At 54.5% G+C, this 141,429-nt stretch overlaps 1 protein-coding gene and 6 long non-coding RNA genes across 10 annotated transcripts; all 7 read right to left on the bottom strand.

The window, feature by feature from the left end:
- Positions 1–4,087: 4,087 nt before the first annotated feature.
- Positions 4,088–6,128, bottom strand: LOC137448857 (uncharacterized). The gene is made up of 4 exons (XR_010989246.1): positions 5,181–6,128; positions 4,815–5,056; positions 4,435–4,703; positions 4,088–4,154 (listed from the first exon to the last, which is right to left on the bottom strand). It is a non-coding gene; the product is annotated as an uncharacterized lncRNA (long non-coding RNA).
- Positions 6,129–10,994: 4,866 nt separating this feature from the next.
- Positions 10,995–14,002, bottom strand: LOC137448856 (uncharacterized). Of its 2 annotated transcripts, XR_010989245.1 has the most exons (4): positions 13,688–14,002; positions 12,832–12,964; positions 12,562–12,729; positions 10,995–11,897 (listed from the first exon to the last, which is right to left on the bottom strand). It is a non-coding gene; the product is annotated as an uncharacterized lncRNA (long non-coding RNA). The 2 variants fall into 2 exon arrangements; XR_010989244.1 differs by lacking the exon at positions 13,688–14,002 and having other exon boundaries at positions 12,832–13,062.
- A 20,019-nt stretch (positions 14,003–34,021) lies between these two features.
- LOC137448855 (uncharacterized) lies at positions 34,022–35,994 on the bottom strand. Its single transcript, XR_010989243.1, has 3 exons — positions 35,816–35,994; positions 35,535–35,691; positions 34,022–34,171 (listed from the first exon to the last, which is right to left on the bottom strand). It is a non-coding gene; the product is annotated as an uncharacterized lncRNA (long non-coding RNA).
- Positions 35,995–79,811: 43,817 nt separating this feature from the next.
- LOC137448833 (uncharacterized) lies at positions 79,812–85,708 on the bottom strand. Its single transcript, XM_068153731.1, has 4 exons — positions 85,667–85,708; positions 83,485–84,430; positions 83,032–83,127; positions 79,812–82,276 (listed from the first exon to the last, which is right to left on the bottom strand). Exons 1-4 carry the CDS (start codon positions 85,706–85,708, stop codon positions 82,209–82,211), a joined length of 1,152 nt encoding a protein of 383 aa, XP_068009832.1. The 3' UTR covers positions 79,812–82,208.
- A 440-nt stretch (positions 85,709–86,148) lies between these two features.
- LOC137448823 (uncharacterized) lies at positions 86,149–122,853 on the bottom strand. 3 transcript variants are annotated; one of them, XR_010989226.1, is made up of 11 exons: positions 122,644–122,853; positions 122,472–122,550; positions 106,136–106,297; positions 105,964–106,042; positions 96,711–96,872; positions 96,539–96,617; positions 95,153–95,523; positions 94,451–94,552; positions 87,330–88,102; positions 86,524–86,806; positions 86,149–86,295 (listed from the first exon to the last, which is right to left on the bottom strand). It is a non-coding gene; the product is annotated as an uncharacterized lncRNA (long non-coding RNA). The 3 variants fall into 3 exon arrangements; XR_010989225.1 differs by having other exon boundaries at positions 86,524–88,102; XR_010989227.1 differs by lacking the exons at positions 94,451–94,552; positions 95,153–95,523 and having other exon boundaries at positions 86,524–88,102.
- Positions 110,166–114,289, bottom strand: LOC137448825 (uncharacterized). Its single transcript, XR_010989229.1, has 3 exons — positions 113,925–114,289; positions 113,223–113,324; positions 110,166–110,993 (listed from the first exon to the last, which is right to left on the bottom strand). It is a non-coding gene; the product is annotated as an uncharacterized lncRNA (long non-coding RNA).
- Positions 117,327–121,511, bottom strand: LOC137448824 (uncharacterized). Its single transcript, XR_010989228.1, has 3 exons — positions 121,086–121,511; positions 120,384–120,485; positions 117,327–118,154 (listed from the first exon to the last, which is right to left on the bottom strand). It is a non-coding gene; the product is annotated as an uncharacterized lncRNA (long non-coding RNA).
- Positions 122,854–141,429: the final 18,576 nt, after the last annotated feature.

Below are 141,429 nucleotides of genomic sequence, written 5' to 3'. Positions count from 1 at the left end.
TTCAGAGAGCCCCCAGTCCATTTCAATTCTGGCCAGCATTGCACCATTTGATCATTTCATTTCAGAGAGCCCCCATACCATTTCATTTCAGGCCAGCATTGCACCATTTGATCATTTCATTTCACAGAGCCCCCATACTGTTTCATTTCTGGCCAGCATTGCACCATTTGATCATTTCATTCCAGAGAGCCCCCATACCATTTCATTTCAGGCCAGCATTGCACCATTTGATCATTTCATTTCAGAGAACCCCCAGTCCGTTTCGTTTCTGGCCAGCATTGCACCATTTGATCATTTCATTTCAGAGAGCCCCCAGTCCATTTAAATTCTGGCCAGCATTGCACCATTTGATCGTTTCATTTCAGAGAGCCCCCAGTCCATTTCATTTTAGGCCAGCATTGCACCATTTGATCATTTCATTTCAGAGAACCCCCACTCCGTTTCGTTTCTGGCCAGCATTGCACCATTTGATCATTTCATTTCAGAGAGCCCCCACTCCATTTCATTTCAGGCCAGCATTGCACCATTTGATCATTTCATTTCAGAGAGCCCCCAGTCCATTTCATTTCAGGCCAGCATTGCACCATTTGATCATTTCATTTCACAGAGCCCCCAGTCCATTTCATTTCTGGCCAGCATTGCACCATTTGATCATTTCATTTCAGAGAGCCCCACTCCATTTCATTTCTGGCCAGCATTGCACCATTTGATCATTTCATTTCAGAGACCCCCCACTCCGTTTCATTTCTGGCCAGCATTGCACCATTTGATCATTTCATTTCAGAGAGACCCCAGTCTATTTCAATTCTGGCCAGCATTGCACCATTTGATCATTTCATTTCAGAGAGCCCCACTCCGTTTCATTTCAGGCCAGCATTGCACCATTTCACCTGGTCTCATTTCAGAGAGCCCCCAGTCCATTTCAATTCTGGCCAGCATTGCACCATTTGATCATTTCATTTCAGAGAGCCCCCATACCATTTCATTTCAGGCCAGCATTGCACCATTTGATCATTTCATTTCAGAGAGCCCCACTCCATTTCATTTCTGGCCAGCATTGCACCATTTGATCATTTCATTTCAGAGAGCCCCCACTCCGTTTCATTTCTGGCCAGCATTGCACCATTTGATCATTTCATTTCAGAGAGACCCCAGTCTATTTCAATTCTGGCCAGCATTGCACCATTTGATCATTTCATTTCAGAGAGCCCCACTCCGTTTCATTTCTGGCCAGCATTGCACCATTTGATCATTTCATTTCAGAGAGACCCCAGTCCATTTCAATTCTGGCCAGCATTGCACCATTTGATCATTTCATCATTTCATTTCAGAGAGCCCCACTCCGTTTCATTTCAGGCCAGCATTGCACCATTTGACCTGGTCTCATTTCAGAGAGCCCCCATACCGTTTCATTTCTGGCCAGCATTGCACCATTTGATCATTTCATTTCAGAGAGCCCCCACACCGTTTCATTTCAGGCCAGCATTGCACCATTTGATCATTTCATTTCAGAGAGGCCCCATACCGTTTCATTTCTGGCCAGCATTGCACCATTTGATCATTTCATTTTAGAGAGCCCCCATACCGTTTCATTTCAGGCCAGCATTGCACCATTTGATCATTTCATTTCAGAGAGCCCCACTCCGTTTCATTTCTGGCCAGCATTGCACCATTTCACCTGGTCTCATTTCAGAGAGCCCCCATACCGTTTCATTTCAGGCCAGCATTGCACCATTTGATCATTTCATTTCAGAGAGCCCCACTCCGTTTCATTTCTGGCCAGCATTGCACCATTTCACCTGGTCTCATTTCAGAGAGCCCCCATACCATTTCATTTCAGGCCAGCATTGCACCATTTGATCATTTCATTTCAGAGAGCCCCCACTCCGTTTCATTTCTGGCCAGCATTGCACCATTTGATCATTTCATTTCAGAGAGACCCCAGTCCATTTCAATTCTGGCCAGCATTGCACCATTTGATCATTTCATCATTTCATTTCAGAGAGCCCCACTCCGTTTCATTTCAGGCCAGCATTGCACCATTTGACCTGGTCTCATTTCAGAGAGCCCCCATACCGTTTCATTTCTGGCCAGCATTGCACCATTTGATCATTTAATTTCAGAGAGCCCCCATACCGTTTCATTTCTGGCCAGCATTGCACCATTTGATCATTTCATTTTAGAGAGCCCCCATACCGTTTCATTTCAGGCCAGCATTGCACCATTTGATCATTTCATTTCAGAGAGCCCCACTCCGTTTCATTTCTGGCCAGCATTGCACCATTTCACCTGGTCTCATTTCAGAGAGCCCCCATACCGTTTCATTTCAGGCCAGCATTGCACCATTTGATCATTTCATTTCAGAGAGCCCCCAGTCCATTTCATTTCTGGCCAGCATTGCACCATTTCACCTGGTCTCATTTCAGAGTGCCCCTACACCGTTTCATTTCAGGCCAGCATTGCACCATTTCACCTGGTCTCATTTCAGAGAGCCCCCATACTGTTTCATTTCAGGCCAGCATTGCACCATTTCACCTGGTCTCATTTCAGAGAGCCCCACAGCAGTTCATTTCAGGCCAGCATTGCACCATTTCACCTGGTCTCATTTCAGAGAGCCCCCACATCGTTTCATTTCAGGCCAGCATTGCACCATTTCACCTCTTGTCATTTCAGAGGGCCCCCACACCACTTCATTTCAGGCCAGCATTGCAACATTTCACCTCTTGTCAGTCCAGAGAGCCCCCACAACCAGTTCATTTCAGGCCAGCATTGCTCCATTTCACCTGGTCTGATTTCAGAGAGCCCCACACCATTTCATTTCAGGCCAGCATTGCAACGTTTCGTCTTTTCGTTTCAGAGAGCCCCGCGTCATTTCGTCAACAGAAAATCCTGCTAAAAATACCTGCTTTTTCTGTGGATAGTCAAGAGTATTACCAATTGCTACATAAGAAGCTTTGCAATTGCCCCCGTTGGATCTGTCCTGTTAAATACCAAGGCTTCCGTAATGTAAAAACGAATTCCAAATACGGTAACGCACGGCTTGAAAACATCTATGAAATGTGTAACGATTGCTCAGGAACGGGGGGTCTTCCTTTGTGCCGCGAGGGTCGTCGCTTTGCTTTGGGCTTTTTTACGTCATCTGGGATTTTTTGGCTCCTTAGTTTACATGCCGATAGGAACCGTTTTCCCCCTCGCCCGCCGATTGCGCAACACATACCCTACGACTGAAAAAATAAAACAACTGTTTACATCGACAGGAAAGAATGGGATCGATTGCTAAGTAGGTACTTCGCAGCCGCCGAGCTGCGCCGAGCCGAGCCGCCGAGCCGAGCCGAGCCGCGCCGAGCCGAGCCGCCGAGCCGAGCCGAGCCGCCGAGCCGAGCCGAGCCGCGCCGAGCCGAGCCGCCGAGCCGAGCCGAGCCGCCGAGCCGAGCCGAGCCGCGCCGAGCCGCCGAGCCGAGCCGAGCCGCGCCGAGCCGCGCCGCCGAGCCGAGCCGAGCCGCGCCGCCGAGCCGAGCCGCGCCGCCGAGCCGAGCCGCGCCGCCGAGCCGAGCCGCGCCGCCGAGCCGAGCCGCGCCGCCGAGCCGAGCCGCGCCGAGCCGAGCCGAGCCGCGCCGAGCCGAGCCGAGCCGCGCCGAGCCGAGCCGAGCCGCGCCGAGCCGAGCCGCGCCGAGCCGAGCCGCGCCGAGCCGAGCCGAGCCGCGCCGAGCCGAGCCGAGCCGCGCCGAGCCGAGCCGCCGAGCCGAGCCGCCCTTTTAGGGGAAGAAAACCCTCTCGTTTGCCTGAGAGCGCCGAGGCGACTCGCCCCGAGACTATAAATCCAACTACAATCCTCTCCTCTCTATAGAGATATTCAGGAATGGTATTCATTGCGACGGTAAAGAGGCTCTGAAGTTACCCCCCCCACACCGGATCTCCTCTCTGAGATGCAAGTGATGCCGGAACGGAAAAGCGATTTGCGCGTAGAGCAAAGCCAATTTTGGCAACGTACCTACCAAAGGGGAATCGATTGAAAGCGGCGGACTTCCGCTGAGCGGTCGGGGGGGCGTCTCTTGCCGCCGCGCGTGGGAAGCGCCCCACCGGCCTCCGCTCGGCAGGTTTTCCGTTCCGAGAAAAACCAACCCAACGCCGAAACCGGTGAGTGTTCAAAAACCCTACAACGCAAAGGAAAATCCGTGAGCTGTTGTGTACTAGAGATACGCACTGTAAGTTTACGTCTTTCAGAACCCCATGCAGCGCATTTCAAAGCCTCTTTTCAGACAAATTAATACCAGACTGCTGCGCCTAGTTAAACAGCAGAGCTATGAAGTTGCAAGAGAGGGGTGTCAGGGTTAGCTGGCCTCTTAGGGATTTTAATCCCCTCCGAGAACGTGCAAGCGTTTCAAACGAGCTGCTACGTAAGAACCCCCGAGAGCGGCAGAGGCTGGCGCTTACCTGGAAGGGAGCCCGAGGAAACCGGGAAGAATCTGAGCGAGGAGCTGAGCCCCGCCAAGCCCCCAACGTGCCGGTTCCTTCCGCCTCGCCTCGGGGAGCCCCGCGCCGGTTCCGTCCGGTTCCGTTCGCCTCGGTTCGCCTCTCCTCGTCTCGGGGGGCCCCGCGGGTGAGCTGCCGCGGGGAGTTTGAGTCGCCGCCGGCTGAGGCGAGGAAAAATCTTTTCCTTCGCTGAAAGCGCTATGCCGACTCACCCTAAAACTGAAACTTTCCTGTTTACATGGATAGTAAAGAATAGGGTCAATTGCTATATGAAAACCTTTGCAGTCTCCCCCATTGGAATGCTTAGTGGAACCCCCTGGTTCCACCCCGAGGGCTCTTACCTGTGGCAGCGATTTGCCTTTCTCCCTTGTGGGACGCCCCCTTAGGGCTTACACGTTACCCCTTTCCCTTGCCAGCAGTCCTTTTCCTGCCTGAAGGCTCTTGTCTCTTCCTGGGGTGATCTGACTGAGTTAAAAGAGCTCTGCCTGAGAAGCCTCTAAGGGGGCGCCCGGAGAGGTCCTGCGCCTCGGCGGGTCCCGCGGCCCGACGGAGAGGGGTCCCGCCGCGGTCCTCGGAAACCGATCTGGGGGAAAAGACGAACGCCACGGCTGGGGTAACTGCCCGAGTTCTATAGGGCTCGCTACAGCCCTGGACGGCTGTGGGATCTCTCCTAAAGGTCTTGGAGCCGAGCGGTTTCACAAACTCACCTTACTTCTGTGAAAGAGGAGGTTGGACTATTTCCCAGAAGTCTGCTGCACGTTTTCCTGGTTTCTGCAGATAGTTTTCCTCCTTTTCTTACCAGCGACTTAGGTGAAGTCTTAGGGCTTTTAATCCCCTCCTAGAACATTCAGGCGTATCGAACCTTCGGAGCACCTACACGGGAACCGCGGACAGCGACAGAGGCTGGCACTAACCTGGTGCGGAGCTCAGCCGGACGAAGGGAACCCACGGAAGCTAAAGGAAGACGAGCGGAGAGCAGACCTCGGCGGAGCCGGCTGGCGCCCGGGGGAGCCGAGCCCCGGCGCGCCTGGTGAGAGGCAGCCCGGCTGGGCGGAGCCGCCGTCTCTTCGGGGGAAGGAAATCCTCCGGCTTCACAGAGAGCCGAGCCAACTCGCCCTAAGACTGCCAATCTCTCCTGTTCATATAGGTAGTCAGGACTGGCACTAAGTGCCAGGTAACAAGGCTCTGAACTCACCCCCGCTGCGTCTCTTCCGTTACACACAAAGGCTGCTAGCAGGTAGAAGCCGATTGCAAGCAGAGCAAAGCAGTTTGAAAACAGAACTACGAAATGGGTCTCAAGAAATTAAAGAGGGGGAACCCTCCTCAGTGTGTGTTGGGGGGGGGGATCCTTTGTTTCTTTTGCCTTTATTCTTTGTCCTGAGGTTTCTTTGGGTTTTGGTCTCTTTAATTTGAATGGAAGTAACCTCTGAGGAGAGCCCAGCGAAGCCTCCCCCCACACACAGGGGTGAGAATCCCCTACCTGGTCAGTGCTGCCCCCGCTCTTAAGGGGCCTGCTAGCATCTAAGGTGGATCTGGGGGTATCAAAGGGGAATTCGGGCACACAGAGAGGTATATGGGGAGGCTCTGGAGGGGCTCCAAAAGGACCTTTCAGTTGGATCCAACTGAGGCCACCACCACCAAGCCACGCCCCCCAAACTGAGGCCGCCGCCAAGCCAGCCCCCCCACCCACCCAAACACATAGGCCGCCGGCAAGACAAGCAATCCCCCCACCCCCCCCCCAGCAACAGAAGCTGCCGCCAAGCCAGCCAAACCCCCACCCCAGCAACAGAAGCTGCCGCCGCCAAGCTGGCCACCCCCCAACCCCCCCCAAACCACAGAGGGCGCCACCACCAAGCCAGCCACCCCCAACCCCCACCCAATAACAGAGGCCGCCACCAAACCAGCCACGCATCCCACCCACCCCAGTCACAACAGAGGCCGCCGCCACCAAGCCAGTCCCCCCCCTCCCAACACAGGCCACCGCCGCCAAGCCAGCCCCCCCACCCAACCACAGAGGCCACCGCCGCCAAGCCAGCCCCCCCCCAACCACAAAGGCCACCGCCGCCAAGCCAAGCCAGCCCCCCCCCACGGCCCACCCAGTAACAGAGGCCGCTGCCAAAAAGCCAGCCACCCCCCACACACCCAAAAACATGGGCTGCCGCCAAATCAGCCACCACCCCTATCCCCCACCCAACAGAGGCCGCTGCCAAGGCAGCCACGCATCCCACTCCCCGCCCAACAGAGGCCGCTGCTGCCAAGCCAGCCAAACCCCCAACCAACAAAAAATGCTGCTGCCGCCAGGCAGCCAGCCCACCACCCCATAACAGAGGCCGCTGCTGCCAAGCCAGCCACCCCCCCACCCACCCAACGCCAACAGAGGCCGCCGCCAAAAAGCCAGCCACCACCCCCAACCACATAGGCCGCCGCCGCCAAGACAGCCACCCCCCCACTCCCCCACCCAATAACAGAGGCTGCCGCCAAACCAGCCACGCATCCCACCCCTCCCACCCAATAACAGAGGCCACCACCGCCAAGCCAGCCACCCCCCCACTCCACCACCCAATAACAGGGGCCGCCGCCAAGCCAAGCCAGCCCCCACCCCACGGCCCACCCGGTAACAGAGGCCACTGCCAAAAAGCCAGCCACCCCCCTACCCACCCACAACCAACAGAGGCCACCGCCAAAAAGCCAGCCACCCCCCCAACCAACCACAGAGGCTGCTGCCGCCAAGCCAGCCAACTCCCCCCCACCCCAGCAACAGAAGCTGCCACTGCCGCACCAGCCACCCCTCAACCCCCCCAAACCACAGAGGGCACCGCCACCACGCCAGCCACCCCCCCAACCCCCACCCAATAACAGATGCTGACACCAAACCAGCCACGCATCCCACCCACCCCAGTCACAACAGAGGCTGCCGCCGCGCCAGCCACAGCCCCCCCACCCAGCCACATAGGCCGCCGCCAAGACAAGCAACCACCCCATACCCCCCAGCAACAGAAGCTGCCGCCAAGCCAGCGACGCATCCCACCCCAGCAACAGAAGCTGCCGCCACCAAGCCGGCCATCCCCTAACCCCCCCAAAAAACAGAGGCCGCTGCCACCAAGCCAGCAAATTGCCCCACACCCCCCAGCAACAGAAGCTGCCGCCGCCAAGCCGGCCATCCACTAACCCCCCCAAAAACCAGAGGGCGCCACCACCACGCCAGCCACCCCCCCAACCCCCACCCAATAACAGAGGCTGCCGCCTAAACCAGCCACGCATCCCACCCACCCCAGTCACAGAGGCCGCCGCCACCAAGCCAGTCCCCCCACACCCAACACAGGCCACCACCGCCAAGCCAGCCCCCCCCCCCCAACCACAGAGGGCACAGCCACCAAGCCAAGCCACCACCCCCCCACGGCCCACCCAGTAACAGAGGCCGCCGCCAAAAAGCCAGCCACCCCACACACACCCAAAAACATGGGCTGCCACCAAACCAGCCAACACCCCTACCCCGTACCCAACAACAGAGGCCGCTGCCAAGGCAGCCACGCATCCCACCCCCCGCCCAACAGAGGCCGCGGCTGCCAAGCCAGCCAACCCCCCAACCAACAACAGACGCTGCCGCCGCCAAGGCAGCCGGCCCACCACCCCATAACAGAGGCCGTCGCTGCAAAGCCAGCCACCCCCCCACCCACCCAACACCAACAGAGGCCGCCGCCAAAAAGCCAGCCACCGCCCCCAACCACAGAGGACGCTGCCGCCAAGCCAGCAAATCCCCTCATGCCCCCCAGCAACAGAAGCTGCCGCCAAGCCAGCCAACCCCCCCACCCCAGCAACAGAAGCGGACGCTGCCAAGCCAGGCAGCCCCCAAGCCCCCCAAAACACAGAGGCCGCCGCCACCAAGTCAGCCACAGCCCCCCCACCCAACCACATAGGCCGCCGCCGCCAAGACAGACACCCCCCCCACTCCCCCACACCCCCACCCAATAACAGGGGCCGCCGCCAAGCCAAGCCAGCCCCCACCCCACGGCCCACCCAGTAACAGAGGCCACTGCCAAAAAGCCAGCCACCCCCCCTACCCACCCACAACCAACAGAGGCCGCCGCCAAAAAGCCAGCCACCCCCCCAACCAACCACATAGGCCGCTGCCGCCAAGCCAGCCAACCCCCACACCACCCCAGCAACAGAAGCTGCCGCTGCTGCACCAGCCACCCCTCAACCCCCCCAAACCACAGAGGGCGCTGCCACCACGCCAGCCACCCCCCCAACCCCCACCCAATAACAGAGGCCGCCACCAAACCAGCCACGCATCCCACCCACCCCAGTCACAGCAGAGGCCGCCGCCACCAAGCCAGACACAGCCCCCCCACCCAGCCACACAGGCCGCCGCCAAGACAAGCAACCACCCCATGCCCCCCAGCAACAGAAGCTGCCGTCGCCAAGCTGGCCACCCCCCACCCCCCCCAAAAAACAGAGGCCACTGACAAGCCAGCCACGCATCCCACCCACCCCAGTCACAACAGAGGCCGCTGCTGCCAAGCCAGCCACCCCCCAGCCCCGCAACAGAAGCTGCCGCCACCAAGCCGGCCATCCCCTAACCCCCCCAAAAAACAGAGGCCGCTGCCACCAAGCCAGCAAATTGCCCCACACCCCCCAGCAACAGAAGCTGCCGCCGCCAAGCCGGCCACCCACTAACCCCCCCAAAAAACAGAGGGCGCTGCCACCAAGCCTGCCCCCCAAACTCCCACCCAATAACAATGGCCGCCGCCAAACCAGCCACGCATCCCACCCACCCACCCCAGTCACAACAGAGGCCACCGCCACCAAGCCAAGCCAGCACCCCCCCACGGCCCACCCAGTAACAGAGGCAACCGCCAAAAAGCCAGCCACCCCACACACACCCAAAAACATGGGCTGCCACCAAACCAGCCAACACCCCTACCCCCCACCCAACAACAGAGGCCGCTGCCAAGGCAGCCACGCATCCCACCCCCCACCCAACAGAGGCCGCCGCTGCCAAGCCAGCCAAACCCCCAACCAACAAGACACTGCCGCCGCCAAGGCAGCCTGCCCACCACCCCATAACAGAGGCCGTCGCTGCAAAGCCAGCCACCCCCCCACCCACCCAACGCCAACAGAGGCCGCCGCCAAAAAGCCAGCCACCCCCCCAACCACAGAGGACGCTGCCGCCAAGCCAGCAAATCCCCTCATGCCCCCCAGCAACAGAAGCTGCCGCCACCGCGCCAGCCACCCCTCAACCCCCCCAAACTACAGAGGCCGCCACCAAGCCAGCCACAGCCCCCCCACCTAGCCACATAGGCCGCCGCCAAGACAAGCAACCACCCCATGCCCCCCAGCAACAGAAGCTGCCGCCAAGCCAGCGACGCATCCACCCCAGCAACAGAAGCTGCCTTCGCCAAGCTGGCCACCCCCCACACCCCCCAAAACACAGAGGCGGCTGACAAGCCAGCCACGCATCCCACCCACCCCAGTCACAACAGAGGCCGCCGCTGCCAAGCCAGCCACCCCCCAGCCCTGCAACAGAAGCTGCCGCCACCAAGCTGGCCACCCCCTAACCCCCCCAAAAACCAGAGGGCGCTGCCACCAAGCCTACCCCCACCCAATAACAGAGGCCACCGCCAAAAAGCCAGCCACACCCCCACACCCAAAAACATGGGCTGCCGCCAAACCAGCCACCACCCCTACCCCACACACACAACAGAGGCCGCTGCCGAGGCAGCCACACATCCCACCCCCCACCCAACAGAGGCTGCCACTGCCATGCCAGCCAACCCCCCAACCAACAACAGACACTGCCACCACCAAGCCAGCCACCCCCCCACCCACCCAACACCAACAGAGACCGCCGCCAAAAAGCCAGCCACCCTCCCCAACCAACCACATAAGCCGCTGCCGCCAAGCCAGTCAACCCCCCCACCCCAGCAAGAGAAGCTGCCGCCCCCAAGCCAGGCGCCCCAAAGCCCCCAAAAAAACAGAGGCCGCCGCCGCACCAGCGAATCCCCCCATACCCCCCAGCAACAGAAGCTGCTGCAGCCAGCCACCCCCCAACCCCCCCAAAAAATGGAGGGTGACGCCGCCAAGCCAGCGACCCCCCCATCCCCACCCAATAACAGAGGCCACCACCAAACCAGCCACGCATCCCACCCCCCCAACCAATAACAGAGGCCACCGCCAGGCTAAGCCCCCCCCCCCCACGCCCCACCCAATAACAGAAGCTGCCGCCAAAAAGCCAGCCACCCCCCCACACACACCCAAAAACATGGGCTGCCACCAAACCAGCCAACACCCCCCACCCAACAACAAAGGCTGTGGCCAAGCCAGCCACGCATCCCGCCCCCCACCCAACAGAAGCCGCCGCTGCCAAGCCGGCCAACCCCCCAACCAACAACAGACGCTGCTGCCGCCGCCAAGCCAGCCAACCCCCCCGCCCAATAACAGAGGCCGCCGCTGCCAAGCTGGCCAACCCCCCACACACACCAGAGGCTGCCAGCAAGCCAGCCCCCACTCCCCCCCCCCAACTAACCCTAACCATCCAACTGAAGTGCCCCCAGGTGACCCTCCATTGGCTCCCACATGTCCCTGAATTCCTCTTTGATACCCCCCACACCCACCATAGATGCCCACAAACCCCCTGAAGTGGGGGGGGACGCTGACCGGTCAGGGGGGGCATCTCCTCCGGGTGCGTGGGGAGCGACTCAGCTGGCCTCTCTTCAGAGGCCTTTCCATTCAAATTAAACAACTGAATATAAAACCAGTGGGGTCTCCTTTGTGTGTGTTGTGCGGTTTTAATTTGCCGCTCAGGGCCATTGGAAACCTTTTGGCGTACACGTTACTACTGCTCTGCAACCTCTGGAGGAACAGCATGGCTTTTCCTCCGCTACAATACCTCACGCTAATACTTACGTTTTGTCATGGGTTTCCGTCCCCTCCGGGAACGTTCGGGCAAGCAGTCCGCCGGCAGCGTTTGGGAGAGGCTGCCCCCGCCCCTCACTCGCCCGCTCCTCGGCTGTGTCGTCGCTGCAGCGATTTGACCCTTACCTGGGAGCTCAGAGCTTGGATGGTGTCGAGGCTGAGAATCTCTCTCCTGCTCCCCCCCTCCTCCCTCCCAACAGAGGGGGGAAAAAAAAAAAGGAAAGGACCAAATCCAGCAAGAAATAATTTGGAGTCAGCTGGGAAGCAGAGAGTTTAGTAGAACACTCGCAAGCCCTCCACCCTGTCTTCAGAATGGGCGTTCACCCGCCACAAGCCACCCCTCCATTCCCCTCCCGCTCCCCTGTCACAGCCCTGTCGTCCGCTCTTGGCACGTGGTATTCGACTCCTCGAGGCGAGTCCCTGGTTATCCCGGCTCGTTCTCTCTCAGGGCAGTCTCTCTGGTGCTGGAACTGGGCAGGGATGTGGAGAAGAATCAGGAATCAGTCTGACTTTGAAAGGAAAAGAGGAAAAAAAAAAAATCAGGAACAGTCCATTGCTGCAGGGACAGCAGGAACAAGTACAGGTGGGATGACCCAGGAGCTCTGTGGGTTGCTGTGCAGTGCGTATGTTGAGTCCTGGACGCCAGGCTGGTGTTAAGCCAGGAGGGAAAGAGGTTAGACCGACTTCTAACTATTCGCACAGTGACTATAATGCATTGATGTGTGTTGCCCCCTCTGAGTTCATCCTCTCTCAGCCGGAGTCACATTCTGCTGTGGGATACGCTGAATGTCCCCAGTTTCCAACATGCTCCGCTAGGTGTGACCAGGCCTCTTGGCAGCAGCCGCCCCTGGGGTTGGTTTGCCCGGCGCTGGCAAGCCCTCCGCCCTGTTTTTGCAATGGTCTGTAACCCCCCCACAATCGCCCACCCCCACGTGGCATCACGGTAGGAAAGACAGAGACAGCTGAGGGGCTGCCCTGCTTCTGATAGCCCCGACCCACGGACGCCCTTCTTGGTAGGGTTTGCGCCTTCAGGACGCAGCTGAGTTTTTGCTGCGCCTCTCTATGAGAGCTGTTGCGTGGCTCTGCGTCTCCGAGCGTGTTCCCCGTTCCCCAGGATTTACTACGCCCCCATTGCCTTGCAGTCGGTGCATTTCTCCCTGGCCATCAACCAACCTCTAATGCCTGTTGCTCTCTAATTAAATCTTTCGATGGTTTCAGCTTTCTGAGCCTGTGTTGGTACGACTCCTGCTCAGGGCACCGCGAGAGAGACAAACCCTCCTTCTCTCCTGTGGTTCCGGGAAGGGTCCTGGCACTCGCAGGCAGGCACCAACGGGGTAGCGACTGTGAAGTGACATCAGCCTTGCTTGGTCGACCAAGTGGAAAGCAAAGAGTCAAACGGTAAGGAGTGGAGCAAAAAGCAAAGCTTAGCTCTCAGTTACTCACGTTGTAAAGCTGTGAGTAGGTTTCCCTGCACCCTAGAAAAACACTGCACAGGCATCTCATTTTTCTCTGGCATTCATTTAACTCGCAGAGCTGTGGGGGAGTTACTGGGAGACTTGGAAAGGCAGTGAGAGCACTAGGAAGGGAATTTGGAGTTACGGGGAGGAACACAAAGACGACAGGTGCCACGCTAGAAGAGCACTTACTGTTACCGGGAGAAGACCCCTCCTGACTCTTCCTGACTGCTGCTCGCCCCGGCCCTCCCGCTCGCTCGCCCCGGCCCTCCCGCTCGCTCGCTCGCCCCGGCCCGCCCGCCCGCTCGCTCGCCCCGGCCCGCCCCGGCCGGCCGGCCCGCCCGCCCGCCCCGGCCCGCCCGCCCGCTCGCTCGCCCCGGCCCGCCCCGGCCGGCCGGCCCGCCCGCCCGCCCCGGCCGGCCCGCCCGCCCGCCCCGGCCGGCCCGCCCGCCCGCTCGCTCGCTCGCCCCGGCCCGCCCGCCCCGGCCGGCCGGCCCGCCCGCTCGCTCGCTCGCCCCGGCCCGCCCGCCCCGGCCGGCCCGCCCGCCCGCTCGCTCGCCCCGGCCCGCCCGCCCCGGCCGGCCCCCGCCCGCCCGCTCGCTCGCTCGCCCCGGCCGGCCGGCCCGCCCGCCCGCTCGCCCCCGGCCCGCCCGCCCGCTCGCCCCGGCCCGCCCGCCCGCTCGCCCCGGCCCCAGCCCCGGCCGGTAGTGCGCGAGTCCCCTGCCCCGTCGCGGCTCCCAAACGGTCCCGGCTCGGCTCCGGGAACCCCCCTGCAAGCAAAGCCAGAGTGCGGTCCTGCAGCTGCCAGAGGAAAGCCCCGGAGAGCTGTGGAGGCAGGCACTCACCTAGCACGGAGCGAGCAGGAACCCGATAGCCCCGGCGGGCCAGTGAGCGCCGTTTTAAAGCCGCCAGCCCCGTGCGCGCGAACAACCCTCGCTGCGACGCATGCGCTGAACCCATGGCAACGATCGCGACGCTATCGCCCTGGCGGGACTGGAGCCTCGCTGCGGCGCAGGAGTTGTACCCATGTCAGCGATCGAGTCAGGCTCTCTCTCCCTTTTCCCTTCTCCCCCTAACAACTTTCCAGCATTTCAAGCGTTCAGCGCGGTTCGCTGCAGCGCTGAGCGCCCTCGGGGCGGCACGCGCCGCGGCACGGCGGCGGTGCCGCCCGTGACGCACGCGGGGGCGGCCCTGAGCACTGCCCTGGGCGTGGGCAGCAGCTCGGCCCGGCCCCGTTCGGGATGTTTTGGCATTTAAATCGAAACCCTACACCGCGCGCAGGTAAAAGCCTCTGTTTATGATGGGTACGGCCGCAGGCTGTGCTTATAGCTCAAGCCCCTGTGTGACTTCATTACGATTCTCACAGCCTTTAAAACAGAGAGGGGAGACGGGGGGTCGTTTCCAAAGTTTTGTGACACAGCAGTCGCTCCAACTCCTCCCTCTCCAGCTGGAGAGGGTCTGCTCCGCATCGCCTCTCACGGCACTGACGCTGTGAAATGTTCTGTGGTCCCCTCCGAGACTTGTCAGCGGTTTAGGGGGGTGCCCCCAGCCCTCACCTGCTCCTCTGCTGCAGCATCCCCCTGCCCCATGTCCGCCCAGAATCCCCCCGCTCCCTTTGATTCTCCCCCCAAAAGGCAGAATGTGAAGCAAACTGCCCGGCCAGCAGCTCGGTCCTTTCCTAGTCAGTTGTGTACACATCCCCTCTCCCCCCGAAGGGGAGCTCTGCTGCAGCAATGAAGGGGGGCAGGGAAGGGTCCCCCACAAACAGCTGCAGCTACTCCAGCCCCCGTGCTGCCGGCTGGTGGCTGCCCCACAGTGGGGAATGTGCCAGAGGTCGATGTCTCTCACACCCAGTTTGGGTTGGACCCCTGGGCAGCGATGCTCCACCCGAGGCCTCCATCGGAGGCCGCAGGCAGGTTCCTCGCTGCTGCCTTTGTGCCTCAGACGCAGCCACCCTTGGATCCTCCTGAAGCCATGCGGCCTGCTGCGGTGCTCCGGTGCCCCACAGGCTACCCCGAAAGCTACTTCCTAGACTGACATGGAGCAGAAAGAGAGCAGAGTTTTCTCCTGCTAGGCACAGGAGACTCCCGTGTGGGAATGCATGCAGGGACCCCCCTGGTGCAGCAGGAATCATTTATTGGTGCAGCAGGAATCACTTACTGGTGCAGCAGGAATCATTTATTGGTGCAACAGGAATCACTTACTAGTGCAGCAGGAATCATTTATTGGTGCAGCAGGAATCATTTATTGCTGCAACAGGAATCATTTATTGGTGCAGCAAGAATCATTTATTGGTGCAGCAGGAATCATTTATTGGTGCAGCAGGAATCACTTATTGGTGCAGCAGGAATCACTTACTGGTGCAGCAGGAATCACTTACTGGTGCAGCAAGAATCATTTATTGGTGCAGCAGGAATCATTTATTGGTGCAGCAGGAATCATTTACTGGTGCAGCAGGAATCATTTATTGGTGCAGCAGGAATCATTTACTGGTGCAGCAGGAATCATTTATTGGTGCAGCAGGAATCACTTACTGGTGCAGCAGGAATCATTTATTGGTGCAGCAGGAATCATTTATTGGTGCAGCAGGAATCACTTACTGGTGCAGCAAGAATCATTGATTGGTGCAGCAGGAATCATTTATTGGTGCAGCAGGAATCATTTATTGCTGCAGCAGGAATCACTTATTGGTGCAGCAGGAATCACTTACTGGTGCAGCAGGAATCATTTACTGGTGCAGCAGGAATCATTTATTGCTGCAGCAGGAATCATTTATTGGTACAGAACAGGCAGTTTACAGAGGGGAAATCCAGCAGCCCGAGCACTTCCCTGGCACTCCTGCACCACTGCTGCTCTCTGAGTTTGCTCCATCGTTATCTTCATCCCGTATCAGGTTGATCTTCTCCAGCAGGGAGGCAAGCGTCCCCCTGCCTCACGCTTCAGGCTGTGTACTGCAGTCCGCTCTTTTTTATCACCAGGCCATCCTTCCAGTATCAGCAGCCTGTTGTTCTCCCTTGTCCTGAAACCCTCCTGGGACCCTTTCTGCTTTCCTACGCTCCCAGTGCCCTTCACCCCTCCCCCGGAGGCACTGCACAGAGCCGGCGCTCGGTCCCAGAGAGACTGTAGAGCACAGCTGGATGGAAGATGCACCGCAACACACCCAGCACTCCTTTCTCTGCAGGAACAAGCAACAACCTCTCGGCAAGACTCAAGATGCTTACACAAGTGGCTCCACGACGTGTCTCAGATCCATCTCACCTCATCACCTGACCTGTGGAGTCCTTGTGTGAGCCAGAAAGAGAACCAGCCTTGGCCAGGGAGAGCGAGAGCGTCTCTTTCCCCCCGGAGCGGACGGCGGCTTGCAGGCATCAGGGCTGCTCAGCAGCCTGCCAGGCGTCCAGGCCTGGGCTCTGAGAAGGAAAGGGGAAGGGAGAGGAGAAGAGGGGAAGGGAGGGGAGGGGAGGGGGCCTCAGGGATCGGCCAGTTCCAACCCCCCTGCCATGGGCAGGGATGCCTCACCCTGGATCGGGCTGCCCAGAGCCACCTCCAGCCTGGCCTCCAAATCGCCCATGGGTGAGGCTACCACCACCTCCCTGGGCAACCTGTGCCAGAGCCTCACCACCCTGATGGGGAAGAGCTTCCTCCTGGCATCCAATCGGAACCTCCCCCCTTCTGGGTTTTGTTCCATGCCCCCCAGCCCTGTCACTCCCTGACACCCTTGAAGTCCCTCACCTGCCCCACTTCCCCTCTTCATCCCCTCAAACCATCGGCACCTGGGCTCAGCTGGAGTCTCCTCCCACCCCAGGTGTGGCCACCTGGCCCCTCCCACCCACTCCCCTATTTAATCCCCTCCCCCAGGAAGAGCAGCTCCCCTAGGATAAGCCTGCCTGGGCTGAGGATCCTCCTTGCATCCCTGGTGAGTGTCTCTGGTGCACGCTGAGTGATGGTGGTGGTGACAGAAGGTTGGGGTCCTGGCAGCCCCCTGGCTGTCAGGGCCAGGGGTGATGACTGCCCCAATCCCATCCAGGGGTGCTGGCTGGGGCTTCCTGCTGGGGCTGAGCTCCTCTGGGTGGTGTCCTGGCTGGTGAGGGCCTTGCCCCTGGTGCTGGGCTGGGGGCAGAAGTGGTGGTGGTGGTGATGGAGCAGGAGCTGTGATGCTAACCGCACGGCTCTGACCTGGAGGCCCCTGGAGTCTGCTCTCCTCCCTCCATAGCCCTCTGCTGCTGCTGTGCCTCATCTGCAGAGCCTCTCCTCCCCCTCACTGCCTCCCTCCAGAAAGAAGGGAAGGAGGGAACAGCCGTGAGGCAGATCTGGAACTGCTTCCCCTCACCTGTCAGCTCTGAGCAGGCAGCCCCCAGGAAGGGGCAGGGTGGGCAGGGAGAAGCACAATGCCGGCGAGAACAGCCAGGACAGGACTGCATCTCCCCCCCTGTGCTTCTGTTCAGGGGGGCAAATGCAGAGGGGGAAATAGTTCAGGCTGGCTGGGAAGCCTCTCTCACACCTCTGAAGAGGAGGAATCCCTGAGCAGAGAGACTGAGCAGGGAATCCCTGTCCTGAACACGCAGAAGCAGCACGAACCAGGCTGGGACGGGCCTCGGGGAGCGTCAGGTCCAACCTCCCACCCAGGGGAAGATGATATAGGATGGGAAGAGAATTAATGAGGTTGGAAAAGGCCTCAGAGGTCCTCGAGTCCAACCTCCCACCCAGCCCCATCTGATCAACTCGACCATGGCACCAAGGGCCCCACCCAGGCCCCTCCTGGACATCTCCAGGGAGGGAGACTCCACCACACCCCCCTGGGCAGCACATCCCCAGGGCCAACCTCTTTTGCTGGGAAGAACTTCCTCCTCACCTCCAGCCTAAACCTCCCCTGGCACAGCTTGAGGCTGTGTCCTCTTGTTCTGGTGCTGGGTGCCTGGGAGGAGAGCCCAACCCCCACCTGGCTACGGCCTCCCTTCAGGTAGGTGTAGAGAGCAAGAAGGTCTCCCCTGAGCCTCCTCTTCTCCTGGCTAAGCAACCCCAGCTCCCTCAGCCTCTCCTCACAGGACTCTGTGCCCCAGCCCCCTGCCCAGGGCTCTGTGCCCCAGCCCCCTCCCCAGCCCTGCTGCCCTGCTCTGGACCCCTTCACCTGCACCCTGCTTACTGTGGCACCCCGCAGAAGGCTCTCTGGTGGAAGACTCCTGGGGGGATGGCTCCCAGCTGGTGAAGAGCATCTACAGCCCACACAGCTCCAGGCCTCTCAGGCTGTGCCTCTCTCTCTCCAGGAGTGAGGGCATCCTGTCCCCTAGGCAGGGAAGGAAACACAGCTGTGAAATCAGAGCAGTGGGGTCTGAGATCCCCAGGAGAACCCAAACCGAACCTTGGAGCTGGCCTCAGAGCTCCTCTGGGGGAAGCTGTCGCTGCTAGGAGCACAGAGCCCCCCCGGCGCGGCTCAGCCCTCGGTCTCCTGGAGGCAGCACTCGCCGCTGCCCATCTGCAGTGCTGACCGTGACGCGTGGGGACAGCACTGAGCCACCGGGCGGCGGCACAGCTGCGCTGCTAACCGCTCGCGATGTGGCTGGGGGGGGCCCAGGGGGAGAGAGGGGTCCCGGGGGGGTCCCGGGGCTGCAGGGACGCCGAAAACCACAGTGAGACCTCCCCGAATCCTGCAGGACCCCAAAACCTTAAACCCCAGAGACCCCTAACCCTCACAGCCCCTCCCCAGCTCCTTTGGGACCCTCCAGAGGGCCCCCCCCAATTCCCCTTTCACGCCCCCGGGACCCCGGCGCCGGCATCCCCGGGAGCAGCGCCCATCCCACCTCCCCCCCTCTGCCCACTCCCTTTTGGGGGTCCCTAAAGGACCGTGGGGGTCCTGAGGGGTCCCCAAGGGTCTGTCAGGGTCCTTGGCTGTCCGCAGGGTTCTGGGGGGGTCCGCAGGGTTCTGGGGGGGTCCGCAGGGGTCCCCTAGGGTCTGGAGGGATATGTGGGGGTCCCCAAGGGTCTGCAGGGGCCCGTAAGAGACCCCCACGGACCCCTATGGACTCTTAAGGACCATTCCAGACCCCTGGGGACCCCCACGGAGTCTGGCGGACCCCTGCAGACCCTTACGGACCTCTCAGAGCCCCCCCAGACCCAGCCCCTCCCCCCAATTCCCATCCCACCTTTTTCTGCCCTTCTGGGATCCCCTTCAGACCCTCCTGGGACCCCTCCCCAACCCTTAGGAGCCCCTCCTGGACCCCCTCAAACCCTTTTGACCCTCCCCCGCGCCCCCCCCCCCCAAAAACCATCCCCCTGCCCCTCCCCTCGCTGGGGTCCTCAGGGGTCCGCTGCAGCCAGCGAGCCAATGGGAGAACCCCAGGGGCCGCACCCCTGCCCCACCCCACGGGGACCCTGCCCCACGGATCCCTGCCCCCTAGCTCCTGGCCCTGCCCCCTAGCTCCTGGCCCCTCCCCTTCCTGCCCCCCGCCCCCCTCATTCACCGGCACCAGTTCGAGGCACTGGGAGCCGCTGGGAGGTACAGGGATGGGCTGGGAGGGGGATCAGGGGGACTGGGAGTGCTGGGAGGGGGACTGGGGGGGACTGGGAGCCCCTGGGGGGGTGGGGAGGGGGGACTGGGAGCACTGGTCCTAACCCCAACCCCCTAACCCCCTAAACCCTAACCCCTAACCCTCGGGTACTAACCCCACCCCCAAGTCCTGCCCCTAACCCCCCACCCTAACTCCCTAAGCCTAACCCCCTAACCCTAACCCCCCCAACCCTACCCTAACCCCCTAACCGTTAACCCCAACCCTAACCCCAACCCCCCCACCCTAACCCAACAGAACAGTTGCTTTTTTCAAAGTTTCATCCTACTTACTCCCTTACTTCAAAGAACTTACTTCTTTGTTAACTGCTTAATCTGTCAACGACTTAGATCTTACTAGTTCAAGTTTTCACACTTCACTCCTCTTACCAACAGAGATGACTTCATCAGGCCCAAATACATCATACACAAGGATCAAGACACAATGATCTCCAAACACAGCAAACCCTAGCCTCACCACTGTCTTTTACAATATGCTTTAAAGGTATGTTACATCTTCTCTTGTCTAAGATGCTCAAAAATCCTAAGTTGTTTTATGTTAGCAAGATTCTCCTTGATCTATAAAGATAAAGCTGGCCAGGCTCCATCTCCATAAGTAAAGAAAAATCTTGCACGTAAACAGCAAAAGTGAAAAGGCTTCTTTGCCGGGTCAAAGGTGACATCTTGACTATTCACGGTTCTGCCCGGTATAAAATTGACCGTAACCTAACAATCCATCCTTACTCATCCTAACAATGCTGCTCTTTTGATACTTTGGTTTTGCTAAGGCACCGAGTCCTATAGATACTATCTTTGGCCTAATGTTGTTTGTTCTTCTTTCAAATTTCTCCTAGCTAAAACTTCCAGAATTCTTATATCCTCCATAAACTTTGTTAAATCACGCTTGAAACCGCACATGAAATGAAAGTTTGAGAATGTAGTATACTTTAGCCATTTTTTTGGGGGGGATGTAACACCTGAATTCTCCCTTGTTTTTTATAACCTAAAATGCAAATGTATTTTGTGTTATAATCAGACTAACTATTTAAAATTAAGACAAACTGGTGAGTTAACATACAAGTCCATGACAACATATTCTCTAACCACACAACAATTAAGCAATTGTGATATTCAGTCCTAATACACATAGCTTTATGGTACATTCTCCCGATTGATGCTTTTGATCTCAGATTATCGTAACAGACATTGTGACCTGTGTTAGGTAGGTCTGCTGATTTTCAGCTTCATGTGAAATGCTATTTGTCCCATCCTTGTGATTCTTGTGCTGTTGTTTGTTGAGATGATTGCGGTACTGCGTTGCAGAAGTGATGTTCCCGGGTGTTGACATGGGTTAGCTATTTTTTGCTGGCATTACTAAAACCTTAGTTATAAAATATGCATCCTTTTTGTTTTAATATATAATCCCTCTCTTAAAACGATTTTGAATACAAACAAAAAAAAAAAATCTCATTCTATAATATCCCTATATCAAACTCTTATGCTAACACCAAAAATCTCTAAAGAACTGAAAGAACTATGTTAAAATTAAATTATCAAATCAATGTCTAAAAAGAAACTAATAAAAAGTTAGAGCTCTTTCAAAATGCCATGGCACGAAAAAAAAAAAAAAGAAGGTTTGAACCAAAAGTTAAAATTTGAACTCACAGAAAAACGAAAGTTTGAGCTCATTACTAAATGCTTATACCTTAGTACAATCACTAATTACTTAATACTTATAAATACTAAATACTTACTATTCATTATGCTTACAGGTAAAACAACTATTGAAAACAGAAAAAAAATAAATCTCTAAAACACATCACAATCAGAAATAATGAAATAATGAAATAATCATTGTTGCTTTAAATCAGAACACAACTTTCATAGACTAGAGAGGTTATCAGAAGGGGGGGGAGAAATGGGGGGGGGGGGAGGTGGCTGGCTAGCAAAGGCACCATAGGGACAAAGAGAGGGGGGGAAAAGGGGGGTGGGAAGAAAGCCACCGAATTCACACCAGCTGCCCTTCCAGGCAGCCTCCAGGTCAAATGTAGGATTTGCTGAAGGCATGGAGACTTCCATAGGAGGTGATAGCAGCAATTTTGAGCTACATTGATGTTTTTGAGCCTAAAACTCGAGGTGCTTGTAACAGATGCCACTGTCTCTTCTCCACTCCATATTGCTGGATGTCAGTGCATACAACTTACAGCAGCAGTTCCTAAAGTACACAAAAGTATCTGGCAATCAGTGTTTCTTACAGGCTTCTAGGACAGTCATCTTCTCCCAAGTCATGCTTTTTGCCTAAAGTGTCCCTTCTGTCCACAATTGTGGTGGGTTTGGAAGGGTAAGGCCGAGAAGCCTCCTCCCTTCCCCCTTGTAAGGTAAAAGGGAAAAAAAAATTGAAGGGAAAGGAAAAAAAACATCACAAGCTGAATTAGCAAAGCAGTGGAGCTATATTTACAAAGCAATGTAAGGTATGCAGGGGAATGTTTACAAATTTACAATATCTACAATATATACAAAGATATACAACAGAGTAACACAGAAATGAGAGTAACCCCCCTCGGCAGAGAGGGGGTTCCCCACCTCCGCTCTCCCCTCTCTCCCCCCCCCTTCCCAGAGTGGGATAGAAAGAGAGAGAAAAGAGAGGAAAAAAAAAATGTTAGAAGCAGTTTGTGTTAATTGGAAAGGAGTTAATACAGGCCTGGTATCTGGACTTCAAGGCCGAGGCCTTGGCAGAAAGCCCAGCACAGAGACAGAGAGCTGCTGCACCGTGGAAAGGCGGAAGCAAGACTGATAGAAAAGTCCTGGAAATGTCCAGTTCACTCCCAGTTCAGAAGGTGCTTCCTCCCACTCTTCCAATGAAATTAGTTTAGACTATTCCTTCCGTTTACCAACTTCCGTCCACCATATTCCCTTTCTTAAGGGGGCAGCGTCAACCGGCCACAGTCCACCCCTTCTAAACAATTTCATTGGCTGTTCACACTGTCCATCCAATCCAAAACGATATTTACAGTTCGTGAGTAAAGTTCATAGTCCATTCCGGCTATGCTCAGATGTAGATGATTCAAAAGTCCAAGAAAATCAGAAAATGAGAAAAATGGAAAACAGTTCATTTCTTCACCGACGAAGCGAAGAAAAGGGAAACGGGGATTCTCAGGGTCTCTTAGTTGACTCAGGGCTCTCAGGGATCTCAGGGTTCGTGCACCGTAGATTCCTCGTTGATTCTTCCTTTGGACGCAATGTAGCTGTACAACAGTTTGAAATTAACCTCTTTCAGCTAAAGTTAAATTTCTTTGTGGAATACACTGAATTTCACCATTCTCTTGCATTACCCAATAAGTGTGACCCGGACCTTCAGCTGAAACCACCCCTCGGACAGGTTTAGCCTCTCCTGAGGGTGAAAATACCCAAACAGTTTTACCTAACAGATTCTTTTCTCTAACAACAGGAACTCTATCACCTTCTACTTTCCGTAGCAAATCTGAATGTGCAGGTCCAGCTCGGTTCACTGAACCTCTACTATTTACCAGCCAGGTTGCTTGTGCTAAATGTTTTTCCCGGTTTTTCAAAGATCCACCCCCCATGGCTTTAAGAGTGGTCTTCAACAAACCGTTGTAGCGTTCAATCTTCCCTGAAGCTGGTGCATAGTAGGGAATGTGGAATATCCACTCAATACCGTGCTCTTTTGCCCAGCTCTTTACAAGGTTGTTCTTGAAATGAGTTCCGTTGTCTGACTCGATCCTCTCCGGAGTGCCGTGTCTCCACAGGATCTGTCTCTCCAGACCGAGAATGGTGTTGCGTGCAGTTGCATGTGGAACTGGATAAGTTTCCAACCATCCAGTGTTTGCCTTTACCATAGTAAGCACGTATTGCTTACCAGAACGAGAATGTGGTAGAGTGATGTAGTCAATCTGCCAAGCTTCACCATACTTGTACTTGGACCATCTGTCACCATACCACAAGGGCTTAAGTCGTTTTGCCTGCTTAATAGCAGCACAAATGTCACAGTCATGGATGACTTGTGTGATAGCATCCATGGAAATGTCTATGGATCTGTCACGAGCCCATTGGTATGTCGCATCTCTGCCTTGATGTCCTGACGAATCGTGAGCCCACCGAGCTAAGAATATCTCACCTCGGTGTTTCCAGTCGAGATCAAGATTAGAGTCCATGTCTACTTGAGAAACTCTTGCAGCTAGATCTGCCTGATGGTTGTGTTGCTGTTCCTCAGTAGCTTTGCTCTTAGGAATGTGAGCATCGATGTGTCTCACTTTCACTGGAATTCTCTCGATTCGATCAGCAATGTCCTGCCATAGGTCAGCTGCCCAAATGGGTTTTCCTTTTCTCTGCCAACCACTCTTCTTCCAGTTCTTTAGCCAAACCCATAGAGCATTGGCTACCATCCATGAGTCGGTGTAGAGATAAAGCTTTGGCCATCTCTCACGTTGACCTACGTCGAGAGCTAGCTGGACAGCTTTTACCTCTGCGAACTGACTGGATTCTCCTTCTCCATCTTTCGCTTCTGCAACTCGGCGTGTTGGACTCCACACTGCAGACTTCCACCTTCGCTTGTTTCCAACAAGACGACAGGAACCGTCTGTGAACAAAGTGTATTTCTTTTCGTCATCAGAGAGGTCATTGTAAGGAGGAGCTTCCTCAGCACGAGTTACTTTCTCCTCCGGAGGTTTAGCACAGTTGATACCTTCAGGCCAACTTGAGATCACCTCCACTAGACCAGGTCTTTCAAGATTTCCCATTCGAGCTCTCTGTGTTATCAGAGCCATCCACTTAGACCATGTTGAGTCTGTGGCATGATGTGGTGTGGAGCCTTTGCCTTTGAACATCCAATTCAAAACTGGTAATCTGGGAGCTAAGAGAAGTTGTGATTCAGTTCCAATCACTTCAGAAGATGCTTTCACTCCTTCATAGGCAGCTAAAATTTCTTTCTCTGTTGGAGTATAGTTAGCCTCTGAACCTCTGTAACCTCAACTCCAGAAACCAAGAGGTCGTCCACGTGTCTCACCTGGAGCTTTTTGCCACAAGCACCAGGTTGGACCATTGTCACTTGCAGCCGTGTACAAAATGTTCTTAATGTCTGGACCATCTCGGACGGGTCCCAGACCCATTGCTTGAATCACCTCTTGCTTTATCTGGTCAAAGGCTGCTTGTTGTTCAGGTCCCCAGTGGGAATGGTTTCTCTTTCGAGTCACATCATACAGAGGTTTCACAATCTGACTGTATCCAGGAATGTGCAGTCTCCAAAATCCCACTATCCCTAAGAAACGTAGGGTCTCTTGCTTGTTTGTGGGACTTGCCATGGTGGAGACTCTATTTACCACATCCACTGGAATGTGTCGACGTTCATCCTGCCAGCGCTCTCCCAGAAACTGAATCTCTGTGGTAGGTCCTTTCACCTTGTCTCGCTTGATGGCAAAACCTGCATTCAGAAGAATGTCAATGATTTTGTTACCTTTCTCGAAGACTTCCTCAGCAGTTTTACCCCAGACGATGATATCATCGATGAACTGGATGTGTTCTGGAGCACCGCCTTTCTCCAGAGCATCGTGGATCACTGCATGACAGATGCTTGAGCTGTGGATCCAGCCCATTGGCAGCCTGTTGAAAGTGTACTGGATTCCTCTCCAGGTGAAAGCAAACTGAGGCCTGCATTCTTCTGCTATGGGAATAGAGAAAAATGCATTAGCAATGTCTATGGTAGCATACCATTTGGCCTCTTTGGATTCCAGCTCATACTGTAGCTCCATCATGTCTGGTACTGCTGCACTCATAGGTGGTGTCACTTCATTCAGGGCTCGGTAGTCGACCGTCAGACGCCAGTCTCCATTCTGCTTCCGCACAGGCCACACTGGACTGTTGAAAGGCGAATGAGTTTTGCTGACGACTTTCTGACTCTCCAACTGACGAATCAGATTCTGAATGGGCAACAAAGAGTCACGGTTGGTTCTGTATTGTCTGTGATGCACAGTCTGAGAAGCAACCGGCAATTTAATGTCCTGTATCTTATGTTGTCCCACAACTGCAGATTCATCAGAAAGTTCAGGTCTGGCAGACAGCTTCAATTTTTGTCCATCAATTTCTATAGAAGCTACTCCAAAAGCCCATTTGTAACCTCTAGGGTCTTTGAAACGCCCTTCTCTCAGAAAATCAATTCCCAAAATACAAGGTGCGTCAGGTCCGGTCACAACTGTATGCTTCCTCCATTGTTTACCAGTTAAACTTATGTTAACCTCTACCTTACTTAACTCTTGAGATCCACCAGTGACTCCCAGAATAGTTATAGACTCTGATCCCTGATAATTTGATGGTATTATGGTGCACTGAGCTCCTGTGTCAACCAAGGCCCTGTACTTCTGAAATTGTGAAGTGCCAGGCCACTGGATGTACACATCCCAATAGATTCTATTATCTCTGTTATCCCTCTCCTCCCCCTGGCGGGAGGCAGGGCACCCCTAGTTATGGGGAACATGCGCACATGTGCATTGCACATAGTTTGCAGGGTTATAACTTTGCATGTTATAACTGGAGCCACTGTTGGAGCCATAAGAGTCATTCTGGGGAACTGTGGAAGTAACAGCTACCCTTCTGGTATTGCTACCTTGGGTTCTGCCACTTTGCAATTCCCTCAGTCTCCTGAACAGATTAGAAGTTGGTTGGCCATCCCAGCAGTTCATGTTCTCACCAAACTGATCACGCAGAGTTATCCAAATAGTTCTACGTGATTGCCTTGGTGGTCTGTTTTGGAATAACCTGTTTTGGAATGACCTCCTTGGAGGACGTGTATTCCTCACAGATGAAACTTGTATCCACCTGGAGGAAGAATTGAAATTATCCTTCTGTGCCAATTGGTATATGGAATCTTTCAGATCCTTCATGCAATTCTCAATTTTTCCAGACAGAGTTTCAATGGCTGAAACCAAAGAACCACGTGTCATGCTATCCTCCAATTGTCTCATTTGATCACTGAATTGGCCAACCGTAGGAGAAGCTCCACCATAACTTCTTGACACAATTCTGCTTGCCAGAATGTTTGCATAATTAGAAGGAGCAAGTTTGATGATCTTTTTAGCAAGACCAATACCCACAGGAATGTCATCAGGATTCAGAGTTTCATGTTCACCATAGAGTAGCTCTCTAACAGCAAATTCTCTCAAGCGCTTAATTCCCTCATCTATGGTAGTCCAGGGTTTAGGGTTCCATGGAAGGTCATTGCGGGAAGGGTATCTCAGGGCAACCGCCATTAAAAGGCGTATCCACAGATTAACCTTACCGAGAGCTTCGCCTAGATGTCTATCTATTCCATTGTCCCTTGAGAGAGTTCCTAACTGAGCTGCTGACTTGTCTCCAACTGTTAGAGCTGAAGCACCTGTATCATAACACCTACTAAGCCAAGCTAGAACTGGCTCCTTATCTGCCCTGGTGAAATCTTTACGGACATTTCGCAATTCCTCCCGTGGTGATGAACAGTCTGTAATATCATCTTGTTCCTCATCTCCCTGAATTCTTTGTCCATATAATCCTGCTGTCATTCTCCTAAGGATCTCTTTAAGCTGAGAACCACCTTTCATAGTTTCATAGTTTCATTCAGCCAGCTGCCTTCCTAACTTCATCTCTATCCTGCTTTGATCTCACTAGGTTAGCTAGATCTTTAAAACAAACCTTCTCTTCCTCCTGAGCAGGATCTTTTAGAGTAGAGGGCCCCTCACCAGGATCAGTCTCCTCCTCTTCTTCTCCATCTTTGGCCTTTCCACCTCTAGTCTTTAAAGGAGCCACCTTAACTGGAGCTGTGTTTGAATTTACAGCCACCTTAATAGAAGCTGACAGGTCCTGAGATAAATCAGCTGATGGGGCAGTGACTTCCGGTCCCACCGAGGGAGTGGGCGGAAGTGATGTTGCTCCGTTAATGGCCGACGGAGAAGAAGAAGAAGGAGAAGGAGTAGGTGCCATGTTGATACCAGCCGATGCCCTTGGCTGCTTGCTAGAATCAGCAAAGTCATTTAGAGCTGCTTTACCAATTAACTTTTTAGCCTTCTTTTTAGCTGACACAGATTCTCCACAGTCCTCGTCACTAGATGACTCTGGGACTGATCGAGAGCCACGGCCTTTTCTTTTTGATCTAGTTTTAATAACAAAACAAGCTCTGGACACCTTTCTCTCCCGACACCAGGAATACAGAGAATACACATTAGTTATCACCAGCAGCAGAATTATACACATGAAATAAATCACCTTTTGATCCCAGGCATCACCTAAATTTACTCTTTCCTCCGGTGGAATCTTAAAACCCTTTATCTCAATTGGGAGAGTGGTGGAGGTAACATTCCTGTATCTCACTGGCCATAGGAAATTAATACATTTTCCATACCATAATTTAACTCTATACATAACCCACATATAAATTGTCCGCACCAAATATTTGCCCAGGTAATCCAAAATCAAACCCAAACAATATCTGTAAACCAGAGCCCCAAAAATTGAAAAGAATAATCGCTCCACAAACCACAATACCTTCATGTTTGCTAATTCAGCTAGAAAACACTAAATCAATCAAGTAATAAATTAAACTAATTATCTGCCGCACGTTGGGTACGCCAATAAAAAAATGTAGTGGGTTTGGAAGGGTAAGGCCGAGAAGCCTCCTCCCTTCCCCCTTGTAAGGTAAAAGGGAAAAAAAAAATTGAAGGGAAAGGAAAAAAAAACTCACAAGCTGAATTAGCAAAGCAGTGGAGCTATATTTACAAAGCAATGTAAGGTATGCAGGGGAATGTTTACAAATTTACAATATCTACAATATATACAAAGATATACAACAGAGTAACACAGAAATGAGAGTAACCCCCCTCGGCAGAGAGGGGGTTCCCCACCTCCGCTCTCCCCTCTCTCCCCCCCCCCCCTTCCCAGAGTGGGATAGAAAGAGAGAGAAAAGAGAGGAGAAAAAAAAATGTTAGAAGCAGTTTGTGTTAATTGGAAAGGAGTTAATACAGGCCTGGTATCTGGACTTCAAGGCCTAGGCCTTGGCAGAAAGCCCAGCACAGAGACAGAGAGCTGCTGCACCGTGGAAAGGCGGAAGCAAGACATAGAAAAGTCCTGGAAATGTCCAGTTCACTCCCTGTTCAGAAGGTGCTTCCTCCCACTCTTCCAATGAAATTAGTTTAGACTATTCCTTCCGTTTACCAACTTCCATCCACCATATTCCCTTTCTTAAGGGGGCAGCATCAACCGGCCACAACAATTAAAACACATGGAAAAACTTTTAAGAGTTAGTGGGGGGGTGTCCAGCAGCAGGGGGGGAGTGGGCTGCTGTTGCTATTGGCCAGGTGCCAGTGACTGCAGCTCCACGGGAGCAGGTGAGCTTAGTGGCCATGGTGGGGGAGGGGGGCTGGGGGGCGTAGATGTCAAAGAGCTTTGTTCTGGTGAAATGGCATTACTATTCTAACAGCTTTATAATGCTCTGCTAATTGATCTAACGAATCTTTAATTAGTCCCTGTGTTGTAAGGGAAGATGTAACAATTTTGTTTACTTTTGTTGCTGCCCTGAACAATGCCATCCCTCCCTGCTCCCATGTCTTTTCATTCTACTTTTTTTTTCCCTCCAAGATGTAAGTAAATGACTCTGAGTATCAAGTTATCTTCTTTTGTTCTTTGATTACCCATACGTGCTCATCAACAGGAGGCACCGACCCTCAGTTTCCCCTGTCGCTTACCTCTGTCCGGGGTGACCATTTGTTGTAGTATCGATGTTTTACTTCGAGCAGTGCTTTTTGGGCCAGATGTAAGCAGCTGAAGACATTTATTACATTATACAGCAAAGTTATATAGTCTAATCAGAAGGCACACTTGGCACATCTCAATTGGGCATTTTCTACTGGCGTACGTGTAATTAAGGCATACAGTAGGTCGTAATAACAAAACTATTTTAACACGTCCAACCAAACTCTGCCCAGTTTCTCTCCTTCGGTTCCAAAGTGTTTACATTACTCTCAGAGTCAAAGGCAAAACATAGCTTTCTCTGACTCGAGCAAAGGCAAATCTTCCCCATAGTCTTCCAAAGCTATCCCAAAACACCTTCCCACATCATACTATTCTTCTACATCCACTTAAACAGGAGAGCTTCTGGAATGTAAAAGCAAATTCTAGGGAGAGTAAAACAGGGTTTCAAAGCATAAATATAACATGTATCACATAAAAACAGTAGACCTTCCTTTTTGTCTGTCACGGGAGAGGGGGTTGCCCTTCTTTGTTTCTTTGGGGTTTTTTTCTTTTTGTTTCTTAGTTTTCAATACAAATGGAAAAACCTTCAAAGAGGGCCGCACTCAGCTGCTCCCCACACACAGGGGCAAGAGAAGCCCCTAACTGGTCAGTGTTGCCACCCCTCTTAAGGGGATCGGTTGGCACCTAAGGTGCACCTGGGGGTATCAAAGGGGAATTTGGGGGCACATAGAGGGATCAGGAGGGCCTCTGGAGAGTCTCCCAAAGGATTAGTTGGATATTTAGGGTTATTTGGACCCCCGCCACAAAGGCCACTACTGCAAAGCTTTCCCCCCACCACCACAACTAACCCTAACCATCCGACTAAAATACCCACAGGAGACCTTCCATTGGTCCCCACATGCCTCTATATTCCCCTTGACTTCCCATTCAAATTAAGAAACTAAAAATAAAACCAGTGATGTTTCTTTTGTGTGTCTTGTGGGGTTTTTTAGTTTGCAAATAAGAGTCATTTCAAAGCCTTTTTGCATCCACATTACTACTGTTCTGCAATCTCTCGATTAAGAGCACAGCTTTTTCTCTGCTGGAATACCTCAGACTAACATTTTTTTCATGGGTTTTCATCCCCTCTGAGAGCATTCAGGCAGCTTTTTTGGGCAGCATCCCCCACCCCTCACTCACCTGCTCCTCTCCTGCATCAGCACCCACCCCCATATGGTATCATGGAAGGAAAGAGACAGCTGAGGGGCTTTTTATCACCCTGACCCACGGACACCCTTCTGGGTAGGATTTGCACCTTCAGCACACAGCTGAGTTTTTGCTGCGCTTCCCTCCTCTGTGACAGCTGCTGCGCAGGTCTGCATCTCCAAGCGTGTCACACCTTCTGGGATTTACTACCCCAAAATCACCTTGCAGTTGGTGCATTTCTTGCTGGCAATCAACCCATCTCTTCCATCTGTTGCTCTCATTGTTTTGTTTCAGCTTTCTGAGCCTGTGTCGGTACAAGTCCTTCTCAGGGCACCACAAACAGAGACAGACAAAGCTTCCTTTTCTCCAATAGTTCCAGGAAGATTTCTGGCATTCCTAGGCAAACACCGACAGAGTGACGGCTGTGAGGTGACATCAGCCTGGCACTGGAGCTGGGCATTCTGAGCAGATGAGGAACCCTGGGCAACACCTGCAGAGAAATCTTGGTTCCTCTGCAGAGAAGCACTGGCCTTAGAGACAAAGCTGTCTTTGATCTGGGCACCAGCTGCAGCCCAGAGTTCCAGGTATCTCTGGGTACAGTTGAGGCAGCAGCCGCCACCCCCACAGAGCCCCGCCAGCCGAACCCGGACACCCCCCGCCGGCCGCCACCTCCCCAAAGCCCCGCGCAGCTCCAGCGGCTGCTATAGAGAAACCCCACAAAGTAGCAGAGACTAGCACTGACCTGGGACACAGCGGAGGAGCTCCGACCTCTACCAGCCACAACCCTGCACTGAGCCGTTTTAAAGCATCCGGCGCCATGTTGTTGAGGGCGGCGCTGCCACGCTGGGGGGGGCGGTGCCTGCATTGTCACCTCACGCTCAGCTTTCCATGGGTTTTATTCCCCGCCAAGGCAACATGTTGAGTTCTGAGCACCTGAGGAGCCCTGGGGAACACCTCTACAGAAATGTTCCTCCAAGAGCTGTCAGAAAAACGTTCGTTCTGCCAGCAGGCAGCTCTGGCTTCAGAGCAAAAGCCTTCTGTGATCATTCTGTTTAGCTCAGCACCAGCTGCAGCCGTCAGTATTACCAGACTACACAGTAATGGCCTCCTCCCGGTGCCCTCCCGGTCCCAACAGTTTCCTCCCACCAAAGGACTGGGAGAGAACTGGAAGCAACTGGGAAGAAACTGGGAGGGACTGGGAGGGCACGAGGTGGAATCTGGGAGGGAAGGAGGAGGAAACTGTCAGAGACTGAAAGAAAACTGGGAGGAAACTGGTGGAGACTGAGAGGTAGTGGAGGCTCAAGTGGGAGGCACTGGGGAGAACTGTGAGAGAGCTCCAAAGGAACTGGAAGGGACTGGGAACAACTGGGAAAAAAGTCCCAAAGAGGATCCTAAATGGGCCCAAATGGCCCCAAAGTAAACAGAGCCCAAACTGGGGTGATCTGGACCAATGGAGCCAGTGGAAGCACTTCCCACCTAAACTGTACTGACCAAAGGGAGCGCGGCTCTGCTTTCCCACTCCGGGAAATCTGCCACGCTGCAAGATGAGAAGGAGACTGGGAGGGATTGAGAGGAACTGGGAAAGGACTAGGAGAGACTGGGAGGGGACTGGGAGTGACTGGGATGGGACTGGGAGGAGACTGGGAGAGGATTGGGAGGGATGGGGATGGGGACAGGACTGAGAAGGGACTGGGAGAGACTTGGAAGGGACTGGAAGGAGATTGGGAAGGACCGGGAGGGACTGTGAGGAATTCCAAAGGGAATGGGAGGGAATGGGAAGGAAACGGGAGGAACTGGGATGGAAATTGGAAGGACTAGGGGTGACTGAGAAGGACTGGGAAAGAACTGGGAGGGACTGGGATACCACTGGGACCCTCACAAGTCTATGGCACCAGATGGGATCCATCCCAGGGCAGAGAGCTCTGGCAGATGAGCTCCTAGCCACTGTCCAACATTTGCCACCAGTCCTGCCCTAAAGGCTCGGGCCTTTGATCTAATCCTCAACAGCCACCAGTGACACCAGAATGGTGAGAAATGCCATTTCCCCAATAGATGGAGTCACCTGCTCAGACAGCAAAAAGCAGTCTCGGGGACAGGAGGCTCTTGGCAACAGCCAGCCTGCTCTTCTGACCCGAGTGCCACAGAAGGGTATAAGAGTAGATCACCTTGAAGGCCACCGCACGGACCGCAGAGGACATTCAGGTGCTCGTGCCTAACAGAAAAGATGTGTGAAAAGCAGGTGTTGCATCACTAACCTAATGTCCCTCTGTGACCAGGGGACCTTCATCCCAATCCCATCATGGGGTGGAAAAGATTTCCTGCTGGTCGCTGTAAGGCAGGACTTTAACGCTTTCCCTAGCAAGTTTCTCTGAAAAGAAAATGGGGAATGAGACTTGAAGGAGTAAGGAGGAGATGAAGAAGATGGACTGTAGCACAGGCCATCTCACCAGCTACAGACATTTTCCCCTGCCCATGTGCTCTGTGGACTAAGAAGAGTTCCCTTCTTTTGGCGTGAAAGCACTGGCTTCAATGAAAGAGCTGGCTCCTCCTGAAGGGCAAGTATGAATGGAGCTCTCAAAGTACCACACTTCAGAGCCTCCTACTTGCTAGCACTAAGACAACTGTTCATGTAGAACGACTGGCCACTCACTTCAACAAACCCCACAGAACTGGCTCCTATCAACTCTCCAGAAGACACTGCTGCACTAGCTTGGCTGCCTGACCGGCTCAGTTCAGGTGGCTTAGGATCTCACAGAGGGTACCACAAGAACTGAGTGCCGCAAGAAGGGGCCGCTTATTCGACCAATTTGATCAGCGGAATCCAACTTTATTGAGCATCAGACACATCTTATATACAGTCTGCTATAATTATGCCCACTTGGCAACATACTATTGGTTGCTCTCTAAAAGGTTACATCATTGTTTTCACAACTCTGTGGAATTCTTCTATCCGGTCTAATTGCTCTCTTCCCCAGATCTCGCCTCCTCCTTATCTTGCTTGCCTCCCATCTCAGAGGCAGCTGGACTTCAGCATACCAAGCAATCAGCACTTTCTCACATCTCTTACTCCGCCACTATATTATCACAGAGAATTCTTCAAGGCCTGAATTGCACAGGCGTTCCTGGCACCCAAGGCCCCTCTTGCTCAAAACAATCCTCAACAACTGAGGGGACTGCAATCTTTGCAGCTTCAACTTTCCTTCTCTGCTACTTCTTTTTTCAGATGGATTTTTTTTCAAAGGGACTGCTGGACAGCAGAACAGGATGGATGGCTGGGCCCCAAGAGCAGTGGGGAACAGAGTTAAACCCAGCTGGTGGCTGGCCCGGCAGAAGTGGTGTTCCCCAGCACACAGAGGTGAGAGAGTGTCCCCAGAGAAGGGCCACAAAGCTGGTGAAGGGTCTGGATAACAAGTCTTATGAGGAGTGGCTGAAGGAACTGGGACTGTTTAATCTGCAGAAGAGGAAGCTGAGGGAATTAAGGTGTGGTCTGGCTTCAGCTCTCAACTAGTTCCACGTTGAACAAGAACAGCTTGTACTCACAGAAGGCACTGGCTGCTTGGGTTCAAGGTTCCTGTAGAGCTCAGGCTATCTCTCTTCTTTAGTGAGGTCATTCTCTCACCTAGGCAGAGAGAAGAAAATGCAGCTATAAAATTAGACCACTGGAATCGTGAGACTCGTTCTGTGTGCGACTCCAGGAGAATCCAAACCTAACCTTGGAGCTGCCCTTAAGAGCTCCTCTTTGGAAAACTCTCGCTGCCGGGCCCCACAAACCCCACACCCTCTGTCAGCAAACCGGATGTACGAGCTGAAGAGTGTCAACAGAAACCGTACGTGGACAGCTCAGGAAAATCCTGCCAGTCCCAGCACACCAGACCTGGAATGATCAAAGAAAGTCTGTTAACAACTGTCTGTGTGTCTGCTCATAGCTTGAGGAGTAACAGAGCAGGAACAATTCTCAAAAGGTTTTCACTGCATTCCTAGGGCACTTGAAGGATTGCCCTGGCTGTAGTTAATACCTAGAAATTCCTATCAAAATCTTTGCAGCACAGCAAGGAAACTAAAACAACCAACAAAGCACAGACTGCTTTATATTATCAAGCAGGAACTTGAAATCCTACAGGAATTGTGGGGGTTTTATGACAAATTGTGATGAATATACTGGTGATCTATGTTTAAAATTATAAGACTTAGAGTGCCCTGGGATTAAGGGTCAGGATCTTGTGAGGCCTGTTTTGAGAGCAAAGGGAAAGAAACATATCTTGCAGACTTGCAAGGATACTGTCTGGTTAGTTGGAGACATCACGGCTGAGGCGGAGCTTATCTTAAAGGTAAACATTCAGACCTAGGAATTTGTTTTCTTCAGATAAGAAGCCTGCAAAATTGCGCACGTGAGAAAATGGATACATTGACCCTTACCACCCAAATGTGGGGAGAAGGGATTTGACCGCCTACTCTAAGACTCATTATCACATGCCTGCCTTCTGTTTAGCATAAGTTTGCTTATGTAGATGATGTAACTATAGAAGATGAAGAAAACTATTGTAAGGCTGCTATGGAGGTGGAGTTTTGTCCCCTCTCAAGCCCAGCGCGCTGCTTTGCTTGCCTTTTATTGCACTTTATTCCCTTTTTATGATCTTTTAGTGCCAATAAAACTGTTACCAAAAACTTTTACCTGGAGTCATCTATAACGCAAATTATTCCTGTTCTTTTTTCCTTCTTTTGGTGTCGTACCACCTAGTACACATTCACCACCTAACCGAACGTCACAGTTGTGATTCAAAGCCAAGCAAGACAAAGTGTATCGAGGGAAAGAAAAGAGAGAGAAAGCTAAAGAGTTCTCCTCCTCTTCACTTTTCCCCTTGAGAGATCCAACACTACAGGAAGGCAGGCCTGAATTTCATGAGCTCTGGGATTCAGATGAGCTCAGGAAATCATTTGGTTTGCACTTCACGGCTGTACACACACAGCTGTGTTCAGCTGTAGAACGACCTCCTTGCAACATGAAATACAGGCTTCCGAAACTGGAGCGTCTGTCCCACTGAGACTTCCACGACCCTGTGTCCAAACCCTACTGACATGTCAATTCAATTGTTCACAGCTTTTACCACAGGTCACTCTTAGCACCTGAGTTTCTGAGCCTAGATGAGACATCCTGCTGTCTGGCTCTGAGTTCAGGAGAACATGCCAAGCTGCTGGCTACCTGCAGACATCACATTGCTAGGACTGAATTGGCTCACCTTTATCTTTCCAACAGGCAGCGCCTCTCTGAATGCTGGATTCACATGAGTGTGCCTAAGGCAGATGACACAAGCAGGCTCTGTGTCCGGCACAGCCCTGAGGGCACTCGCCAGCTAGCAAACAAGCATCACACAGCAGGATGTGGGGGGAAGACAACTGGAAGGGGGAAAGTGAGAAAACTCAGGGGTAGGAATAATAGTAATACCAATAATAAGAGCAATAATAACAATAGCAGAAGTCCTAAGGAGGATAAGGAATGGAAATTAAGGCTATTGCTCACCATCAGCTGAGTGAGGTCAATCCAGTCCTGGAGAGTAGTCCACCGGCCAACCTGCCCTCCAGTCTTCTGGCTGAGCATGTGACATAGCCTTGCTAAATTAGAAAATCCTTGCTGAATATGCAATGCGCTCAGTGGGAATTAAAACGTCCCTGCATTATCAACGCTGTTTGCAGCACAAACCCAAACCCACCCCGAGACACCCCCAGCTCCCACGGGAGCCTGCAGAGACCTCCCAAAGGGTCCGTCGGAGGTGCCCAGCTGCCTCTCCACGACCCTTGATCCTTTCAGATGGCCCCACCAGAACTTTACATATCCCCAGACCCTTTTAGGTGCCCCCAGACCTCCTCCGTCACCCCCAAAAGCCCTGCCGATGGCCCCAGACCACCTTCAGACGCCGGAAGGAACACACCTGGGAGTCCCGGGCTGGCAGCGACACCGGAAACCGCACTGCAAGCTCCCCGAATGCGCCAGGACCCCTTGCCCCGCCAAAGGACGGCGGTTCGCAGGCACCCTGGGGCACAGAACGGCATCATGCGCCGAATCAGGGCTCTCCGCGACCGGTCCGGCTCCAAAGCTGCTCTGCGCGGCGCCCGCCCCCCCAGCCAGAAAAGCGGGGCGCAGCCCGCGAGGAGGGCGCGTGCGCGGGACCAGACCCGCTGCGGCACAGGCGCCGTATCCATAGCGACCACCGGGATGCTGCCCCCCTGGCGCGAGCAGAGCCAGGCTAGGGTGCAGGCGCCGTATCCATAGCGACCACCGGGACGCTGCCCCCCTGGCGCGAGCAGAGCCGGGCTAGGGCGCAGGCGCTGGATCCATAGCGACGCTCGAGTCAAGCTCTCCGCTCACCGCTCTTCCCCTAAGAATTTTCGAGCATTCAGCACAGTTAGGCTGCAGAAATTAGCTCCCCCGGGGCGGCACACGCCGCGGCACGGCAGCACTGGCCTTAGAGACAAAGCTGTCTTTGATCTGGGTACCAGCTGCAGCTCTCAGCAGTGCCTAGCTGCAGAGCAATGGCCTGCACCTTCATCCTGATCCAGGTGGAGAGAGAACTGCCAGGAACACAGCTTCTCTGCTCCGGTTGCAGCATCCCCAGGGGCCGAGCGCAGCCTTGCTGTTAGTGAGGAACACAGCCCCTGTGAGAAGCTTCTGGGGTCAGGGGACAAACAAGGGGTTTTCCACACTGGAAACAAGGAAAGTCTCTTTGCCACCCCCTTTGCCACCACCCCTAACCCTAACCCCCTAACCCCAACCCCCTAACCCTACGTCTGCCGGCCCCTGCACCCTCACCCTGGTGCTGTCCACGACGCAAACCCTAAACCCCCTGACCACCACACTATCGTTAAAACCCGACCCCAAATGCAATCCTCACCCGGACCCTAAGTTGCCCATCCGCCCCTTTGCCCATCCGCCCCTTGCCCTAATCTCCACCTGAATAATCTCTCCTCCCTACCTCCATACTCACAAATGCAATTACTGGGCATTTAGAAAGCTTTAGCTAGCACCCCTGTCCTTCCCCTCACTTACCTGCAAAGGCTTCTAGCATGTAAAAACAAATTGCACATACTACAACACACAGTTTAGAAATATGCCATGTTCTTCCCTTAGGCAGGGGACCTTCCTTCATTTGTTTTCAGAAGGATGTTGCTACTTCCTTGCCCTGCTTTTGTTTCTTAGTTTATTAGTACTAGAAACCATATACGCATCCTACACCAAACCACAATGAAGTGCAACAAGCACTAATGCTGCAGATTCCGTGACTGGCCGTGCTCCCATTGACACCTTTCGCTTCGTCCGTCTCTGGCCACGCTCCTCAAGAAGACGTGGAACCGCAGATCGGGACTCCCGCTCGCTTCGTAGGTATTATCTACGTCTCAGTCTTGCACACGCTCCCACTGACATCTTTCGCTTCGTCCGTCTCTGGCCACGCTCCTTGCGAAGACGTGGAACCGCAGATCGGGACTCCCGCTCGCTTCGTAGCTATTTTCTACGTCTCAGTCGTGCCCGCTCTCACTCGCACGCTCAAAGCATCAACAGGGTGTCAAACATAGGAGGAACCTCCCCTGCCTCCACACAAGCCATCCTACAATTCATTACGTCCCTAAGGGACACAGGGTTTAGGACCAACACAGTCAGTTTACAAGGTTCAGCGGCAACACTGTCAGTTCACAGGGTTCAACAGCAACACCATGAGTTTACAGGTTTCAGCAGCAACACAGACCGTTTACAGAGTTCAGCGGCAACACTTTCACTTTACAGAGTACAACGGCAACACAGTCTGTTTACACAGTTCAGCGGCGACACTGTCAGTTTACAGAGTTCAGCGGCGACACTGTCAGTTTACAGAGTTCAACAGCAACACTGTCCGCTTACAGAGTTCGGCAGCAACACTTTCAGCTTACAGAGTTCAGCGGCAACACAGTAGACTTACAGAGTTCGGCGGCAGCACAGTCCGCTTACAGAGTTCAGCGGCAACGCTTTCAGTTTACACAGTTCAGCGGCAACACAGTAGACTTACAGAGTTCGGCGGCAACGCTTTCAGTTTACAGAGTTCGGCGGCAACGCTTTCAGTTTACAGAGTTCGGCGGCAACACGGTTTGTTACCGCTGAGCGTGGGAAGGAGCTTAGCCAGCTTCTGTTCAGATGGCTTTCCATTCTAATAAAAGACAGAAAACCAGAGACGCCCAAGTCAGTGAATACTTAATAACCCTACAACGCATGCAAAGGAAAAAGCGTTCCTTGCATATTAGACAGACACGCTGCAAGCTTACGTATTCCGCAACCCCGTGGAGCTCGTTTCGAAGCCCCTTTTCGGGCAGATGAATACCACACTTCCACACCTCTTAAACAAGAGGGCCGTGGAGTTGGAGGAGAGGGGTCAGGGTTAGCTGGCCTACTAGGGGTCATAATCCCCTCCAAGAACATACAGGCATTTCAAACCTTCTAGGTTGATACAGAAGAACCCCAGAGAGCAGAAGAGGCTTAGACTTACCTGGAGGGGAACCCAAGGACATCCAAAAAGCCGAGCAGAGAGCCGACCTCAACGGAGCCGCCGAGGGGAACTGAGCCCGGCCGAGCCCAGTCTAAAGTAGCCGGGCTTGACGGAGCCGACATCCGTCTAGGGAAAGAAAATGATCTCTCTTTACTGACCAGTCCTACACATACAATTACTAGCCACACACCCATTCACAACTTTCGCTTCGTCCGTCTCTGGCCACGCTCCTCACGAAGACGTGGAACTGCAGATCGGGACTCCCGCTCACTTCGTAGCTATTTTCTATGCCTCAGTCTTGCACACGCTCCCATTGACAACTTTCGCTTCGTCCATCTCTGGCCACGCTCCTCGCGAAGACGTGGAACTGCAGATCGGGACTCCCACTCGCTTCGTAGCTACTTTCTACGTCTCTGCCGTGCCTGCTCTCACCCACACGCTCAAACATCAACAGGGTGTCAAACATAGGAGGAACCTCCCCTGCCTCCACACAAGCCATCCTACAATTCATTACATCCCTAAGGGACACAGAGTTCGGCAGCCCCGCAGTTTGTTAGCTTACAGCGTTCGGCAGCCCCACAGTGAGTTTACAGCGTTCGGCAGCAACACAGTTTGTTACCGCTGTGCATGGGAAGGAGCTCAGACAGCTTCTGTTCGGAAGGCTTTCCAGTCTAATAAAAGAAAGAAAAACAGACACGCCCAAATCAGTAAATATTTAATAACCCTACAACACACGCAAAGGAAAAAGCACTCCTTGTGTATGACACGGACGCGCTGTAAGCTTACGTATTCCAGAACCCCGTGTAGCTCATTTCAAAGCCTCTTTTCAGACACATGAATACCACACTTCTACACCTCGTTAAACAAGAGAGCTAGGGAGTTGGAGGAGAGGGGTCAGGGTGAGCTGGCCTCCTAGGGGTCTTAATCCCCTCCAAGACCATGCAGGCATTTCAAACATTCCAGGTTGATACAGAAGAACCCCAGAGAGCAGCAGAGGCATGGACTTACCTGGAGGGGAACCCAAGGACATCAAAAAAGCTGAGCAAAGAGCCAACCTTGGCAGAGCTTGGCACCACCAAGCCCCACCGAGCCCGGTCTAAAGTAGCCAGGCTTGACGGAGCCACCATCCTTCTAGGGAAAGAAAATTGTCTCTCTTTCCTGACCGGTCCTACACATACAATTACTAGCCACACGCCCGCTGACAACTTTCGCTTCGTCCGTCTCTGGCCACGCTCCTCGCGAAGATGTGGAACCACAGATCGGGACTCCCGCTCGCTTCGTAGCTATTTTCTACGTCTCAGTCGTGCCCGCTCTCACCCGCACGCTCAAAGCATCAACAGGGTGTCAAACATAGGAGGAACCTCCCCTGCTTCCACACAAGCCATCCCACAATTCATTACGTCCCTAAGGGACACAGGGTTTAGGACCAACACTGTCAGTTTACAAGGTTCATCGGCAACACTGTCAGATCACAGGGTTCAACAGCAACACCATGAGTTTACAGGTTTCAGCAGCAACACAGACCGTTTACAGAGTTCAGCGGCGACACTGTCAGTTTACAGAGTTCAACTGCCACACAGTCCACTTACAGAGTTCGGCGGCAACACAGTCCGCTTACAGAGTTCAACAGCAACACTTTCAGCTTACAGAGTTCAGCGGCAACACAGTAGACTTACAGAGTTCGGCGGCAACACAGTAGACTTACAGAGTTCGGCAGCAACACAGTCCGCTTACAGAGTTCGGCGGCAACACAGTCCGCTTACAGAGTTCGGCGGCAACACAGTCCGCTTACAGAGTTCGGCGGCAGCACAGTCCGCTTACAGAGTTCGGCGGCAGCACAGTCCGCTTACAGAGTTCGGCGGCAGCACAGTCCGCTTACAGAGTTCGGCGGCAACGCTTTCAGTTTACAGAGTTCGGCGGCAACACGGTTTGTTACCGCTGAGCGTGGGAAGGAGCTTAGCCAGCTTCTGTTCAGAAGGCTTTCCATTCTAATAAAAGGCAGAAAACCAGACACGCCCAAGTCAGTGAATACTTAAAAACCCTACAACGCACGCAAAGGAAAAAGCGTTCCTTGCATATTAGACAGACACGCTGCAAGCTTACGTATTCCGCAACCCCGTGGAGCTCGTTTCGAAGCCCCTTTTCGGGCAGATGAATACCACACTTCCACACCTCTTAAACAAGAGGGCCGTGGAGTTGGAGGAGAGTGGTCAGGGTTAGCTGGCCTACTAGGGGTCATAATCCCCTCCAAGAACATACAGGCATTTCAAACCTTCTAGGTTGATACAGAAGAACCCCAGAGAGCAGAAGAGGCTTGGACTTACCTGGAGGGGAACCCAAGGACATCCAAAAAGCCGAGCAGAGAGCCGACCTCAACGGAGCCGCCGAGGGGAACTGAGCCCGGCCGAGCCCAGTCTAAAGTAGCCGGGCTTGACAGAGCCGACATCCGTCTAGGGAAAGAAAATGATCTCTCTTTACTGACCAGTCCTACACATACAATTACTAGCCACACACCCATTCACAACTTTTGCTTCGTCCGTCTCTGGCCACGCTCCTCGCGAAGACGTGGAACTGCAGATCGGGACTCCCACTCGCTTCGTAGCTACTTTCTACGTCTCTGCCGTGCCTGCTCTCACCCACACGCTCAAACATCAACAGGGTGTCAAACATAGGAGGAACCTCCCCTGCCTCCACACAAGCCATCCTACAATTCATTACATCCCTAAGGGACACAGCGTTCGGCAGCCCCACAGTTTGTTAGCTTACAGCGTTCGGCAGCCCCACAGTTTGTTAGCTTACAGCGTTTGGCAGCCCCACAGTGAGTTTACAGCGTTCGGCAGCAACACAGTTTGTTACCGCTGTGCATGGGAAGGAGCTCAGACAGCTTCTGTTCGGAAGGCTTTCCAGTCTAATAAAAGAAAGAAAAACAGACACGCCCAAATCAGTAAATATTTAATAACCCTACAACACACGCAAAGGAAAAAGCACTCCTTGTGTATGACACGGACGCGCTGTAAGCTTACGTATTCCAGAACCCCGTGTAGCTCATTTCAAAGCCTCTTTTCAGACACATGAATACCACACTTCTACACCTCGTTAAACAAGAGAGCTAGGGAGTTGGAGGAGAGGGGTCAGGGTGAGCTGGCCTCCTAGGGGTCTTAATCCCCTCCAAGACCATGCAGGCATTTCAAACATTCCAGGTTGATACAGAAGAACCCCAGAGAGCAGCAGAGGCATGGACTTACCTGGAGGGGAACCCAAGGACATCAAAAAAGCTGAGCAAAGAGCCAACCTTGGCAGAGCTTGGCACCACCAAGCCCCACCGAGCCCGGTCTAAAGTAGCCAGGCTTGACGGAGCCACCATCCTTCTAGGGAAAGAAAATTGTCTCTCTTTCCTGACCGATCCTACACATACAATTACTAGCCACACGCCCGTTGACAACTTTCGCTTCGTCCGTCTCTGGCCACGCTCCTCGCGAAGATGTGGAACCACAGATCGGGACTCCCGCTCGCTTCGTAGCTATTTTCTACGTCTCAGTCGTGCCCGCTCTCACCCGCACGCTCAAAGCATCAACAGGGTGTCAAACATAGGAGGAACCTCCCCTGCTTCCACACAAGCCATCCCACAATTCATTACGTCCCTAAGGGACACAGGGTTTAGGACCAACACTGTCAGTTTACAAGGTTCATCGGCAACACTGTCAGATCACAGGGTTCAACAGCAACACCATGAGTTTACAGGTTTCAGCAGCAACACAGACCGTTTACAGAGTTCAGCGGCGACACTGTCAGTTTACAGAGTTCAACTGCCACACAGTCCACTTACAGAGTTCGGCGGCAACACAGTCCGCTTACAGAGTTCAACAGCAACACTTTCAGCTTACAGAGTTCAGCGGCAACACAGTAGACTTACAGAGTTCGGCGGCAACACAGTCCGCTTACAGAGTTCGGCGGCAACACAGTCCGCTTACAGAGTTCGGCGGCAACACAGTCCGCTTACAGAGTTCGGCGGCAACACAGTCCGCTTACAGAGTTCGGCGGCAGCACAGTCCGCTTACAGAGTTCGGCGGCAGCACAGTCCGCTTACAGAGTTCGGCGGCAACACGGTTTGTTACCGCTGAGCGTGGGAAGGAGCTTAGCCAGCTTCTGTTCAGAAGGCTTTCCATTCTAATAAAAGGCAGAAAACCAGACACGCCCAAGTCAGTGAATACTTAAAAACCCTACAACGCACGCAAAGGAAAAAGCGTTCCTTGCATATTAGACAGACACGCTGCAAGCTTACGTATTCCGCAACCCCGTGGAGCTCGTTTCGAAGCCCCTTTTCGGGCAGATGAATACCACACTTCCACACCTCTTAAACAAGAGGGCCGTGGAGTTGGAGGAGAGGGGTCAGGGTTAGCTGGCCTACTAGGGGTCATAATCCCCTCCAAGAACATACAGGCATTTCAAACCTTCTAGGTTGATACAGAAGAACCCCAGAGAGCAGAAGAGGCTTGGACTTACCTGGAGGGGAACCCAAGGACATCCAAAAAGCCGAGCAGAGAGCCGACCTCAACGGAGCCGCCGAGGGGAACTGAGCCCGGCCGAGCCCAGTCTAAAGTAGCCGGGCTTGACGGAGCCGACATCCGTCTAGGGAAAGAAAATGATCTCTCTTTACTGACCAGTCCTACACATACAATTACTAGCCACACACCCATTCACAACTTTTGCTTCGTCCGTCTCTGGCCACGCTCCTCGCGAAGACGTGGAACTGCAGATCGGGACTCCCACTCGCTTCGTAGCTACTTTCTACGTCTCTGCCGTGCCTGCTCTCACCCACACGCTCAAACATCAACAGGGTGTCAAACATAGGAGGAACCTCCCCTGCCTCCACACAAGCCATCCTACAATTCATTACATCCCTAAGGGACACAGCGTTCGGCAGCCCCGCAGTTTGTTAGCTTACAGCGTTCGGCAGCCCCACAGTTTGTTAGCTTACAGCATTTGGCAGCCGCACAGTGAGTTTACAGCGTTCGGCAGCAACACAGTTTGTTACCGCTGTGCATGGGAAGGAGCTCAGACAGCTTCTGTTCGGAAGGCTTTCCAGTCTAATAAAAGAAAGAAAAACAGACACGCCCAAATCAGTAAATATTTAATAACCCTACAACACACGCAAAGGAAAAAGCACTCCTTGTGTATGACACGGACGCGCTGTAAGCTTACGTATTCCAGAACCCCGTGTAGCTCATTTCAAAGCCTCTTTTCAGACACATGAATACCACACTTCTACACCTCGTTAAACAAGAGAGCTAGGGAGTTGGAGGAGAGGGGTCAGGGTGAGCTGGCCTCCTAGGGGTCTTAATCCCCTCCAAGACCATGCAGGCATTTCAAACATTCCAGGTTGATACAGAAGAACCCCAGAGAGCAGCAGAGGCATGGACTTACCTGGAGGGGAACCCAAGGACATCAAAAAAGCTGAGCAAAGAGCCAACCTTGGCAGAGCTTGGCACCACCAAGCCCCACCGAGCCCGGTCTAAAGTAGCCAGGCTTGACGGAGCCACCATCCTTCTAGGGAAAGAAAATTGTCTCTCTTTCCTGACCGGTCCTACACATACAATTACTAGCCACACGCCCGCTGACAACTTTCGCTTCGTCCGTCTCTGGCCACGCTCCTCGCGAAGATGTGGAACCACAGATCGGGACTCCCGCTCGCTTCGTAGCTATTTTCTACGTCTCAGTCGTGCCCGCTCTCACCCGCACGCTCAAAGCATCAACAGGGTGTCAAACATAGGAGGAACCTCCCCTGCTTCCACACAAGCCATCCCACAATTCATTACGTCCCTAAGGGACACAGGGTTTAGGACCAACACTGTCAGTTTACAAGGTTCATCGGCAACACTGTCAGATCACAGGGTTCAACAGCAACACCATGAGTTTACAGGTTTCAGCAGCAACACAGACCGTTTACAGAGTTCAGCGGCGACACTGTCAGTTTACAGAGTTCAACTGCCACACAGTCCACTTACAGAGTTCGGCGGCAACACAGTCCGCTTACAGAGTTCAACAGCAACACTTTCAGCTTACAGAGTTCAGCGGCAACACAGTAGACTTACAGAGTTCGGCGGCAACACAGTAGACTTACAGAGTTCGGCGGCAGCACAGTCCGCTTACAGAGTTCGGCGGCAGCACAGTCCGCTTACAGAGTTCGGCGACAGCACAGTCCGCTTACAGAGTTCGGCGGCAGCACAGTCCGCTTACAGAGTTCGGCGGCAACGCTTTCAGTTTACAGAGTTCGGCGGCAACACGGTTTGTTACCGCTGAGCGTGGGAAGGAGCTTAGCCAGCTTCTGTTCAGAAGGCTTTCCATTCTAATAAAAGGCAGAAAACCAGACACGCCCAAGTCAGTGAATACTTAAAAACCCTACAACGCACGCAAAGGAAAAAGCGTTCCTTGCATATTAGACAGACACGCTGCAAGCTTACGTATTCCGCAACCCCGTGGGGCTCGTTTCGAAGCCCCTTTTCGGGCAGATGAATACCACACTTCCACACCTCTTAAACAAGAGGGCCGTGGAGTTGGAGGAGAGGGGTCAGGGTTAGCTGGCCTACTAGGGGTCATAATCCCCTCCAAGAACATACAGGCATTTCAAACCTTCTAGGTTGATACAGAAGAACCCCAGAGAGCAGAAGAGGCTTGGACTTACCTGGAGGGGAACCCAAGGACATCCAAAAAGCCGAGCAGAGAGCCGACCTCAACGGAGCCGCCGAGGGGAACTGAGCCCGGCCGAGCCCAGTCTAAAGTAGCCGGGCTTGACGGAGCCGACATCCGTCTAGGGAAAGAAAATGATCTCTCTTTACTGACCAGTCCTACACATACAATTACTAGCCACACACCCATTCACAACTTTTGCTTCGTCCGTCTCTGGCCACGCTCCTCGCGAAGACGTGGAACTGCAGATCGGGACTCCCACTCGCTTCGTAGCTACTTTCTACGTCTCTGCCGTGCCTGCTCTCACCCACACGCTCAAACATCAACAGGGTGTCAAACATAGGAGGAACCTCCCCTGCCTCCACACAAGCCATCCCACAATTCATTACATCCCTAAGGGACACAGCGTTCGGCAGCCCCGCAGTTTGTTAGCTTACAGCGTTCGGCAGCCCCACAGTTTGTTAGCTTACAGCGTTTGGCAGCCCCACAGTGAGTTTACAGCGTTCGGCAGCAACACAGTTTGTTAGCTTACAGCGTTTGGCAGCCCCACAGTGAGTTTACAGCGTTCGGCAGCAACACAGTTTGTTACCGCTGTGCATGGGAAGGAGCTCAGACAGCTTCTGTTCGGAAGGCTTTCCAGTCTAATAAAAGAAAGAAAAACAGACACGCCCAAATCAGTAAATATTTAATAACCCTACAACACACGCAAAGGAAAAAGCACTCCTTGTGTATGACACGGACGCGCTGTAAGCTTACGTATTCCAGAACCCCGTGTAGCTCATTTCAAAGCCTCTTTTCAGACACATGAATACCACACTTCTACACCTCGTTAAACAAGAGAGCTAGGGAGTTGGAGGAGAGGGGTCAGGGTGAGCTGGCCTCCTAGGGGTCTTAATCCCCTCCAAGACCATGCAGGCATTTCAAACATTCCAGGTTGATACAGAAGAACCCCAGAGAGCAGCAGAGGCATGGACTTACCTGGAGGGGAACCCAAGGACATCAAAAAAGCTGAGCAAAGAGCCAACCTTGGCAGAGCTTGGCACCACCAAGCCCCACCGAGCCCGGTCTAAAGTAGCCAGGCTTGACGGAGCCACCATCCTTCTAGGGAAAGAAAATTGTCTCTCTTTCCTGACCGGTCCTACACATACAATTACTAGCCACACGCCCGCTGACAACTTTCGCTTCGTCCGTCTCTGGCCACGCTCCTCGCGAAGATGTGGAACCACAGATCGGGACTCCCGCTCGCTTCGTAGCTATTTTCTACGTCTCAGTCGTGCCCGCTCTCACCCGCACGCTCAAAGCATCAAGAGGGTGTCAAACATAGGAGGAACCTCCCCTGCTTCCACACAAGCCATCCCACAATTCATTACGTCCCTAAGGGACACAGGGTTTAGGACCAACACTGTCAGTTTACAAGGTTCATCGGCAACACTGTCAGATCACAGGGTTCAACAGCAACACCATGAGTTTACAGGTCTCAGCAGCAACACAGACCGTTTACAGAGTTCAGCGGAGACACTGTCAGTTTACAGAGTTCAACTGCCACACAGTCCACTTACAGAGTTCGGCGGCAACACAGTCCGCTTACAGAGTTCAACAGCAACACTTTCAGCTTACAGAGTTCGGCGGCAACACAGTAGACTTACAGAGTTCGGCGGCAACACAGTAGACTTACAGAGTTTGGCGGCAACACAGTCCGCTTACAGAGTTTGGCGGCAACACAGTCCGCTTACAGAGTTCGGCGGCAGCACAGTCCGCTTACAGAGTTCGGCGGCAGCACAGTCCGCTTACAGAGTTCGGCGGCAGCACAGTCCACTTACAGAGTTCGGCGGCAGCACAGTCCGCTTACAGAGTTCGGCGGCAGCACAGTCCGCTTACAGAGTTCGGCGGCAACGCTTTCAGTTTACAGAGTTCGGCGGCAACACGGTTTGTTACCGCTGAGCGTGGGAAGGAGCTTAGCCAGCTTCTGTTCAGAAGGCTTTCCATTCTAATAAAAGGCAGAAAACCAGACACGCCCAAGTCAGTGAATACTTAAAAACCCTACAACGCACGCAAAGGAAAAAGCGTTCCTTGCATATTAGACAGACACGCTGCAAGCTTACGTATTCCGCAACCCCGTGGAGCTCGTTTCGAAGCCCCTTTTCGGGCAGATGAATACCACACTTCCACACCTCTTAAACAAGAGGGCCGTGGAGTTGGAGGAGAGGGGTCAGGGTTAGCTGGCCTACTAGGGGTCATAATCCCCTCCAAGAACATACAGGCATTTCAAACCTTCTAGGTTGATACAGAAGAACCCCAGAGAGCAGAAGAGGCTTGGACTTACCTGGAGGGGAACCCAAGGACATCCAAAAAGCCGAGCAGAGAGCCGACCTCAACGGAGCCGCCGAGGGGAACTGAGCCCGGCCGAGCCCAGTCTAAAGTAGCCGGGCTTGACAGAGCCGACATCCGTCTAGGGAAAGAAAATGATCTCTCTTTACTGACCAGTCCTACACATACAATTACTAGCCACACACCCATTCACAACTTTTGCTTCGTCCGTCTCTGGCCACGCTCCTCGCGAAGACGTGGAACTGCAGATCGGGACTCCCACTCGCTTCGTAGCTACTTTCTACGTCTCTGCCGTGCCTGCTCTCACCCACACGCTCAAACATCAACAGGGTGTCAAACATAGGAGGAACCTCCCCTGCCTCCACACAAGCCATCCTACAATTCATTACATCCCTAAGGGACACAGCGTTCGGCAGCCCCGCAGTTTGTTAGCTTACAGCGTTCGGCAGCCCCACAGTTTGTTAGCTTACAGCGTTTGGCAGCCCCACAGTGAGTTTACAGCGTTCGGCAGCAACACAGTTTGTTACCGCTGTGCATGGGAAGGAGCTCAGACAGCTTCTGTTCGGAAGGCTTTCCAGTCTAATAAAAGAAAGAAAAACAGACACGCCCAAATCAGTAAATATTTAATAACCCTACAACACACGCAAAGGAAAAAGCACTCCTTGTGTATGACACGGACGCGCTGTAAGCTTACGTATTCCAGAACCCCGTGTAGCTCATTTCAAAGCCTCTTTTCAGACACATGAATACCACACTTCTACACCTCGTTAAACAAGAGAGCTAGGGAGTTGGAGGAGAGGGGTCAGGGTGAGCTGGCCTCCTAGGGGTCTTAATCCCCTCCAAGACCATGCAGGCATTTCAAATATTCCAGGTTGATACAGAAGAACCCCAGAGAGCAGCAGAGGCATGGACTTACCTGGAGGGGAACCCAAGGACATCAAAAAAGCTGAGCAAAGAGCCAACCTTGGCAGAGCTTGGCACCACCAAGCCCCACCGAGCCCGGTCTAAAGTAGCCAGGCTTGACGGAGCCACCATCCTTCTAGGGAAAGAAAATTGTCTCTCTTTCCTGACCGGTCCTACACATACAATTACTAGCCACACGCCCGCTGACAACTTTCGCTTCGTCCGTCTCTGGCCACGCTCCTCGCGAAGATGTGGAACCACAGATCGGGACTCCCGCTCGCTTCGTAGCTATTTTCTACGTCTCAGTCGTGCCCGCTCTCACCCGCACGCTCAAAGCATCAACAGGGTGTCAAACATAGGAGGAACCTCCCCTGCTTCCACACAAGCCATCCCACAATTCATTACGTCCCTAAGGGACACAGGGTTTAGGACCAACACTGTCAGTTTACAAGGTTCATCGGCAACACTGTCAGATCACAGGGTTCAACAGCAACACCATGAGTTTACAGGTTTCAGCAGCAACACAGACCGTTTACAGAGTTCAGCGGCGACACTGTCAGTTTACAGAGTTCAACTGCCACACAGTCCACTTACAGAGTTTGGCGGCAACACAGTCCGCTTACAGAGTTCAACAGCAACACTTTCAGCTTACAGAGTTCAGCGGCAACACAGTAGACTTACAGAGTTCGGCGGCAACACAGTAGACTTACAGAGTTCGGCGGCAGCACAGTCCGCTTACAGAGTTCGGCGGCAGCACAGTCCGCTTACAGAGTTCGGCGGCAGCACAGTCCGCTTACAGAGTTCGGCGGCAGCACAGTCCGCTTACAGAGTTCGGCGGCAACACGGTTTGTTACCGCTGAGCGTGGGAAAGAGCTTAGCCAGCTTCTGTTCAGAAGGCTTTCCATTCTAATAAAAGGCAGAAAACCAGACACGCCCAAGTCAGTGAATACTTAAAAACCCTACAACGCACGCAAAGGAAAAAGCGTTCCTTGCATATTAGACAGACACGCTGCAAGCTTACGTATTCCGCAACCCCGTGGAGCTCGTTTCGAAGCCCCTTTTCGGGCAGATGAATACCACACTTCCACACCTCTTAAACAAGAGGGCCGTGGAGTTGGAGGAGAGGGGTCAGGGTTAGCTGGCCTACTAGGGGTCATAATCCCCTCCAAGAACATACAGGCATTTCAAACCTTCTAGGTTGATACAGAAGAACCCCAGAGAGCAGAAGAGGCTTGGACTTACCTGGAGGGGAACCCAAGGACATCCAAAAAGCCGAGCAGAGAGCCGACCTCAACGGAGCCGCCGAGGGGAACTGAGCCCGGCCGAGCCCAGTCTAAAGTAGCCGGGCTTGACGGAGCCGACATCCGTCTAGGGAAAGAAAATGATCTCTCTTTACTGACCAGTCCTACACATACAATTACTAGCCACACACCCATTCACAACTTTTGCTTCGTCCGTCTCTGGCCACGCTCCTCGCGAAGACGTGGAACTGCAGATCGGGACTCCCACTCGCTTCGTAGCTACTTTCTACGTCTCTGCCGTGCCTGCTCTCACCCACACGCTCAAACATCAACAGGGTGTCAAACATAGGAGGAACCTCCCCTGCCTCCACACAAGCCATCCTACAATTCATTACATCCCTAAGGGACACAGCGTTCGGCAGCCCCGCAGTTTGTTAGCTTACAGCGTTCGGCAGCCCCACAGTTTGTTAGCTTACAGCATTTGGCAGCCGCACAGTGAGTTTACAGCGTTCGGCAGCAACACAGTTTGTTACCGCTGTGCATGGGAAGGAGCTCAGACAGCTTCTGTTCGGAAGGCTTTCCAGTCTAATAAAAGAAAGAAAAACAGACACGCCCAAATCAGTAAATATTTAATAACCCTACAACACACGCAAAGGAAAAAGCACTCCTTGTGTATGACACGGACGCGCTGTAAGCTTACGTATTCCAGAACCCCGTGTAGCTCATTTCAAAGCCTCTTTTCAGACACATGAATACCACACTTCTACACCTCGTTAAACAAGAGAGCTAGGGAGTTGGAGGAGAGGGGTCAGGGTGAGCTGGCCTCCTAGGGGTCTTAATCCCCTCCAAGACCATGCAGGCATTTCAAACATTCCAGGTTGATACAGAAGAACCCCAGAGAGCAGCAGAGGCATGGACTTACCTGGAGGGGAACCCAAGGACATCAAAAAAGCTGAGCAAAGAGCCAACCTTGGCAGAGCTTGGCACCACCAAGCCCCACCGAGCCCGGTCTAAAGTAGCCAGGCTTGACGGAGCCACCATCCTTCTAGGGAAAGAAAATTGTCTCTCTTTCCTGACCGGTCCTACACATACAATTACTAGCCACACGCCCGTTGACAACTTTCGCTTCGTCCGTCTCTGGCCACGCTCCTCGCGAAGATGTGGAACCACAGATCGGGACTCCCGCTCGCTTCGTAGCTATTTTCTACGTCTCAGTCGTGCCCGCTCTCACCCGCACGCTCAAAGCATCAACAGGGTGTCAAACATAGGAGGAACCTCCCCTGCTTCCACACAAGCCATCCCACAATTCATTACGTCCCTAAGGGACACAGGGTTTAGGACCAACACTGTCAGTTTACAAGGTTCATCGGCAACACTGTCAGATCACAGGGTTCAACAGCAACACCATGAGTTTACAGGTTTCAGCAGCAACACAGACCGTTTACAGAGTTCAGCGGCGACACTGTCAGTTTACAGAGTTCAACTGCCACACAGTCCACTTACAGAGTTCGGCGGCAACACAGTCCGCTTACAGAGTTCAACAGCAACACTTTCAGCTTACAGAGTTCAGCGGCAACACAGTAGACTTACAGAGTTCGGCGGCAACACAGTAGACTTACAGAGTTCGGCGGCAGCACAGTCCGCTTACAGAGTTCGGCGGCAGCACAGTCCGCTTACAGAGTTCGGCGGCAGCACAGTCCGCTTACAGAGTTCGGCGGCAGCACAGTCCGCTTACAGAGTTCAGCGGCAGCACAGTCCGCTTACAGAGTTCGGCGGCAGAACAGTCCGCTTACAGAGTTCGGCGGCAACGCTTTCAGTTTACAGAGGTCGGCAGCAACACGGTTTGTTACCGCTGAGCGTGGGAAGGAGCTTAGCCAGCTTCTGTTCAGAAGGCTTTCCATTCTAATAAAAGGCAGAAAACCAGACACGCCCAAGTCAGTGAATACTTAAAAACCCTACAACGCACGCAAAGGAAAAAGCGTTCCTTGCATATTAGACAGACACGCTGCAAGCTTACGTATTCCGCAACCCCGTGGAGCTCGTTTCGAAGCCCCTTTTCGGGCAGATGAATACCACACTTCCACACCTCTTAAACAAGAGGGCCGTGGAGTTGGAGGAGAGGGGTCAGGGTTAGCTGGCCTACTAGGGGTCATAATCCCCTCCAAGAACATACAGGCATTTCAAACCTTCTAGGTTGATACAGAAGAACCCCAGAGAGCAGAAGAGGCTTGGACTTACCTGGAGGGGAACCCAAGGACATCCAAAAAGCCGAGCAGAGAGCCGACCTCAACGGAGCCGCCGAGGGGAACTGAGCCCGGCCGAGCCCAGTCTAAAGTAGCCAGGCTTGATGGAGCCGACATCCTTCTAGGGAAAGAAAATGCTCTCTCTTTACTGACCGGTCCTACACATACAATTACTAGCCACACGCCCGTTGACAACTTTCGCTTCGTCCGTCTCTGGCCACGCTCCTCGCAAAGACGTGGAACCGCAGATCGGGACTCCCGCTCGCTTCGTAGGTATTTCCTACGTCTCTGCCGTGCCTGCTCTCACCCACACACTCAAACATCAACAGGGTGTCAAACATAGGAGGAACCTCCCCTGCCTCCACACAAGCCATCCTACAATTCATTACGTCCTTAAGGGACACAGAGTTCAGCAGCCGCACAGCTTGATAGCTTACAGAGTTCAGCAGCCGCACAGTTTGATAGCTTACAGAGTTCAGCAGCCGCACAGTTAGTTTACAGAGTTCAGCAGCCGCACAGTTAGTTTACAGAGTTCAGCAGCCGCACAGTTTGTTAGTTTACAGAGTTCAGCAGCCGCACAGTTTGTTAGTTTACAGAGTTCAGCAGCCGCACAGTTTGTTAGTTTACAGAGTTCAGCGGCCGCACAGTTTGTTAGTTTACAGAGTTCAGCGGCCGCACAGTTTGTTAGTTTACAGAGTTCGGCAGCCGCACAGTTTGATAGTTTACAGAGTTCGGCAGCCGCACAGTTTGATAGTTTACAGAGTTCGGCAGCAGCACAGTTTGTTTGCTTACAGAGTTCGGCAGCAGCACAGTTTGTTTGTTTACAGAGTTCGGCAGCAGCACAGTAAGTTTTCAGAGTTCGGCAGCAGCACAGTGAGTTTACAGCGTTCGGCAGCAACACAGTTTGTTACCGCTGTGCATGGGAAGGAGCTCAGACAGCTTCTGTTCGGAAGGCTTTCCAGTCTAATAAAAGAAAGAAAAACAGACACGCCCAAATCAGTAAATATTTAATAACCCTACAACACACGCAAAGGAAAAAGCACTCCTTGTGTATGACACGGACGCGCTGTAAGCTTACGTATTCCAGAACCCCGTGTAGCTCATTTCAAAGCCTCTTTTCAGACACATGAATACCACACTTCTACACCTCGTTAAACAAGAGAGCTAGGGAGTTGGAGGAGAGGGGTCAGGGTGAGCTGGCCTCCTAGGGGTCTTAATCCCCTCCAAGACCATGCAGGCATTTCAAACATTCCAGGTTGATACAGAAGAACCCCAGAGAGCAGCAGAGGCATGGACTTACCTGGAGGGGAACCCAAGGACATCAAAAAAGCTGAGCAAAGAGCCAACCTTGGCAGAGCCTGGCACCACCAAGCCCCACCGAGCCCGGTCTAAAGTAGCCAGGCTTGACGGAGCCACCATCCTTCTAGGGAAAGAAAATTGTCTCTCTTTCCTGACCGGTCCTACACATACAATTACTAGCCACACGCCCGTTGACAACTTCCGCTTCGTCCGTCTCTGGCCACGCTCCTCGCGAAGATGTGGAACCACAGATCGGGACTCCCGCTCGCTTCGTAGCTATTTTCTACGTCTCAGTCGTGCCTGCTCTCACCCGCACGCTCAAAGCATCAACAGGGTGTCAAACATAGGAGGAACCTCCCCTGCTTCCACACAAGCCATCCCACAATTCATTACGTCCCTAAGGGACACAGGGTTTAGGACCAACACTGTCAGTTTACAAGGTTCATCGGCAACACTGTCAGATCACAGGGTTCAACAGCAACACCATGAGTTTACAGGTTTCAGCAGCAACACAGACCGTTTACAGAGTTCAGCGGCGACACTGTCAGTTTACAGAGTTCAACTGCCACACAGTCCACTTACAGAGTTTGGCGGCAACACAGTCCACTTACAGAGTTCAACGGCAACACTTTCAGCTTACAGAGTTCGGCGGCAACACAGTAGACTTACAGAGTTCGGCGGCAACACAGTAGACTTACAGAGTTCGGCGGCAACACAGTCCGCTTACAGAGTTCGGCGGCAGCACAGTCCGCTTACAGAGTTCGGCGGCAGCACAGTCCGCTTACAGAGTTCGGCGGCAGAACAGTCCGCTTACAGAGTTCGGCGGCAACGCTTTCAGTTTACAGAGGTCGGCAGCAACACGGTTTGTTACCGCTGAGCGTGGGAAGGAGCTTAGCCAGCTTCTGTTCAGAAGGCTTTCCATTCTAATAAAAGGCAGAAAACCAGACACGCCCAAGTCAGTGAATACTTAAAAACCCTACAACGCACGCAAAGGAAAAAGCGTTCCTTGCATATTAGACAGACACGCTGCAAGCTTACGTATTCCGCAACCCCGTGGAGCTCGTTTCGAAGCCCCTTTTCGGGCAGATGAATACCACACTTCCACACCTCTTAAACAAGAGGGCCGTGGAGTTGGAGGAGAGGGGTCAGGGTTAGCTGGCCTACTAGGGGTCATAATCCCCTCCAAGAACATACAGGCATTTCAAACCTTCTAGGTTGATACAGAAGAACCCCAGAGAGCAGAAGAGGCTTGGACTTACCTGGAGGGGAACCCAAGGACATCCAAAAAGCCGAGCAGAGAGCTGACCTCAACGGAGCCGCCGAGGGGAACTGAGCCCGGCCGAGCCCAGTCTAAAGTAGCCGGGCTTGACGGAGCCGACATCCTTCTAGGGAAAGAAAATGCTCTCTCTTTACTGACCGGTCCTACACATACAATTACTAGCCACACGCCCGTTGACAACTTTCGCTTCGTCCGTCTCTGGCCACGCTCCTCGCAAAGACGTGGAACCGCAGATCGGGACTCCCGCTCGCTTCGTAGGTATTTCCTACGTCTCTGCCGTGCCTGCTCTCACCCACACACTCAAACATCAACAGGGTGTCAAACATAGGAGGAACCTCCCCTGCCTCCACACAAGCCATCCTACAATTCATTACGTCCTTAAGGGACACAGAGTTCAGCAGCCGCACAGCTTGATAGCTTACAGAGTTCAGCAGCCGCACAGTTTGATAGCTTACAGAGTTCAGCAGCCACACAGTTAGTTTACAGAGTTCAGCAGCCGCACAGTTTGTTAGTTTACAGAGTTCAGCAGCCGCACAGTTTGTTAGTTTACAGAGTTCAGCGGCCGCACAGTTTGTTAGTTTACAGAGTTCAGCGGCCGCACAGTTTGTTAGTTTACAGAGTTCGGCAGCCGCACAGTTTGATAGTTTACAGAGTTCGGCAGCCGCACAGTTTGATAGTTTACAGAGTTCGGCAGCAGCACAGTTTGTTTGTTTACAGAGTTCGGCAGCAGCACAGTAAGTTTTCAGAGTTCGGCAGCAGCACAGTGAGTTTACAGCGTTCGGCAGCAACACAGTTTGTTACCGCTGTGCATGGGAAGGAGCTCAGACAGCTTCTGTTCGGAAGGCTTTCCAGTCTAATAAAAGAAAGAAAAACAGACACGCCCAAATCAGTAAATATTTAATAACCCTACAACACACGCAAAGGAAAAAGCACTCCTTGTGTATGACACGGACGCGCTGTAAGCTTACGTATTCCAGAACCCCGTGTAGCTCATTTCAAAGCCTCTTTTCAGACACATGAATACCACACTTCTACACCTCGTTAAACAAGAGAGCTAGGGAGTTGGAGGAGAGGGGTCAGGGTGAGCTGGCCTCCTAGGGGTCTTAATCCCCTCCAAGACCATGCAGGCATTTCAAACATTCCAGGTTGATACAGAAGAACCCCAGAGAGCAGCAGAGGCTTGGACTTACCTGGAGGGGAACCCAAGGACATCAAAAAAGCTGAGCAAAGAGGCAACCTTGGCAGAGCCTGGCACCACCAAGAGGAGCTGAGCCCCACCGAGCCCGGTCTAAAGCAGCCAGGCTTGATGGAGCCACCATCCTTCTAGGGAAAGAAAAATGTCTCTCTTTACTGACCGGTCCTACACATACAATTATTAGCCACACACCCGTTGACAACTTTCGCTTCGTCCGTCTCTGGCCACGCTCCTCACGAAGACGTGGAACCGCAGATCGGTACTCCTGCTCGCTTCGTAGCTATTTTCTACGTCTCGGTCTTGCACACGCTCCCCGCACGCTCATAACATCAGTGTCAAACATTTAAAGTACTCTGAGGAACTTCCCCTGATTCCACACAAACCATCCTACAATTCATTAAGATCTCAAGGGATCCATTTCACAGAGCGCACCACTGTTTCACAGAGCGCACCACTCTTTCACAGAGCGCACCACTCTTTCACAGAGCGCACCACTCTTTCACAGAGCGCACCACTCTTTCACAGAGCGCACCACTCTTTCACAGAGCGCACCGTATGAGCCGCCACAGGGAACCGAGACACGCTGCCCTCTAAGACAAAAAATCAAAGTGAAAAAAAAAAAGCCCTCTCTTTATAGATAGTCAAGAATGGTATTAATTGCTATGACAAAAGGCTTTGAAATCACCCCCACTGGATCTCTTCCATTAGATGCAAAAACTTCTAGAGTTGTAGAAGCACATTCTAAGTAGAACAAAACGGATATTGCAGACATACCTATAAAAGGTGTATGAATTAAAAACCAGGGACCTTCCCTTGTGTGTAATCAGGAAGGCATTTGTCATTTTTTTTTTTTTAATTTGTCGTGGACTTACTTGCTCTTTTGTTTTTATTTTGAACGCAAAGCCCTCTGAACAGAGCCCAGCAAAGCTGCTTCCCCATGCACGAAGGCAGGAGAAGCCCCTAACTGGGCTGCCACAATACCTTTCAAGGGGTTCTGATGGCATCTGAGATAGCGCCGAGGAGCCGAGCCGCCGAGCCAAGCCGAGGAGCCGAGCAGCCGAGCCGAGGAGCCGAGCCGAGGAGCCGAGCCCAGCCGAGCCGAGGAGCCGAGCCAGGGAGCCGAGCCGAGGAGCCAAGCCGAGGAGCCGAGCCCAGCCGAGGAGCCGAGCCGAGCCGAGCCCAGCCGAGGAGCCGAGCCGAGCCCAGCCGAGGAGCCGAGCCGAGCCCCGCACCATTTCACTTCAGAGGGCCCCGCACCATTTCACTTCAGAGGGCCCCGCACCATTTCACTTCAGAGGGCCCCGCACCATTTCACTTCAGAGGGCCCCGCACCATTTCATTTCACATCAGCATTGCAGTGCTTCATCATTTCAGAGAGCCCCACACCATTTCATTTCAGGTCAGCATTGCAGCATTTCACCTCTTTTCAGTTCAGAGAGCCCCACACCCTTTCATTTCAGGTCAGCATTGCAGTATTTCAGCATTTCATTTCACAGAGCCCCACACCATTTCATTTCATTGCAGCATTTCATTTCACAGAGCCCCACACCATTTCATTTCACTTCAGCATTGCACCATTTCATTTCAGAGAGCCCACCGTTTCATTTCAGGTCATCGTTTCATCATTTCATTTCACAGGGCCCCACACCATTTCACTTCAGGTCACCATTGCAGCATTTCACCTCTTTTCAGTTCAGAGAGCCCCACACCATTTCATTTCAGGACAGCATTGCAGCATTTCATTTCACAGAGCCCCACACCGTTTCATTTCACGTCAGCATTGCAGCATTTCATTTCAGAGAGCCCACCGTTTCATTTCAGGACATCGTTTCATCATTTCATTTCACATCAGCACTGCAGCGCTTCATCATTTCAGAGAGCCCCACACCATTTCATTTCAGGTCACCATTGCAGCATTTCACCTCTTTTCATTTCAGAGAGCCCCACACCGTTTCCTTTCAGGTCAGCATTGCACCATTTCATTTCAGAGAGCCCACCGTTTCATTTCAGGTCATCGTTTCATCATTTCATTTCACAGGGCCCCACACCCTTTCATTTCAGGTCAGCATTGCAGTATTTCAGCATTTCATTTCACAGAGCCCCACACCATTTCATTTCACTTCAGCATTGCAGCATTTCATTTCAGAAAGCCCACCGTTTCATTTCAGGACATCGTTTCATCATTTCATTTCACAGAGCCCCACACCATTTCATTTCACATCAGCATTGCAGCACTTCATCATTTCAGAGAGCCCCACACCATTTCATTTCAGGTCACCATTGCAGCATTTCACCTCTTTTCAGTTCAGAGAGCCCCACACCCTTTCATTTCAGGTTATCGTTTCATCTCGTGACATCCCACACCTGAGCCGCCGCATGTCGTCTGTTTCTTAGTTTTTAAATAGAAACCCTTTTCCCCTCCAAACGCACACCAAAACCAAATAAAACAACAATGACCGGTCCTAAACACACAAATAGTGGCCACGCTCCCATTCACAAGTTTCACTTTTAGGTTCTTTTAGCAACTTCCCCTGCTTCCCCACAGACAATCCTACAATACATTACGTTGTTACGGGATCCCCCGATCCCACACGCTTTACCCTTATTCCTCTTTTCTGCCGAGGGGAGCCGAGCCGCCTCTCGCGTCTCTCAGAGCGCTGAGGCAACTCACCCCAAGACTAAAAATCGAACTGAAAATCTCTCCCCTTTATATTGATAGACAATAATGGTATTAATTGCTATTTGAAAAGGTTTTGAAGTCATCCCCACTGGACCTCCTCTATTAGATGCAAATGCTTCTGGAATGCAGAAGCAAATTCTAAAGTAGAGCAAAACAAATGTTGAGAACATACCTACAAAAGGTGTATCAATTAAAAACAGGGGACCTTCCTTTGTGTGTATCAAGGGACATCTGTCTTTATTATTTCTTGTTTTATTTGTTGTGGAATTATTTGTTCTTTGTTTTTAATTTGAATGGAAAGCCCTCTGAACAGAGCTTAGCAAAACTCCTTCCCCCATACACAAGGGCAACAGAGGCCCCTAAGTGGGCTGTTAACACGCCTTTTAAGGGGTTCTGATGGCAACTGAGGTGGGTCTTAGGGTATCACTGGAGAATTTGGGGCCATATGGAGGGATGTGGGGAGCCTCCAGAAGGCTCCAAGAGAATCTTTTAGTCGGACCTTTAGGGTTACTTGCCGACAGCCAACCACAACAACCAGAACAGCTACTACTACTACGGTGCCTGCCACCAGCCAACCACAACCACGACAACCACCACAACAACAACAAATACTATGGCACCTGCCACCAGCCAACCACAACCACCGCAATGGTGCCTGCCGCCAGCCAACCACGACAACCGCCAGAAAAACAGCAACTACTACAGCGCCTGCCACCAGCCAACCACAACCACGACAAACACCAGAACAACAACGACTACTACGGCGCTTGCCACCAGCCAACCACAACTAGCCCTAACCATCCCACTAGAATACCCACTGGAGACCCTCCATTGGCATCCACACGCCCCTAAATTCCCTTTGGGTAGCCCCACACCCACCACAGATGCACACAGACCCCCTTAGGAGAGGTGGCAACACTGACCAGTTAGGGGGCTATCTCATGCTGCTGTGCATGGGAAGCGCCTCAGCCGGCCTCTGTTCAGAAGGTTTTTCATTCAAATTAGGAAAAAAAAAAAAAAAAAAAAAAAAACACACACAAACAAAAAAAACCCACAACCAACCAAGCCAATGAATATTTAAAAATCCTAGAACACACACAAAGGAAAATCCATTCTTTGTGTATTATAGATATACACTGCAAGTTTACGTAACACAGAACCCCATGTAGCTCATTTCAAAGCCTCTTTTGAGACTAATTCTGTATTTCTACACCTCATTAAACAGGACAGCTATGGAGTTGGAGGAGGGTCAGGGTTAGCTGGCCGCTTAGGGGTTTTAATCCCCTCCAAGAACATGCAGGCATTTCACATGTTCCAGGCTGATACAGAAGAGCCCCAGAGAGCAGAGGAGGTTGACACTTACCTGGAGGAGAGCCCAAGGAAGCCAGAAAAAAGCTGAGCAAAGAGCCATCCTCAGCAGAGCCAGGCACCACCGAGGGGAGCTGAGTCCCACTGGGCTCAGTCTGAAGTAGCCAGGCTTGCAGAGCCACCATCCTTTCAGGGAAAGAAAATGCTCTCACTTTGCTGAAAGGTCCTAAACGTACAATTACTGGCCACGCTCACATTTAAAATTTTCACTTCGTGTGTCTCTGGCCATGCTTATCACAGAACTGCATGTCAGGACTCCAACTCGCTTTGGAGATTTTTTTCTACATCTCAACCGTGCCCACGCTCAGCTGCACGCTCCACACAAACTACATTTCTAACATTTTAAGGTCTTTTAGGAACTTCCCCTGGTTCCACGCAGATAACGCTACGATACCTTAAGTTCTCAGGGGATCCCCCTGTTCCCATACGCTTGGCCCCAGCTTCCATTTTGTATAATGCAACACGGTACCACCTTTTCAGCATAGAAAATAAGCAAAAAGCCCTATTATACACACAAAAGAAAATCCACTCTGTATTACGGAAGCACACTGTATACTTATATATTTCAGAACCCCATGTAGCTCATTTCAAAGCCTCCTTTCATACAAATTAATACTATTCTTCTACATCTACTTGAACAGGAGAGCTATGGAGTTGGATGGATTGAGACTCCCTCTCGCTTCATAGTTTTTTGGGTTTTTTTTCCTTCTGTGTCTCGATCGTGCACACTCAGCCACACGCTCTAAACAAGGTTTCTAACATTAAGTTCCTTAGGGAACTATCCCTGCTTCCCCACGGACAATGTCTACAATACTTTAAGTTCTTAGAGGATCTGCCGACCCCATACGCTTAACATCTGTAATACTTCAAGTTAAGCAGTACCTGTAATAAAAGAATAACAGAAACAATGCTTATACTACTTTTGGAACTCCCTGGTTCCGACCCAAGAGCTCTTACCTTGGACAGCAATTTGCCTCTCCCGTGTAAGGGGTCCCGTTACAGCTTATGCATTGCCCCTTTCCCTTCAAAGCATACGTTTTTCTGCCTGGTGGCCCTTGTCCGTTCCTGCGCTGACCTGAGAGAGTTTAAGGAGCTCTGCCCGAGAAGCCTCGGAGGGGGCACCCAGAGAGATCCTGTTCCTCGGCAGGTCCCGCTGCGGTGGCAAGAAAATGATCTGTGGAAAAAGACAAACTCCACAACTCAAATAAGTTGGAGTTTTACATGCTTTATTACAGTGCTGGACAGACGTGGGATCTCTCCTGAAGCCATGTGCCAAACAACTTCACATGCTCAGGTTATTTCTATAATACAGGAAGTGGTAGCGTTTCAGTGCCAGAAATCTATTGCCTTTTTTTGTGTTTTCTGTGGGTTACTGCGTATGTTTTTCATCTTTTTTTTAAAATCAGTCACTTAACTATCCCCTGTTGTTATTTTGCTCCTTTGATGCTCACAGTTTACCATTCTTATTTCATATAAAAGGTTAATCTTTTCCCATGTTAATTCTTATTTTATACAAAAAGGTTAATTTTTCTTATCAGGCTCAGCCAGCCTCCGTTCAGAGGGTTTTCCGTTCACATAAGAAACAATCAACAACAAAATCGATACGTTTTAAAAAGCCACTCTTTGCATATTATAGATACACGCTGCACATTTATATATTTGAGAACCCCACGTACCCCATTTCAAAGCCTCCTTTCTTACAAATTAACACTGTAGTATAGATGTTTTACTTACTTTGAGCAGTGCTTTCTGGGCCAGATGTAAGCAGCTGAAGACATTTATTACATTATACGGCAAATTTATATAGTCTAATCAGAAGGCACATGTGGCACATCTCAATTGGGCATTTTCTGCTGGCATACGTGTAATTAAGGCATACAGTAGGTCGTAACAACAAAACTATTTTAACACGTCCAACCAAACTCTGCCCAGTTTCTCTCCTTCGGTTCCAACGTGTTTACATTACTCTCAGAGTCAAAGGCAAAACATAGCTTTCTCTGACTCGAGCAAAGGCAAATCTTCCCCATAGTCTTCCAAAGCTATCCCAAAACACCTTCCCACATCATACTATTCTTCTACATCCACTTAAACAGGAGAGCTTCTGGAATGTAAAAGCAAATTCTAGGGAGAGCAAAACAGGGTTTCAAAGCATAAATATAACATGTGTATCACATAAAAACAGTAGACCTTCCTTTTTGTCTGTCACGGGAGGGGGGGTTGCACTTCTTTGTTTCTTTGGGTTTTTTTTCTTTTTGTTTCTTAGTTTTCAATACAAATGGAAAAACCTTCAAAGAGGGCCGCACTCAGCTGCTCCCCACACACAGGGGCAAGAGAAGCCCCTAACTGGTCAGTGTTGCCACCCCTCTTAAGGGGATCGGTTGGCACCTAAGGTGCACCTGGGGGTATCAAAGGGGAATTTGGGGGCACATAGAGGGATCAGGAGGGCCTCTGGAGAGTCTCCCAAAGGATTAGTTGGATATTTAGGGTTATTTGGACCCCCGCCACAAAGGCCACTACTGCAAAGCTTTCCCCCCACCACCACAACTAACCCTAACCATCCGACTAAAATACCCACAGGAGACCTTCCATTGGTCCCCACATGCCTCTATATTCCCCTTGACTTCCCATTCAAATTAAGAAACTAAAAATAAAACCAGTGATGTTTCTTTTGTGTGTCTTGTGGGGTTTTTTAGTTTGCAAATAAGAGTAATTTCAAAGCCTTTTTGCATCCACATTACTACTGTTCTGCAATCTCTCGATTAAGAGCACAGCTTTTTCTCTGCTGGAATACCTCAGACTAACATTTTTTTCATGGGTTTTCATCCCCTCTGAGAGCATTCAGGCAGCTTTTTTGGGCAGCATCCCCCGCCCCTCACTCACCTGCTCCTCTCCTGCATCAGCACCCACCCCCATGTGGTATCATGGAAGGAAAGAGAGACAGCTGAGGGGCTGCCCCGCTTTTTATCACCCTAACCCACGGATGCCCTTCTCAGTGGGATTTGCACCTTCAGCACACAGCTGAGTTTTTGCTGCGCTTCTCTTCTCTGTGACATCTGCTGCGCAGGTCTGCATCTCCAAGCATGTCACACCTTCTGGGATTTACTACCCCATAGTCACCTTGCAGTTGGTGCATTTCTTGCTGGCAATCAAGCAATCTCTTCCATCTGTTGCTCTCATTGTTTTGTTTCAGCTTTCTGAGCCTGTGTCTGTACAAGTCCTTCTCAGGGCACTGCAAACAGAGACAGACAAAGCTTCCTTTTCTCCAATAGTTCCAGGAACATTTCCAGCACTTCTAGGCAAGCACCGACAGAGTGACGGCTGTGAGGGGACATCAGCCTGGCACTGGAGCTGGGCATTCTGAGCAGATGAGGAACCCTGGGCAACACCTACAGAGAAATCTTGGTTTCTCTGCAGAGAAGCACTGGCCATAGAGACAAAGCTGTCTTTGATCTGGGCACCAGCTGCAGCTCCCAGCGGTGCCTAGCTGCAGAGCAATGGCCTGCACCTTCATCCTGATCCAGGTGGAGAGAGAACTGCCAGGAGCACAACTTCTCTGCTACGGTTGCAGCATCCCCAAGGGCCGAGCGCAGCCTTGCTGTTAGTGAGGAACACAGCCCCTGTGAGAAGCTCCTGGGGTCAGGGGACAAACAAGAGGTTGTCCACACTGGAAACAAGGGAAGTCTCTTTGCCACTCCCATTATACCCATCAGAGGACTTCTGCTTGCTTACCTACCTGCTCGGTTGGAGTCTACACTGGAAGAAGTTTCAGCTCCTCGGTAAAAGCGTGGACTGAGCAGTTTCTTTTTCAGCCTTTCCTTCCTGACTGACAGATCAAACCCTACCTGGAGCCCACACAAGCCAAGCAGGAGATCCCCTGCTAGGCTGGCAGGGCGAGGCTGTACCGTCGCAGCAGCCGTAGCCCTTGTGCCGACCGTGTCGCTGCTGCACGTCTTGCTTGCTCGGTTAATGAAGTGGAAAGCAAAGAGTCAATCTGTAAAGAATAAAGCAAAAAGCAAAGAACAGATCTCAGTTACTCACATTGTAAAGCTGTGAGGAGGTTAGCATGCATTCAATAAAAATACCACAAAATCATTTGTTCTCCCTTCAGCGTTCATTTAACTCACAGAGCTGTGAACTGATGCTGTCCCAAAACACACAGTCAGCATCTGGTGGTACTTGGAGCACCAAGAAGAGAGTTTGGCATGCTGGGAGAACACTTCCCCACTGAGGGAAGATCTGGGGCCCCACTGGGAGACTTGGGAAGGCACTGGGAGCACTAGAAAAGGATTTTGGAGTTACTGGGAAGAAGAGGGAGAACACAGGGGCCATGCTGGGAGCAATCGGGAAAGCAGAATAGAATACAGACTTAACCAGGTTGGAAAAGACCTTCCAGAACACTGAGTCCAACCTATCACCCACCACCATCTAGTCAACCAAACCATGGTACTCAGTGCCTCATCCAGTCTTACTTTAAACACTTGCAGTGATGGTGACTCCATCACCTCCCAGGGCAGCTCATTCCTCATGAGTGCAACACAAAGCAGACTTACTTGTGGTCTTGTTCTCCAAAGCACAACGTATAGACTGCTCCTGATGTAGACATACACACACACCCCACATGTGGAGAACAGCAAGAGTCCTGCAGACAAGACTCCTAACAGGAGTGGGGAAACACTGGGTGTACTAGAAAAGAAAAAGAGATAAAGGGCCAATTCTGTTATCACTTACAGCTCCACACTTCCGTCATTATTGCATGCACTAGAAGCACAGAGTTACAGGTATCTCTGGGTACAGTTGAGGCAGCAGCCGCCGCTCCCCCAAAGCCCCGCGCTGCCCCGCCGGCCGCCGCAGCCAGCCCCCAAAGCCTCGTGCAGCCCCGCCGGCAGCCACCCCCCCAAGCCCCGCGCAGCTCCAGACCCTGACAGGCTGGACAGATGGGCAGAGTTTGGAAAGCATGCACGGACTCCCTGGTTGGTGAAGCAGGAATTGTTTAGTGGTACAGAACAAGCAGTGTATGTGGGAAAAATCAAGCAGGCTAAGCAATTCCTTGGCATTCTTGCACCACTGCTGCTAATTGAGTTTTCTCCTTTGATATGCAGCTCTCCATTATTATCTTCATCCCATAGCAGGTTGAGCTTCTCCAGCACGGAGGCGAGCGTCCTTCTGTCTCACACTTCAGGCTGTTTACTGCAGTCAGCTCTTCTTTATCATCAGACTGTTCTTCCGTCGTCAGCAGCCTGTTGTTCTTTCCTGTCCTGAAACCTTCCATACATACTTTCTGTTTTCCTTCAGGCAGAGTCCAAGGGCATGATATTGAACACATGCAAGTGCCAGGTTCTACACATTACCACAACAACCCCAGGCATTGCTACATGCTGGGGTCAGACTAGCTGGATAGGAACCAGGCTGGAAAGGGAGCGGTAAGGGAGTGGCAAAGGGCTGGGAGGGGCTCAGGACAGTACTGGGAGGTACTGGGAGGCTGTGGAAGGACTCTGGGGGGGAGGGTTACTGGGGGGGAGTGAGGAGGCACTGGGAAAATTCTAAGGGTTAACTGGGAGGTACAGGGAAGGGCTCTGAATGGCACTGGGAAGAACTCAGAGACTGTGGAAAGACTCTGGGGCAGTGTGGAGGGGCTGAGGGGGGCACTTGGGGTTATGAGGAGATACTCACAGTGCTCCCACTGCTCTCCCAGTTGTCTCCCAGTTGCTCCCAGTTGGGTTCCTGCTGCTTCCAGTTGTCTCCCAGGGCTCCAGAACTGACTCCAGCTGCTGCAGGTATGGCTCCCAGTCCCTCCCAGTGCCTCTCAGCCCCTACCAGCTTCCTCCCAGACTGGGAAAGGACTGGGAAGCACTGGGAGGGGTTCAGGACAGTACTGGAAGGTACTGGGAGGCTGTGGAAGACCTCTGGTGGGGGGAAGGTTATGGGGGGGAGACTAAGGGGACACTGGGAAAATTCTAAGGGTTAACTGGGAGGTACTGGGAAGGGCTCTACATGGCACTGGGAAGAACTCAGAGACTGTGGAAAGACTTTGGGGCGGTCTGGAGGGGCTCAGGGGGGCACTGGGGGTCATGGGGAGATACTCCCAGTGCTCTCCCAGTTGTCTCCCAGTTCCTCCCAGGGACCCCTAGTGCTCCCAGTTGGGTTCCCGCTGCTTCCAGTTGTGTCCCAGGGCTCCAGCAATGCCTCCAGCTGGTCCAGGCATGTCTCCCAGTGCCTCCTGGTCCCTACTGGTCTCCTCCCATACTGGGATAGGACTAGAAGGGATTGGGAGGTACTGGGAGGGACAGGAATAAACAGGGAGGGACTGGGAGGGGACTGGGAAGGGAGTGGGACAGTGTGGGAGGGGACTTGGAGGGACAGGGAGGGGACATAGTGGGAATGGACTGGGAGGCTGTAAAGGGCTGTGGGAGGGAAATGGGGGGCTGAGGGGGGTACTGGGAATTCCTGGGTCATGCTCCCAGTGCTCCCAGTTGTCTCCCAGTGGGGATGCTACTGCTTCCAATTGTCCACCAGGGCTCTTGCCAGGTAGTGCAGGTATGACTGGGAGGGGACTGGAAAGGGATGGGGAAGGCACTGGTTGGGGACTGTGAAGGGACTGGGATGGAATAGGAGGAACTGGGATGGACTGGGAGGGGCTGGGATGGACTAAGGGGGCACTGGGAAGAGACTGGGATGGGAGTGGGAAAGGACAGGGAGCAACTGGGTGTAGTGGAATGGGAATGGGAGGGAACTGGGAGAGACTGGGAAGGACTGGGAGTGCACTGCGACGGGACTGGGAGGGGAGTGGGGAGCCAGTGGGAGGGGATTGGGAGGGAACTAAGAAGGGAATGGGAAAGGAAAAGAGTTGGAAGGGACTGGGAAGGGACAGGGAGGGGATTGGTAAGGGACTGGGATAGAGTGGGATGGATCAGGGAGGGAATTGGAAAACGACTGGGAGGGTACTGGAAAGGGCTCAGGACAATAGTGGGAAGGACTGGGAGGCTGTTAACAGCTCTGGAGGGGAATTGGGGGGGCACTGGGAGGCTGTGGAAGGATCTGGGGTAGGGAGGGTTACGGGGGGGAGTGAGGGGGCACTGGGGAAGTCTAAGGGTTAACTGGGAGGTACTGGGAAGGGCTCTACATGGCACTGGGAAGAACTCAGAGACTGTGGAAAGACTTTGGGGCGGTCTGGAGGGGCTCAGGGGGGCACTGGGGGTCATGGGGAGATTCTCCCAGTTGTCTCCCAGTTCCTCCCAGGGACCCCTAGTGCTCCCAGTTGGGTTTCTGCTGCTTCCAGTTGTGTCCCAGGGCTCCAGCAATGCCTCCAGCTGGTCCAGGTATGTCTCCCAGTGCCTCCTGGTCCCTACTGGTCCCCTCCCATACTGGGATAGGACTAGAAGGGATTGGGAGGTACTGGGAGGGACAGAAATAAACAGGGAGGGACTGGGAGGGGACTGGGAAGGGAGTGGGACAGTGTGGGAGGGGACATAGTGGGAATGGACTGGGAGGCTGCAAAGGGCTGTGGAGGGAAATGGGGGGCTGAGGGGGGTACTGGGAATTCCTGGGTCATGCTCCCAGTGCTCCCAGTTGTTTCCCAGTTGTCTCCCAGTGTTCCCAGTGGGGATGCTACTGCTTCCAATTGTCCATCAGGGCTCTTGCCAGGTAGTGCATGTATGACTGGGAGGGAACTGGAAAGGGATGGGGAAGGGACTGGTTGGGGACTGTGAAGGGACTTGAAGAGGACTGGGAGGGGAGTGGGAGGGCCACTGGGCAGGACTGGGAGGGACTGGGGAGGAACTGGCAGGGACTGGCAAGGGACTGAGAAAGGATTGGGAGGAAATGGGTTGAATGGGAGGGGATTGGGAAGGACTGGGGAAAACTAGGAAGGGACTAGTAGGGGACATGGAAGGGACTGGGATGGAATGGGAGGAACTGGGATGGACTGGGAGGGGCTGGATTGGACTGGGGGGGCACTGAGAAGAGACTAGGATGGGAGTGGGAAAGGACAGGGAGGAACTGGGTGTACTGGGATGGGACTGGGAGGGAACTGGGAGAGACTGGGAAGGACTGGGAATGCAGTGCGACGGGACTGGGAGGGGAGTGGCAAGTGACTGGGAGGGGAGTGGGGAGCCAGTGGGAGGGAAATGGGAGGGAACTAAGAAGGGAATGGGAAGGGGAAAAAGTTGGAAGGGACTGGGAATGGAATGGGTAGGGAGTGTGAAGGGAGTGGGAAGGAACAGGGAGGGCACCGGGACAAACTGGGAGGGGACTGGCAATGGCACTGGGAGGACCTGAGTGAAATGGGAGGGGACTGAGAGGGAATGGGAGGAACTGGGAAGGATGGGGAGGGAACTATGAGGGGAATGGGAATGGACTGGGACAAACTGGGAGGGGACTGGTTGGGAACTGGATGAACTGTGAAGGGACTGGGAAGTGACAGTGAAGGGACAGGAAGGGACTGGGAAGGGACAGGGAGGGCACTGGGACAAACTGGGAAGGGACTGGGGGGGGGACTGGGAGGGGACTGCTTAGGCACTGGGATGGGAATGTAAAAGGGACAGGGAAAAGAGTTGGAAGGGACTGAGAAGGGACAGTGCGGGGAGTTTGAGGGACTGGGTGGACCAGGAGGGAATGGAAAGGACTGGGAGGGTACTGGGAAGGGTCTGGAAAAAGCCTGGGAGAAACTGGGAGGGGACTTGGAGGGAACTGGGAGTGGACTGGGAGGGAATGGGAGGGCACTGGGAAGGACTGGGAGGACTGGGAGGGGACCGGGAGGGAATGGGTGGAACTGGGATGGAGTGGGAGGGAACTGGGAGGGCCTGGGAAAGGACAAGGAAGGGGAGTGGGAAGAGATTGGCACAAACTGGGAGGGGACTGGGAGGGAACTGGGAAGGGAAAAGGAGGGCAGTGCAAAGGGACTGGGAAGGGACAGGAAGGGACTGGGAAGGGACAGGAAGGGACTGGGAAGGGACAGGAAGGGACTGGGAAGGGACAGGAAGGGACTGGGAAGGGACAGGAAGGGACTGGGAAGGGCCTGGGACAAATTGGGAGGGGACTTGGAGGGAACTGGGAGGACCCAGGAAGGGACAGGGAGGGGAGTGGGAAGGGACAGGGACGGGAAAAGGAAGGGACAGGGAGGGGAGTGAGAGGGAGTGGGAGGGAACTGAGAAGGGAATGGGACGGGCCTGGAACTAAGTGGGAGGGGACTTGGAGGACCTGGGAGGGCACTTGGAAGGACTGGGAGGGCACCGGGAGGGAGTGGGAGGAAACTGGGAGTGCCTGGGAAGGGACTGGAAAGGGACTGGGACAAACTGGAGGGGACTGGGATGGAACTGGGAAGGGAAAAGGAAGGGACATGGAAGGGACAAGAAGGGTAGAAGGAGGGGACAAGGAGGGGACTGGGAAGGGAGTGGGAGGACAAGGAGGGTACTGAGAAGGGACAGGGACAAACTAGGAAGGGCCTGGAATGAAGTGGGAGGGGACTTGGAGGACCTGGGAGGGCACTTGGAAGGAATGGGAGGGGACCGGGAGGGAGTGGGAGGAAACTTGGAGGGCCTGGGAAGGGACTGGAAAGGGCCTGGGACAAACTGGGAGGGGACTGGGATGGAACTGGGAAGGGAAAAGGAAGGGACAAGGAGGGGACAAGGAGGGGACAAGGAGGGGACAAGGAGGGGACAAGGAGGGGACAAGGAGGGGACAAGGAGGGGACTGAGAAGGGACTGGGAGGGGAGTGAGAAGGGACTGGGAGGGGAGTGAGAAGGGACTGGGACAAACTGGGAAGGGCCTGGAACTAAGTGGGAGGGGACTTGGAGGACCTGGGAGGGCACTTGGAAGGACTGGGAGGGGACCAGGAGGGAGTGGGAGGAAACTTGGAGGGCCTGGGAAGGGACTGGAAAGGGACTGGGAGGAAATGGGTGAACTGGGAGGGGACTGGGACAAACTGGGAGGGGAGTGGGAAGGGAACTGGGAAGACCTGAGAGGGAATGGGAGGGAACGGGAGGGACTGGGAAGGGACGGGAAAGGGCCTGGGAGGAACTGGGTGGACTGGGAGGGGACTGGGAAAAACTGGGAGGGGACTGGAAGGGAACTGGGAAGTAACAAGGAATGGACAGGGATGAGAGTGGGAAGGGACTGGGAGGGGAGTGGGAAGGGACTGGGACACACTGGGAGCGGACTTGGAGGGAAGTGGGAGGACCTGAGTGAAATGGGAGGGCACTGGGAAAGACTGGGTGACCACTGGAAAGGGAATGGGAAGAGACTGGGAGGGGCCTGGGAGGAACTGGGTGGACTGGGAGGGGACCGGGAGGGAATGGGAGGGACTGGTAGGAAAATGGGAGGGCCAGGAAAGGGACTGGGACAAACTGGGAGGCGACTGGGAGGGCACTGGAAGGCTAATGGAAAGGGAGCGGGAGGGGAGTGAGAGGGTATTGGAAAGGGACTGGGAAGGGAGTGGGGGAGAATGGGAGGGAATGGGTGGACTGGGATGGACTGGGTCAAACTGGGAAGGGACTGGGAAGGGCCTGGAACTAAGGGGGAGGGGACTTGGAGGGAACTGGGAGGGAATGGGAGGGCCTGGGAAGGAACTGGAAAGGGCCTGGGAGGGACTGAGAAGGGACTGGGTAGGTCCTGGGACAAACTGGGAGGGAACTGGGAATGCACAAGGAAGGGCAGTGGGAAGGGACTGGGAGGGGATTGGGAGGGACCTGAGAAGGGACTGGGACAAACTGAGAAGGGACTGGGAAGGGCCTGGAACTAACTGGGAGGGGACTTGGAGGGAACTGGGAGGACCTGGGAGGGCACTGTGAATGACCAGGAAGGAATGGGAGGGGCTGGGATGGAGTGGGAAGAAACTTGGAGGGCCTGGGAAGGGACTGGAAAGGGACTGGGAGGAACTGGGTGGACTGGGAGGGGACTGGGAAGGGACAAAGAAGGGACAAGGAAGCAACACGGAGGCGACAAGGAGGTGACAAGAAAGAAACAAGGAAGCAACATGGAGGACGACAAGGTAGGGACAGGGAGGGCAGTGGGAAGGGACAGGGAGGGCAGTGGGAAGGGACAGGGAGGGCAGTGGGAAGGGACAGGGAGGGCAGTGGGAAGGGACAGGGAGGGCAGTGGGAAGGGACAGGGAGGGCAGTGGGAGGGAACTGAGAAGGGACTGGGAAGGGCCTGAAACTAAGTGGGAGGGGACTTGGAGGACCTGGAAGCGCACTTGGAAGGACTGGGAGGGGACCGGGAGGGAGTGGGAGGAAACTTGGAGGGCCTGGGAAGGGACTGGAAAGGGACTGGGAGGAAATGGGTGGACTGAGAGGGGACTGGGAGGGAACTGGGAAGGGACAGAGAAGGGATTGGGAAGGGACAGGGGCAAACTGGGAAGGGACTGGGAGGGAAGTGTGGGGGAACTAGAAGGGTAATGCAAAGGGACTGGGAGGGGAGTGGGAGAGTCTGGGTGGAGTGGGATGGACTGGGATGGAACTGAGTAGGCACTGGGATGAACTTTGAAGGGACTGGGAAGGGCCTGGAACTAACTGGGAGGGGACTTGGAGGGAACTGGGAAGCGACTGGGACAAACTGGGAAGGGACAGGAAGGGAACTGGGAAGGGACAAGGAATGGACAGGGAGGGGACTGGGACAAACTGGGAGGGGACTGGAAGGGAACTGGGAAGTAACAAGGAATGGACAAAGAGGGGAGTGGGAAGGGACTGGGACAAACTGGGAAGGGACTGGGACACACTGGGAGCGGACTTGGACGGAAGTGGGAGGACCCGAGTGAAATGGGAGGGCACTGGGAGGGACTGGGAGGGCACTGGGAATGGACCAGGAGGGGACTGAGAGGGAATGGGAGGAACTGGGAATGACTGGGAGGGCACTGGGCGGACTGGGAGGGGACGGGGAGGGAATGGGAGGGGCTGGGATGGACAGGAATGGGGGGGGAGAGACTGGGAAGGACTGGGACGGAATGGGAGGGAACTGGGAAGGGAATGGGAAGGGACTGGGAGGGCCCGGGATGGAGTGGGATGGACTGGGATAGGACGGAGAAGGGACTGGGTGGGAATGGGATGGACTGGAAAGGACCTGGAGGGGACTGGCAAGGGACTAAGAAGAATTGGGAGGTAGTGGGAGAAATTGGGAGGGACTGGAAGGGAACTGGGAAGGGACTTGGCTGGGAATGGGAGAGTACTGCGAAGGGACTGGGATGCAGTGGGAAAGGACTGGGAATGAAACTGGGAATGGACTGGGAAGGGACTGGGACAGTGAGGGAAGGGACTTGGTAGGGATAGCAAAGCGATTGTTACAGACTGGGACAAGCTGGGAGAGACAGGGACAAACTGGGAAGGGACTGGGAAATACTGGGGGGGACTGGGAGAACACATTGCAGTACTGGGAGCCCTTGAGGGAGATCTTGGAGTTCCTGGGAGCACTGTTGTTGCTGCGAGGTCACCGAGAATAGGATCGGAGAGGTTTTACTGGCAGCACCGCGTGGGACAGGAGGTCACTCACTGCGTTCCTGGGAGGACTGGAGAGGGATTTTGCAGTTCCCGGGAGCACTGGCAGAGACTGGGAGGCGCTGGGTTCACCCTGGGATCGCTGGGCGAGTCTGGGGGCATTGGGGTCAGCCTGCAAGAGCTGGGAGAGACAGGAGAACAGCTCGTGAACTGGGAGCAGACTGCTCCCGACCGCGGCAAATCGACACCCACCCCCACCCCCCCTTCGCTGCTGCCCACCCCCTGACCCGTGGCAGAGTCCTGCAGCAGGGACAAAACAACTCCAGAGAGCAGCAGAGTCTACACTGAGATGATGCGGAGCGGAGAAAGCAGAGGGGACGAGGGTTACGCTGGCTAGGTCAGAGCCGAGGGGGCGAGGGCGGCGCCATCTTGGGAAGGGCAGGCGCCGTCACGGGGAGGGCGGCGCCATCTTGGGAAGGGCAGGCGCCGTCACGGGGAGGGCGGCGCCATCTTGGGAAGGGCAGGCGCCGAAGGGAGCCGAGCCGAGCCGAGGCGCCGAAGGGAGCCGAGCCGAGCCGAGGCGCCGAAGGGAGCCGAGCCGAGCCGAGGCGCCGAAGGGAGCCGAGCCGAGCCGAGGCGCCGAAGGGAGCCGAGCCGAGCCGAGGCGCCGAAGGGAGCCGAGCCGAGCCGAGGCGCCGAAGGGAGCCGAGCCGAGCCGAGGCGCCGAAGGGAGCCGAGCCGAGCCGAGGCGCCGAAGGGAGCCGAGCCGAGCCGAGGCGCCGAAGGGAGCCGAGCCGAGCCGAGGCGCCGAAGGGAGCCGAGCCGAGCCGAGGCGCCGAAGGGAGCCGAGCCGAGCCGAGGCGCCGAAGGGAGCCGAGCCGAGCCGAGGCGCCGAAGGGAGCCGAGCCGAGCCGAGGCGCCGAAGGGAGCCGAGCCGAGCCGAGGCGCCGAAGGGAGCCGAGCCGAGCCGAGGCGCCGAAGGGAGCCGAGCCGAGCCGAGGCGCCGAAGGGAGCCGAGCCGAGCCGAGGCGCCGAAGGGAGCCGAGCCGAGCCGAGGCGCCGAAGGGAGCCGAGCCGAGCCGAGGCGCCGAAGGGAGCCGAGCCGAGCCGAGGCGCCGAAGGGAGCCGAGCCGAGCCGAGGCGCCGAAGGGAGCCGAGCCGAGCCGAGGCGCCGAAGGGAGCCGAGCCGAGCCGAGGCGCCGAAGGGAGCCGAGCCGAGCCGAGGCGCCGAAGGGAGCCGAGCCGAGCCGAGGCGCCGAAGGGAGCCGAGCCCAGCCGAGGAGCCGAAGGGAGCCGAGCCCAGCCGAGGAGCCGAAGGGAGCCGAGCCCAGCCGAGGAGCCGAAGGGAGCCGAGCCCAGCCGAGGAGCCGAAGGGAGCCGAGCCCAGCCGAGGAGCCGAAGGGAGCCGAGCCCAGCCGAGGAGCCGAAGGGAGCCGAGCCCAGCCGAGGAGCCGAAGGGAGCCGAGCCCAGCCGAGGAGCCGAAGGGAGCCGAGCCCAGCCGAGGAGCCGAAGGGAGCCGAGCCCAGCCGAGGAGCCGAAGGGAGCCGAGCCCAGCCGAGCCGCCGAAGGGAGCCGAGCCCAGCCGAGCCGCCGAAGGGAGCCGAGCCCAGCCGAGCCGCCGAAGGTTATATAAAAGGTTAATCTTTTCCCATGTTAATTCTTATTTTATACAGAACGGTTAATTTTTCCTATCAGGCTCAGCCAGCCTCTGTTCAGAGGGTTTTCCATTCACATAAAAAACAACCAATCGACAACAAAATCGATACGTTTTAAAAAGCCACTCTTTGCATATGATAGATACACACTGTACATACCCCATTTCAAAGCCTCCCTTCTTACCAATTAACACTGTAGTATAGAGGTTTTACTTCGAGCAGTGCTTTCTGGGCCAGATGTAAGCAGCTGAAGACATTTATTACATTATACAGCAAAGTCATATAGTCTAATCAGAAGGCACACGTGGCACATCTCAAATGGGCATTTTCTGCTGGCATACGTGTAATTAAGGCATACAATAGGTTGCAATAAAACTATTTTAACACATCCAACCTGTTATAAAATATGCATCTTTTTTTTTTTTAATATATATAATGCTTCTCTTAAAACGATTTTGAATACAAAGAAACAAAAATCTCATTCTATAATATCCCTATATCAAACTCTTATCCTAACACCTTAGTACCTTAGTACAATCACTAATTACTTAATACTTATAAATACTAAATACTTACTATTCATTATGCTTACAGGTAAAACAACTATTAAAAACAAAAATAAATCTCTAAAACATATCACAATCAGAAATAATGAAATAATCATTGTTGCTTTAAATCAGAACACAACTTTCACAGACTAGAGAGGTTATCAGAACGGGGGGGAGAAAGGGGGGGGGGGGGGGGGAGGCGGCCGGCTAGCAAAGGCACCATAAGGACAAAGAGGGGGGGGCAAAAGGGGGGTGGGGAGGAAGCCACCGAATTCACACCAGCTGCCCTTCCAGGCAGCCTCCAGGTCAAATGTAGGATTCCCTGAAGGCATGGAGACTTCCATAGGAGGTAATAGCAGCAATTTTGAGCTACATTGATGTTTTTGAGCCTAAAACTCGAGGTGCTTGTAGCAGATGCCACTGTCTCTTCTCACTCCATATTGCTGGATGTCAGTGCATACAACTTACAGCAGCAGTTCCTAAAGTACACAAAAGTATCTGGCAATCAGTGTTTCTTACAGGCTTCTAGGACAGTCATCTTCTCCCAAGTCATGCTTTTTGCCTAAAGTGTCCCTTCTGTCCACAATTAAAACACATGGAAAAAACTTTTAAGAGTTAGTGGGGGGGTGTCCAGCAGCAGGGGGGGAGTGGGCTGCTGTTGCTATTGGCCAGGTGCCAGTGACTGCAGCTTCAGGGGTGCAGGTGAGCTTAGTGGCCATGGTGGGGGAGAGGGGCTGGGGGGCGTAGATGTCAAAGAAGAGCTTTGTTCTGGTGAAATGGCATTACTATTGTAACAGCTTTATAATGCTCTGCTAATTGATCTAAAGAATCTTTAATTAGTCCCTGTGTTGTAAGGGAAGATGTAACAATTTTGTTTACTTTTGTTGCCGCCATCCCTCCCCGCACCCATGTCTTTTCATTCTACATTGTTGCCCTTTTTTTTCCCTCCAAGATGTAAGTAAATGACTCTGAGTATCAAGTTATCTTCTTTTGTTCTTTGATTACCCATACGTGCTCATCAACAGGAGGCACCGACCCTCAGTTTCCCCAGTCACTTACCTCTGTCCGGGGTGACCATTTGGTGTAGTATTGATGTTTTAATTACTTCGAGCAGTGCTTTCTGGACCAGATGTAAGCAGCTGAAGACATTTATTACATTATACAGCAAAGTTATATAGTCTAATCAGAAGGCACACGTGGCACATCTCAGTTGGGCATTTTCTACTGGCATACGTGTAATTAAGGCATACAGTAGGTCGTAACAACAAAACTATTTTAACACGTCCAACCAAACTCTGCCCAGTTTCTCTCCTTCGGTTCCAAAGTGTTTACATTACTCTCAGAGTCAAAGGCAAAACATAGCTTTCTCTGACTCGAGCAAAGGCAAATCTTCCCCATAGTCTTCCAAAGCTATCCCAAAACATCTTCCCACATAATACTATTCTTCTACATCCACTTAAACAGGAGAGCTTCTGGAATGTAAAAGCAAATTCTAGGGAGAGCAAAACAGGGTTTCAAAGCATAAATACAACATGTATCACATAAAAACAGTAGACCTTCCTTTTTGTCTGTCATGGGAGGGGGGGTTGCCCTTCTTTGTTTCTTTGGGGTTTTTTTCTTTTTGTTTCTTAAGTTTTCAATACAAATGGAAAAACCTTCAAAGAGGGCCGCACTCAGCTGCTCCCCACACACAGGGGCAAGAGAAGCCCCTAACTGGTCAGTGTTGCCACCCCTCTTAAGGGGATCGGTTGGCACCTAAGGTGCACCTGGGGGTATCAAAGGGGAATTTGGGGGCACATAGAGGAATCAGGAGGGCCTCTGGAGAGTCTCCCAAATGATTAGTTGGATATTTAGGGTTATTTGGACCCCCGCCACAAAGGCCACTACTGCAAAGCTTTCCCCCCACCACCACAACTAACCCTAACCATCCGACTAAAATACCCACAGGAGACCTTCCATTGGTCCCCACATGCCTCTATATTCCCCTTGACTTCCCATTCAAATTAAGAAACTAAAAATAAAACCAGTGATGTTTCTTTTGTGTGTCTTGTGGGGTTTTTTAGTTTGCAAATAAGAGTAATTTCAAAGCCTTTTTGCATCCACATTACTACTGTTCTGCAATCTCTCGATTAAGAGCACAGCTTTTTCTCTGCTGGAATACCTCACACTAACACATTTTTTTCATGGTTTTCATCCCCTCTGAGAGCATTCAGGCAGCTTTTTTGGGCAGCATCCCCCGCCCCTCACTCACCTGCTCCTCTCCTGCATCATGACCCACCCCCATGTGGTATCATGGAAGGAAAGAGAGACAGCTGAGGGGCTGCCCCGCTTTTTATCGCGCTGGGGGAGGCGGCGCCGCGCTGGGGGAGGCGGCGCCGCGCTGGGGGAGGCGGCGCCGCGCTGGGGGAGGCGGCGCCGCGCTGGGGGAGGCGGCGCCGCGCTGGGGGAGGCGGCGCCGCGCTGGGGGAGGCGGCGCCGCGCTGGGGGAGGCGGCGCCGCGCTGGGGGAGGCGGCGCCGCGCTGGGGGAGGCGGCGCCGCGCTGGGGGAGGCGGCGCCGCGCTGGGGGAGGCGGCGCCGCGCTGGGGGAGGCGGCGCCGCGCTGGGGGAGGCGGCGCCGCGCTGGGGGAGGCGGCGCCGCGCTGGGGGAGGCGGCGCCGCGCTGGGGGAGGCGGCGCCGCGCTGGGGGAGGCGGCGCCGCGCTGGGGGAGGCGGCGCCGCGCTGGGGGAGGCGGCGCCGCGCTGGGGGAGGCGGCGCCGCGCTGGGGGAGGCGGCGCCGCGCTGGGGGAGGCGGCGCCGCGCTGGGGGAGGCGGCGCCGCGCTGGGGGAGGCGGCGCCGCGCTGGGGGAGGCGGCGCCGCGCTGGGGGAGGCGGCGCCGCGCTGGGGGAGGCGGCGCCGCGCTGGGGGAGGCGGCGCCGCGCTGGGGGAGGCGGCGCCGCGCTGGGGGAGGCGGCGCCGCGCTGGGGGAGGCGGCGCCGCGCTGGGGGAGGCGGCGCCGCGCTGGGGGAGGCGGCGCCGCGCTGGGGGAGGCGGCGCCGCGCTGGGGGAGGCGGCGCCGCGCTGGGGGAGGCGGCGCCGCGCTGGGGGAGGCGGCGCCGCGCTGGGGGAGGCGGCGCCGCGCTGGGGGAGGCGGCGCCGCGCTGGGGGAGGCGGCGCCGCGCTGGGGGAGGCGGCGCCGCGCTGGGGGAGGCGGCGCCGCGCTGGGGGAGGCGGCGCCGCGCTGGGGGAGGCGGCGCCGCGCTGGGGGAGGCGGCGCCGCGCTGGGGGAGGCGGCGCCGCGCTGGGGGAGGCGGCGCCGCGCTGGGGGAGGCGGCGCCGCGCTGGGGGAGGCGGCGCCGCGCTGGGGGAGGCGGCGCCTGCTTTGTCACCTCACGCTCAGCTTTCCATGGGTTTTATTCCCCTCCAAGACAACACGTTGAGTTCTGAGCAGCTGAGGAGCCCTGGGGAACACCTGTACAGAAATGTTCCTCCAAGAGCTGTCAGAAAAACGTTCGTTCCGCCAGCAGGCAGCTCTGGCTTCAGAGCAAAAGCCTTCTGTGATCATTCTGTTTAGCTCAGCACCAGCTGCAGCCGTCAGTATTACCAAACTACACAGTAATGGCCTCCTCCCGGTGCCCTCCCGGTCCCAACAGTTTCCTCCCACCAAAGGACTGGCAGAGAACTGGAAGCGACTGGGAAGAAACTGGGAGTGACTGGGAGGGCACGAGGTGGAATCTGGGAGGGAAGGAGGAGGAAACTGTCAGAGACTGAAAGAAAACTGGGAGGAAACTGGTAGAGACTAAGAGGTAGTGGAGGCTCAAGTGGGAGGCACTGGGGAGAACTGTGAGAGAACTCCGAAGGAACTGGAAGGGACTGGGAACAACTGGGAAAAAAAGTCCCAAAGAGGACCCTAAATGGGCCCAAATGGCCCCAAAGTAAACAGAGCCCAAACTGGGGTGATCTGGACCAATGGAGCCAGTGGAAGCACTTCCCACCTAAACTGTACTGACCAAAGAGAGCGCGGCTCTGCTTTCCCACTCCGGGAAATCTGCCACGCTGCAAGATGAGAAGGAGACTGGGAGGGATTGAGAGGAACTGGGAAAGGACTAGGAGAGACTGGGAGGGGACTGGGAGTGACTGGGATGGGACTGGGAGGAGACTGGGAGAGGATTGGGAGGGATGGGGATGGGGACAGGACTGAGAAGGGACTGGGAGAGACTGGGAAGGGACTGGAAGGAGATTGGGAAGGACCGGGAGAGGAATGGGAGGGACTGTGAGGAATTCCAAAGGGAATGGGAGGGAATGGGAAGGAAACGGGAGGAACTGGGATGGAAGTTGGAAGGACTAGGGGTGACTGAGAAGGACTGGGAAAGAATTGGGAGGGACTGGGATACCACTGGGACCCTCACAAGTCTATGGCACCAGATGGGATCCATCCCAGGGCAGAGAGCTCTGGCAGATGAGCTCCAAGCCACTGTCCAACATTTGCCACCAGTCCTGCATGACCACAGAGGTCCCAGGTGGCTGGAAGCTGCCAGTGTGATGCCATTCACGAGAACGGCTGGAGGGAAGAACCTGGGAACTCCAGGCCTGTAAGCCTGACCTCAGTGCCTGGCAAGACTATGGAGCAGATCATCCTGGGGGCAATCACAGCAAACCTGCAGGACGGGCAAGGGCTCAGGCCCAGCCAGCAAAGATTTGGTGGGAGGGGCAGGTCCTGCCTCACCAACCTGATCTCCTTCTATGCCCAGGTGACTGCCTGGTAGGTGTGGGGAAGGCTGTGGATGTAGTCTGCCCGGACTTCAGCAAGGCCTTTGACACTGTCTGCCACAACAACCACCTGGCTGAGCTGACAGCCCACATCCTGGACAGGAGCACTCTGTGCTGGGTTAGGAACTGGCTGGAGTCCTGGGCCCAGAGAGTGGTGGTGAATGGTGCCACATGCAGCTGGCAGCCGGGCACTAGTGGTGTCCCCCAGGGATCAGTGCTGGGTCCCATCCTGTTCAATATCTTTATTGATGATCTGGATGAGGGGATCGAGTCCATCATCAATAACTTTGCAGATGACACCAAGCTGGGGGCAGGAGTTGATCTGCTGGAAGGTAGGAGAGCTCAGCAGAGGGACCCTGACAGGCTGGACAGATGGGCAGAGTTTGGAAAGCATGCATGGACTCCCTGGTTGGTGAAGCAGGAATTGTTTAGTGGTACAGAACAAGCAGTGTATGTAGGAAAAATCAAGCAGGCTAAGCAATTCCCTGGCATTCTTGCACCACTGCTGCTAATTGAGTTTTCTCCTTTGATATGCAGCTCTCCATTATTATCTTCATCCCATATCAGGTTGAGCTTCTCCAGCACGGAGGCGAGCGTCCTTCTGTCTCGCGCTTCAGGCTGTTTACTGCAGTCAGCTCTTCTTTATCATCAGACCATTCTTCCGTCGTCAGCAGCCTGTTGTTCTTTCCTGTCCTGAAACCTTCCATACATACTTTCTGCTTTCCTCCAGGCAGAGTCCAAGGGCATGATATTGAACACATCCAAGTGCCAGGTTCTACACATTACCACAACAACCCCAGGCATTGCTACAGGCTGGGGTCAGACTAGCTGGAGAGGAACCAGGCAGAAAGGGACCTGAGGGTGCTGGTTGACACCAGCTGAACATGAGCCAGCAGTGTGCCCAGGTGGCCAAGAAGGCCAAATACATCCTGGCCTGCATCAGGAACAGTGTGGCCAGCAGGAGCAGGGAGGTCATTCTGCCCTGTGCTCAGCACTGGTCAGGCCACACCTTGAGTTCTGGGTCCAGTTCCTGGGCCCCTCAGTTTAGGAAAGATGTTGAGATGCTGGAAGGTGTCCAGAGAAGGGCAACAAAGCTGGGGAGGGGTCTGGAGCATAGCCCTGTGAGGCAAGGCTGAGGGAGCTGGGGTTGCTTAGCCTGGAGAAGAGGAGGCTCAGGGGAGACCTTCTTGCTCTCTACAACTACCTGAGGGCAGATTGTAGCCAGGTAGGGTTTGGTCTGTTCACCCAGGCACCCAGTACCAGAACAAGAGGACACAGTCTCAGGCTGTGCCAGGGAAGGTTTAAGCTAGAGGTGAGGACAAAGTTCATCCCAGAAAGAGGAACTGGCCATTGGAATGTGCTGCCCAGGGAGGTGGTGGAGTCCCCATCCCTGGAGGTGTTCCAAAAAAGAACTGGATGTGGCACCTGGAGCCATGGTTTAATTGTGAGGAGGGGATAGGGATGCAGACATAGGAGGGAATTGATGAGATCTGAGGTCTCTTCAAACCTGGTTGATTATGTGAGACTGGGAGGTACTAGGAGGAACTGGGGGTTACTGGGAAGTACTAGAAGGTACTGGGAGGCTGTGGAAGGACTCTGGGGGTGGAGAGTTACTGGGGGGGAGTGAGGGGGCACTGGAGAACTATAAGGGTTAACTGGGAGGTACTGGGAAGGGCTCTGAATGGCACTGGGAAAAACTCAGAGACTGTGGAGAGACTTTGGGGCAGTCTGCAGGGGGTGAAGGGGTCACTGGGGGTTATGGGGAGATACTCACAGTGCTCCCAGTGCTCTCCCAGTTGTCTCCCAGTTCCTCCCAGTGCTCCCAGTTAGGTTCCTGATCCTTCCAGTTGTATCCCAGGGCTCCAGAACTGACTCCAGGTGCTGCAGGTATGGCTCCCAGTCCCTCCCAGTCCCTCCCAGTGCCTCTCAGCCCCTGCCAGCCTCCTCCCAGACTGGGAAAGGACTGGGAGGCACTGGGAGGGGCTCAGGACAGTAGTGGGAAGGACTGGGAGACTGTGGAAGGACTCTGGGGGGGAATTGGGGATGCTCAGTGGGGTACAGAGGGTCACTGGGAGGCTGTGGAAGGACTTCCTCGGTGGAACTGGGAGGGCTCAGGGGGGCACTGGGGGTTATTGGAAGGTACTGGGAGGTAGTGGGGAGTACTGGGAGGCTGTGAAAGGACTCTGGGAGGGGAGGGTTACTGTGGGGGGAGTGAGGGGGCACTGGGGAAGTCTAAGGGTTAACTGGGAGGTACTGGGAAGGGCTCTGAATGGCACTGGGAAGAACTCAGACTGTGGAAAGACTTTGGGGCAGTCTGGAGGGGCTCAGGGGGGCACTGGGGGTCATGGGGAGATACTCCCAGTGCTCTCCCAGTTGTCTCCCAGTTCCTCCCAGGGACCCCTAGTGCTCCCAGTTGGGTTCCCGCTGCTTCCAGTTGTGTCCCAGGGCTCCAGCAATGCCTCCAGCTGGTCCAGGCATGTCTCCCAGTGCCTCCTGGTCCCTACTGGTCTCCTCCCATACTGGGATAGGACTAGAAGGGATTGGGAGGTACTGGGAGGGACAGGAATAAACAGGGAGGGACTGGAAGGGAGTGGGACAGTGTGGGAGGGGACGTGGAGGGACAGGGAGGGGACATAGTGGGAATGGACTGGGAGGGACTGGCAGGGACTGGGAGGGGACTTTCACAGCTGTCTCCCACTTTTGTCCCAGTTGGGTTCCTGCTGCTTCCAGTTGTCTCCCAGGGCTCCAGGTCTGACTCCAGGTGCTGCAGGTATGGCTCCCAGACTCTCCCAGAAACTTCCAGCCCCTACCAGTCTCCTCCCAGACTGGGAAAGGTGTAGGAGAAAATGGGATGGACTGGGAGGCTGTAAAGGGCTGTGGGAGGGAAATGGGGGGCTGAGGGGGGTACTGGGAATTCCTGGGTCACGCTCCCAGTGCTCCCAGTTGTTTCCCAGTTGTCTCCCAGTGGGGATGCTACTGCTTCCAATTGTCCACCAGGGCTCTTGCCAGGTAGTGCAGGTAGAACTGGGAGGGGACTGGAAAGGGATGGGGAAGGGACTGGTTGGGGACTGTGAAGGGACTGGGATGGAATGGGAGGAACTGGGAGGGGCTGGGATGGACTAGGGGGGCACTGGGAAGAGACTGGGATGGGAGTGGGGAAGGACAGGGAGGAACTGGGTGTACTGGGATGGGAATGGGAGGGAACTGGGAGAGACTGGGAAGGACTGGGAGTGCACTGTGACGGGACTGGGAGGGGAGTGGGGAGCCAGTGGGAGGGGATTGCGAGGGAACTAAGAAGGGAATGGGAAGGGAAAAGAGTTGGAAGGGACTGGGATAGAGTGGGATGGATCAGGGAGGGAATTGGAAAGGGCTCAGGACAGTACTGTGAAGGACAGGGAGGCTGTTAAGGGCTCTGGGGGGGCACTGGGAGGTACTGGGAGGCTGTGAAAAGATCTGGGGGGGGAGGGTTACTGGGGGGAGTGAGGGGGCGCTGGAGAACTATAAGGGTTAACTGGGAGGTACTGGGAAGGGCTCTGAATGGCACTGGGAAGAACTCAGAGACTGTGGAATGACTCTGGAGGGGGTCTGGAGGAGCTCGGGGGCACTGGGGGTCATGAGGAGATACTCACAGTGCTCCCAGTGCTCTCCCAGTTCCTCCCAGTGCTCCCAGTTGAGTTCCTGCTGCTTCCAGTTGTCTCCCAGGGCTCCAGAACTGACTCCAGGTGCTGCAGGTATGGCTCCCAGTCCTTCCCAGTGCCTCTCAGCCCCTGCCAGCTTCCTCCCAGACTGGGAAAGGACTGGGAGGCACTGGGAGGGTCTCAGGACAGTACTGGGAAGGACTGGGAGGCTGTGGAAGGTCTCTGGAAGGGAGTTGGGGGGGCACTGGGAGGCTGTGGAAGGATCTGGGGCAGGGAGGGTTACTGGGGGAGAGTGAGGGGGCACTGGGAAAATTCTAAGGGTCAACTGGGAGGTACTGGGAAGGGCTCTGAATGGCACTGGGAAGAACTCAGAGACTCTGGAAAGACTTTGGGGAGGTCTGGAGGGGCTGAGGGGGGCACTGGGGGTTATGTGGAGATACTCACAGTGCTCACAGTGCTCTCCCAGTTGTTCCCAGTGCTCCCAGTTGAGTTCCTGCTGCTTCCAGTTGTCTCCCAGGGCTCCAGCAATGCCTCCAGCTGGTCCAGGTATGTCTCCCAGTGCCTCCTGGTCCCTACTGGTCTCCTCCCATACTGGGATAGGATTAGAAGGGATTGGGAGGTACTGGGAGGGACAGGAATAAACAGGGAGGGACTGGGAGGGGACTGGGAAGGGAGTGGGACAGTATGGTAGGGGACTTGGAGGGACAGGGAGGGGACATAGTGGGAATGGACTGGGAGGGACTGGCAGGGACTGGGATGGAGTGGGATGGGACAGTAAGGGGATTGGGAAGGGACAGGGAAGGGACAGGGAGGGGATTGGGATGGGACTGAGTGAACTGGGAAGGGAATGAAAGGGACTGGGATGGACTGTTAGGGGCTTGGGTGGACTGGGATTGACAGGGAGGGCAGTGGTAGGGAATGGGAGGGATGGGAGGGGACTGGGAAGGAACTGGGAAGGGCCTGGGTCAAACTGGAAGGGGACTTGGAGGGAACTGGGAGGACCTGAGTGAAATTGGAGGGGACTGGGAGGGAGTGGGAGGAAACTGGGAGGGAATTGGTAGGGAACAGTGAAGGGACTAGGAGGGCACTGGAAGGGTAATGGAAAGGGAGTGGGAAAGGACAGGGAGGAACTGGGTGTAGTGGAATGGGAATGGGAGGGAACTGGGAGAGAATGGGAAGGACTGGGAGTGCACTGCGATGGGACTGGCTGGCCACGCCCCCTCCCAAATAAGGGAGGGAGAGTGAAACGGAGGAGGGCGGCTGGCCACACCCACAAAGGGAGGGCAGTGAAGAAGCGAGGTGGGGGGGCTGGCCACGCCCCCCCCCAAATAAGGGAGGGAGGGAGTGAAGTGGAGGCGGGTGGCTGGCCATGCCCCCTCCCCCCACCAAGCTAAAAGGGGGAGGGAGCTTCTGGCGCGGTGCGGCCAATAGGAGGGAGGGGGAAAGCGCAAAGGCGGGAAAGGGGTTAGGGGTGGGCGGCAAAAGGGGAGGGGAGGGCGGGAAAGGAATAAGGAAGGGGAAGGGAGGGGAGAGGAAGAGAGGGGGGACCAGTATGTACCAGTATGTACCAGTATGGAGCCAGGGCTAGACCAGTCTGGACCGGTTTGGACCAGTCTGGACTGGTTTGGACCAGTTTGGACCAGTCTGCACCAGTCTGGACCGTTTTGGACCAGTTTGGAACAGTATGGATCAGTTTGGACCAGTGTAGACTGGTTTGGACCGGTTTGGACCAGTCTGGAGTGTTTTGGACCGGTTTGGACCAGTCTGGACCAGTTTCAAGCGGTTTTGACCGGTCCGGACCGGTTTGGACCGGTTTGGACCGGTCCGGACCGGTTTGGACCGGTTTGGACCGGACTGGACCGGCTTGGACCGGTCTGGACTGGCTTGGACCGGCTTGGACCGGTTTGGACCGGCTTGGACCGGCTTGGACCGGCTTGGACCGGTCTGGACCGGCTTGGACCGGTTTGGACCAGTTTGGACCGGTCTGGACCAGTCTGGACCGGTTTGGACCGGTCTGGACCGGCTTGGACCGGTTTGGACCGGTTTGGACCGGTCTGGACCGGTCTGGACAGGTTTGGACCGGTCTGGACCGGCTTGGACCGGTTTGGACCGGTCTGGACCAGCTTGGACCGGTCTGGACCGGTTTGGACCGGTCTGGACCGGTCTGGACCGGCTTGGACCGGTTTGGACCGGTCTGGACCGGTCTGGACCGGCTTGGACCAGCTTGGACCGGTCTGGACCGGCTTGGACCGCTTTGGACCGGTTTGGACCGGTCTGGACCGGCTTGGACCGGCTTGGACCGGTTTGGACCGGTCTGGACTGGTCTGGACTGGTCTGGACCGGCTTGGACCGGTTTGAACCGGTCTGGACTGGCTTGGACCGGTCTGGACCGGTTTGGACCAGTCTGGACGAGTCTGGACCAGTATCGAGCTTGGGTGGCCACTAATGAGCTACGGTGGCCACTAATGACCCCCCCCAGCCTCTCCCTCCCTCCCCTCCTCCTCCTCTCCCCTCCCGTTATCCCTTTCCCCGCGCTCCCCGTGGCCCACGTGGCGCAGCCGGCCCCACTCCACTCTCTGACGTCACCGCGCGGGGCAGCCCTGGTGCCCTCCTCCCCCCCTCCCACCTGGGCGCTCCGCCCCCTTGCTCTGACGTAATCAGCAGCCATCGCCTCTCTGCCCCAGCTGCTCAGGCCACGCCCCCCGTGACATAGTCTGCGCTATTCCCCGCCCCCCCATAGCCATCCTGCTGCCCTCCTCCAGCCCCGCCCCCTCCTATAGCCATCCAATTGTCACCCTCCAGCCCCGCCTCCAGTCCTCCAGGCCCACCTCCTGCAACCTCCCTCAGCCCTTTCCCCGCCCCCTCCATAGCCATCCTATTTCACTCAAACCCCGCCCCCTTGTGACGCAGATGCCCTCTCGTTCCCGCCCCCTCCCTTAGCCATTCTATTGCCGCCCTCTAGCCCCGCCTCCAGTCCTCCAGCCCCGCCCCCCATAGCCATCCTATTGCCTTCCTCAAGCCCCGCCTCCAGTGACGTAACCTGCGCGGTCTTCCCCGCTCCCCCTCCCCTCTAGCTCCCTTCCCACCCTTTCCCTTTCCTATCCCCTCACAGCGCCGCCACCGCTTTCTCTGCTCCCCGCCCCTCCTTTGCGTGGCCCCTAATCATGTGACGATCGCTGGGCGAATCTGGGTGCTGCGGGGTTCACCCTGGGATCGCTGGGCGAGTCTGGGGGCATTGGGGTCAGCCTGCAAGAGCTGGGAGAGACAGGAGAACAGCTCATGAACTGGGAGCAGACTGCTCCCGACCGCGGCAAATCGACACCCACCCCCCCTCGCTGCTGGTGTTTCTTGCCCCCCCCCTCGCTGCTGCCCACCCCCAGACCCGTGGCAGAGTCCTGCAGCAGGGACAAAACAACTCCAGAGAGCAGCAGAGTCTACACTGAGCTGATGCGGAGCGGAGAAAGCAGAGGGGACGATAGTTACGCTGGCTAGGTCGGAGCCGAGAAGGCGAGGGCGGCGCCATCTTGGGAAGGGCAGGCGCTGTCACGGAGAGGGCGACGCCATCTTGGGAAGGGCAGGCGCTGTCACGGGGAGAGCGGTGCCGTCTTGGGAAGGGCAGGCGCTGTCACGGGGAGAGCGGTGCCGTCTTGATGCCCTCACTTCCGTCTACATGCCCCCAGACCTCCTTTCTCACCCTCTAAGGCCCTTGAGGTGCTCGCAGCTCGCCTTGAGATGCCGGGGGAGATGTGGCTGGGGGGTCCTGGGACTGCAGGACACCCAATACCGGAGTGAGACCACCCCAATCCTGCGGGACCCCAAACCCTGGAACCCCCCAGAGACCTCTAACACAACACCACCACTCCCCGCCCCCTCAGCTGCTTCAGGACCCTCCAGAGACCCCCCCGGAGACCCTCCAGAGGCCGCCAGACACCTCTCGATGCCCACAAAGCCCCTCTAGACGCCCCAGAATACCTCTCTGCGCCTCCCTTCAGAGGCCACTCACACCCTTGGCAGCAGGCGACAGCAAGCAGTACCTGGCCGTGCCCACAAGGTGGGAGCAGTGAGCAGAAGAGTCAGGGGCGCTAGGGACACCGAGACTCCAGCAATGCCACACAGCAACCCACACGCTGTGGGGACCTGACACAGAGACCCCGAAACCACACTGAGGCACAGACCCCCCCACTCCTCCGTGACCCTCCAGACATGACCCAGGAGCCCCTCCAGAGGTCCCCAGACACCTCTAGATGCTCCCAGAACCCTTCACATGCCCCCAAATTCCCCTTTCATACCCCCAAGCCCACTTCAGATGACAGCAGACCCTCCTTAACAGGCCCCCAACGCTCAGCAGGTCCGGTGCTGCTGTGCCTCGGGAGCAGATCAGCTGGTCTCCCTGCAGAGCTTTTTCCATTCAATGAAAAAACAGCACACCACACACACACATGAAAGACAATCCACTGTTTTAATTGAGAGACAGTTGCTATTTCTGTTTCAAACCACACCCCACACCCCCCCGTGGCTCTGCTCAGGATGTGCTTTTCTCCTCTAGAAGACTTTCTAGAGAACAGAGGGGGGTCACGTCAAGGCCTTTCTGCACACAAATCACTGCCCTTCTGCAATCTCTCAATAAGCAGCACCGCTGTTCCTCGGCTGGAACACCTCACACTCACTCTTACACTTTCCCGGGGCTTTCCCTCCCCTCCAAGAACGTCCTGGCATTTCAAACATTTGGCATTTCAGGTCTGCAAGCAGCCTTTGTGGGAGGCTGCCCTCACCCCTCCCTCACTGCTCCTCTGCTGTATCCTCGCCCACCCCCCTGTGGCATCACAGAAGGAAAGACAGCCGAGCGGCTACGCTCCTGTTCTTTTTATCACCCCGAGCCGGGGACAGCCTTCTGGGCAAGGTTTGCAGCTTCAGCACACAGCTGAGCTTTGCTCTCACCCATTAAACCCTTTGGTGGTTTCAGCTTCCCGAGGATGTGTCGGCACAAGTCCTTGTCGGGGCACCGCAAACAGGGAGAGACAAAGCTCCGAGATCCAGGAAGAGGACGGCTGAGCAGACACTTCTAAAGAGAGAAACTTCATCAGCTGAACCTCACACTTCTCCCAGCTTTGCAACAGCAAAGAACTTTGTGAACAACACAACAGGATTTGTCAGTGATTCACTTCTGTTAGTCTTGGACAAGATGCTCTTTTGTATACGATAAAGGACACCTGCATGATATGTGTGCTTCTGCTCTTTTAGATAGATAAGCTTTGTATAGATAGGAAGCATCTGGACCTCTGTCATTATAGACAGATAACTTTTTGTATAAAAGTTTGCCCAAACCTCTCTGAAGACACACAGCTCTTTTGAAATGATCCTACCTGTGTCAGGCGCCAGAATAGAAGCACGATACAAGAGACTTACTGAGTCTCTTGTGTGTCTTTCTCTAAGTCATTATCAACGCTGTTTGCAGCACAAACCCAAACCCACCCCGAGACACCCCCAGCTCCCACGGGAGCCTGCAGAGACCTCCCAAAGGGTCCGACGGAGGTGCCCAGCTGCCTCTCCACGACCCTTGACCCTTTCAGATGGCCCCACTAAACTTTACATATCCCCAGACCATTTTAGGTGTCCCCAGACCTCCTCCGTCACCCCCAAAAGCCCTGCCGATGGCCCCAGACCACCTTCAGACGCCGGAAGGAACACACCTGGGAGTCCCGGGCCGGCAGCGACACCGGAAACCGCACTGCGAGCTCCCCGAATGCGCCAGGACCCCTTGCCCCGCCAAAGGACGGCGGTTCGCAGGCACCCTGGGGCACAGAACGGCATCAGGCGCCGAATCAGGGCTCTCCGCGACCGCTCCGGCTCCAAAGCTGCTCAGTGCGGCGCCCGCCCCCCCGGCCAGAAAAGCGGGGGGCAGCCCGCGAGGAGGGCGCGTGCGCGGGACCGGACCCGCTGCGGCGCAGGCGCCGTATCCATAGCGACCACCGGGACGCTGCCCCCCTGGTGCGAGCAGAGCCGGGCTAGGGCGCAGGCGCCGGATCCATAGCGACCACCGGGACGCTGCCCCTCTGGCGCCAGCAGAGCCGGGCTAGGGCGCAGGCGCCGGATCCATAGCGACCACCGGGACGCTGCCCCCCTGGCGCGAGCACAGCCGGGCTAGGGCGCAGGCGCCGGATCCATAGCGACCACCGGAACGCTGCCCCTGTGGCGCCAGCAGAGCCGGGCTAGGGCGCAGGCGCCGGATCCATAGCGACACTCGAGTCAAGCTCTCCGCTCTTCCCTTAAGAATTTTCGAGCATTCGGCGCAGTTAGGCTGCAGAAATTAGCTCCCACGGGGCGGCACACGCCGCGGCACGGCTGCACTGCCGGCCATTACACACCGGGTGGCAGCATTGAGCTCCCCCGGGGCGGCACACGCCGCGGCACGGCTGCACTGCCGGCCATTACACACAGGGTGGCAGCATTGAGCTCCCACGGGGCGGCACACGCCGCGGCACGGCTGCACTGCCGGCCATTACACACAGGGTGGCAGCATTGAGCTCCCACGGGGCCTCTGGGTACGGTTGAGGCAGCAGCCGCCACCCCCGCAGAGCCCCACCGGTCAAGCCCGGACACGCCCCCCCCCCCCCCCCCAAAAGCCCCGCGCTGCCCCGCCGGTGGCCACCCCCCCAAGCCCCGCGCACCTCCAGCGGCTGCTATAGAGAAGCCCCACAAAGCAGCAGAGACTGGCACTGACCTGGGACACAGCAGAAGAGCTGCAACCTCTACCAGCCACAACCCTGAAAGCATCTGGCGCCATGTTGTTGAGGGCGGTGCCATGCTGGGGGGTGGGGTTCAGGCTGGGGGGCGGTGACACGCTGGAGGGGGGGTGGTGACACGCTGGGCGGGGGCGGTGCCACGCTGGGGGGGCGGTGACACGCTGGGGGGGCGGTGACACGCTGGGGGGGGCGGTGCCACGCTGGGGGGGGCGGTGACACGCTGGGGGGGCGGTGACACGCTGGAGGGGGGCGGTGACACGCTGGAGGGGGGGCGGTGACACGCTGGAGGGGGGGCGGTGACACGCTGGGGGGGCGGTGACACGCTGGAGGGGGGCGGTGACACGCTGGGGGGGGCGGTGACACGCTGGAGGGGGGCGGTGACACGCTGGAGGGTGGCCGTGACACGCTGGGGGGGGCGGTGACACGCTGGGAGGGGCGGTGACACGCTGGGGGGGCGGTGCCACGCTGGGGGAGGCGGTGACACGCTGGAGGGGGGCGGTGACACGCTGGAGGGGGGCGGTGACACGCTGGAGGGTGGCCGTGACACGCTGGGGGGGGCGGTGACACGCTGGGAGGGGCGGTGACACGCTGGGGGGGCGGTGCCACGCTGGGGGAGGCGGTGACACGCTGGAGGGGGGCGGTGCCACGCTGAGGGGGCGGTGCCACGCTGGGGGGGGCGGTGCCACGCCGGGGGGGGGCGGTGCCTGCGTTGTCACCTCACTCTCAGCTTTCCATTGGGTTTTATTCCCCTCCAAGACAACACGTTGAGTTCTGAGCAGCTGAGGAGCCCTGGGGAACACCTGTACAGAAATGTTCCTCCAAGAGCTGTCAGAAAAACGTTCGTTCCGCCAGCAGGCAGCTCTGGCTTCAGAGCAAAAGCCTTCTGTGATCATTCTGTTTAGCTCAGCACCAGCTGCAGCCGTCGGTATTACCAAACTACACAGTAATGGCCTCCTCCCGGTGCCCTCCCGGTCCCAACAGTTTCCCCCCACCAAAGGACTGGCAGAGAACTGGAAGCGACTGGGAAGCAGATCCGGGCTAGGGCGCAGGCGCCGGATCCATAGCGACGCTCGAGTCAAGCTCTCCGCTCTCCCCCTAAGAATTTTCGAGCATTCAGCGCAGTTAGGCTGCAGAAATTAGCTCCCCCGGGGCGGCACACGCCGCGGCACGGCTGCACTGCCGGCCAGTACACACCGGGTGGCAGCATTGAGCTCCCCCGGGGCGACACACGCCACGGCACGGCTGCACTGCCGGCCGTTACACACCGGGTGGCAGCACTGAGCACCTCCCTGGGCGTGGGCAGCAGCCGGGCCCCCACGTGGGTTTTATTTTCCAATGCTAAAAGCCTTTTAGAAGCAGAGAGGGCAGACAGGGGTCGTTTCCAAAGCTTTCTTACGCACCAGTCACTCCAAGCCCTCCCTCTCCAGCTGCAAACCAGAGGTTTGCCTCCGCCTCGCCTCACCCCAGTACTTACACTTTTAAAGATAGTGTGGTCCCCTCGGAGAATTTTCAGCACTTTAGGGGGGGGCCCCCAGCCCTCGCTCACCTGCTCCTCTGCTGCAGCAGCCCCCTGCCCCACGTGGCAGAACCAGCCCACCCACAATCCCCCCACTCCCTTTGATTCACCCCCAAAAAGGCACAAAATAAAGCAAACTGCCCAGCCAGCACCTCCTGCCTTTCACAGCAAGGACTGAACATTGCAGCTTTGGCCAAGACTATCAGCCCAAAGGAAGGCCTGGCCCCTGAGGAACTAAATGCAAGTGAACTATCTGACACCACCACAGTCCTGTGAATGTTGCAAAGCAGTAGTGCATGCAGTATAATAATTCGAAAGTTAAGGGCTGCTCAAGCTTTACACAAAGTATCCTATTCAGTTTTGGGTTCCACTTAACACAAAGTAAAAGTATAAAAGGTCAGAGGGAAAGCCAACTCTACCTCTGAACTACAGCAAGAAATACTGGAATCAAGGGGCCCTTTCTTCTGCTACTAATAGATGAAGAGAACATGAAAACTGATGGGCTAAACCAACAGGGCAAGATTAGAATAACTAGTAGAGAGAACGGAAGATACAAAGCTTCAACTACATCTGTTTAGCAACGACTCCTACCAGATAACTTCCATGCCATAACTTTACTGAATTCAAACAAGCCAGCTGGCGAAGCGTCTCGCTTACAGGCGGCCGACGAGGACACGCGCAGAAGGAAGAGGCGAGGGAACAAGTCCTGAGCTTTGCTGCAGGCTGTCCTGCGGCTTCCCCTACCGACTCTTTCCCGTACACCACCGCAGAATGAGTTGGGTGAATTTTGTCTCAAACCCATTAAACCCTTTGGTGGTTTCAGCTTCCCGAGGATGTGTCGGCACAAGTCCTTGTCGGGGCACCGCAAACAGGGAGAGACAAAGCTCCGAGATCCAGGAAGAGGACAGCTGAGCAGACACTTCTAAAAGAGAGAAACTTCATCAGCTGAACCTCACACTTCTCCCAGCTTTGCAACAGCAAAGAACTTTGTGAACAACACAGTGGTGCTCCTAAGGAGGTCACCAGCTTGCAAGTTACAGGAGAAATAAAAACCTTTTTATTACAGAAGCACTGGCAAAAATTTACGGACAGGAACAGCAGACGAGGAAATTCTGCAATTGAGCTAACGATAGACATCAGGCCTAGGATCTGGCTACCCTGACAAAGGATGCCAACAGGACAGAGTGAGGCCTCAGCAGCACTCCCAAAAAGCCCCACAGAGAGCCACAGGCTCTGGCCCGTGCCCCACCTACGGGCCGGCCCTCCTGGCAGCAGCGCAACACCACCTCTTCAGGAGCCCAGGGACTGACCTCAGCCCCCTAAGGGCCAGGCAAGGTTGGTTCCTGTTAGCTGCCTAAAGCAGCCTCCCCAGCCCTGCTTACAGGGACCTTGGGCTGCTGCTGGGGACAGAAGGGGGAATGGAGGGCTCCACAACTCGTCACACAGACCCCAAGTACAGGGCTGTTAAGCTGACAGGGTGCCAAGGGAACAGGCTGCCATGAAGGCACAGACCCAGGCCCTGAACTACAGGGTGGGTCACCTTGCCGCAGCAACACGACCCAGCGGCTTCGCTGTGTCCGACGAATAAAAGGAGGAAGTTCCACAGGAACAGAAGGGAAAACCTTTTCACTGTGTGTGCCAGAGCCCATGAGCAGGCTGCCCAGAGAGTTAGTGGAGTCTCTGGAGACATTCAAAACCTGCCCCAGGTGATCCTGCACTGGCACAGGGGTTGGACCGGATGCTATTTTGGGGTCCCTTCCAACCCCTAACACTCAGTGATTCTGTGATTAGCTATGCTGGTGACAGAGTCTCACTGAGTGGTCTTTAAAATGTTTTTCTTTTCTTTCAGCCTAGGAGTTTCATATTTAAATAGACCTTCTGCTCTGTCTTCCCCCTTCCTTCTTCCATCTTGCGTCTAAAAACTAGGAGAGCTTGATGAGGTGTATCCTGGGCGTCCCAACGTAACACATCTCAATTGCATACATGGATTTTGTAATCTTTTGCCCCATTGCTTGCACAGGGTGGATTAAGTTCATTACTTAGAGCTTGTCAGGACAGCTGTTGAAGTGTCCTGTGCAATGCAGGAGGAGTTGAATCCCATAGGAAACCACATTACTGTGCTTTGTCAGCCTGGTTATGGTCAGAAACCTCCTTCATTTTTTTTTCTCTTAAACAGATATATCACATGAGTCCCCAGAATTAATTTGCCTCTTCTCATAATTATTTCTTTAAAACTGTCTTAGAAGTGTCTCTGTCCTTCCCTCTCCCTCTCTCTAGACACTGGCCTCCTGAGCCCATGGCAGACTTGCACAGAGCTACTGCGAGCACCACTCTGCACGGCCTCTGGGGGGCTTTCAAGCACAGGCACCCCTGGAGAATCCAAACCTAACCTTGCAGCTGGCCTTAGAGCTCCTCTTTGGAAAACTGTCGCTGCCAGGGCCCACAAACCCAACATCCTCTGTCAGCAACCTGGATGTAAGAGCTGAAAAGTGTCAACAGAAATTGTACTTGGACACCTCAGGAAGATCCTTCAATGAAAGAGCTGGCTCCTCCTGAAGGGCAAGTATGAATGGAGCTTTCAAAGTACCACACTTCAGAGCCTCCTACTTGCTAGCACTAAGACAATTGTTCATGTAGAACGACTGGCCACTCACTTCAACAAACCCCATAGAACTGGCTCCTATCAACTCTCCAGAAGACACTGCTGCACTAGCTTGGCTGCCTGACCGGCTCAGTTCAGGTGGCTTAGGATCTCACAGAGGGTACCACAAGAACTGAGGGGACTGCAGTCTTTGCAGCTTCAGCTTTCCTTCTCTGCTACTTCTTTTTTCAGATGGATTTTTTTTCAAAGGGACTGCTGGACAGCAGAACAGGATGGATGGCCAGGCCCCAAGAGCGGTGGGGAACAGAGTTAAACCCAGCCGGTGGCCGGCCGGGCACAAGTGGTGTTCCCCAGGACACCCCTTGTGAGAGAGTGAGTCCAGAGAAGGGCCACAAAGCTGGTGAGGGGTCTGGATAACAAGTCTTATGAGGAGTGGCTGAAGGAACTGGGACTGTTTAATCTGCAGAAGAGGAAGCTAAGGGAATTATGGTGTGGTCTGGCTTCAGCTCTCAACTAGTTCCACGTTGAACAAGGACAGCTTGTACTCACAGAAGGCACTGGCTGCTTGGGTTCAAGGTTCCTGTAGAGCTCAGGTCTCTGAGACTTCTGAACAGCTGTGCTTAGCCCAAAATCAGACAGTTTCACATCACCCTGGGAAAAAAAAAATCCAAGAAAAGAATTCAGAAAGATTGTGCTTGAGCAAAAGAAAAGGTTTAACCGCTGCACAGCCTCCTGAGCCCATGGCAGGCTTGCAGAGCTACTGTGAGCACCACTCTGCGCGGCCTCTGGGGGGTTTCAAGCACAGGCACTCCAGGAGACTGCAGGCACTCCATAGAGACTCCAAAACCTCACTGAGAACCCCCCAACTCCTTCAGGACCCCCCCAGATTCCCCAACTTAGATGCCCACAAAACCCCTTTGGAGGCACCCAAACCCCCCATCTGATACGCCCAGCTCCGTTTTAGGTACCCCCAGACGCTTCTAATGTCCCCAGACCCGCTGGTGGACCAGCCCAGAACCCCCTGACACTATCCCAGACCCTTTCAGGGGGCTCCACACCCCTTCTAGATGCCCACAAAACCCCTTCACACGCCAAAAGAAACCTTTACCTGCCTCCAAACCCCATTTGGGGCCCACTCAGACCCCTTAGCAGCGGGTGGCAGCAACCAAGTCTGTTGCTCTCACCAATTAAACCCTTTGGTGCTCTCAGCTCTCTGACCCTGTGTCAGTGCAAGTCCTTGTCAGCCGGTACCTTTGTCCTGATCCAGGCGGAGAGAGAACTGCCAGGAACACAGCTTCGCCGCTCCGCTTGCGGCACGCCTGCTGCCGAGGGCAGCCTCGTCCGCAGCCTGCCCGAGAGGAACACGGCCCCCGGGGCCGGGGGACAAACAAAAGCCTTCCACAAAGGAAACAAGGGAAGTCTCTTGGCCACTCTTCACGTGCCGAGTGCGATTGTCATGTGGAACACACCGCGGCATCTGGAACGAGTTTAAGTCCAGGTCTATGGCAGCACAGAGGTTCCTGGAATATCCCGGTACATCGATCCACAGGAGGTTGTCTTTCGGTCCCCAGTCTGATGCTTTGCAGCACAGCCATCACATCATTTCTCTCGAGTGCTTTGAACTGACAATTCATGCAGGAGAATAAACCCAAACAGGAGTAAGCAGGTTGGAAAAGAACTTTGATCATCACCGGGCCCAGCAAGAGGACACAGTCTCAGGCTGCACCAGGGGAGGTTTAGGCTAGAGGTTAGGAAGAGGTTCTGCACAGAGAGAGTGATGGCCCATTGGAATGGGCTGCCCAGGGAGGTGGTGGAGTCACCATCTTTGGAGGTGTTCAGGAGGAGACTGGATAGGGTGCTTGGTTGCATGGTTTAGTTGATTAGGTGGTGTTGGATGATAGGTTGGACACGATGATCTTGAAGGTCTCTTCCAACTCGGTCTGGTCTATTCTTTTCTATTCCGTTCCATTCCATACCATTCCATTCCAACACCATCTAATCAACTAAACCATGGCACTGAGTGCCTCATCCAGTCTCTTTCTAAACACTTCCAGTGATGGTGACTCCCTGGGCACCACCTCACTGAGCAGCACATTCCAAAGGCCAATCTCTCTTTCAACCTGCTCTATTCTATTCTATGAAGACCTTCTTCCTAACATCCAGCCTAAACCTCCCCTGGCACAGCTTGAGACTGTGTCCTCTTGCTCTGGTGCTGCTTGCCTGGGAGAAGAGACCAACCCCCACCTGGCTACAACCAGAACTGAGGGGACTGCAGTCTTTGCAGCTTCAGCTTTCCTTCTCTGCTACTTCTTTTTTCAGATGGATTTTTTTTCAAAGGGACTGCTGGACAGCAGAACAGGATGGATGGCCGGGCCCCAAGAGCGGTGGGGAACAGAGTTAAACCCAGCCGGTGGCCGGCCGGGCACAAGTGGTGTTCCCCAGGACACCCCTTGTGAGAGAGTGAGTCCAGAGAAGGGCCACAAAGCTGGTGAGGGGTCTGGATAACAAGTCTTATGAGGAGTGGCTGAGGGAACTGGGACTGTTTAATCTGCAGAAGAGGAAGCTGAGGGAATTATGGTGTGGTCTGGCTTCAGCTCTCAACTACTTCCACGTTGAGCAAGGACAGCTTGTACTCACAGAAGGCACTGGCTGCTTGGGTTCAAGGTTCCTGCAGAGCTCAGGCTATCTCTCTTCATTAGTGAGGTCGTCCTGTCACCTAGGCAGAGAGATGAAAATGCAGCTATGAAATTAGACCACTGGAATCGTGAGAGTCGTTCTGTGTGCGACTCCAGGAGAATCCAAACCTAACCTTGGAGCTGCCCTGAAGAGCTCCTCTTTGGAAAGCTCTCGCTGCCGGGCCCCACAAACCCCACACCCTCTGTCAGCAAACCGGATGTACGAGCTGAAGAGTGTCGACAGAAACTGTACGTGGACAGCTCAGGAAGATCCTGCCAGTCCCAGCACACCAGACCTGGAATGATCAAAGAAAGTCCGTTAACATCTCTCTGTGTGTCTGCTCATAGCTTGATGAGAACCCCCCAACTCCTTCAGGACCCCCCCAGATTCCCCAACTTAGATGCCCACAAAACCCCTTTGGAGGCACCCAAACCCCCCATCTCATACGCCCAGCTCCATTTTAGGTACCCCCAGACGCTTCTAATGTCCCCAGACCCGCTGGTAGACCAGCCCAGAACCCCCTGACACTATCCCAGACCCTTTCAGGGGGCTCCACACCCCTTCTAGATGCCCACAAAACCCCTTCACACGCCAAAAGAAACCTTTACCTGCCTCCAAACCCCATTTGGGGGCCACTCAGACCCCTTAGCAGCGGGTGGCAGCAACCAAGTCTGTTGCTCTCACCAATGAAACCAGGATGTTAGGAAGAAGGTCTTCATAGAATAGAATAGAGCAGGTTGAAAGAGAGATTGGCCTTTGGAATGTGCTGCCCAGGGAGGTGGTGGAGTCACCATCACTGGGAGTGTTTAGAAAGAGACTGGATGAGGCACTCAGTGCCATGGTTTAGTTGATTGGAATGGGATGGAATGGACCAGGTTGGAAGAGACCTTCAAGATCATCGTGTCCAAGCTATCATCCAACACCACCTAATCAACTAAACCATGCAACCAAGCACCCTATCCAGTCTCCTCCTGAACACCTCCAAAGATGGTGACTCCACCACCTCCCTGGGCAGCCCATTCCAATGGGCAATCACTCTCTCTGTGCAGAACCTCTTCCTAACCTCTAGCCTAAACCTCCCCTGGCACAGCTTGAGACTGTGTCCTCTTGTTCTGGTGCTGCTTGCCTGGAAGAAGAGACCAACCCCCACCTGGCTACAACCTCCCTTCAGGGAGTCGTAGAAAGCAAGAAGGTCTCCCCTGAGCCTCCTCTTCTCCAGGCTAAGCAACCCCAGCTCCCTCAGCCTCTCCTCACAGGCCTGTGCTCCAAACCCCTCCCCAGCTTTGTTGCCCTTCTCCGGACACCTTCCAGCAACTCAACGTCTTGCTTAAACGGAGGGGCCCAGAACTGGACACGGGACTCAAGGTGTGCCCTAACCAGTGCCAAGTGCAGGGGCAGAATGACCTCCCTGCTCCTGCTGGCCACTCTGATCCTGATATTGGCCAGGTTGCCAGTGGCCTTCTTGGCCACCCGTGCACGCTGCTGGTCACGACCAGAAGACAGGGATCGGAAGATTCTTTGGCCAAGCTGTAAGCCTCTTCCTAACATCCAGCCTAAACCTCCCCTGGCACAGCTTGAGACTGTGTCCTCTTGTTCTGGTGCTGCTTGCCTGGGAGAAGAGACCAACCCCCACCCGGCTACAACCAGAACTGAGGGGACTGCAATCTTTGCAGCTTCAGCTTTCCTTCTCTGCTACTTCTTTTTTCAGATGGATTTTTTTTCCATAGCGACCACCGGGACGCTGCCCCCCTGGCGCGAGCACAGCCGGGCTAGGGCGCAGGCGCCGGATCCATAGCGACCACCGGGACGCTGCCCCCCTGGCGCCAGCAGAGCCGGGCTAGGGCGCAGGCGCCGGATCCATAGCGACACTCGAGTCAAGCTCTCCGCTCTTCCCTTAAGAATTTTCGAGCATTCGGCGCAGTTAGGCTGCAGAAATTAGCTCCCACGGGGCGGCACACGCCGCGGCACGGCTGCACTGCCGGCCATTACACACCGGGTGGCAGCATTGAGCTCCCCCGGGGCGGCACACGCCGCGGCACGGCTGCACTGCCGGCCATTACACACAGGGTGGCAGCATTGAGCTCCCACGGGGCGGCACACGCCGCGGCACGGCTGCACTGCCGGCCATTACACACAGGGTGGCAGCATTGAGCTCCCACGGGGCCTCTGGGTACGGTTGAGGCAGCAGCCGCCACCCCCGCAGAGCCCCACCGGTCAAGCCCGGACACGCCCCCCCCCCCCCCCCCAAAAGCCCCGCGCTGCCCCGCCGGTGGCCACCCCCCCAAGCCCCGCGCACCTCCAGCGGCTGCTATAGAGAAGCCCCACAAAGCAGCAGAGACTGGCACTGACCTGGGACACAGCAGAAGAGCTGCAACCTCTACCAGCCACAACCCTGAAAGCATCTGGCGCCATGTTGTTGAGGGCGGTGCCATGCTGGGGGGTGGGGTTCAGGCTGGGGGGCGGTGACACGCTGGAGGGGGGGTGGTGACACGCTGGGCGGGGGCGGTGCCACGCTGGGGGGGGCGGTGCCACGCTGGGGGGGCGGTGACACGCTGGGGGGGCGGTGACACGCTGGAGGGGGGCGGTGACACGCTGGAGGGGGGCGGTGACACGCTGGAGGGGGGCGGTGACACGCTGGGGGGGCGGTGACACGCTGGAGGGGGGCGGTGACACGCTGGGGGGGGCGGTGTCACGCTGGGGGGGGCGGTGACACGCTGGGGGGGCGGTGACACGCTGGAGGGGGGCGGTGACACGCTGGAGGGGGGCGGTGACACGCTGGAGGGGGGGCGGTGACACGCTGGGGGGGCGGTGACACGCTGGAGGGGGGGCGGTGACACGCTGGGGGGGCGGTGACACGCTGGAGGGGGGCGGTGACACGCTGGAGGGGGGCGGTGACACGCTGGGTGGGCGGTGACACGCTGGGAGGGGCGGTGACACGCTGGAGGGGGGCGGTGACACGCTGGGGGGGCGGTGACACGCTGGAGGGGGGCGGTGACACGCTGGAGGGGGGCGGTGACACGCTGGGTGGGCGGTGACACGCTGGGAGGGGCGGTGACACGCTGGGGGGGCGGTGCCACGCTGGGGGAGGCGGTGACACGCTGGAGGGGGGCGGTGACACGCTGGAGGGGGGCGGTGACACGCTGGAGGGGGGGCGGTGACACGCTGGAGGGTGGCCGTGACACGCTGGGGGGGCGGTGACACGCTGGGAGGGGCGGTGACACGCTGGGGGGGCGGTGCCACGCTGGGGGAGGCGGTGACACGCTGGAGGGGGGCGGTGCCACGCTGAGGGGGCGGTGCCACGCTGGGGGGGCGGTGCCACGCCGGGGGGGCGGTGCCTGCGTTGTCACCTCACTCTCAGCTTTCCATTGGGTTTTATTCCCCTCCAAGACAACACGTTGAGTTCTGAGCAGCTGAGGAGCCCTGGGGAACACCTGTACAGAAATGTTCCTCCAAGAGCTGTCAGAAAAACGTTCGTTCCGCCAGCAGGCAGCTCTGGCTTCAGAGCAAAAGCCTTCTGTGATCATTCTGTTTAGCTCAGCACCAGCTGCAGCCGTCGGTATTACCAAACTACACAGTAATGGCCTCCTCCCGGTGCCCTCCCGGTCCCAACAGTTTCCCCCCACCAAAGGACTGGCAGAGAACTGGAAGCGACTGGGAAGCAGATCCGGGCTAGGGCGCAGGCGCCGGATCCATAGCGACGCTCGAGTCAAGCTCTCCGCTCTCCCCCTAAGAATTTTCGAGCATTCAGCGCAGTTAGGCTGCAGAAATTAGCTCCCCCGGGGCGGCACACGCCGCGGCACGGCTGCACTGCCGGCCAGTACACACCGGGTGGCAGCATTGAGCTCCCCCGGGGCGACACACGCCACGGCACGGCTGCACTGCCGGCCGTTACACACCGGGTGGCAGCGCTGAGCACCTCCCTGGGCGTGGGCAGCAGCCGGGCCCCCACGTGGGTTTTATTTTCCAATGCTAAAAGCCTTTTAGAAGCAGAGAGGGCAGACAGGGGTCGTTTCCAAAGCTTTCTTACGCACCAGTCACTCCAAGCCCTCCCTCTCCAGCTGCAAACCAGAGGTTTGCCTCCGCCTCGCCTCACCCCAGTACTTACACTTTTAAAGATAGTGTGGTCCCCTCGGAGAATTTTCAGCACTTTAGGGGGGGGCCCCCAGCCCTCGCTCACCTGCTCCTCTGCTGCAGCAGCCCCCTGCCCCACGTGGCAGAACCAGCCCACCCACAATCCCCCCACTCCCTTTGATTCACCCCCAAAAAGGCACAAAATAAAGCAAACTGCCCAGCCAGCACCTCCTGCCTTTCACAGCAAGGACTGAACATTGCAGCTTTGGCCAAGACTATCAGCCCAAAGGAAGGCCTGGCCCCTGAGGAACTAAATGCAAGTGAACTATCTGACACCACCACAGTCCTGTGAATGTTGCAAAGCAGTAGTGCATGCAGTATAATAATTCGAAAGTTAAGGGCTGCTCAAGCTTTACACAAAGTATCCTATTCAGTTTTGGGTTCCACTTAACACAAAGTAAAAGTATAAAAGGTCAGAGGGAAAGCCAACTCTACCTCTGAACTACAGCAAGAAATACTGGAATCAAGGGGCCCTTTCTTCTGCTACTAATAGATGAAGAGAACATGAAAACTGATGGGCTAAACCAACAGGGCAAGATTAGAATAACTAGTAGAGAGAACGGAAGATACAAAGCTTCAACTACATCTGTTTAGCAACGACTCCTACCAGATAACTTCCATGCCATAACTTTACTGAATTCAAACAAGCCAGCTGGCGAAGCGTCTCGCTTACAGGCGGCCGACGAGGACACGCGCAGAAGGAAGAGGCGAGGGAACAAGTCCTGAGCTTTGCTGCAGGCTGTCCTGCGGCTTCCCCTACCGACTCTTTCCCGTACACCACCGCAGAATGAGTTGGGTGAATTTTGTCTCAAACCCATTAAACCCTTTGGTGGTTTCAGCTTCCCGAGGATGTGTCGGCACAAGTCCTTGTCGGGGCACCGCAAACAGGGAGAGACAAAGCTCCGAGATCCAGGAAGAGGACAGCTGAGCAGACACTTCTAAAAGAGAGAAACTTCATCAGCTGAACCTCACACTTCTCCCAGCTTTGCAACAGCAAAGAACTTTGTGAACAACACAGTGGTGCTCCTAAGGAGGTCACCAGCTTGCAAGTTACAGGAGAAATAAAAACCTTTTTATTACAGAAGCACTGGCAAAAATTTACGGACAGGAACAGCAGACGAGGAAATTCTGCAATTGAGCTAACGATAGACATCAGGCCTAGGATCTGGCTACCCTGACAAAGGATGCCAACAGGACAGAGTGAGGCCTCAGCAGCACTCCCAAAAAGCCCCACAGAGAGCCACAGGCTCTGGCCCGTGCCCCACCTACGGGCCGGCCCTCCTGGCAGCAGCGCAACACCACCTCTTCAGGAGCCCAGGGACTGACCTCAGCCCCCTAAGGGCCAGGCAAGGTTGGTTCCTGTTAGCTGCCTAAAGCAGCCTCCCCAGCCCTGCTTACAGGGACCTTGGGCTGCTGCTGGGGACAGAAGGGGGAATGGAGGGCTCCACAACTCGTCACACAGACCCCAAGTACAGGGCTGTTAAGCTGACAGGGTGCCAAGGGAACAGGCTGCCATGAAGGCACAGACCCAGGCCCTGAACTACAGGGTGGGTCACCTTGCCGCAGCAACACGACCCAGCGGCTTCGCTGTGTCCGACGAATAAAAGGAGGAAGTTCCACAGGAACAGAAGGGAAAACCTTTTCACTGTGTGTGCCAGAGCCCATGAGCAGGCTGCCCAGAGAGTTAGTGGAGTCTCTGGAGACATTCAAAACCTGCCCCAGGTGATCCTGCACTGGCACAGGGGTTGGACCGGATGCTATTTTGGGGTCCCTTCCAACCCCTAACACTCAGTGATTCTGTGATTAGCTATGCTGGTGACAGAGTCTCACTGAGTGGTCTTTAAAATGTTTTTCTTTTCTTTCAGCCTAGGAGTTTCATATTTAAATAGACCTTCTGCTCTGTCTTCCCCCTTCCTTCTTCCATCTTGCGTCTAAAAACTAGGAGAGCTTGATGAGGTGTATCCTGGGCGTCCCAACGTAACACATCTCAATTGCATACATGGATTTTGTAATCTTTTGCCCCATTGCTTGCACAGGGTGGATTAAGTTCATTACTTAGAGCTTGTCAGGACAGCTGTTGAAGTGTCCTGTGCAATGCAGGAGGAGTTGAATCCCATAGGAAACCACATTACTGTGCTTTGTCAGCCTGGTTATGGTCAGAAACCTCCTTCATTTTTTTTTCTCTTAAACAGATATATCACATGAGTCCCCAGAATTAATTTGCCTCTTCTCATAATTATTTCTTTAAAACTGTCTTAGAAGTGTCTCTGTCCTTCCCTCTCCCTCTCTCTAGACACTGGCCTCCTGAGCCCATGGCAGACTTGCACAGAGCTACTGCGAGCACCACTCTGCACGGCCTCTGGGGGGCTTTCAAGCACAGGCACCCCTGGAGAATCCAAACCTAACCTTGCAGCTGGCCTTAGAGCTCCTCTTTGGAAAACTGTCGCTGCCAGGGCCCACAAACCCAACATCCTCTGTCAGCAACCTGGATGTAAGAGCTGAAAAGTGTCAACAGAAATTGTACTTGGACACCTCAGGAAGATCCTTCAATGAAAGAGCTGGCTCCTCCTGAAGGGCAAGTATGAATGGAGCTTTCAAAGTACCACACTTCAGAGCCTCCTACTTGCTAGCACTAAGACAATTGTTCATGTAGAACGACTGGCCACTCACTTCAACAAACCCCATAGAACTGGCTCCTATCAACTCTCCAGAAGACACTGCTGCACTAGCTTGGCTGCCTGACCGGCTCAGTTCAGGTGGCTTAGGATCTCACAGAGGGTACCACAAGAACTGAGGGGACTGCAGTCTTTGCAGCTTCAGCTTTCCTTCTCTGCTACTTCTTTTTTCAGATGGATTTTTTTTCAAAGGGACTGCTGGACAGCAGAACAGGATGGATGGCCAGGCCCCAAGAGCGGTGGGGAACAGAGTTAAACCCAGCCGGTGGCCGGCCGGGCACAAGTGGTGTTCCCCAGGACACCCCTTGTGAGAGAGTGAGTCCAGAGAAGGGCCACAAAGCTGGTGAGGGGTCTGGATAACAAGTCTTATGAGGAGTGGCTGAAGGAACTGGGACTGTTTAATCTGCAGAAGAGGAAGCTAAGGGAATTATGGTGTGGTCTGGCTTCAGCTCTCAACTAGTTCCACGTTGAACAAGGACAGCTTGTACTCACAGAAGGCACTGGCTGCTTGGGTTCAAGGTTCCTGTAGAGCTCAGGTCTCTGAGACTTCTGAACAGCTGTGCTTAGCCCAAAATCAGACAGTTTCACATCACCCTGGGAAAAAAAAAATCCAAGAAAAGAATTCAGAAAGATTGTGCTTGAGCAAAAGAAAAGGTTTAACCGCTGCACAGCCTCCTGAGCCCATGGCAGGCTTGCAGAGCTACTGTGAGCACCACTCTGCGCGGCCTCTGGGGGGTTTCAAGCACAGGCACTCCAGGAGACTGCAGGCACTCCATAGAGACTCCAAAACCTCACTGAGAACCCCCCAACTCCTTCAGGACCCCCCCAGATTCCCCAACTTAGATGCCCACAAAACCCCTTTGGAGGCACCCAAACCCCCCATCTGATACGCCCAGCTCCGTTTTAGGTACCCCCAGACGCTTCTAATGTCCCCAGACCCGCTGGTGGACCAGCCCAGAACCCCCTGACACTATCCCAGACCCTTTCAGGGGGCTCCACACCCCTTCTAGATGCCCACAAAACCCCTTCACACGCCAAAAGAAACCTTTACCTGCCTCCAAACCCCATTTGGGGCCCACTCAGACCCCTTAGCAGCGGGTGGCAGCAACCACGTCTGTTGCTCTCACCAATTAAACCCTTTGGTGCTCTCAGCTCTCTGACCCTGTGTCAGTGCAAGTCCTTGTCAGCCGGTACCTTTGTCCTGATCCAGGCGGAGAGAGAACTGCCAGGAACACAGCTTCGCCGCTCCGCTTGCGGCACGCCTGCTGCCGAGGGCAGCCTCGTCCGCAGCCTGCCCGAGAGGAACACGGCCCCCGGGGCCGGGGGACAAACAAAAGCCTTCCACAAAGGAAACAAGGGAAGTCTCTTGGCCACTCTTCACGTGCCGAGTGCGATTGTCATGTGGAACACACCGCGGCATCTGGAACGAGTTTAAGTCCAGGTCTATGGCAGCACAGAGGTTCCTGGAATATCCCGGTACATCGATCCACAGGAGGTTGTCTTTCGGTCCCCAGTCTGATGCTTTGCAGCACAGCCATCACATCATTTCTCTCGAGTGCTTTGAACTGACAATTCATACAGGAGAATAAACCCAAACAGGAGTAAGCAGGTTGGAAAAGAACTTTGATCATCACCGGGCCCAGCAAGAGGACACAGTCTCAGGCTGCACCAGGGGAGGTTTAGGCTAGAGGTTAGGAAGAGGTTCTGCACAGAGAGAGTGATGGCCCATTGGAATGGGCTGCCCAGGGAGGTGGTGGAGTCACCATCTTTGGAGGTGTTCAGGAGGAGACTGGATAGGGTGCTTGGTTGCATGGTTTAGTTGATTAGGTGGTGTTGGATGATAGGTTGGACACGATGATCTTGAAGGTCTCTTCCAACTCGGTCTGGTCTATTCTTTTCTATTCCGTTCCATTCCATACCATTCCATTCCAACACCATCTAATCAACTAAACCATGGCACTGAGTGCCTCATCCAGTCTCTTTCTAAACACTTCCAGTGATGGTGACTCCCTGGGCACCACCTCACTGAGCAGCACATTCCAAAGGCCAATCTCTCTTTCAACCTGCTCTATTCTATTCTATGAAGACCTTCTTCCTAACATCCAGCCTAAACCTCCCCTGGCACAGCTTGAGACTGTGTCCTCTTGCTCTGGTGCTGCTTGCCTGGGAGAAGAGACCAACCCCCACCTGGCTACAACCAGAACTGAGGGGACTGCAGTCTTTGCAGCTTCAGCTTTCCTTCTCTGCTACTTCTTTTTTCAGATGGATTTTTTTTCAAAGGGACTGCTGGACAGCAGAACAGGATGGATGGCCGGGCCCCAAGAGCGGTGGGGAACAGAGTTAAACCCAGCCGGTGGCCGGCCGGGCACAAGTGGTGTTCCCCAGGACACCCCTTGTGAGAGAGTGAGTCCAGAGAAGGGCCACAAAGCTGGTGAGGGGTCTGGATAACAAGTCTTATGAGGAGTGGCTGAGGGAACTGGGACTGTTTAATCTGCAGAAGAGGAAGCTGAGGGAATTATGGTGTGGTCTGGCTTCAGCTCTCAACTACTTCCACGTTGAGCAAGGACAGCTTGTACTCACAGAAGGCACTGGCTGCTTGGGTTCAAGGTTCCTGCAGAGCTCAGGCTATCTCTCTTCATTAGTGAGGTCGTCCTGTCACCTAGGCAGAGAGATGAAAATGCAGCTATGAAATTAGACCACTGGAATCGTGAGAGTCGTTCTGTGTGCGACTCCAGGAGAATCCAAACCTAACCTTGGAGCTGCCCTGAAGAGCTCCTCTTTGGAAAGCTCTCGCTGCCGGGCCCCACAAACCCCACACCCTCTGTCAGCAAACCGGATGTACGAGCTGAAGAGTGTCGACAGAAACTGTACGTGGACAGCTCAGGAAGATCCTGCCAGTCCCAGCACACCAGACCTGGAATGATCAAAGAAAGTCCGTTAACATCTCTCTGTGTGTCTGCTCATAGCTTGACGAGAACCCCCCAACTCCTTCAGGACCCCCCCAGATTCCCCAACTTAGATGCCCACAAAACCCCTTTGGAGGCACCCAAACCCCCCATCTCATACGCCCAGCTCCATTTTAGGTACCCCCAGACGCTTCTAATGTCCCCAGACCCGCTGGTAGACCAGCCCAGAACCCCCTGACACTATCCCAGACCCTTTCAGGGGGCTCCACACCCCTTCTAGATGCCCACAAAACCCCTTCACACGCCAAAAGAAACCTTTACCTGCCTCCAAACCCCATTTGGGGGCCACTCAGACCCCTTAGCAGCGGGTGGCAGCAACCAAGTCTGTTGCTCTCACCAATGAAACCAGGATGTTAGGAAGAAGGTCTTCATAGAATAGAATAGAGCAGGTTGAAAGAGAGATTGGCCTTTGGAATGTGCTGCCCAGGGAGGTGGTGGAGTCACCATCACTGGGAGTGTTTAGAAAGAGACTGGATGAGGCACTCAGTGCCATGGTTTAGTTGATTGGAATGGGATGGAATGGACCAGGTTGGAAGAGACCTTCAAGATCATCGTGTCCAAGCTATCATCCAACACCACCTAATCAACTAAACCATGCAACCAAGCACCCTATCCAGTCTCCTCCTGAACACCTCCAAAGATGGTGACTCCACCACCTCCCTGGGCAGCCCATTCCAATGGGCAATCACTCTCTCTGTGCAGAACCTCTTCCTAACCTCTAGCCTAAACCTCCCCTGGCACAGCTTGAGACTGTGTCCTCTTGTTCTGGTGCTGCTTGCCTGGAAGAAGAGACCAACCCCCACCTGGCTACAACCTCCCTTCAGGGAGTCGTAGAAAGCAAGAAGGTCTCCCCTGAGCCTCCTCTTCTCCAGGCTAAGCAACCCCAGCTCCCTCAGCCTCTCCTCACAGGCCTGTGCTCCAAACCCCTCCCCAGCTTTGTTGCCCTTCTCCGGACACCTTCCAGCAACTCAACGTCTTGCTTAAACGGAGGGGCCCAGAACTGGACACGGGACTCAAGGTGTGCCCTAACCAGTGCCAAGTGCAGGGGCAGAATGACCTCCCTGCTCCTGCTGGCCACTCTGATCCTGATATTGGCCAGGTTGCCAGTGGCCTTCTTGGCCACCCGTGCACGCTGCTGGTCACGACCAGAAGACAGGGATCGGAAGATTCTTTGGCCAAGCTGTAAGCCTCTTCCTAACATCCAGCCTAAACCTCCCCGGCACAGCTTGAGACTGTGTCCTCTTGTTCTGGTGCTGCTTGCCTGGGAGAAGAGACCAACCCCCACCCGGCTACAACCAGAACTGAGGGGACTGCAATCTTTGCAGCTTCAGCTTTCCTTCTCTGCTACTTCTTTTTTCAGATGGATTTTTTTTCCATAGCGACCACCGGGACGCTGCCCCCCTGGCGCGAGCACAGCCGGGCTAGGGCGCAGGCGCCGGATCCATAGCGACCACCGGGACGCTGCCCCCCTGGCGCCAGCAGAGCCGGGCTAGGGCGCAGGCGCCGGATCCATAGCGACACTCGAGTCAAGCTCTCCGCTCTTCCCTTAAGAATTTTCGAGCATTCGGCGCAGTTAGGCTGCAGAAATTAGCTCCCACGGGGCGGCACACGCCGCGGCACGGCTGCACTGCGGCCATTACACACAGGGTTGAGCACTGAGCTCCCACGGGGCGCTATACGCCGCGGTACGGCTGCACTGCCGGCCATTACACACCGGGTGGCAGCATTGAGCTCCCCCGGGGCGGCACACGCCGCGGCACGGCTGCACTGCCGGCCATTACACACAGGGTGGCAGCATTGAGCTCCCACGGGGCGGCACACGCCGCGGCACGGCTGCACTGCCGGCCATTACACACAGGGTGGCAGCATTGAGCTCCCACGGGGCCTCTGGGTACGGTTGAGGCAGCAGCCGCCACCCCCGCAGAGCCCCACCGGTCAAGCCCGGACACGCCCCCCCCCCCCCCCCAAAAGCCCCGCGCTGCCCCGCCGGTGGCCACCCCCCCAAGCCCCGCGCACCTCCAGCGGCTGCTATAGAGAAGCCCCACAAAGCAGCAGAGACTGGCACTGACCTGGGACACAGCAGAAGAGCTGCAACCTCTACCAGCCACAACCCTGAAAGCATCTGGCGCCATGTTGTTGAGGGCGGTGCCATGCTGGGGGGTGGGGTTCAGGCTGGGGGGCGGTGACACGCTGGAGGGGGGTGGTGACACGCTGGGCGGGGGCGGTGCCACGCTGGGGGGGCGGTGACACGCTGGGGGGGGCGGTGACACGCTGGGGGGGCGGTGACACGCTGGGGGGGGCGGTGACACGCTGGGGGGGCGGTGACACGCTGGAGGGGGGCGGTGACACGCTGGAGGGGGGCGGTGACACGCTGGAGGGGGGCGGTGACACGCTGGGGGGGCGGTGACACGCTGGAGGGGGGCGGTGACACGCTGGGGGGGGCGGTGACACGCTGGAGGGGGGCGGTGACACGCTGGGTGGGCGGTGACACGCTGGGAGGGGCGGTGACACGCTGGAGGGGGGCGGTGACACGCTGGGGGGGCGGTGACACGCTGGAGGGGGGCGGTGACACGCTGGAGGGGGGCGGTGACACGCTGGGTGGGCGGTGACACGCTGGGAGGGGCGGTGACACGCTGGGGGGGGCGGTGCCACGCTGGGGGAGGCGGTGACACGCTGGAGGGGGGCGGTGACACGCTGGAGGGGGGCGGTGACACGCTGGAGGGGGGCGGTGACACGCTGGAGGGTGGCCGTGACACGCTGGGGGGGCGGTGACACGCTGGGAGGGGCGGTGACACGCTGGGGGGGCGGTGCCACGCTGGGGGAGGCGGTGACACGCTGGAGGGGGGCGGTGCCACGCTGAGGGGGCGGTGCCACGCTGGGGGGGCGGTGCCACGCCGGGGGGGGCGGTGCCTGCGTTGTCACCTCACTCTCAGCTTTCCATTGGGTTTTATTCCCCTCCAAGACAACACGTTGAGTTCTGAGCAGCTGAGGAGCCCTGGGGAACACCTGTACAGAAATGTTCCTCCAAGAGCTGTCAGAAAAACGTTCGTTCCGCCAGCAGGCAGCTCTGGCTTCAGAGCAAAAGCCTTCTGTGATCATTCTGTTTAGCTCAGCACCAGCTGCAGCCGTCGGTATTACCAAACTACACAGTAATGGCCTCCTCCCGGTGCCCTCCCGGTCCCAACAGTTTCCCCCCACCAAAGGACTGGCAGAGAACTGGAAGCGACTGGGAAGCAGATCCGGGCTAGGGCGCAGGCGCCGGATCCATAGCGACGCTCGAGTCAAGCTCTCCGCTCTCCCCCTAAGAATTTTCGAGCATTCAGCGCAGTTAGGCTGCAGAAATTAGCTCCCCCGGGGCGGCACACGCCGCGGCACGGCTGCACTGCCGGCCAGTACACACCGGGTGGCAGCATTGAGCTCCCCCGGGGCGACACACGCCACGGCACGGCTGCACTGCCGGCCGTTACACACCGGGTGGCAGCGCTGAGCACCTCCCTGGGCGTGGGCAGCAGCCGGGCCCCCACGTGGGTTTTATTTTCCAATGCTAAAAGCCTTTTAGAAGCAGAGAGGGCAGACAGGGGTCGTTTCCAAAGCTTTCTTACGCACCAGTCACTCCAAGCCCTCCCTCTCCAGCTGCAAACCAGAGGTTTGCCTCCGCCTCGCCTCACCCCAGTACTTACACTTTTAAAGATAGTGTGGTCCCCTCGGAGAATTTTCAGCACTTTAGGGGGGGGCCCCCAGCCCTCGCTCACCTGCTCCTCTGCTGCAGCAGCCCCCTGCCCCACGTGGCAGAACCAGCCCACCCACAATCCCCCCACTCCCTTTGATTCACCCCCAAAAAGGCACAAAATAAAGCAAACTGCCCAGCCAGCACCTCCTGCCTTTCACAGCAAGGACTGAACATTGCAGCTTTGGCCAAGACTATCAGCCCAAAGGAAGGCCTGGCCCCTGAGGAACTAAATGCAAGTGAACTATCTGACACCACCACAGTCCTGTGAATGTTGCAAAGCAGTAGTGCATGCAGTATAATAATTCGAAAGTTAAGGGCTGCTCAAGCTTTACACAAAGTATCCTATTCAGTTTTGGGTTCCACTTAACACAAAGTAAAAGTATAAAAGGTCAGAGGGAAAGCCAACTCTACCTCTGAACTACAGCAAGAAATACTGGAATCAAGGGGCCCTTTCTTCTGCTACTAATAGATGAAGAGAACATGAAAACTGATGGGCTAAACCAACAGGGCAAGATTAGAATAACTAGTAGAGAGAACGGAAGATACAAAGCTTCAACTACATCTGTTTAGCAACGACTCCTACCAGATAACTTCCATGCCATAACTTTACTGAATTCAAACAAGCCAGCTGGCGAAGCGTCTCGCTTACAGGCGGCCGACGAGGACACGCGCAGAAGGAAGAGGCGAGGGAACAAGTCCTGAGCTTTGCTGCAGGCTGTCCTGCGGCTTCCCCTACCGACTCTTTCCCGTACACCACCGCAGAATGAGTTGGGTGAATTTTGTCTCAAACCCATTAAACCCTTTGGTGGTTTCAGCTTCCCGAGGATGTGTCGGCACAAGTCCTTGTCGGGGCACCGCAAACAGGGAGAGACAAAGCTCCGAGATCCAGGAAGAGGACAGCTGAGCAGACACTTCTAAAAGAGAGAAACTTCATCAGCTGAACCTCACACTTCTCCCAGCTTTGCAACAGCAAAGAACTTTGTGAACAACACAGTGGTGCTCCTAAGGAGGTCACCAGCTTGCAAGTTACAGGAGAAATAAAAACCTTTTTATTACAGAAGCACTGGCAAAAATTTACGGACAGGAACAGCAGACGAGGAAATTCTGCAATTGAGCTAACGATAGACATCAGGCCTAGGATCTGGCTACCCTGACAAAGGATGCCAACAGGACAGAGTGAGGCCTCAGCAGCACTCCCAAAAAGCCCCACAGAGAGCCACAGGCTCTGGCCCGTGCCCCACCTACGGGCCGGCCCTCCTGGCAGCAGCGCAACACCACCTCTTCAGGAGCCCAGGGACTGACCTCAGCCCCCTAAGGGCCAGGCAAGGTTGGTTCCTGTTAGCTGCCTAAAGCAGCCTCCCCAGCCCTGCTTACAGGGACCTTGGGCTGCTGCTGGGGACAGAAGGGGGAATGGAGGGCTCCACAACTCGTCACACAGACCCCAAGTACAGGGCTGTTAAGCTGACAGGGTGCCAAGGGAACAGGCTGCCATGAAGGCACAGACCCAGGCCCTGAACTACAGGGTGGGTCACCTTGCCGCAGCAACACGACCCAGCGGCTTCGCTGTGTCCGACGAATAAAAGGAGGAAGTTCCACAGGAACAGAAGGGAAAACCTTTTCACTGTGTGTGCCAGAGCCCATGAGCAGGCTGCCCAGAGAGTTAGTGGAGTCTCTGGAGACATTCAAAACCTGCCCCAGGTGATCCTGCACTGGCACAGGGGTTGGACCGGATGCTATTTTGGGGTCCCTTCCAACCCCTAACACTCAGTGATTCTGTGATTAGCTATGCTGGTGACAGAGTCTCACTGAGTGGTCTTTAAAATGTTTTTCTTTTCTTTCAGCCTAGGAGTTTCATATTTAAATAGACCTTCTGCTCTGTCTTCCCCCTTCCTTCTTCCATCTTGCGTCTAAAAACTAGGAGAGCTTGATGAGGTGTATCCTGGGCGTCCCAACGTAACACATCTCAATTGCATACATGGATTTTGTAATCTTTTGCCCCATTGCTTGCACAGGGTGGATTAAGTTCATTACTTAGAGCTTGTCAGGACAGCTGTTGAAGTGTCCTGTGCAATGCAGGAGGAGTTGAATCCCATAGGAAACCACATTACTGTGCTTTGTCAGCCTGGTTATGGTCAGAAACCTCCTTCATTTTTTTTTCTCTTAAACAGATATATCACATGAGTCCCCAGAATTAATTTGCCTCTTCTCATAATTATTTCTTTAAAACTGTCTTAGAAGTGTCTCTGTCCTTCCCTCTCCCTCTCTCTAGACACTGGCCTCCTGAGCCCATGGCAGACTTGCACAGAGCTACTGCGAGCACCACTCTGCACGGCCTCTGGGGGGCTTTCAAGCACAGGCACCCCTGGAGAATCCAAACCTAACCTTGCAGCTGGCCTTAGAGCTCCTCTTTGGAAAACTGTCGCTGCCAGGGCCCACAAACCCAACATCCTCTGTCAGCAACCTGGATGTAAGAGCTGAAAAGTGTCAACAGAAATTGTACTTGGACACCTCAGGAAGATCCTTCAATGAAAGAGCTGGCTCCTCCTGAAGGGCAAGTATGAATGGAGCTTTCAAAGTACCACACTTCAGAGCCTCCTACTTGCTAGCACTAAGACAATTGTTCATGTAGAACGACTGGCCACTCACTTCAACAAACCCCATAGAACTGGCTCCTATCAACTCTCCAGAAGACACTGCTGCACTAGCTTGGCTGCCTGACCGGCTCAGTTCAGGTGGCTTAGGATCTCACAGAGGGTACCACAAGAACTGAGGGGACTGCAGTCTTTGCAGCTTCAGCTTTCCTTCTCTGCTACTTCTTTTTTCAGATGGATTTTTTTTCAAAGGGACTGCTGGACAGCAGAACAGGATGGATGGCCAGGCCCCAAGAGCGGTGGGGAACAGAGTTAAACCCAGCCGGTGGCCGGCCGGGCACAAGTGGTGTTCCCCAGGACACCCCTTGTGAGAGAGTGAGTCCAGAGAAGGGCCACAAAGCTGGTGAGGGGTCTGGATAACAAGTCTTATGAGGAGTGGCTGAAGGAACTGGGACTGTTTAATCTGCAGAAGAGGAAGCTAAGGGAATTATGGTGTGGTCTGGCTTCAGCTCTCAACTAGTTCCACGTTGAACAAGGACAGCTTGTACTCACAGAAGGCACTGGCTGCTTGGGTTCAAGGTTCCTGTAGAGCTCAGGTCTCTGAGACTTCTGAACAGCTGTGCTTAGCCCAAAATCAGACAGTTTCACATCACCCTGGGAAAAAAAAAATCCAAGAAAAGAATTCAGAAAGATTGTGCTTGAGCAAAAGAAAAGGTTTAACCGCTGCACAGCCTCCTGAGCCCATGGCAGGCTTGCAGAGCTACTGTGAGCACCACTCTGCGCGGCCTCTGGGGGGTTTCAAGCACAGGCACTCCAGGAGACTGCAGGCACTCCATAGAGACTCCAAAACCTCACTGAGAACCCCCCAACTCCTTCAGGACCCCCCCAGATTCCCCAACTTAGATGCCCACAAAACCCCTTTGGAGGCACCCAAACCCCCCATCTGATACGCCCAGCTCCGTTTTAGGTACCCCCAGACGCTTCTAATGTCCCCAGACCCGCTGGTGGACCAGCCCAGAACCCCCTGACACTATCCCAGACCCTTTCAGGGGGCTCCACACCCCTTCTAGATGCCCACAAAACCCCTTCACACGCCAAAAGAAACCTTTACCTGCCTCCAAACCCCATTTGGGGCCCACTCAGACCCCTTAGCAGCGGGTGGCAGCAACCAAGTCTGTTGCTCTCACCAATTAAACCCTTTGGTGCTCTCAGCTCTCTGACCCTGTGTCAGTGCAAGTCCTTGTCAGCCGGTACCTTTGTCCTGATCCAGGCGGAGAGAGAACTGCCAGGAACACAGCTTCGCCGCTCCGCTTGCGGCACGCCTGCTGCCGAGGGCAGCCTCGTCCGCAGCCTGCCCGAGAGGAACACGGCCCCCGGGGCCGGGGGACAAACAAAAGCCTTCCACAAAGGAAACAAGGGAAGTCTCTTGGCCACTCTTCACGTGCCGAGTGCGATTGTCATGTGGAACACACCGCGGCATCTGGAACGAGTTTAAGTCCAGGTCTATGGCAGCACAGAGGTTCCTGGAATATCCCGGTACATCGATCCACAGGAGGTTGTCTTTCGGTCCCCAGTCTGATGCTTTGCAGCACAGCCATCACATCATTTCTCTCGAGTGCTTTGAACTGACAATTCATACAGGAGAATAAACCCAAACAGGAGTAAGCAGGTTGGAAAAGAACTTTGATCATCACCGGGCCCAGCAAGAGGACACAGTCTCAGGCTGCACCAGGGGAGGTTTAGGCTAGAGGTTAGGAAGAGGTTCTGCACAGAGAGAGTGATGGCCCATTGGAATGGGCTGCCCAGGGAGGTGGTGGAGTCACCATCTTTGGAGGTGTTCAGGAGGAGACTGGATAGGGTGCTTGGTTGCATGGTTTAGTTGATTAGGTGGTGTTGGATGATAGGTTGGACACGATGATCTTGAAGGTCTCTTCCAACTCGGTCTGGTCTATTCTTTTCTATTCCGTTCCATTCCATACCATTCCATTCCAACACCATCTAATCAACTAAACCATGGCACTGAGTGCCTCATCCAGTCTCTTTCTAAACACTTCCAGTGATGGTGACTCCCTGGGCACCACCTCACTGAGCAGCACATTCCAAAGGCCAATCTCTCTTTCAACCTGCTCTATTCTATTCTATGAAGACCTTCTTCCTAACATCCAGCCTAAACCTCCCCTGGCACAGCTTGAGACTGTGTCCTCTTGTTCTGGTGCTGCTTGCCTGGGAGAAGAGACCAACCCCCACCCGGCTACAACCAGAACTGAGGGGACTGCAATCTTTGCAGCTTCAGCTTTCCTTCTCTGCTACTTCTTTTTTCAGATGGATTTTTTTTCCATAGCGACCACCGGGACGCTGCCCCCCTGGCGCGAGCACAGCCGGGCTAGGGCGCAGGCGCCGGATCCATAGCGACCACCGGGACGCTGCCCCCCTGGCGCCAGCAGAGCCGGGCTAGGGCGCAGGCGCCGGATCCATAGCGACACTCGAGTCAAGCTCTCCGCTCTTCCCTTAAGAATTTTCGAGCATTCGGCGCAGTTAGGCTGCAGAAATTAGCTCCCCCGGGGCGGCACACGCCGCGGCACGGCTGCACTGCGGCCATTACACACAGGGTTGAGCACTGAGCTCCCACGGGGCGCTATACGCCGCGGTACGGCTGCACTGCCGGCCATTACACACCGGGTGGCAGCATTGAGCTCCCCCGGGGCGGCACACGCCGCGGCACGGCTGCACTGCCGGCCATTACACACAGGGTGGCAGCATTGAGCTCCCACGGGGCGGCACACGCCGCGGCACGGCTGCACTGCCGGCCATTACACACAGGGTGGCAGCATTGAGCTCCCACGGGGCCTCTGGGTACGGTTGAGGCAGCAGCCGCCACCCCCGCAGAGCCCCACCGGTCAAGCCCGGACACGCCCCCCCCCCCCCCCCCAAAAGCCCCGCGCTGCCCCGCCGGTGGCCACCCCCCCAAGCCCCGCGCACCTCCAGCGGCTGCTATAGAGAAGCCCCACAAAGCAGCAGAGACTGGCACTGACCTGGGACACAGCAGAAGAGCTGCAACCTCTACCAGCCACAACCCTGAAAGCATCTGGCGCCATGTTGTTGAGGGCGGTGCCATGCTGGGGGGTGGGGTTCAGGCTGGGGGGCGGTGACACGCTGGAGGGGGGTGGTGACACGCTGGGCGGGGGCGGTGCCACGCTGGGGGGGCGGTGACACGCTGGGGGGGCGGTGACACGCTGGGGGGGCGGTGACACGCTGGGGGGGCGGTGACACGCTGGGGGGGCGGTGACACGCTGGGGGGGCGGTGACACGCTGGGGGGGCGGTGACACGCTGGAGGGGGGCGGTGACACGCTGGAGGGGGGCGGTGACACGCTGGAGGGGGGCGGTGACACGCTGGGGGGGCGGTGACACGCTGGAGGGGGGCGGTGACACGCTGGAGGGGGGCGGTGACACGCTGGGAGGGGCGGTGACACGCTGGAGGGGGGCGGTGCCACGCTGGGGGAGGCGGTGACACGCTGGAGGGGGGCGGTGACACGCTGGAGGGGGGCGGTGACACGCTGGAGGGGGGCGGTGACACGCTGGAGGGTGGCCGTGACACGCTGGGGGGGCGGTGACACGCTGGGAGGGGCGGTGACACGCTGGGGGGGCGGTGCCACGCTGGGGGAGGCGGTGACACGCTGGAGGGGGGCGGTGCCACGCTGAGGGGGCGGTGCCACGCTGGGGGGGCGGTGCCACGCCGGGGGGGGCGGTGCCTGCGTTGTCACCTCACTCTCAGCTTTCCATTGGGTTTTATTCCCCTCCAAGACAACACGTTGAGTTCTGAGCAGCTGAGGAGCCCTGGGGAACACCTGTACAGAAATGTTCCTCCAAGAGCTGTCAGAAAAACGTTCGTTCCGCCAGCAGGCAGCTCTGGCTTCAGAGCAAAAGCCTTCTGTGATCATTCTGTTTAGCTCAGCACCAGCTGCAGCCGTCGGTATTACCAAACTACACAGTAATGGCCTCCTCCCGGTGCCCTCCCGGTCCCAACAGTTTCCCCCCACCAAAGGACTGGCAGAGAACTGGAAGCGACTGGGAAGCAGATCCGGGCTAGGGCGCAGGCGCCGGATCCATAGCGACGCTCGAGTCAAGCTCTCCGCTCTCCCCCTATGAATTTTCGAGCATTCAGCGCAGTTAGGCTGCAGAAATTAGCTCCCCCGGGGCGGCACACGCCGCGGCACGGCTGCACTGCCGGCCAGTACACACCGGGTGGCAGCATTGAGCTCCCCCGGGGCGACACACGCCACGGCACGGCTGCACTGCCGGCCGTTACACACCGGGTGGCAGCGCTGAGCACCTCCCTGGGCGTGGGCAGCAGCCGGGCCCCCACGTGGGTTTTATTTTCCAATGCTAAAAGCCTTTTAGAAGCAGAGAGGGCAGACAGGGGTCGTTTCCAAAGCTTTCTTACGCACCAGTCACTCCAAGCCCTCCCTCTCCAGCTGCAAACCAGAGGTTTGCCTCCGCCTCGCCTCACCCCAGTACTTACACTTTTAAAGATAGTGTGGTCCCCTCGGAGAATTTTCAGCACTTTAGGGGGGGGCCCCCAGCCCTCGCTCACCTGCTCCTCTGCTGCAGCAGCCCCCTGCCCCACGTGGCAGAACCAGCCCACCCACAATCCCCCCACTCCCTTTGATTCACCCCCAAAAAGGCACAAAATAAAGCAAACTGCCCAGCCAGCACCTCCTGCCTTTCACAGCAAGGACTGAACATTGCAGCTTTGGCCAAGACTATCAGCCCAAAGGAAGGCCTGGCCCCTGAGGAACTAAATGCAAGTGAACTATCTGACACCACCACAGTCCTGTGAATGTTGCAAAGCAGTAGTGCATGCAGTATAATAATTCGAAAGTTAAGGGCTGCTCAAGCTTTACACAAAGTATCCTATTCAGTTTTGGGTTCCACTTAACACAAAGTAAAAGTATAAAAGGTCAGAGGGAAAGCCAACTCTACCTCTGAACTACAGCAAGAAATACTGGAATCAAGGGGCCCTTTCTTCTGCTACTAATAGATGAAGAGAACATGAAAACTGATGGGCTAAACCAACAGGGCAAGATTAGAATAACTAGTAGAGAGAACGGAAGATACAAAGCTTCAACTACATCTGTTTAGCAACGACTCCTACCAGATAACTTCCATGCCATAACTTTACTGAATTCAAACAAGCCAGCTGGCGAAGCGTCTCGCTTACAGGCGGCCGACGAGGACACGCGCAGAAGGAAGAGGCGAGGGAACAAGTCCTGAGCTTTGCTGCAGGCTGTCCTGCGGCTTCCCCTACCGACTCTTTCCCGTACACCACCGCAGAATGAGTTGGGTGAATTTTGTCTCAAACCCATTAAACCCTTTGGTGGTTTCAGCTTCCCGAGGATGTGTCGGCACAAGTCCTTGTCGGGGCACCGCAAACAGGGAGAGACAAAGCTCCGAGATCCAGGAAGAGGACAGCTGAGCAGACACTTCTAAAAGAGAGAAACTTCATCAGCTGAACCTCACACTTCTCCCAGCTTTGCAACAGCAAAGAACTTTGTGAACAACACAGTGGTGCTCCTAAGGAGGTCACCAGCTTGCAAGTTACAGGAGAAATAAAAACCTTTTTATTACAGAAGCACTGGCAAAAATTTACGGACAGGAACAGCAGACGAGGAAATTCTGCAATTGAGCTAACGATAGACATCAGGCCTAGGATCTGGCTACCCTGACAAAGGATGCCAACAGGACAGAGTGAGGCCTCAGCAGCACTCCCAAAAAGCCCCACAGAGAGCCACAGGCTCTGGCCCGTGCCCCACCTACGGGCCGGCCCTCCTGGCAGCAGCGCAACACCACCTCTTCAGGAGCCCAGGGACTGACCTCAGCCCCCTAAGGGCCAGGCAAGGTTGGTTCCTGTTAGCTGCCTAAAGCAGCCTCCCCAGCCCTGCTTACAGGGACCTTGGGCTGCTGCTGGGGACAGAAGGGGGAATGGAGGGCTCCACAACTCGTCACACAGACCCCAAGTACAGGGCTGTTAAGCTGACAGGGTGCCAAGGGAACAGGCTGCCATGAAGGCACAGACCCAGGCCCTGAACTACAGGGTGGGTCACCTTGCCGCAGCAACACGACCCAGCGGCTTCGCTGTGTCCGACGAATAAAAGGAGGAAGTTCCACAGGAACAGAAGGGAAAACCTTTTCACTGTGTGTGCCAGAGCCCATGAGCAGGCTGCCCAGAGAGTTAGTGGAGTCTCTGGAGACATTCAAAACCTGCCCCAGGTGATCCTGCACTGGCACAGGGGTTGGACCGGATGCTATTTTGGGGTCCCTTCCAACCCCTAACACTCAGTGATTCTGTGATTAGCTATGCTGGTGACAGAGTCTCACTGAGTGGTCTTTAAAATGTTTTTCTTTTCTTTCAGCCTAGGAGTTTCATATTTAAATAGACCTTCTGCTCTGTCTTCCCCCTTCCTTCTTCCATCTTGCGTCTAAAAACTAGGAGAGCTTGATGAGGTGTATCCTGGGCGTCCCAACGTAACACATCTCAATTGCATACATGGATTTTGTAATCTTTTGCCCCATTGCTTGCACAGGGTGGATTAAGTTCATTACTTAGAGCTTGTCAGGACAGCTGTTGAAGTGTCCTGTGCAATGCAGGAGGAGTTGAATCCCATAGGAAACCACATTACTGTGCTTTGTCAGCCTGGTTATGGTCAGAAACCTCCTTCATTTTTTTTTCTCTTAAACAGATATATCACATGAGTCCCCAGAATTAATTTGCCTCTTCTCATAATTATTTCTTTAAAACTGTCTTAGAAGTGTCTCTGTCCTTCCCTCTCCCTCTCTCTAGACACTGGCCTCCTGAGCCCATGGCAGACTTGCACAGAGCTACTGCGAGCACCACTCTGCACGGCCTCTGGGGGGCTTTCAAGCACAGGCACCCCTGGAGAATCCAAACCTAACCTTGCAGCTGGCCTTAGAGCTCCTCTTTGGAAAACTGTCGCTGCCAGGGCCCACAAACCCAACATCCTCTGTCAGCAACCTGGATGTAAGAGCTGAAAAGTGTCAACAGAAATTGTACTTGGACACCTCAGGAAGATCCTTCAATGAAAGAGCTGGCTCCTCCTGAAGGGCAAGTATGAATGGAGCTTTCAAAGTACCACACTTCAGAGCCTCCTACTTGCTAGCACTAAGACAATTGTTCATGTAGAACGACTGGCCACTCACTTCAACAAACCCCATAGAACTGGCTCCTATCAACTCTCCAGAAGACACTGCTGCACTAGCTTGGCTGCCTGACCGGCTCAGTTCAGGTGGCTTAGGATCTCACAGAGGGTACCACAAGAACTGAGGGGACTGCAGTCTTTGCAGCTTCAGCTTTCCTTCTCTGCTACTTCTTTTTTCAGATGGATTTTTTTTCAAAGGGACTGCTGGACAGCAGAACAGGATGGATGGCCAGGCCCCAAGAGCGGTGGGGAACAGAGTTAAACCCAGCCGGTGGCCGGCCGGGCACAAGTGGTGTTCCCCAGGACACCCCTTGTGAGAGAGTGAGTCCAGAGAAGGGCCACAAAGCTGGTGAGGGGTCTGGATAACAAGTCTTATGAGGAGTGGCTGAAGGAACTGGGACTGTTTAATCTGCAGAAGAGGAAGCTAAGGGAATTATGGTGTGGTCTGGCTTCAGCTCTCAACTAGTTCCACGTTGAACAAGGACAGCTTGTACTCACAGAAGGCACTGGCTGCTTGGGTTCAAGGTTCCTGTAGAGCTCAGGTCTCTGAGACTTCTGAACAGCTGTGCTTAGCCCAAAATCAGACAGTTTCACATCACCCTGGGAAAAAAAAAATCCAAGAAAAGAATTCAGAAAGATTGTGCTTGAGCAAAAGAAAAGGTTTAACCGCTGCACAGCCTCCTGAGCCCATGGCAGGCTTGCAGAGCTACTGTGAGCACCACTCTGCGCGGCCTCTGGGGGGTTTCAAGCACAGGCACTCCAGGAGACTGCAGGCACTCCATAGAGACTCCAAAACCTCACTGAGAACCCCCCAACTCCTTCAGGACCCCCCCAGATTCCCCAACTTAGATGCCCACAAAACCCCTTTGGAGGCACCCAAACCCCCCATCTGATACGCCCAGCTCCGTTTTAGGTACCCCCAGACGCTTCTAATGTCCCCAGACCCGCTGGTGGACCAGCCCAGAACCCCCTGACACTATCCCAGACCCTTTCAGGGGGCTCCACACCCCTTCTAGATGCCCACAAAACCCCTTCACACGCCAAAAGAAACCTTTACCTGCCTCCAAACCCCATTTGGGGCCCACTCAGACCCCTTAGCAGCGGGTGGCAGCAACCAAGTCTGTTGCTCTCACCAATTAAACCCTTTGGTGCTCTCAGCTCTCTGACCCTGTGTCAGTGCAAGTCCTTGTCAGCCGGTACCTTTGTCCTGATCCAGGCGGAGAGAGAACTGCCAGGAACACAGCTTCGCCGCTCCGCTTGCGGCACGCCTGCTGCCGAGGGCAGCCTCGTCCGCAGCCTGCCCGAGAGGAACACGGCCCCCGGGGCCGGGGGACAAACAAAAGCCTTCCACAAAGGAAACAAGGGAAGTCTCTTGGCCACTCTTCACGTGCCGAGTGCGATTGTCATGTGGAACACACCGCGGCATCTGGAACGAGTTTAAGTCCAGGTCTATGGCAGCACAGAGGTTCCTGGAATATCCCGGTACATCGATCCACAGGAGGTTGTCTTTCGGTCCCCAGTCTGATGCTTTGCAGCACAGCCATCACATCATTTCTCTCGAGTGCTTTGAACTGACAATTCATGCAGGAGAATAAACCCAAACAGGAGTAAGCAGGTTGGAAAAGAACTTTGATCATCACCGGGCCCAGCAAGAGGACACAGTCTCAGGCTGCACCAGGGGAGGTTTAGGCTAGAGGTTAGGAAGAGGTTCTGCACAGAGAGAGTGATGGCCCATTGGAATGGGCTGCCCAGGGAGGTGGTGGAGTCACCATCTTTGGAGGTGTTCAGGAGGAGACTGGATAGGGTGCTTGGTTGCATGGTTTAGTTGATTAGGTGGTGTTGGATGATAGGTTGGACACGATGATCTTGAAGGTCTCTTCCAACTCGGTCTGGTCTATTCTTTTCTATTCCGTTCCATTCCATACCATTCCATTCCAACACCATCTAATCAACTAAACCATGGCACTGAGTGCCTCATCCAGTCTCTTTCTAAACACTTCCAGTGATGGTGACTCCCTGGGCACCACCTCACTGAGCAGCACATTCCAAAGGCCAATCTCTCTTTCAACCTGCTCTATTCTATTCTATGAAGACCTTCTTCCTAACATCCAGCCTAAACCTCCCCTGGCACAGCTTGAGACTGTGTCCTCTTGCTCTGGTGCTGCTTGCCTGGGAGAAGAGACCAACCCCCACCTGGCTACAACCAGAACTGAGGGGACTGCAGTCTTTGCAGCTTCAGCTTTCCTTCTCTGCTACTTCTTTTTTCAGATGGATTTTTTTTCAAAGGGACTGCTGGACAGCAGAACAGGATGGATGGCCGGGCCCCAAGAGCGGTGGGGAACAGAGTTAAACCCAGCCGGTGGCCGGCCGGGCACAAGTGGTGTTCCCCAGGACACCCCTTGTGAGAGAGTGAGTCCAGAGAAGGGCCACAAAGCTGGTGAGGGGTCTGGATAACAAGTCTTATGAGGAGTGGCTGAGGGAACTGGGACTGTTTAATCTGCAGAAGAGGAAGCTGAGGGAATTATGGTGTGGTCTGGCTTCAGCTCTCAACTACTTCCACGTTGAGCAAGGACAGCTTGTACTCACAGAAGGCACTGGCTGCTTGGGTTCAAGGTTCCTGCAGAGCTCAGGCTATCTCTCTTCATTAGTGAGGTCGTCCTGTCACCTAGGCAGAGAGATGAAAATGCAGCTATGAAATTAGACCACTGGAATCGTGAGAGTCGTTCTGTGTGCGACTCCAGGAGAATCCAAACCTAACCTTGGAGCTGCCCTGAAGAGCTCCTCTTTGGAAAGCTCTCGCTGCCGGGCCCCACAAACCCCACACCCTCTGTCAGCAAACCGGATGTACGAGCTGAAGAGTGTCGACAGAAACTGTACGTGGACAGCTCAGGAAGATCCTGCCAGTCCCAGCACACCAGACCTGGAATGATCAAAGAAAGTCCGTTAACATCTCTCTGTGTGTCTGCTCATAGCTTGACGAGAACCCCCCAACTCCTTCAGGACCCCCCCAGATTCCCCAACTTAGATGCCCACAAAACCCCTTTGGAGGCACCCAAACCCCCCATCTCATACGCCCAGCTCCATTTTAGGTACCCCCAGACGCTTCTAATGTCCCCAGACCCGCTGGTAGACCAGCCCAGAACCCCCTGACACTATCCCAGACCCTTTCAGGGGGCTCCACACCCCTTCTAGATGCCCACAAAACCCCTTCACACGCCAAAAGAAACCTTTACCTGCCTCCAAACCCCATTTGGGGGCCACTCAGACCCCTTAGCAGCGGGTGGCAGCAACCAAGTCTGTTGCTCTCACCAATGAAACCAGGATGTTAGGAAGAAGGTCTTCATAGAATAGAATAGAGCAGGTTGAAAGAGAGATTGGCCTTTGGAATGTGCTGCCCAGGGAGGTGGTGGAGTCACCATCACTGGGAGTGTTTAGAAAGAGACTGGATGAGGCACTCAGTGCCATGGTTTAGTTGATTGGAATGGGATGGAATGGACCAGGTTGGAAGAGACCTTCAAGATCATCGTGTCCAAGCTATCATCCAACACCACCTAATCAACTAAACCATGCAACCAAGCACCCTATCCAGTCTCCTCCTGAACACCTCCAAAGATGGTGACTCCACCACCTCCCTGGGCAGCCCATTCCAATGGGCAATCACTCTCTCTGTGCAGAACCTCTTCCTAACCTCTAGCCTAAACCTCCCCTGGCACAGCTTGAGACTGTGTCCTCTTGTTCTGGTGCTGCTTGCCTGGAAGAAGAGACCAACCCCCACCTGGCTACAACCTCCCTTCAGGGAGTCGTAGAAAGCAAGAAGGTCTCCCCTGAGCCTCCTCTTCTCCAGGCTAAGCAACCCCAGCTCCCTCAGCCTCTCCTCACAGGCCTGTGCTCCAAACCCCTCCCCAGCTTTGTTGCCCTTCTCCGGACACCTTCCAGCAACTCAACGTCTTGCTTAAACGGAGGGGCCCAGAACTGGACACGGGACTCAAGGTGTGCCCTAACCAGTGCCAAGTGCAGGGGCAGAATGACCTCCCTGCTCCTGCTGGCCACTCTGATCCTGATATTGGCCAGGTTGCCAGTGGCCTTCTTGGCCACCCGTGCACGCTGCTGGTCACGACCAGAAGACAGGGATCGGAAGATTCTTTGGCCAAGCTGTAAGCCTCTTCCTAACATCCAGCCTAAACCTCCCCTGGCACAGCTTGAGACTGTGTCCTCTTGTTCTGGTGCTGCTTGCCTGGGAGAAGAGACCAACCCCCACCCGGCTACAACCAGAACTGAGGGGACTGCAATCTTTGCAGCTTCAGCTTTCCTTCTCTGCTACTTCTTTTTTCAGATGGATTTTTTTTCCATAGCGACCACCGGGACGCTGCCCCCCTGGCGCGAGCACAGCCGGGCTAGGGCGCAGGCGCCGGATCCATAGCGACCACCGGAACGCTGCCCCTGTGGCGCCAGCAGAGCCGGGCTAGGGCGCAGGCGCCGGATCCATAGCGACACTCGAGTCAAGCTCTCCGCTCTTCCCTTAAGAATTTTCGAGCATTCGGCGCAGTTAGGCTGCAGAAATTAGCTCCCCCGGGGCGGCACACGCCGCGGCACGGCTGCACTGCGGCCATTACACACAGGGTTGAGCACTTGGGGTTATGAGGAGATACTCACAGTGCTCCCACTGCTCTCCCAGTTGTCTCCCAGTTCCTCCCAGTGACCCCTAGTCCTCCCAGTTGGGTTCCTGCTGCTTCCAGTTGTGTCCCAGGGCTCCAGCAATGCCTCCACCTGGTCCAGGTATGTCTCCCAGTGCCTCCTGGTCCCTACTGGTCTCCTCCCATACTGGGATAGGACTAGAAGGGATTGGGAGGTACTGGAATAAACAGGGAGGGACTGGGAGGAGATGGGGAAGGGAGTGGGACAGTGTGGGAGGGGACTTGGGGGGACAGGGAGGGGACATAGTGGGAATGGACTGGGAGGCTGTAAAGGGCTGTGGGAGGGAAATGGGGGGCTGAGGGGGGTACTGGGAATTCCTGGGTCATGCTCCCAGTGCTCCCAGTTATTTCCCAGTTGTCTCCCAGTGGGGATGCTACTGCTTCCAATTGTCCACCAGGGCTCTTGCCAGGTAGTGCAGGTATAACTGGGAGAGGACTGGAAAGGGATGGGGAAAGGACTGGTTGGGGATTGTGAAAGGACTGGGATGGAATAGGAGGAACTGGGATGGACTGGGAGGGGCTGGGATGGACTGGGGGGGCACTGGGTAGAGACTGGGATGGGAGTGGGAAAGGACAGGGAGCAACTGTGTGTACTGGGATGGGAATGGGAGGGAACTGGGAGAGACTGGGAAGGACTGGGAGTGCACTGCGACAGGACTGGGAGGGGAGTGGGGAGCCAGTGGGAGGGGATTGGGAGAGAACTAAGAAGGGAATGGGAAGGTAAAAGAGTTGGAATGGACTGGGAAGGGACAGGGAGGGCATTGGGAAGGGACTGGGATGGAGTGGGATGGATCAGGGAGGGAATTGGAAAAGGACTGGGAGGGTACTGGAAAGGGCTCAGGACAGTACTGGGAAGGACAGGGTGGCTGTTAAGGGCTCTGGGGGGAATGGGGGGGCACTGGGGAATTCGAAGGGTTAACTGAGAGGTACTGGGAAGGGCTCTGAATGGCACTGGGAAGAAATCTGAGACTGTGGAAAGACTTTGGGGCGGTCTGGAGGGGCTCAGGGGGGCACTGGGGGTCATGTGGAGATACTCCCAGTGCTCTCCCAGGTCTCTCCCAGTTCCTCCCAGTGACCCCTAGTGCTCCCAGTTGGGTTCCCACTGCTTCCAGTTGTGTCCCAGGGCTCCAGCAATGCCTCCACCTGGTCCAGGTATGTCTCCCAGTGCCTCCTGGTTCCTACTGGTCTCCTCCCATACTGGGATAGGACTAGAAGGGATTGGGAGGTACTGGGAGGGACAGGAATAAACAGGGAGGGACTGGGAGGGGACTGGGAAGGGAGTGGGACAGTGTGGGAGGGGACTTGGAGGGACAGGGAGGGGACATAGTGGGAATGGACTGGGAGAGACTGAGAGGGGACATAGTGGAAAAGGACTGGGACGGACTGGGAGGGACTGGGACGCTGTAAAGGGCTCTGGGAGGGAATTGGGAGGTGCTCAGTGGGGTACGGAGGGTTACTGGATGGTACTGGGAGGTATGGGGAGGCTGTGGAAGGACTCTGAGGGGGAGCTGGGGGCCTTAGGGGGGCACTGGGGCTCACTGGGAGGTATCTCAGTGGTCCCAGTTGTCTCCAGTTGTCTCCCAGGGCTCCCAGTTGGATTCCTGCTGCTTCCAGTTGCCTCCCAGGGCTGGAGGACTGACACCAGGTGCTGCAGGTATGTCTCCCAGTCTCTCCCAGTAACTTCCAGCCCCTACCAGTCTCCTCCCAGACTGGGAAAGGTGTAGGAGAAAATGGGATGGACTAGGAGGCTGTAAAGGGCTCTGGGAGGGAAATGGGGGGGCTGAGGGGGGTACTGGGAATTCCTGGGTCATGCTCCCAGTGCTCCCAGTTGTTTCCCAGTTGTCTCCCAGTGGGGACGCTACTGCTTCCAATTGTCCACCAGGGCTCTTGCCAGGTAGTGCAAGTATAACTGGGAGGGGACTGGAAAGGGATGGGGAAGGGACTGGTTGGGGACTGTGAAGGGACTTGGAGAGGACTGGGAGGGGAGTGGGAGGGCCACTGGGAGGGACTGGGAAGGGACCGGGAAGGGATTGGGAGGAAAGGAGGGTACTGGGAAGGACTGGGTAAAACTAGGAAGGGACTGGTAGGGGACTTGGAAGGGACTGGGAGGGAATGGGAGGGACAGGGAGGACACTGGGAGAGAATAGGAGGGACTGGGAGGGGACTGGGAGGGAATGGGAGGAACTGGGATGGACTGGGAGGGCACTGGGAAGAGACTGGGATGGGAGTGGGAAAGCACAGGGAGGGGAATGTGAGGGGACTGGGAATGAATAGGAGAGAATGGGATGGACTGGGAGGAACTGGCTGTACTGGGAGGGAATGAGAAAGAACTGGGAGAGACTGGGAAGGACTGGGAGGGCACTGGGAAGGGACTGGGATGTACTGGCAGTGTCTGGGATGAATGAGTATGGACAGGGAGAGCACAGGGAGGGGATGTGAAGGGAATGGGAGGGGACTGGAAGGGAACTGAGAAGGGACTGGGAAGGGCCTGGGACAAACTGGGAAGGGAGTGGGAAGGGACTGGTAAGGGAATGGGAAGGGACTGGGAAGAACCTGGAGGAGACTGCGAGGGGACTGGGAAGGCACTGGAACTAACTGTGAGGGGACTGGGTAGGTACTGGCGATGGACTGGGGAGGCACTGGGATGGGACTGGGATGGAATGAGAGGGGCTGGGAGAGAATGGGAAGGACTGGGAGAGCACTGGGAGGGGAATGCAAAGGGACTGGGAGGGAACTGGGAAGGGAATGGGAACAGACTGGGAGGGGACTGGGAAGGGACTGGAAGAGCACTGGGATAGAGTGGGAGGGAATGGGAAGGGACTGAGGAGAACTGGGAGGTAGTGGGAGGAATTGGGAGGGATCGGAAGGGAACTGGGAAGGGACTTGGCTTGGGCTGGCAGGGTACTGGGAAGGGACTGGGATGGAGTGGGAAAGGACTGGGAGGAAACTGGGAATGGACTGGGAAGGGACTGGGACAATGTGGGAAGGGACTGGGTAGGGACAGCAAAGTGATTTTTACAGACTGGGAGGGACTGGGAATGGCCTGGGACAAACTGGGAGGGACTAGGAAGGGACAGGGACAAACTGGGAAGGGACTGTGAGGGAATGGGAAATACTGGGTAGGACTGGGAAAACACATTGCGGTACTGGGAGCCTTTGAGGGAGATCTTGGAGTTCCTGGGAGCACTGTTGGTGCTGGGAGGTCACCGAGAATGGGATCGGTGAGGTTTTACTGGCAGCACCACGTGGGACAGGAGGTCACTCACTGTGTTCCTGGGAGGCCCGGAGAGGGATTTTGCAGTTCCTGGGAGCACTGGCAGAGACTGGGTGGTGCTGGGTTCACCCTGGGATCGGTGGGTGAGTCTGGGGGCATTGGGGTCAGCCTGCGAGAGCTGGGAGAGACAGGAGAACAGCTCATGAACTGGGAGCAGACCGCTCCCGACCGCGGCAAATCGACACCCACTCCCACCCCTCGCCGCTGGTGCTTCTCGCCCCCCCCCGCCTCGCTGCCTCCCACCCCCAGACCCACGGCAGAGTCCTGCAGCAGCCACAGAACAACTCCAGAGGGCAGCAGAGGCTGACACTGAGCTGATGCGGAGCAGAGAAAGCAGAGGGGACAAGGATCACGCTGGCCAGGTCGGAGCCGGGGGGGGGGGGGGGGGCGGGGGGACGCGCCATCTTGGTAAGGGCAAGCGCTGTCACAGGGAGGGCGGTGCCGTCTTAATGCCCCCACTTCCATTTACATGACCCCAGAGCTCTTTTGTCACCATCTAAGGCCCTTGAGGTGCTCGCAGCTCGCCTTGAGATGCCGGGGGAGATGTGGCTGGGGGGTCCTGGGACTGCAGGACACCCAATACCGGAGTGAGACCACCCCAATCCTGCAGGACCCCAAAACCTGAAACCTCACAGAGACCTCTAACACAACACCACCACCCCCCGCCCCCTCAGCTGCTTCAGGACCCTCCAGAGACCCCCCCGGAGACCCTCCAGAGGCCCCCAGACACCTCTCGATGCCCACAAAACCCCTCTAGATGCCCGAGAATACCTCTCTTTGCCTCCCTTCAGAGGCCATTCACACCCTTAGCAGCAGGCGACAGCAAGCAGTACCTGGCCGTCCCCAAAAGGTGGCAGCAGTGAGCACAAGAGTTATTGGCGCTAGGGACACCGAGACTCCAGCAATGCCACACAGCAACCCACACGCTGTGGGGACCTGACACAGAGACCACAAAACCACACTGAGGCACAGACCCCCCCCGCTCCTCCGCGACCCTCCAGATATGACCCGGGAGCCCCTCCAGTGGTCCCCAGACACCTCTAGATGCTCCCAGAACCTACAGATGCCCCCAGATTCCCCTTTCATACCTCCAAGCCCACTTCAGATGACAGCAGACCCCCCCTTAACAGGCCCCCAATGCTCAGCAGGTCCGGTGCTGCTCGTGCCTGGGGAGCATATCAGCTGGTCTCCCTGCAGAGCTTTTTCCATTCAATGAAAAAACAACACACCACGAACACACATGAAAGACAATCCGCAGTTTTAATTGAGAGACAGTTGTTATTTCTGTTTCAACCCCCCCTGTGGCTGTGCTCAGGATGTGCTTTTCTCCTCTAGAAGCCTTTCTACATAACAGAGGGGGGTCACGTCAAAGCCTTTCTGCACACAAATCACTGCCCTTCTGCAGTCTCTCAATAAACAGCACCGCTTTTCCTCTGCTGGAACACCTCACCCTCACACTTACACTTTCCCAGGGCTTTCCCTCCCCTCCAAGAACATTCAGGCATTTCAAACATTCAGGTCTGCAAGCAGCCTTTGTGGAAGGCTGCCCCCACCCCTCCCTCACTGCTCCTCTGCTGCATCCTCACCCACCCCCACATGGCATCACGGAAGGAAAGACAGAGACAGCTGAGCGGCTACCCTCCTGTTCTTTTTATCACCCTGAGCCGGGGACAGCCTTCTGGGTAAGGTTTGCAGCTTCAGCACACAGATGAGCTTTGCTCTCATCCATTAAACCCTTTGGTGGTTTCAGCTTTCTGAGGATGTGTCGGTACAAGTCCTTGTCGGGGCACCGCAAACAGGGAGAGACAAAGCCAGGAAGAGGATGGCTGAGCAGACACTTCTAAAGAGAGTAACTTCATCACCTGAACCTCACATTTCTCCCAGCTTTGCAACAGCAAAGAACTCTGTGAACAACACAGCAGTGCTCCCACGGTGGTCACCAGCTTGCAAGCTACAGGAGAAATAAAATCCTTTTTATTACAGAAGCACTGGCAAAAATTTATGGACAGTAACGGCAGACGAGGAAATTCTGTGATTGAGCTAATTATACACATCAGGCCTAGGATCTGGCTACCCTGACAAAGGATGCCAACAGGACAGAGTGAGGCCTCAGCAGCACTCCCAAAAAGCCCCACGGAGAGCCACAGGCCAGAGCCTGTGCCTCGCTTATGGGCCGGCCCTCCTGGCTGCAGCGCAGCACCACCTCTTTAGGAGCCCAGGGACTGACCTCAGCCCTCTAAGGGCCAGGCAAGGTTGGTTCCTGTTAGCTGCCTAAAGCAGCCTCCCCAGCCCTGCTTACAGGGACCTTGGGCTGCTGCTGGGGACAGAAGGGGGATGGGGGGCTCCACAACTCTTCACACAGACCCCGAGTACAGGGCTGTTAAGCTGACAGGGTGCCAAGAGAACAGGCTGCCACGAAGGCAGAGAGCCGGGCCCTGAACTACAGGTGGGTCACCTTGCCGCAGCAACACGACCGAGCAGCTTCGCTGTGTCCGACGAATAAAATGAGGAAGTTCCACAGGAACAGAAGGAAAAACCTTTTCACTGTGAGGGTGCCAGAGCCCTGGAGCAGGCTGCCCAGCGAGTTTGTGGAGTCTCTGGAGACATTCAAAACCTGCCCTAGGTGATCCTGCACTGGCACAGGGGTTGGACCGGATGCTATTTTGAGGTCCCTTCCAACCCCTAACACTCAGTGATTCTGTGATTAGCTACGCTGGTGACAGAGTCTCACTGAGTGTTCTTTAAAATGTTTTTCTTTTCTTTCAGCCTGGGAATTTCATATTTTAAATATAGCTTCTGCTCTGTCTTCCCCCTTGCTTCTTCCATCTTGTGTCTAAAAACTAGGAGAGGACAATCAGCTTGCTGAGGTGTATCCTGGGTGTCCCAAGGTAACACATCTCAACTGCATACATGGATTTTGTAATCTTTTGCCCTATTGCTTGCACAGGGTGGATTAAGTTAATTATTTATGGCTTGTCAGGACAGCTGTTGAAGTGTCCTATGCACTGCAGGAGGAGTTGAATCTTATAGGAAACCACATTACTGTGCTTTGTCAGTCTGGTTATGGTCAGAAACCTCCTTAATTTTTTTTTTCTGTTAAACAGATATATCACATTAGTCCCCGGAATTAATTTGTCTCTTCTCATAATTATTTCTTTAAAACTGTCTTAGAAGTGTCTCTGTCCTTCCCTCTCTCTAGATACCGGCTTTCTCCAGCTTTGGGTGGTTACACCTCTGTCTCACGGCCCTTCTAGAAAAGCCCATTGAGACCATTTCAAGTTGTGCAGAGCAGCCACTAGATGGCACGGCCCAGACTGGGAAGAGCACGGTCACGATGCACTAAGGCTCACATCATCACCCAGATAAGCTCAAATATTTGGGTTTGTTGCTTGTCTGTGGTTTGTTTGTTTGTTTTTTCCCAGGTCCTCTTTCTTCTTGTAATCATTGAATCACAGAATGGTTTGGATGGAAATGACCTTAAAGATCATTTAGTTCCAGCACCCCTGCCATGGGCTGAAACTCTCCTCAGCCTAGACTGGGTTTTTCAATGCCCTGTCCAGCCTGGCCTTGGGTATTTCCAGAGAGGGGACTTCTCTAGGCAACCTGTTTTGGAGTGTCTCACCCCTCTCAGAGTGAACAATTTCTTTCTTATATCTACTCTAAATCTACCCTCTTGCGGTTTAAAGCCATTACCCCTTGTCTTATGACTACGTGTCCTATAAGAAGTCACTTTCCAGCTCTCCTGTAAGCCCCCTTTCAGTACCAGAAAGCTGCTGTGAGGTTTCCCTAGAGCTTTCTCCAGGCTGAACAACCCCAACTCTCTCACCCTGCCTCGGTACGAGAGGTACTCCAGCCCTCTGAACATCTTTGTGGATCTTCTCTGGATTTGCTCCAATAGGTCCATGTCCTCTGTACTTTGTGGGCCCCAGAGCTGAAGGAATCGTTCCAGGTGGGGTCTTGCCAGAGCAGAGTGAAGGGGGAGAATTTCCTCCATCGACCTGGTGGTCATGCACCTATTGATGCAGCCCAGGATACTGCTGTCAGTGTCTGCTTGTAAGAAGGTTTGCTGCATTGAAGCTGGTCTCACAGTCTTCGTCTGGAGGAGCTGCAATCAGTGGACAGTGAGCCACAGCCCACTTCTGTGGTGCTGCTGAGGGCTCTGGAGTGACCAGAGCAGGGCAAGCAAGAGAATTACCCCGCTGGTACCCCGCTGGCTATCCCTGCATGCCCTCGCTGGCTGCAGGGCCCAGGCACTGTCTGCCAGGCCCTTGACCTTCTTTGTGCTGCTGCTGCTGACCTCTCCAGCTGACCAGCTCTGGGATCCTCTCCCTCTGCTCAGCCAATGGGGGCCTGCTCTTTGCTAATTGTTGCTCAGTCAGGCTTTCACAGATCAGCAGACGCTGACCATGAAATCTGTGTTTTTCTTTCCCTTTAAGTTTATCCCGAACATCGTGTCATCTTTTTGTATCCAAACTTCCTCTTGCGTCAGTGGAGGTGAGGGATCAAGGACAATTGTGTTTTTACTTGCAAGAAATAATGATGTGAACACCTGGCAGGTTGGAACACCTAAGAAACTTGAAGTGTGGGGAAAACACCACCGCAGAAACAACTCATAAAATCAAAGATCCAGCCAATGGTGCCCCACAAGTGGTGGCCACTCGAGTTTGTCTATGTGTATTTTGGTGGTTTTTTTCTTAGTGGTTTTAATGTCCAAAGCATTTCTTGTGCTAAAGAGATTGTCCTGAGACAGAAGGAAGAAGTGTGAACAGCTGTCTCTGAAACCATTCTGTTCATGTCTTGGGCAACTGCAGCATTATTTGAACCGAGTGGCTGTGCTCAATACGGCTCTTGACACGAATAAGATGTAATGGACGTCTAGAAGGTGGGACAACAGATTCACAGGTTGCATAGGTTTGGAAGAGACCCTCAAAGGTCATCTTGTCCAACGCCCCTGCACTCAGCGGGGACGTCTCCAACTAGAGCAGGCTGCCCAGGGACACATCAAATCTGATCCTAATTATCTCCAGGGACAGGGCCTCAACTACATCCCTGGGAAACCTGTTCCAGTATTTCACCGCTTTCACTGAGCAGAACTTCCTCCCGATGTCCAACCTAAATCTGCCCTGCCCCAGTTTCAAACCACTGTCCTTTGTCCTACTACCACAAGCCCTTCTGAACAGTCCCTCCCCACCCCTCCTCTAGGTCTCCTTCTGATATTGAAATGCAGTTCTAACGTCTCCCTTGAGCCTTTTCTCCTCCAGCCTGAATATTCCAATTCTTTCAACCTGTCTTGATAGGAGAGGTGCTCCAGCCCTCTAATTATCTTTGTGGCCCTCCTCTGGACCTGCTCCAGCAGCTCCATGTCTCCCTTGTGTTGGGGGACCCACAGCTGGACACAGTACTCCAGCGTGGCAGAATCACCTCTCTCAACCGGCTGGCCACACTGCTTTTGATGCAGTCCAGGCTGCCATTTGCTTTCTGGGTTGCAAGTGCCCATTGGTGGCTCTTGTCCAGCTTCTCATCCACCTTTCTAAACAATCCTGCTCTTGGAAATCCACTGGATTATGCAGTGTGGAATAAGCAACTCTATAGCTGCCTCATATTCCACACAAAAAAGCCAAACCAAAACCCTTCCAGGAAAATTTGTGGTACCTGTGTTCTTCAGGCTTATGTTGCTTTGATGCCTTTTAGGGCAGTGTGGGAAAACAGTCTGGTCTGTTTGCTTTTGTTTTAGTTGATCTTACTTTGACTTTGCATCCTTTTGCTGGGGCATCAGTGCTGGGAACTGTAAACAAAGCAAAGATCTATCCCTTGTTTATTTCAGTCCCTTGTTACGTTTCAGTCAAGAGGGGATAGGTTTAGGTTCAGATTCTAGTCTCAGTGAGAAGAGAGAACAGTGGCTGGGTTCTCACTAGGTGGAATTATTCAGAAAGCATCTGATGTTTAGTTAGCTGCTATCCTACTGAGTACTCTGGAAAATTTCACCCTTGGTGTCATCAGTATTTGTCCCGCTGTTTGGTCAGGTCATCTAACTTTTCTGTACTGCAATAATTTCTTCTGTAAGAAGAAAAATTCAAACCAGCTTCTGACTTAGGCTGGAAGGGACCTCAGAGATCATCTACCCCAACCTTGCTGCCATGGACAGGGACACCTCTCAACTAGACTCAGCTGCTCAAAGCCTCCTTCAACCTTGGGGCCTTGAACCTCTCCCAGTGAGAGGGCACTCAAAACCTCCCTGGGCAACCTATTCCAGAGTCTCACCGCTCTCTTACCGAAGAACTTCTCCCCGTGATTCAGTCTAACCCTGCTCTGCCTCAGCTTCAAACCATTCCTCTTTGTCCTGTCTCTAGACATCCTTATGAAAAGCCCCTCTCCAGCCTTCCTGCAGTCTCCCTTCAGGTATTGGAAGGCAGCTCTAAGGTTCCCCTGGAGTCTTTTCTTCTCCAGGCTGAACAACCCCAACTCCCTCAGCCTATCCTCATAGAAGATGTGCTCCAGTCCTTGAACCATCTTTATGGCCTTCCCCTGGACTCAGTTTCTATTTCTTTCCACTGGCCTCTCTCAAAATAAGTTTGGGGTGTTTTCTCTTTTCTTGAGAGGCTTTTGGTTTAGATTGCAAGCTTCGTGGCATAGAAACGGAAATATATCCCTCTTATTGGAATTATACAACTACCTGAAGGGAGGTTGTAGACAGGTGGATGTTGGTCTCTTCTCCCAGGCAGCCAGTACCAGAACAAGAGGACACAGTCTCAGGCTGCACCAGGGGAGGTTCAGGTTGGATGTTAGGAAGAAGTTCTATACAGAGAGAGTGGACTGCCCATTGGAATGGGCTGCCTGGGGAGGTGGTGGAGTCACCGTCGTTGGAGGTGTTCAGGAGGAGACTTGATGGGGTACTTGGTGCCATGGGTTAGTTGTTTAGGTGGGTTGGATTGGTTGACGGGTTGGACGCGACGATCCTGAAGGTCTCTTCCAACCTGGTTTATTCTATTCTATGTAATAATCTCTGCAAATTTTTTTTTTTTTTTTTTTGGTAACAAAGCCAATAATGTTACAGCACTATTGCTGCAACTCTCCTGGGGCAGAAATGTCAGAACATTTACATCTAGATTTCAGTTTAGGACTGGAACCATTATAGTTCCAGGTGGTGGAGTCACCATCACTGGAAGTGTTTACAAAGAGCCTGGATGAGGCACTCGGTGCCATGGTTTAGTTGATTGGTATAGGTTGGACTTGATGGTCTCCGAGGTCTTTTCCAACCTGGTTAATTCTCTATTCTGTTTAGTGTTATGGGAGATGGATCTCAAATCCTGAATCCAACTCCCCTGTGTCTTTAGTTGTACAGAAGAGCTTCTACTTTGGTCAAGGGGGTAAAAGGTTTTCTGTGTTGTTTTTAATAAGGTGAGTACTGTTGGCTACTCTGACCACTTAACTGGAGATGCTTTGTCTAGCTCCGCTTTATCTCCTGGAAAGATCACTGCAAAGACATTACAAAGAAACCTGGGTTACCCAACAGAAGCTAGCCAGAGGTGCGATTGGACATTCCTCTATTGCCAGCAATTGAGATAACAGAGAGCAGAAAACAACTAGCAGGCTGTTATCAATGTCTGCTGACCCAACTTGTTAGCCATCAGGGCACACTTGTCCTAGGAAAACCAGCTTTGAACACTCCTGGTATTCACACACAGAATGACAGAATTGTTAGGGTTGGAAGAGACCTCGAGGATCATCCAGTTCCAACCCCCTCTGCCATGGGCAGGGACACCTCACACTAGAGCAGGCTGCTCAGAGACCCATCCAGCCTGACCTTAAAAGCCTCCAGGGATAGAAGGGGATCTTGAGTCTTACTCTTTCATATTTTTTTTTAACTCAAGTATTTTTCCAAGCCGTTTGGTTAAACCCTGTCTTACAATCTTCATTTAACAAGGTTGTTAATCATGTTCCCATGAAGATGCATCAGCAGCATTCTCCTGGAAGTGCAGGTATGTCTGTATCCTGCTTAGGGGCCTGCGTTAGTCATGCTGCACATTTCATTGCAACAGCCCTGTAATTATTTTGTTGGTAGATATCTTGACCTCAACCTCATTTGGCCTGCTTAGATTCTGCAAAACAACCTCCTGCCAAGTTGTTGTGAAAATTATCAGCTTTGTCTTTTGTGTCTGGATATAAACTAACACAGGATACAAAATAACAACAGTGGGGGAAAACAGATTTCTTACCAAAAGGAAGCCACTCCAGTTCAAAAGGGAGGGGAAAACTGTCACATTTGTCATCAGGTGGTACAAAGGACAGTCCCGTTAGAGGACCGGAAGCTCTGCCACATGAGGAAAGGCTGAGAGAACGGGGTTTGTTCAGCCTTGAGCAGAGAAGGCATAGGGGAGACCTTATTACCACATACCAGCACATAAAGGGTGGCTAGCAGGAGGATGGAGATTCCCTTGTCACAAGGAGTCCCATGGAAAAGACAAAGGGTGACGGGCACAAGTTACTGCTGGGCTCCAGAAGAAAATATTTCCCCATGAGAACAGTTAAACACTGGAATCATCTTCCCAGGGAAGCAGTGGCTTGCCCTACAGTGAGCAGTTTGAAGACTCAACTAGCCAGGGTGCTAGGCCAGCTCATTTCAACTCTAGTGTGACCTAGAAAGGTTGCACCCGATGATCCTTGGGGTCCCTTCCAACCTGGCATTCAGTGATTCATGTTACATGGTCATAACTATTTGGGATCTGTAAGTCTGCCATGGAAATACAGGAAGAATTGTAATGAAATAAGTTACCCTGGTTTCCAGGTGGGTTCTTGAAAAGTGAATGTAAGTCGTTTTTCGTGAATGGAAAAGCTTCAGGAATGATGAAGCTGTAAAGTTTCTGTCCAGTGCCTTCAGATGTCCATACCTGGTCATAAAGTCACTGAAAGCAGTGAGTCTTGACTGTGAGGTACTTCTGTTTGAGAACAATCCAGGTGATTAAAAATATATCTCTGTGACTCAGAGAAATGTTTAAGCTGTCCATTATTCCAGGATTTCTATGAGCTGTCAGCTTTCTTCACTGTCCAATCTGATTAGAATAATTTGGGGAGTATGAAGGGGGTTTTATTTTAGGTTGAGGCTGTAGGGTATCTGGTGCATTACTTAAGAAAATCTGTCCTTGAGCATGAGGTATGATTGGAGGGGAAACGCAGGACTTGGAGTTATCTAAGTTTCCCCTTCTGGGAAGGAACAACACCATGCACCAGTAGAGGTTAGGGGTTGACTTGCTGGAGAGTAGCTCTGCAGAGAAGGACATTGGAGTCCTGGTTGATAATAAGCTATCCATAGGACAGCAATGTGCCCTGCTGGCCAAGAAGGTCAAGGGTATCCTGGGGTGCATTAAGAAGAGTGTGGCCAGCAGATAAGGGAGGTTGTCCTCCCCTTCTACTCAGCCCTGGTTAGATCACGTCTGGAATATTGTGTCCAGTTCTAGGCTCCCTGGTTCACGAGGGAGAGGGACCTGACTGAGAGAGTCCAAAGGAGAAGTATGAGGATGGTTAGGGGACTGAAGCATCTGTCTGGTGAGGAAAGACTGAGACACCTGAGGCTGTTTAATCTGGAGAAGAGAAGGCTGAGAGGGGACCTTATCAACATCTACAAATAACTGAGGGGTGGGTGTCATGGTTAAGGTGCCAGGCTCTTTTTGGTGGTTCCCAGTGATAGGACAAACAACAACAGGTACAAACTGGAACACAGGAAGTTCTGCCTCGATATGAGCAGAAACTTCTTTCCTGTGAGGGTGCTGGAGCTCTGGAGCAGGCTGCCCGGAGAGGTTGTGGAGTTTCCTTCTCTGGAGACATTCAAAACCTGCCTGGATGCGTTCCTGTGTGACCTGCCCTGGGTGATGCTGCTTTGGCTGGGGTGTTTGGCTAGAGGATCTTTGGAGGTCACTTCTATACCCTAACATGTTGTGATTCTGTAGCTGTTATCAGAGGTTTGATAATGAGCCATCTGATGCACAGACAAGAGAAAACTAAATTTAATGGTCTTCTGAGAGAAATTCATCCATACTTTCACAGGGTCAGAAGAAAACATGCAAGGCAGAGCTTTGTGTAGAGACTGTCTTCTGTGAAGAAAAGCAGTCCCCATAGCTATGCAAGCTATCTATGGGGACTATCTGTGACTTATTTAGAGTGGCCCAGAAGCTCTTACTTGCCTGCTCAGGGATGCTGCAATATCAGGGTGGTTTTTGATGCCAGAGAGGGGATGCTTTAGCAGCTTGTCAGGAGAATGAAGTCGTTACCTTCCTCCCCTTTCTTCTGAAATATTTGCTGGAGACAATGCTTCCAATTGTGACAAAGACAGCAGACAGTCTCTGCAAGGGGACTCTGCTTCCTTCTTGTGCGTCCTGGGGCAGAATTATATTGACTAAATGTGAAAGGTAGCACCTAGAATACCAGCAGATGAAGAGAAAGAAAGGCCAGGAGGAAAGATTCAAATACCCTTACTTATTTGTTGAGTTAGGCTGTCAGGACAGGAGGATGAAGTTTCTCTCTCATGATACCCTGCAACAAGTAACAAGCAACTGCTAGATGTCAGGGTAACTGCTGAAGAAGACAAGGAACATATAGTAAAAAAACCTGCCTGAAGACAAGTTGCTTTCCAAGTCAAATATAGAATCATAGAATATACCAGGTTGGAAAATACCTCAGAGATTATCAAGTCCAACCTATGACCTAATCCCTAACACCTCCTGACAACTAAACTATGGCTCCAAGTGCCACATCCAAGCCTTTCTTGAACACCTCCAGGGATGGGGACTTCACCACCTCCCTGGGCAGCACATTCCAGTGGCCAATTGCTCTCTCTGGGAAGAACTTTCTCCTCCCCTCCAGCCTAAACCTCCCCTGGCACAGCTTGAGACTGTGTCCTCTTGTTGTGGTGCTGGGTGCCTGGCAGAAGAGACCAGCCCCCACCTGCCTACACCCTCCCTTCAGGGAGTTGTAGAGAGCAAGAAGGTCTCCCCTGAGCCTCCTCTTCTCCAGGCTAAACAAACCCAGCTCCCTCAGCCTCTCCTCACAAGGCTGTGCTCCAGACCCCTTCCCAGCTTTCTTGCCCTTCTCTGGACACCTTCAAGAGTCTCAATGTCCTTCTTAAATTGAGGAGCCCAGAACTGGACACAGGACTCGAGGTGTGGCCTAACCAGTGCTGAACATAGGGCAGAATGACTTCCCTGTTCCCGCTGTCCAAGCTGTTCCTGATGCAGGCCAGGATGCCATTGGCCTTCTTGGCCACCTGGGCACACTGCTGGCTCATGTTCCGCTGCTGTCTACTGGTACCCATGTGTAGTGGTTTGAGCCTTAACTGAGAGTTAAAGGCTGAAATGGGGAAAAGGCTGAGAATCTCTTCCCCACTTTGTGGGAGCAAATCCACTAAGCAACAATCTGGAGTCAGCTTGGAAGTAGAGAGGCAAATAATTTTTTCTTCAAATATAACAATAACAGGGACAAAAAGTTCACAAGGGCAAGGAACAAGAATGGATGGGAGGGGGACAGAAAAGAATTATACAAAACCAGTCTTTCTCTGAGGAGGCGCAGAGGCAGCAGGGAGAAGGGTCAGGTCCGGCCACGTGGCTGAGGATCAGGAGGGGAGCTGCTGTAGCTCTCATCCAGCAGAGGCAGGAGCCAAAAAGGAGATCCAACAGCTATGAGGTCCTGCTTTTTATACCCTTGCTGGGCAGGGAGGGGGGAGTGGAACAGACTCAGCTTTCCCGGGGGGGAGACGCCCTTCAGGGAGTGTAAAGTACCCGCAAGCCCTCCACCCTGCTTTCTTCTTTTGTTTTCAGAAAAAGGTGTTAACCCACCACACCATGGCAGGGGGGTTGGAACTGGATGATCCTTGAGGTCCCTTCCAACTTTGACAATTCTGTGATTCTCTTTAACTGTAAGTTATCACCTAAAATTTGCATGTGAGATTCCTTCAAGAAGCTCTGCCACGCTTACAGGTGCTCTTCGCAGCTGAGAACATTGTGGTGCATTGTGGAGAACACGGATAAGGAAGCTAAGCATGTTTGATTCTGCTGTTACTGCTGTTGTGGCTGGTTGCTCCAACCTTGCTGTGACACATTACCTGTGGTTGTGAGTAATCATGGCCATTTAAACTATTACAAAACCATTTACAAGCGCTAACCTTGTGTACACTAATTTTGAGACTGATGATTGCTCCACCAGGGCAGTGCTGCTGTGAATTTGCAACACAAAGTGACAGAGCTGAAGATTTAGAATCATAGAATTGCTAGGGTTGGAAGGGACCTCAAGGGTCACCTAGTTCCAACCTTCCTGCCATGGGCAGGGACCCCTCACACTAGAGCAGGTTGCTCCTTTCTTGGAGTAAAATGTTTATTCCCTAAACCTTTTATGCTACAGAGTGGGAGGTGGCAGACTATGGGTGTCAGCACTGCACAGCTTCTCTGCAAGTGCAGAAGGAGGCAGCTGGTGTTAAGCACAAGTTTGTCACCGGCTAGGCTTTCAGAGAGCAGAATGCCTGTGAAGAAGTGCTGAGGCAGTGTTTGACAGCTGTTACAAAACACCTTTTCTAGGGGATATACTGGGCAATAGAATACTGTGAGTCAGAAGATAAATGCTGGGAAAAGAATAATGCGTGCCTTGTGTTTGCTCTGGCACATTGCTAGAGCGCTGAAAGAAAGACTGCCTCTGAAAATGGCACTTTCATCAGGATTTGCTCCTTTGTGGCTTGTTTCAGAGGGGGGTCCTGGGAGGAAGGCTTTGATGTAGTGCATTCCCAGGGATTGTGAGAAAACCAAAGGTCCCAGCAGAAACTAGCAAGCCTGGGATGCCGAAGAAGGGGAAACGAAGCCACAAACATCAGAACAGAGCAGATACGATTAAGTACAGTATTAGGAAACTTCCAGGAGACTTTGGAATTCTGCTGTTTTGTGGAGAAATTTTTTAGGTGGAATTAAGGGTTCAGGTACTTTGCTTGTGAAACTAACAAGTGTCACGTCTAGGGGTCTGCAGACAATTCTGTGGCAACTCTGGAAGGAAAACCAGGAAGGCTAAAACAGTGCAAAATACATGACTGTGTAATGGAGAAACCAGAAGAAACCACCACCAAGGAAATGGAAGACAAAGTCTTCAAAGAATTGGTTTTCCTCTGTGTTTCACTGGCATACTGCACCTATGATCCAGGATGTGAGGACTCAGCCGAAACAGGTAAGCCTGAATGTTTTAAGAACCCAGTGAAACCATTGTGATCCTAGCCCAGCCGCCCTTTCGAGCTGCTAGGCATCCACGTAGAATTTGTATGCTCGGTAAGTCGTTCTGACATCTGATTTTTAAAGGGGATTGAAGTAAAATGTTCATTCCATTTCCATTTAGGAACCCAGAAAACTCCTTAAAAGGGCTGTTCAGTCTGGAGAGGAGAAGACTCTGAGGAGACATAAGTGTGGCCTTCCAGTATCTGAAAGGGGCTACAAGAAAGCTGGGGAGGGACTTTTGAAGGTGTCAGGGAGTGACAGGACTGGGGGAATGGAGCAAAACTAGAAATGGGGAGATTCAGATTGGATGTGAGGAAGAAGTTCTTCCCCACGAGGGT

The sequence above is a fragment of the Melanerpes formicivorus genome, unplaced genomic scaffold (assembly GCF_026170545.1).
Source record: "Melanerpes formicivorus ecotype bairdi unplaced genomic scaffold, bMelFor1.0.p_v2 SCAF_26, whole genome shotgun sequence".
Lineage (NCBI taxonomy): Eukaryota > Metazoa > Chordata > Aves > Piciformes > Picidae > Melanerpes > Melanerpes formicivorus.
This window is presented reverse-complemented; position numbering and strand designations above follow the sequence as displayed.

Excerpts from the sequence above, each read along its gene's own strand:
- LOC137448833 (XM_068153731.1), bottom strand. The coding sequence starts at position 85,708 with ATGGCTGCTGATTACGTCAGAGCAAGGGGGCGGAGCGCCCAG. Across the intron at positions 83,128-83,484 it reads GGGAGAGCACTGTGAGCACT|CACCTGGAGTCAGTTCTGGA; the intron begins GTGAGTATCTCC and ends CCATACCTGCAG. Across the intron at positions 82,277-83,031 it reads GGGAGAGCACTGGGAGCACT|CCCTTTACAGCCTCCCAGTC; the intron begins GTGAGTATCTCC and ends TCCCTCCCACAG.